This window comes from Podarcis melisellensis (assembly GCF_964234715.1).
Source record: "Podarcis melisellensis genome assembly, chromosome: Z".
NCBI classification, from domain to species: domain Eukaryota; kingdom Metazoa; phylum Chordata; class Lepidosauria; order Squamata; family Lacertidae; genus Podarcis; species Podarcis melisellensis.
Window position 1 is genome coordinate 777,828 of NC_138547.1, and position 122,500 is coordinate 900,327.

General features: G+C 47.8%; 2 protein-coding genes across 3 annotated transcripts in view; one reads left to right on the forward strand and one right to left on the reverse strand.

Annotated features, from left to right (window-relative positions):
* Nucleotides 1–24,790, reverse strand: part of SPTAN1 (spectrin alpha, non-erythrocytic 1) — a 228,594-nt gene extending 203,804 nt beyond the window's left edge. Inside the window, exons 1-3 of the mRNA XM_081898017.1 lie at nucleotides 24,665–24,790; nucleotides 8,952–9,191; nucleotides 3,412–3,537 (exon numbers count right to left, since the gene is read on the reverse strand). Coding sequence (XP_081754143.1) covers nucleotides 3,412–3,537; nucleotides 8,952–9,188 — 363 coding nt within the window. The 5' untranslated portion in view covers nucleotides 9,189–9,191; nucleotides 24,665–24,790. The remainder of the gene's footprint in view (nucleotides 1–3,411; nucleotides 3,538–8,951; nucleotides 9,192–24,664) is intronic.
* Nucleotides 24,791–44,058: 19,268 nt separating this feature from the next.
* Nucleotides 44,059–105,964, forward strand: NR6A1 (nuclear receptor subfamily 6 group A member 1). 2 transcript variants are annotated; one of them, XM_081896458.1, is made up of 13 exons: nucleotides 44,233–44,488; nucleotides 54,015–54,056; nucleotides 54,206–54,262; nucleotides 67,181–67,411; nucleotides 71,871–71,926; nucleotides 74,398–74,555; nucleotides 79,290–79,520; nucleotides 79,929–80,183; nucleotides 85,051–85,172; nucleotides 95,250–95,402; nucleotides 95,913–95,997; nucleotides 102,722–102,775; nucleotides 104,118–105,964. In XM_081896458.1, exons 1-12 carry the CDS (start codon nucleotides 44,368–44,370, stop codon nucleotides 102,744–102,746), a joined length of 1,536 nt encoding a protein of 511 aa, XP_081752584.1. In that variant the 5' UTR covers nucleotides 44,233–44,367; the 3' UTR covers nucleotides 102,747–102,775; nucleotides 104,118–105,964. The 2 variants fall into 2 exon arrangements, with proteins under 2 accessions (XP_081752583.1, XP_081752584.1); XM_081896457.1 differs by lacking the exons at nucleotides 102,722–102,775; nucleotides 104,118–105,964 and having other exon boundaries at nucleotides 44,059–44,488; nucleotides 95,913–98,824.
* The last annotated feature ends 16,536 nt before the right edge of the window (nucleotides 105,965–122,500 follow it).

The following is a 122,500-nucleotide window of genomic DNA, read 5'->3' on the forward strand; positions in this document are numbered from 1 at the left end:
ACGAGAGGAATAGGGCAAACGAGAGGAAACGAGAGAACAAAACCAGGCCGGCACCCTCACAGCGAGGCAACGCTCCACCTACTCGCAGGTGCGCCCCCACTTGGACGACGGTGACGATGGGGCGCTGGGCTGTCCGGTAGGGCGTGAAAGACTGGAGCGCGAAACACAAGAGGTTAGGGGGGCCGGGGGGCAGGACACCCCCCAATTGTGGCGCCCAAGATTCGCGGCGTCGGGGAAACTACAACTCCCAGAATCCCCGGGAGCTTTCCCGGGAATTGTCCGGGAAATGCAGATTTCACCTCCTCTCCTTCACTGACTCCGCCACTCCCTGACTCCGCCTCCTCCTCCCTCCCTGAATCCGCCTTTCCCTCCCTGACTCCGCCTCCTCCTCCCTCCCTGACTCCGCCTCCTTCCCATCCCTGACTCCACCTCCTTTCTCCCTGACTCCGCCTCTCCCTGACTCCACCTCCTTTCTCTCCCTGACTCCGCCTCCTCTCCCACCCTGACCCCGCCTTTCCCTCCCTGACTCCTTCCCTGACTCCACCTTTCTCTCCCTGACTCCGCCTCCTTTCCCTCCCTGACTCCTCCTTTCCCTCCTCTCCTTCCATAACTCCGCCTCCTCTCCCTCCCTGGCCCCGCCTCTCATTCCCTGACTCCGCCTCCTCCCTCCCTGACTCCTTTCCTGACTCCGCCTCCTCCTCAGTCCCTGACTCCACCTCCTTCCCATCCCTGACTCCACCTCCTTTTTCTCCCTGACTCCACCTCCTTTCTCTCCCTGACTCCACCTCCTTTCTCTCCCTGACTCCGCCTCCTCTCCCACGCTGACCCCGCCTTTCCCTCCCTGACTCCTTCCCTGACTCCGCCTTTCTCTCCCTGACTCCGCCTCCTTTCCCTCCCTGACTCCACTTCCTTTCCCTCTCTGACTCCTCTCCTTCCATAACTCCGCCTCCTCTCCCTCCCTGGCCCCGCCTCTCATTCCGACTCCGCCTCCTCCCTCCCTGACTCCTTCCCTGACTCCGCCTCCTCCTCCCTCCCTGACTCCGCCTTTCCCTCCCTGACTCCTTCCCTGACTCCGCCTCCTTCCCCTCCCCTCCCGGACCCCACCTCTCCTTCCTGGCCCCGCCTCTCATTCCCTGACTCCACCTCCTCACCCTCCCTGACTCCGCCTCCTCTCCCTCCCTCTCTCCACCTCCTCCCTCCCTGACTCCGCCTCCTCTCCCTCCCTGACCCCGCCTCTAATTCCGCCTCCGCCTCCTCTCCCTCCCTGACTCCACCTCCTTTCCCTCCCTAACTCCTCTCCTTGCCTGACTCCGCCTCTTCTCCTTCCCTGACTCCACCTCCCCTCCCTCCCCGACTCCCCCTCTCCCTGACTCCACCTCCTCTCCCTCCCTGACTCCGCCTCTTTCCCCTCCCTGACTCCGCCTCCTCTCCCACCCTGACCCCGCCTCTCCCTCCATGACTCCACTTCCTTTCCCTCCTTTCCCTCCGACTCCTCTCCCTCCCTCCCTGACTCCACCTCCTTTCCCTCCCTGACTCCACCTCCTCTTCCTCCCTGACTCCGCCTCCTCTCCCACCCTGACCCCGCCTCTCCCTCCCTGACTCCACTTCCTTTCCCTCCCTCCCTGACTCCACCTCCTTTCCCTCCCTGACTCCACCTCCTCTTCCTCCCTGACTCCACCTCCTCTTCCTCCCTGACTCCGCCTTCTCTCCTTCTCTGGCCTCGCCTCTCCCTCCCTGACTCCGCCTCCTCTCCCTCCCTAACTTCGCCTCTCCCTGACTCCGCCTTCTCTCCTTCTCTGGCCCCGCCTCCTTTCCCTCCCTAACTCCTCTCCTTCCCTGACTCCGCCTCCTCTCCTTGCCTGACTCCGCCTCTTCTTCCGACTCCACCTCCCCTCCCTCCCCGACTCCACCACTCCCTGACTCCACCTCCTCTCCCTCCCTGACTCTGCCTCTCCCTCCCTGACTCCACTTCCTTTCCCTCCTTTCCCTCCGATTCCTCTCCCTCCCTCCCTGACTCCACCTCCTTTCCCTCCCTGACTCCACCTCCTCTTCCTCCCTGACTCCGCCTTCTCTCTTTCTCTGGCCTCGCCTCTCCCTCCCCGACTCCGCCTCCTCTCCCTCCCCAACTTCGCCTCCTCTCCTTCCCTGGCCCCGCCTCTAATTCCAACTCCGCCCCCTCTTCCTCCCTCTCTCCGCCTCTCCCTGACTCCGCCTTCTCTCCTTCTCTGGCCCCGCCTCTCCCTCCCTGACTCCGCCTCCTTTCCCTCCCTGACTCCACTCCTTCCCTGACCCCGCCTCCTCTTCCTGACTCCGACTCTCCCAGACTTCACCTCCTCCCCCTCCCTGGCCCCGCCTCTCCCTCCCTGACTCCACCTCCTTTCCTTCCCTGGCTCCATCTCCTCTCCCTCCCTGACTCCGCCTCTCCCTGACTCCGCCTTCTCTCCCTCTGGCCCCGCCTCTCCCTCCCTGACTCCACCTCCTCCCTCCCTGACCCCACCTCTCTTCCTGGTCCCGCCTCTCCCTCCCTGACTCCACCTCCTTTCCTTCCCTGCCTCCATCTCCTCTCCCTCCCTGACTCCGCCTCTCCCTGACTCCACCTTCTCTCCCTCTGGCCCCGCCTCTCCCTCCCTGACCCCACCTCCTCCCTCCCTGACTCCACCTCTCTTCCTGGCCCCGCCTCTAATTCCAACTCCGCCCCCTCTTCCTCCCTCTCTCCGCCTCTCCCTGACTCCGCCTTCTCTCCTTCTCTGGCCCCGCCTCTCCCTCCCTGACTCCGCCTCCTTTCCCTCCCTGACTCCACTCCTTCCCTGACCCCGCCTCCTCTTCCTGACTCCGACTCTCCCAGACTTCACCTCCTCCCCCTCCCTGGCCCCGCCTCTCCCTCCCTGACTCCACCTCCTTTCCTTCCCTGGCTCCATCTCCTCTCCCTCCCTGACTCCGCCTCTCCCTGACTCCGCCTTCTCTCCCTCTGGCCCCGCCTCTCCCTCCCTGACTCCACCTCCTCCCTCCCTGACCCCACCTCTCTTCCTGGTCCCGCCTCTCCCTCCCTGACTCCACCTCCTTTCCTTCCCTGCCTCCATCTCCTCTCCCTCCCTGACTCCGCCTCTCCCTGACTCCACCTTCTCTCCCTCTGGCCCCGCCTCTCCCTCCCTGACCCCACCTCCTCCCTCCCTGACTCCACCTCTCTTCCTGGCCCCGCCTCTCCCTCCCTGACTCCACCTCCTTTCCTTCCCTGGCTCCACCTCCTCTCCCTCCCTGACCCCACCTCTCCTTCCTGGCCCCGCCTCTCATTCACTGACTCCACCCCCTCTCCCTCCCTGACTCCTCTCCTTCCCTGACTCCGCCTCCTTGTACCACCCCATCCAACATTTTGGGGCAAAACGTTGGGGGGAAACGGGGTCAAATCCTCACCCGGATGGTTTCACTGGCGAAGTGCCCCTCATTCATCATCTGGTTCCCAGTCTCGTCCAGTTTGACAATGGCGCCGGCGTTGGCCTGGACTTCGGCCTCAAAGGCCTGGTGTTTCTGGAGCTTGCCCTGGAAAAGGGGCGGAGATTGGGGCGGGTCAGACTAGATGACCCCGGGGTCCCGTGAGACTCGAGGGATATGATTGGCGGTCAAGATTCTATGATTTTGGGGCAAAATCCCAGAATTTTGGTCAAATTGGTCAAAATTCTATGATTTTTAGTCAAAATTCTATGATTTTTAGTCAAAATTCTATGATTTTTGATCAAAATCCCATAATTTTGATCAAAATCCCATAATTTTGGTCAGAATTCCATAATTTTGGTCAGAATTCCATAATTCTTAGTCAAAATTCCATAACTCTTAGTCAAAATTCCATGATTTTGGTCAAATTTTGGTCCATAATTCTTAGTCAAAATTCTCGGTTGAGATTCTGGAATTTTCCGTTGAGATTCCATAATTCTTGGTCAAGATTCTAGAATTTTTGGTCCAAATTCCATAATCCTCAGTCAAGATTCTAGAATTCTTTGTCTAAATTCTATGATTTTTGGTCAAAATTCTATGATTTTTGGTCAAAATTCCATAATTTTGGTCATAACTCCATAATTTTGGTCAAATTTCCATCATTCTTAGTCAAAATTCTCGGTTGAGATTCTGGAATTTCCCGTTGAGATTCCATAATTCTTGGTCAAGATTCTAGAATTTTTGGTCAAAATTCCATAATCCTCAGAATTCTTTGTCCAAATTCTATGATTTTTGGTCAAAATTCTATGATTTTTGGGGTCAATATTCCATAATTCTCGGTTGAGATTCAATTTCTCAGTCGAGATTCTAGAAATCTCAAGTCTAGATTCTATAATTCTTGGTTAAAATTCTATGATACTCAGTTGAGATTCTATAAATCTCGGTCGAGATTCTATTATTCTTGGTCGAGATTCTGTAATTTTTTGTCAAAATTCTATGATTCTCAGTTGAGATTCCATAATTCTCGGTTGAGATTATATAATTCTTGGTTGAAATTCTATGATTTTCGGTCAAGATTATATAATTCTCAGTCAAAATTCCATAATTCTCGGTTGAGATTCTGTAATTCTCAGCTGAGATTCTAGAATTCTCGGTCGAGATTCTATAATTCTTGTCAAAATTCCATAATTCTCGGTTGAGATTCTGTAATTCTCGGTTGAGATTCTATTATTCTATTGCCCTGGAAAAGGGGCGGAGATTGGGTGGGTCAGACTAGATGACCCCGGGGTCCCGTGAGACTCGAGGGATATGATTGGCGGTCGAGATTCTATGATTTGGGGGCAAAATCCCAGAATTTTGGTCAAAATCCTATGATTTTTAGTCAAAATCCTATGATTTTTAGTCAAAATCCTATGATTTTTGGTCAAAATTCCATAATTCTCAGTCAAGATTCCATAATTCTCGGTCAAGATTCAATCAATCTCAGTTGAAATCCTATAAATCTCAGTTGAGATTCTATGATTCTCGGTCAAGATTCCATGATTCTCAGTCAAAATTCCATAATTCTCGGTTGAGATTCTAGAATTCTCATTCGAGATTCTATCATTCTTGTCAAAATTCTATGATTTTTGGTCAAAATTCCATAATTCCCGGTTGAGATTCTATTTCTCACTGGAGATTCTATAAATCTCAGTTGAGATTCTATAATTCTCCGTCAAGATCCCATAATTCTCCGTCAAGATCCCATAATTCTCCGTCAAGATCCCATAATTCTCAGTCGAGATTCCATAATTCTTGGTCAAAATTCCATAATTCTCAGTGAAGATTCAGTTGAGAATCTTGACCGAGAATTATAGAATCTCAACTGAGATTTATAGAATCTCAACAGAGATTTAGTGAATCTTGACCGAGAATTATGGAATCTTGACTGAGAATTATGGAATTTCGACCGAAAATCATAGAATTTTAACCAAGAGTAATAGAATCTTGAGCGAGAATTATAGAATCTCGACTCCAGTGAGAAATAGAATCTCAACCGAGATTCTATAATTCTTTGTCCAATTTCTATGATTTTTGGTCAAAATTCCATAATTCTCGGTTGAGATTCTATTTCTCACTGGAGATTCTATAAATCTCAGTTGAGATTCAATAATTCTCCGTCAAGATCCCATAATTCTCAGTCAAGATTCTATAATTCTCGCTCAAGATTCTATTGTTCTTGGTCAAAATTCTATAATTTTCAGTCAAAATTCCATAATTCTTGGTCAAGATTCCAGAATTCTCGGTCGAGATTCTATAAATCTCAGTTGAGATTCCGTAATTCTCAGTCGAGATTCTGGAATCCTCGGTCAAGATTCTGGAATTCTCAGTTGAGATTCTGGAATTCTTAGTTGAGATTCTAGAATTCTTGGTTGAGATTACATAATTTTCACTCGAGATTCCAGAATTCTCAGTCGAGATTCTATAAATCTCAGTCAAGATTCTATAAATCTCAGTCGAGATTCTAGAATTAGTCAAAATTCTAAGATTCTCAGTTGAGATTCTTTAATTCTAGCTCGATGTTCTGTCATTCTTGGTCAAAATTCTATGATTTTAGGTCAAAATTCCATAATTCTTGGTCAAGATTCCATAATTCTCGGTCGAGATTCAATAAATCTCAGTCAAGATTCCATAATTCTCAATTGAGATTCCATAATTCTCAATTGAGATTCCATAATTCTCAATTGAGATTCCATAATTCTCAATTGAGATTCCATAATTCTCAATTGAGATTCCATAATTCTCAATTGAGATTCCATAATTCTCAATTGAGATTCCATAATTCTCAATCTCGGTCGAGATTCTAGAATTCTTGGTCATAATGCTATGATTTTTGGTCAAGATTCTCTAATTCTCAAAGACTCTCAAATTCTCCGGCCAGATCCCATAATTTGAGAATCAAGATCCCATAATAGATCCCAGTCGAGATTCTCCAATTCTCGCTCGTTTTCTGCATTCTGGTGGGTCAGACTAGATGACCCATGGATCCCTTCCAGCTCAAGGACTCTCTAATTCTTCGTCCAGATCCCATAATAGATCCCAGTGGAGATCCCATAATAGATCTGTTGAGATTCTCCCATTCTCGCTCCAGATGTCTGCCTTCTTGTGGGTCAGACTAGAGGACCCAGGGATCCCTTCCAGCTCAACCACCCTGGATCTCTCCGTCCAAATCCCATCATAGATCCCAGTCAAGATTCCATAATCAAGATCCCATCATAGATCCCAGTCAAGATCCCATAAGCAAGATCCCATAATAGATCCCAGTCGAGATCCTCAAATTCTCACTCGAGATTCCGGCATTCTGGTGGGTCAGACTAGATGACCCATGGATCCCTTCCAGCTCAAAGACTCTATAATTCTCTGTCCAGATCCCACAATTTGAGAGTCAAGATCCCATAATAGATCCCACAACCAAGATCCCATAATAGATCCCAGTCAAGACCCCACAAGCAAGATCCCATAATAGATCCCAGTCAAGATTCTCCCATTCTCGCTCCAGATCTCTGCCTTCTGGTGGGTCAGACTAGAGAACCCAGGGATCCCTTCCAGCTCAACCACCCTGGATCTCTCCGGCCAAATCTCATAATAGATCCCAGTCAAGATTCCATAATCAAGATCCCATCATAGATCCCAGTCGAGATCCCATAAGCAAGATCCCATAATAGATCCCAGTCGAGACCCTCAAATTCTTGCTCGAGATTCCGGCATTCTGGTGGGTCAGACTAGATGACCCATGGATCCCTTCCAGCTCAAAGACTCTATAATTCTCTGTCCAGATCCCACAATTTGAGAGTCAAGATCCCATGATAGATCCCATAATCAAGATCCCATAATAGATCCCAGTCAAGACCCCACAAGCAATATCCCAGTCAAGATTCTCCCATTCTCGCTCCAGATTTCTGCCTTCTGGTGGGTCAGACTAAAGAACCCAGGGATCCCCTTCCAGCTCAACCACCCTGGATCTCTCCGTCCAGATCCCATCATAGATCCTAGTCAAGATCCCATAATCAAGATCCCATCATAGATCCCAGTCGAGATCCTCAAATTCTCGCTCCAGAGCTCTGCCTTCTGGTGGGTCAGACTAGAGAACCCAGGGATCCCTTCCAGCTCAACCACCCTGGATCTCCCCGTCCAAATCCCATAATAGATCCCAGTCAAGATTCCATAATCAAGATCCCATAATAGATCCCAGTCGAGATCCCATAAGCAAGATCCCATAATAGATCCCAGTCGAGATGCTCAAATTCTCACTCGAGATTCCGGCATTCTGGTGGGTCAGACTAGATGACCCATGGATCCCTTCCAGCTCAAAGACTCTATAATTATCTGTCCAGATCCCACAATTTGAGAGTCAAGATCCCATAATAGATCCCACAACCAAGATCCCATAATAGATCCCAGTCAAGACCCCACAAGCAAGATCCCATAATAGATCCCAGTCAATATTCTCCCATTCTCGCTCCAGATCTCTGCCTTCTGGTGGGTCAGACTAGAGAACCCAGGGATCCCCTTCCAGCTCAACCACCCTGGATCTCTCCGTCCAAATCCCATCATAGATCCCAGTCAAGATTCCATAATCAAGATCCCATCATAGATCCCAGTCGAGATCCCATAAGCAAGATCCCATAATAGATCCCAGTCGAGATGCTCAAATTCTCACTCGAGATTCCGGCATTCTGGTGGGTCAGACTAGATGACCCATGGATCCCTTCCAGCTCAAAGACTCTATAATTCTCTGTCCAGATCCCACAATTTGAGAGTCAAGATCCCATAATAGATCCCACAACCAAGATCCCATAATAGATCCCAGTCAAGACCCCACAAGCAAGATCCCATAATAGATCCCAGTCAATATTCTCCCATTCTCGCTCCAGATCTCTGCCTTCTGGTGGGTCAGACTAGAGAACCCAGGGATCCCCTTCCAGCTCAACCACCCTGGATCTCTCCGTCCAGATCCCATCATAGATCCCAGTCAAGATCCCATAATCAAGATCCCATCATAGATCCCAGTCGAGATCCCATAAGCAAGATCCCATAATAGATCCCAGTCGAGATCCTCAAATTCTCGCTCGAGATTCCGGCATTCTGGTGGGTCAGACTAGATGACCCATGGATCCCTTCCAGCTCAAAGACTCTATAATTCTCTGTCCAGATCCCACAATTTGAGAGTCAAGATCCCATGATAGATCCCATAATCAAGATCCCAGTCAAGACCCCACAAGCCAGATCCCATAATAGATCCCAGTCAAGATTCTCCCATTCTCGCTCCAGAGCTCTGCCTTCTGGTGGGTCAGACTAGAGAACCCAGGGATCCCCTTCCAGCTCAACCACCCTGGATCTCTCCGTCCAGATCCCATCATAGATCCCAGTCAAGATCCCATAATCAAGATCCCATCACAGATCCCAGTCAAGATTCTTGAATTCTCGCTCCTGATTCCGGCACTCTGGTGGGTCCGGCTAGATGACCCCCGGGATCCCCTTACCTGCAGGTTGGTGGGATCCTTGTAGCTCTCGTCCGAAGCCACCTGGAGCTTCTCCTGGATCCACTTCTCCAACTCGTCGGCGTCGCGCTGGAAGAACTGGAAGCGGTAGGAGTCCTCCAGCTTCTGGCGCCGCAGGGTGGACAACTCCTTGAAGCGGTGGTAGCGGTCCAGGACCTGCTGGCGCCGCTCCTGGATGTCCTCCGCCGTCTCCAGGACCTTCACCCCGGAGAGATCCATGGTCTGGAAGGGAAAGAGGGTCCGGGGTCAAAAGGTGGAGGTCCTACCATGGGTTTCCAAGAGCTTCTCCACCAAAAGATGGAGGTCCTACCAGAGCTTCTCCATCAAAAGATGGAGGTCCTACCAGAGCTTCTCCATCAAAAGATGGAGGTCCTACCAGAGCTTCTCCATCAAAAGACGGAGGTCCTACCAGAGCTTCTCCATCAAAAGATGGAGGTCCTACCATGGATTTCCAAGAGCTTCTCCATCAAAAGATGGAGGTCCTGCCATGGGTTTCCAAGAGGTTCTCCACCAAAAGATGGAGGTCCTACCAGAGCTTCTCCATCAAAAGACGGAGGTCCTACCATGGGTTTCCAAGAGGTTCTCCACCAAAAGATGGAGGTCCTACCAGAGCTTCTCCATCAAAAGATGGAGGTCCTACCAGAGCTTCTCCATCAAAAGACGGAGGTCCTACCATGGGTTTCCAATAGCTTCTCCACCAAAAGATGGAGGTCCTACCAGAGCTTCTCCATCAAAAGACGGAGGTCCTACCATGGGTTTCCAAGAGGTTCTCCACCAAAGGTTGGAGGTCCTACCAGAGCTTCTCCATCAAAAGATGGAGGTCCTACCAGAGCTTCTCCATCAAAAGATGGAGGTCCTACCAGAGCTTCTCCATCAAAAGACGGAGGTCCTACCATGGGTTTCCAAGAGGTTCTCCACCAAAAGACGGAGGTCCTACCAGAGCTTCTCCATCAAAAGATGGAGGTCCTACCAGAGCTTCTCCATCAAAAGACGGAGGTCCTACCATGGGTTTCCAAGAGGTTCTCCACCAAAAGATGGAGGTCCTACCAGAGCTTCTCCATCAAAAGATGGAGGTCCTACCAGAGCTTCTCCATCAAAAGACGGAGGTCCTACCATGGGTTTCCAAGAGCTTCTCCATCAAAAGACGGAGGTCCTACCAGAACTTCTCCACCAAAAGACGGAGGTCCTACCAGAGCTTCTCCCTCAAAAGATGGAGGTCCTACCATGGGTTTCCAAGAGCTTCTCCACCAAAAGATGGAGGTCCTACCAGAGCTTCTCCATCAAAAGATGGAGGTCCTACCAGAGCTTCTCCATCAAAAGATGGAGGTCCTACCAGAGCTTCTCCATCAAAAGATGGAGGTCCTACCAGAGCTTCTCCATCAAAAGACGGAGGTCCTACCAGAGCTTCTCCATCAAAAGATGGAGGTCCTACCATGGGTTTCCAAGAGGTTCTCCACCAAAAGATGGAGGTCCTACCAGAGCTTCTCCATCAAAAGATGGAGGTCCTACCAGAGCTTCTCCATCAAAAGATGGAGGTCCTACCATGGATTTCCAAGAGCTTCTCCATCAAAAGACGGAGGTCCTACCAGAGCTTCTCCATCAAAAGATGGAGGTCCTACCAGAGCTTCTCCATCAAAAGACGGAGGTCCTACCATGGGTTTCCAAGAGCTTCTCCACCAAAAGATGGAGGTCCTACCAGAGCTTCTCCATCAAAAGATGGAGGTCCTACCAGAGCTTCTCCATCAAAAGACGGAGGTCCTACCATGGGTTTCCAAGAGGTTCTCCATCAAAAGATGGAGGTCCTACCAGAGCTTCTCCATCAAAAGATGGAGGTCCTACCATGGATTTCCAAGAGCTTCTCCACCAAAAGATGGAGGTCCTACCAGAGCTTCTCCATCAAACGACGAAGGTCCTACCAGAGCTTCTCCATCAAAAGATGGAGGTCCTACCATGGGTTTCCAAGAGGTTCTGCACCAAAAGATGGAGGTCCTACCAGAGCTTCTCCATCAAAAGATGGAGGTCCTACCAGAGCTTCTCCATCAAAAGATGGAGGTCCTACCAGAGCTTCTCCACCAAAAGATGGAGGTCCTACCAGAGCTTCTCCATCAAAAGACGGAGGTCCTACCAGAGCTTCTCCATCAAAAGACGGAGGTCCTACCAGAGCTTCTCCATCAAAAGATGGAGGTCCTACCATGGGTTTCCAAGAGGTTCTCCACCAAAAGATGGAGGTCCTACCAGAGCTTCTCCATCAAAAGATGGAGGTCCTACCAGAGCTTCTCCATCAAAAGACGGAGGTCCTACCATGGGTTTCCAAGAGGTTCTCCACCAAAAGATGGAGGTCCTACCAGAGCTTCTCCATCAAAAGATGGAGGTCCTACCATGGATTTCCAAGAGCTTCTCCATCAAAAGATGGAGGTCCTACCATGGGTTTCCAAGAGGTTCTCCACCAAAAGACGGAGGTCCTACCAGAGCTTCTCCATCAAAAGATGGAGGTCCTACCAGAGCTTCTCCATCAAAAGACGGAGGTCCTACCATGGGTTTCCAAGAGGTTCTCCACCAAAAGATGGAGGTCCTACCAGAGCTTCTCCATCAAAAGATGGAGGTCCTACCATGGATTTCCAAGAGCTTCTCCATCAAAAGATGGAGGTCCTACCATGGGTTTCCAAGAGGTTCTCCACCAAAAGACGGAGGTCCTACCAGAGCTTCTCCATCAAAAGATGGAGGTCCTACCAGAGCTTCTCCATCAAAAGATGGAGGTCCTACCAGAGCTTCTCCATCAAAAGATGGAGGTCCTACCATGGGTTTCCAAGAGGTTCTCCACCAAAAGACGGCAGTCCTACCAGAGCTTCTCCATCAAAAGATGGAGGTCCTACCAGAGCTTCTCCATCAAAAGATGGAGGTCCTACCATGGGTTTCCAAGAGGTTCTCCACCAAAAGATGGAGGTCCTACCAGAGCTTCTCCATCAAAAGACGGAGGTCCTACCATGGGTTTCCAAGAGGTTCTCCACCAAAAGATGGAGGTCCTACCAGAGCTTCTCCATCAAAAGATGGAGGTCCTACCAGAGCTTCTCCATCAAAAGATGGAGGTCCTACCATGGGTTTCCAAGAGGTTCTCCACCAAAAGATGGAGGTCCTACCAGAGCTTCTCCATCAAAAGATGGAGGTCCTACCAGAGCTTCTCCATCAAAAGACGGAGGTCCTACCATGGGTTTCCAAGAGGTTCTCCACCAAAAGATGGAGGTCCTACCAGAGCTTCTCCATCAAAAGATGGAGGTCCTACCAGAGCTTCTCCATCAAAAGACGGAGGTCCTACCATGGGTTTCCAAGAGCTTCTCCATCAAAATGGATCCCTTCCAGCTCAAAGACTCTATAACTCCCTGTCCAGATCCCACCATTTGAGAATCAAGATCCCACAATAGATCCCATAATCCAGATCCCATAATAGATCCCAGTCAAGATTCCAAGGGCTTCTCCCTCAAAAGACGGAGGTCCTGCCATGGATTTCCAAGAGCTTCTCCGTCAAAATGGATCCCTTCCAGCTCAAAGACTCTATAATTCCCTGTCCAGATCCCACCATTTGAGATTCAAGATCCCACAATAGATCCCATAATCAAGATCCCATAATAGATCCCATAATAGATTCCAAGGGCTTTTCCCTCAAAAGATGGAGGTCCTACCATCAATTTCCCATGGAAATATGGAAACGAGAGGAAAAGCGGGGGCAAAGGAAAAGACGTGAGAGGGCAAGTAAGAGGAAACGAGAGGAAACGAGAGGAAGTGAGAGGGGCAAAGGAAAGGAAGTGAGAGGAAGTGAGAGGGCAAATGAAAGGAAGTGAGAGGGCAAAGAAGAGGAAAAAAGAAGGAAAATGAAAGGAAGTAAGAAGAAGTGAGAGGGCAACTGAAAGGAAGTGAGAGGAAAAAAGATGACAAATGAAAGGAAAAAAGGGGAAGCGAGAGGGCAAAGGAAAGGAAGTGAGAGGGCAAAGAAGAGGAAAAAAGAAGGAAAATGAAAGGAAGTAAGAAGAAGTGAGAGGGCAAATGAAAGGAAGTGAGAGGAAAAAAGATGACAAATGAAAGGAAAAAAGGGGAAGCGAGAGGGCAAAGGAAAGGAAGTGAGAGGGCAAAGAAGAGGAAAAAAGAAGGAAAATGAAAGGAAGTAAGAAGAAGTGAGAGGGCAAATGAAAGGAAGTGAGAGGAAAAAAGATGGCAAATGAAAGGAAAAAAGGGGAAGCGAGAGGGCAAATGAAAGGAAGTGAGAGGGCAAAGAAGAGGAAAAAAGAAGGAAAATGAAAGGAAGTAAGAAGAAGTGAGAGGGCAACTGAAAGGAAGTGAGAGGAAAAAAGATGACAAATGAAAGGAAAAAAGGGGAAGCGAGAGGGCAAAGGAAAGGAAGTGAGAGGGCAAAGAAGAGGAAAAAAGAAGGAAAATGAAAGGAAGTAAGAAGAAGTGAGAGGGCAAATGCAAGGAAGTGAGAGGGCAAAGAAGAGGAAAATGAAAGGAAGTGAGGGGCAAAGAAGAGGAAAAAAGAAGGAAAATGAAAGGAAGTAAGAAGAAGTGAGAGGGCAACTGAAAGGAAGTGAGAGGAAAAACGATGACAAATGAAAGGAAAAAAGGGGAAGCGAGAGGGCAAAGGAAAGGAAGTGAGAGGGCAAAGAAGAGGAAAAAAGAAGGAAAATGAAAGGAAGTAAGAAGAAGTGAGAGGGCAAATGAAAGGAAGTGAGAGGAAAAAAGATGGCAAATGAAAGGAAAAAAGGGGAAGCGAGAGGGCAAATGAAAGGAAGTGAGAGGGCAAAGAAGAGGAAAAAAGAAGGAAAATGAAAGGAAGTAAGAAGAAGTGAGAGGGCAACTGAAAGGAAGTGAGAGGAAAAAAGATGACAAATGAAAGGAAAAAAGGGGAAGCGAGAGGGCAAAGGAAAGGAAGTGAGAGGGCAAAGAAGAGGAAAAAAGAAGGAAAATGAAAGGAAGTAAGAAGAAGTGAGAGGGCAAATGCAAGGAAGTGAGAGGGCAAAGAAGAGGAAAATGAAAGGAAGTGAGGGGCAAAGAAGAGGAAAAAAGAAGGAAAATGAAAGGAAGTAAGAAGAAGTGAGAGGGCAAATGAAAGGAAGTGAGAGGGCAAAGAAGAGGAAAAAAGAAGGAAAATGAAAGGAAGTAAGAAGAAGTGGGAGGGCAAATGAAAGGAAGTGAGAGGGCAAAGAAGAGGAAAATGAAAGGAAGTGAGGGGCAAAGAAAAGGAAATGAGGGAAAATGAGAGGGAACGAGGGGAAAAGAGAGGGCAAATGAAAGGAAGTGAGAGAGCAAATGAAAGGAAGTGAGAGCGCAGTTAAGAGGAAATGAGGGGAAGCGAGGGGAAAAGAGAAGGCAAAGGAAAGGAAGTGTGGGGAAATGGGAGGAAGTGAGAGGAAAAGAGAGAGGAAAGGAAATGAGAGGGCAAATCAGAGGAATGGAGAGGAAACAAGAGGAAAAGAGAGGGCAAAGGAAAGGAAGTGAGAGGGCAAAGGAGAGGAAGTGAGAGGAAGTGAGAAGTGAGAGGAAGTGAGAGGGCAATTGAAGGGAAGTGAGAGGGAAAAGAAGAGGAAAATGAAAGGAAGTGAGGGGCAAAGGAAAGGAAGTGAGAGGGAAAAGAAGAGGAAAATGAAAGGAAGTGAGAGGGTAAAGTGAAAGGAAGTGAGTGCAAATAAGAGGAAAAGAGAGGGGCAAATGAAATGAAGTGAGAGGGCAAAGAAGAGGAGAGGAAAAGAGGAAAAAAGGAGAGGAAACAAGAGGAAAAGAGAGGGCAAATGAAAGGAAGTGAGAGGGCAAATAAGAGGAAAAGAAGGAAAATGAAAGGAAGTGAGAGAGGCAAAGGAAAGGAAATGAGGGGAAATGAGAGGGAATGAGGGGGAAAGAGAGGGCAAATGAAAGGTAGTGAGAGAGGAAAGGGAAAATGAAAGGAAGTGAGAGGGCAAATGAAAGGAAATGAGAGGAAGTGAGGGGAAGTGAGAGGACAAAGAAGAGGAAAGGAGAGGAAAAAAGGAGAGGAAACAAGAGGAAAAGAGAGAACAAATGAAAGGAAGTGAGAGGGCAAATAAGAGGAAAAGAAGGAAAATGAAAGGAAGTGAGAGGGGCAAAGGAAAGGAAATGAGGGGAAATGAGAGGGAATGAGGGGAAAAGAGAGGGCAAATGAAAGGTAGTGAGAGAGGAAAGAGGGCAAATGAAAGGAAGTGAGAGGGCAAATGAAAGGAAATGAGAGGAAGTGAGGGGAAGTGAGAGGACAAAGAAGAGGAAAGGAGAGGAAAAAAGGAGAGGAAACAAGAGGAAAAGAGAGAACAAATGAAAGGAAGTGAGAGGAAATTTGCCCTCTTTTCCTCTCATTTCCTCTTGCTTCCCCTCACTTCCTTTCATTTGCCCTCACTTCCTTTCATTTGTCCTCTCTTTTCCTCCTATTTGCCCTCTCACTTCCTTCCATTTGCTCTCACATTTGCTCTTATTTGCCCTCTCACTTCATTGTCCTCTTTCGCCCTCATTTCCTCTTATTTGCCCTCTCACTTCTTCTCATTTGCCCTCTCTTTTCCTCTCACTTCCTCTTGTTTCCCTTCACTTCCTTTCATTTGTCCTCTCTTTTCCTCTTATTTGCCCTCTCACTTCCTCTCATTTGCCCTCTCTTTTTTTCCTCTCACTTCCTTTCATTTGCCCTCGTTTCCTCTCATTTCCTTTCATTTGCCCTCTTTTTCCTCTTACGTCCTTTCATTTGCCCTCTCCTTTGCACTCGCATTTCCTTTCCTTTGCCCTCTCGCTTCCTCCTGTTTCCCCTCACTTCCTCTCCAGAACCTTCACCCCGGAGAGGTCCATGGTCTGGAAGTCAAAGAGGTTCTCCTGTCAAAATATGGAGGTCCTACCATCGATTTCAAACAAGAGGAAGTGAGAGGGGAAAGGAAAAGAGAGGAAATGAGGGGAAGTGAGAGGGGAAAATGAAAGGAAGTGAGTGCAAATAAGGGGGAAAGAGAGGGCAAATAAAGAAAAAGAGGAAATGAGGGGAAGTGAGAGGGCAAAGGAAAGGAAATGAGAGGAGAAATAAGAGGAAATGAGGGGAAGTGAGAGGGCAAAGGAAAGGAAATGAGAGGAGAAATAAGAGGAAATGAGCGGGAAAGAGAGGAAAATTAAAGGAAGTGAGAGGGGAAATGAGAGGAAGTGAGAGGGCAAAGGAAAGGAAATGAGAGGAGAAATAAGAGGAAATGAGCGGGAAAGAGAGGAAAATTAAAGGAAGTGAGAGGGGAAATGAGAGGAAGTGAGAGGGCAAAGGAAAGGAAATGAGAGGAGAAATAAGAAGAAATGAGCGGGAAAGAGGAAAATTAAAGGAAGTGAGAGGGGAAATGAGAGGAAGTGAGAGGGCAAAGGAAAGGAAATGAGTGGAGAAATAAGAGGAAATGAGCGGGAAAGAGGAAAAAGGAAGTGAGAGGGGAAATGAGAGGAAGTGAGAGGACAAAGGATAGGAAATGAGTGGAGAAATAAGAGGAAATGAGCGGGAAAGAGAGGAAAATTAAAGGAAGAGAGAGGGGAAATGAGAGGAAGTGAGAGGGCAAAGGAAAGGAAATGGTGGCGTTGCTGGATGTCCTCGGCCCTCTCCAGAACCTTCACGCCAGAGAGTTCCATGGTCTGGAAGGAAGTGAGAGGGGAAATGAGAGGAAGTGAGAGGGCAAAGGAAAGGAAATGAGAGGAGAAATAAGAAGAAATGAGCGGGAAAGAGAGGAAAATTAAAGGAAGTGAGAGGGGAAATGAGAGGAAGTGAGAGGACAAAGGAAAGGAAATGAGAGGAGAAATAAGAAGAAATGAGCGGGAAAGAGAGGAAAATTAAAGGAGGTGAGAGGGGAAATGAGAGGAAGTGAGAGGACAAAGGATAGAGAGGTCCATGGTCTGGAAGGCAAGAGAGGGTCTGGGGTCAAAAGATGGAGGTCCTACCATGGATTTCCCCCTCAAAATATGGAGTTCCATCTGTCCTCTCGTCCTCTTATTCGCTCTCTCACTTCCTTTCATTTGTCCTCACTTTTCCTCTCATTCCCTTTCCTTTGGCCTCTTTTCCTCTCCTTTCCTTTCACTTCCTCGTTTCCCCTATTTTCCTTTCATTTGCCCTCTCACTTCCTTTCATTTGTCCCCACTTTTCCTCTTACTTCCTTTTAATTTCCCTTGTTTCCTCTCATTTCCTCTTGCTTCCCCTCACTTCCTTTCATTTGCCCTCTCACTTCCTTTCATTTGCCCTCTTTTCCTTTCATTTGCCCTCTCATTTCCTCTTATTTGCACTCTCACTTCCTCTTATTTGCCCTCTTTTCCTCTCACTTCCTCTCATTTCCTCTTTTTTGCCCTCTCACTTCCTTTGATTTGCCCTCTTTTCCTCTCATTTCATCTCACTTCCTCTTGTTTCCCATCACTTCCTTTCATTAGCTCTCTCACTTCCTTTCATTTTTCCTCATTTCCTCTCATTTGCCCTCCCATTTCCTTTAATTTGTCCTCTCTTTTCCTCTTATTTGCCCTCTTACTTCCTCTCATTTGCCCTCTCTTCCTCTCACTTCCTCTTAATTGCCTTCTCTTTTCCTCTTATTTGCCCTCACTTCTTCATTTGCCCTCTTTTCCTTTCATTTCCTCATTTCCTTTTATTTGCTCTCTCACTTCCTTTCATTTGCCCTCTCATTTCCTCTTATTTGCCCTCTCTTTTCCTCTTTTCCCTCACTGCCTCATTTCCCCTCACTTCCTCTCATTTGCCCTCTCTTTTCCTCTCATTTCCTTTCATTTGCCCTCTTTTCCTCTCACTTCCTCATTTCCTCTCACTTCCTTTCATTTGCCCTGTCACTTTTCATTTGCTCTCTCACTTCCTTTCATTTGTCCCCACTTTTCCTCTTACTTCCTTTTAATTTCCCTTGTTTCCTCTCATTTCCTCTTGCTTCCCCTCACTTCCTTTCATTTGCCCTCTCACTTCCTTTCATTTGCCCTCTTTTCCTTTCATTTGCCCTCTCATTTCCTCTTATTTGCACTCTCACTTCCTCTTATTTGCCCTCTTTTCCTCTCACTTCCTCTCATTTCCTCTTATTTGCCCTCTCACTTCCTTTGATTTGCCCTCTTTTCCTCTCATTTCATCTCACTTCCTCTTGTTTCCCATCACTTCCTTTCATTAGCTCTCTCACTTCCTTTCATTTTTCCTCGTTTCCTCTCATTTGCCCTCCCATTTCCTTTAATTTGTCCTCTCTTTTCCTCTTATTTGCCCTCTTACTTCCTCTCATTTGCCCTCTCTTCCTCTCACTTCCTCTTAATTGCCTTCTCTTTTCCTCTTATTTGCCCTCACTTCTTCATTTGCCCTCTTTTCCTTTCATTTCCTCATTTCCTTTTATTTGCTCTCTCACTTCCTTTCATTTGCCCTCTCTTTTCCTCTTTTCCCTCACTGCCTCATTTCCCCTCACTTCCTCTCATTTGCCCTCTCTTTTCCTCTCATTTCCTTTCATTTGCCCTCTTTTCCTCTCACTTCCTCATTTCCTCTCACTTCCTTTCATTTGCCCTGTCACTTTTCATTTGCTCTCTCACTTCCTTTCATTTCCACTCTCTTCCTGTTACTCTCACTTTCTCTCGTTTCTTCTCTTTTCCTCTCCTTTGCACTCTCATTTCCTTTCCTTTGCCCTCTCGCTTCCTCCTGTTTCCCTTCACTTCCTCTCCAGAACCTTCACCCCAGAGAGATCCATGGTCTGGAAGTCAAAGAGGTTCTCCTGTCAAAATATGGAGGTCCTACCATCAATTTCTAACGTTCCTCCCAATGGAAATGTGGAAAGGAGGGGAAACGAGAGGAAATGAGAGGGGAAATAAGAGGAAATGAGGGGAAAGAAGCATAAAAGTGGGGAAAGGAAAGGAAATGAGAGGGCAAATAAGAGGAAATGAGGGGAAACGAGAGGAAAAGAGAGAGGAAAGGAAAGGAAATGAGAGGAAGTGACAGGGCAAAGGAAAGGAAGTGAGAGGAAAAAAGAGTGCAAATGAAAGGAAAAAAGGGGGAGTGAGAGGGAAAATGAAAGGAAATGAGGCCAAAAAAGAGGAAAAGAGAAGGAAAATGAAAGGAAGTGAGAGGGCAAAAAACAGGAAATGAGGAGAAGCGAGAGGAAGTGAGAGGGCAAATGAAAGGAAATGAGAGGGAAATAAGAGGAAATGAGGGGAAAGAAGTGGAAAAGAGGGGAAAGGAAAGGAAATGAGTGGGCAAATAAGAGGAAATGAGGGGAAACGAGAGGAAAAGAGAGAGGAAATGAGAGGAAGTGAGAAGGCAAAGGAAAGGAAATGAGAGGGAAAAAGAGGGCAAATGAAAGGAAAAAAGGGGAAGGAAGAGGGCAAATGAAAGGAAAAGAGAGAGGAAACAAGGTTAAAGAGGAAAATGAAAGGAAGTGGGAGGGCAAATGAAAGGAAATGAGAGGGGAAAGAAGAGGAAATGAGGGGAAAGAAGCGGAAAAGAGGGGAAAGGAAAGGAAATGAGAGGGCAAAGAAGAGGAAAAGGAAAATGAAAGGAAGTGAGAGGGCAAAGGATAGGAAATGAGAAGCGAGAGGAAGTGAGAGGGCAAATGAAAGGAAATGAGGAGAAGCGAGAGGGTAAATGAAAGGAAAAGAGAGAGGAAACAAGGGTAAAGAGGAAAATGAAAGGAAGTGGGAGGGCAAATGAAAGGAAATGAGGAGAAGCGAGAGGGCAAATGAAAGGAAATGAGAGGGGAAATAAGAGGAAATGAGGGGAAAGAAGCGGAAAAGAGGGGAAAGGAAAGGAAATGAGAGGGCAAATAAGAGGAAAAGAGAGAGGAAATGAGAGGAAGTGAGAAGGCAAAGGAAAGGAAATGAGAGGAAAAAAGAGGGCAAACGAAAGGAAATGAGGAGAAGCAAGAGGGTAAATGAAAGGAAAAGAGAGAGGAAACAAGGGTAAAGAGGAAAATGAAAGGAAGTGGGAGGGCAAATGAAAGGAAATGAGAGGGGAAATAAGAGGAAATGAGGGGAAAGAAGCGGAAAAGAGGGGAAAGGAAATGAGAGGGCAAATAAGAGGAAAAGAGAAGGAAAATGAAAGGAAGTGAGAGGGCAAAGGAAAGGAAATGAGAAGCGAGAGGAAGTGAGAGGGCAAAGGAAAGGAAATGAGAGGGCAAATAAGAGGAAATGAGGGGAAACAAGAGGAAAAGAGAGAGGAAATGAGAGGAAGTGAGAAGGCAAAGGAAAGGAAATGAGAGGAAAAAAGGGCAAATGAAAGGAAAAAGGGGAAGGAAGAGGGCAAATGAAAGGAAGTGAGAGGGCAAAGAAGAGGAAAAGAGAAGGAAAATGATAGGAAGTGAGAGGGCAAATGAAAGGAAATGAGGAGAAGCGAGAGGGTAAATGAAAGGAAAAGAGAGAGGAAACAAGGGTAAAGAGGAAAATGAAAGGAAGTGGGAGGGCAAATGAAAGGAAATGAGGAGAAGCGAGAGGAAGTGAGAGGGCAAATGAAAGGAAAGGAGAGGGGAAATAAGAGGAAATGAGGGGAAAGAAGAGGAAGAGAGGGGAAAGGAAAGGAAATGAGAGGGCAAATAAGAGGAAATGAGGGGAAACAAGAGGAAAAGAGAGAGGAAATGAGAGGAAGTGAGAAGGCAAAGGAAAGGAAATGAGAGGAAAAAAGCGGGCAAATGAAAGGAAAAAAGGGGAAGCGAGAGAGCAAATGAAAGGAAGTGAGAGGGCAAAGGAGAGAGGAAAGGAGGGCAAATAAGAGGAAATGAGGGGAAACGAGAGGAAAAGAGAGAGGAAAGGAAAGGAAATGAGAGGAAGTGAGAGGGCAAATGAAAGGAAAAAAGGGGAAGTGAGAGGGCAAATGAAAGGAAATGAGGAGAAGCGAGAGGAAGTGAGAGGGCCAATGAAAGGAAAAAAAGGGGAAGTGAGAGGGCAAATGAAAGGAAATGAGGAGAAGCGAGAGGAAGTGAGAGGGCCAATGAAAGGAAGTGGCAAGGCAAAGGAGAGGAAGAGGATTGGAAAAAATTTAAAGTTTATTTACAGCAATACTGTCAAATTAAGGAATGTGAGAAGGGTGCTGGAATGAAGTTATATGGCTTTAGCCGAAATGTTATAAAGAATGAAGTAAAATAAATTTAATTATTATTAAAAATAGATTGTTAATTGGCCAAAGCGGAAAAAATCAAGGTTAGATTGTGTTAAGATAAATTATAGAACAAAAATTGAGAAAGATGGAAAGGATTTGCTGAAATAGCTAAATGAACGAGAATACAAAAAAGGGAGGCGTGAGGAGGTCAGGGAAACAAGTAAATGACAGATTTTGGCAGATTCCCTGCAAAACTACTTGGGGAAAGGGTGGATCCCCTGCAGAGATCCATTGGGAAAGGGATGATCCCCAGCAGAAATCCATTGGGAAAGGAGGGGTCCCTTGCCAAGCTTTGGGGAAGGAAAGATTCTTCCCTGCAAAAAGACTTGGGGAAAGGGTGGGTCCCTTGCAGAGATCCACTGGGAAAGGGAGGATCCCTTGCCAAGCTTTGGGAAAGGAAAGATTCCCTGCAAAAACGCTTTGGGAAAAAGCAGGTTCCTTGCAAAGCTTTGGGAAGGGCCCGATCCCCTGCCCTGAGCAGATCCCCTGCAAAAATGCTTTGGGAAGATCCCCTGCCCTGAGCAGATCCTCTGCCAAAAAGCTTTGGGAGGGGCCCGATCCCCTGCCATGAGCAGATTCCTGCAAAAAAAAAGATTTGGGAAAGGGCAGGTCCCCTGCAAAAACCCTTTGGGAAAGGACTGATTCCCTGCAATAATCCTTTGGGAAAGGGCAGATCCCCTGCAGATCCCCTTGCAAAGCTTCCGGTAAGGGCAGATTCCTTGCAAAGCTTTGTGAACGGCCCGATCCCCTGCCCTGAGCAGATTCCCTGCAAAAAAAGCTTTGGGAAGGGGCAGATTCTATGCAATAGGAAGATTCCTTGCACAGGGCAGATCCCCTGCAGTGAGCAGATTCCCTGCAAAAAAGATATAGAAATGTGTTGATTCCCTGCAAAAATCCTTTGGAAAAGGGCCTGATCACCTGCCATGAGCAGATTCCCTGCCAAAAAAGCAAATTCCATGCAAAGCTTTGGGAAGGGGCAGATTTCCTGCAAAAATAATCTTAGGGAAAGGGCAGATCCCCTGCAAGGGGTAGATTGCTTAAATGGGGCAGATTCCCTGCAAAAAAGGCTTTGGGAAAAAGCAGATTCCTTGCAAAGCTTTGGGAAAGGGCAGATTCCCTGCAAACAAGCTATAGGAATGTGTGGATTCCCTGCAAAAGTCCTTTGGAAAAGGACAGATTGCCATAAAAAGCTTTGGGAAAAAGCAGGTTCCCTGCAAGGATCCTTTGGGAAAGGGCAGATTCCCTGCAAAGCTTTGGGAAAGGAAAGATTCCCAGTAAAAATCCTTTGGGAAGGGGCAGGTTCGCTACAAGGGGTAGGTTCCTTGCAAAAAAGCTTTGGGAAAAATCAGATTCCTTGCAACACTTCCGGAAAGGGTAGATTCCTTGCCAAAAAAGCTTTGGGGAGGGCCTGCAAGGGGCAGATTCCTTGCATGGGGCAGATCCCCTACAAAAAGGCTTTGGGAAAAAGCAGATTCCCTGCAAAGCTTTGGAAAGGGCCCGATCCCCTGCCATGAGTAGATCCCCTGCAATAATGCTTTGGGAAGGGGCAGATCCCTTGCAAAGGGCAGATTCCCTGCAAACCATGTGTTGGATCCCTGTAGAAATCCTTTGGGGAGGGGGTAGATTCCTTGTCAAAAAGGCTTTGGGAAAGGGCAGATCCCCCGCAAGGGGCAGATTCCCTGCAGAAATCCCTTGGGAAAGGGCCTGATGCCCTGCCACAAGCAGATTACTTGCAAGAATGCTTTGGGAAAGGGCAGATTCCCTGCAAGGGGCAGATCCCCTGCAAACAAGCTATAGGAATGTGTGGATTCCCTGCAAAAATACTGTGGGAAGCGGCTGATTTCCTGCAAAAAAATGCTGTGGGAAGGGGCAGATTCCTTGCAAAGCTTTGTGAAGGGCCCGAACCCCTGCCCTGAGCAGATTCCCTGCAAAAAAAGCTTTGGGAAGGGCCCGATCCCTTGCAAAGGGCAGATTCCCTGGAAAAATGCTCTGTGAAGGGACAGGTCCCCTGGCAAAAAGCTTTGGGAAGGGCCCGATCCCCTGCCCTGAGCAGATCCCCTGCAATAATGGTTTGGGAAGGGTCAGATCCCTTGCAAGGGGCAGATTCCCTACTAAAATCCTTGGGGAAAGTGCAGGTTCCCTGCAGAAATCATTTGGGAAAGGGAAGATTCGCTGAAAGGGGCAGATTCCTTGCAATGGGCAGATTCCCTGCCATGAGCAGATTCCCTGCCATGAGCAGATTCCCTGCAAAAAAAGCTTTGGGAAAGAGCAGATTACTTGCACAGGGCAGATTCCCTGCCAAGAGCAGATTCCCTGCAAAAATCCTCTGGGAAGGGGCAGATTCCGTGCAATGGACAAATTCCCTGCAAAGATCCTTTGGGAAGGGGCAGATTCGCTGAAAAAACCCTTTGGGAAAGGGCAGATCCCCTGCAAGGGGTAGATTCATTGCAAAAAAAGCTTTGGGAAGGGCCTGATCCCCTGCCATGAGCAGATCGCCTGGAAAAAGGCTTTGGGAAAAAGCAGATTCCTTGCAAAGCTTTGGGAAAGGGCAGATTCTGTGCAATGGGCTGGTTCCCTGCAAGGGGCAGATCCCCTGCCAAAAAGCTTTGGGAAGGGCCCAATCCCCTGCCATGAGCAGATCCCCGCAAAAACGCTTTGGGAAAAGCAGATTTCTTGCAAAAAGGCTTTGAGAAGGGCCTTTTTGCAAGATTCCCTAGAAGGGGTAGATTCCTTGCCAAAAAAGCTTTGGCAAAGGGCAGATTCCCTGCAAACAAGCTATAGGAATCTGTTGATTCCCTGCAAAAATCCTTTGGCAAAGGGCAGATTCTCTAGAAGGGGTATATTCCTTGCCAAAAACGCTTTGGGAAAAAGCAGATTCCTTGCAAAGCTTTGGGAAGGGACAGATTCTGTGCAATGGGAAGATTCCCTGAAAGGGGCAGATTCCCTGCCAAAAAGCTTTGGGAAGGGCCTGATCCCCTGCCATGAGCAGATCACCTGCAAAAAGGCTTTGGGAAAGGGCAGATTCCCTGCCAGAAACCTAGCTGTCCACTTTCCCCTTTTCTTGCGAGGAATCCTATTCAGACTAAGGGAAATTTCCTTTAAAAAAGGCAAACGTTGCCAATAAAGCTTTTGGGAAGGGCCTGATCCCCTGCAATCAGCAGATCCCCTGCCGAAATCCTTTGGGAAAGGGCGGATTCCCTGCCGAAATGCTTTGGGAGAAAGAAGATCCCTTGCCAAAAATGCTTCGGGAAGGGGCCGACCCCCCCCCCGGCCGCCACGAGCAGATCCCCTGCCTAGTTCCTTTGGGAAAGGGCCCGAGTCTTTGCAATGGGCAGATTCCTTGCAAAAAACGCTCTGGGAAACGCCCGATTCCTCCCACGGGCCGATTCCCTGCGGAAATCCATTGGGAAGGGGCGGATTCCCTGCAAAAATGCTTTGGGAAACGCCCTACCCCCCTCCCGCCACGAGCAGATCACCTGCCTAGGATCCTTCGGGAAAGGGCCCGATCCCCTGCCCTGGCCTCGCCCAGCCGGAAGACAAAGGGAAGCCATTGTTGGGGGATGGGGAGAGATGAAGAGGAGGAGGAGGATTAGCTCACCTTTTCCGGGCTTCCCACTCGGGATCTGCTGGGGATCTGCTGGGGATCCGGTCGGTTAGGGGAGAAGAAAAGGCAAGGAGGGGAAAACCAGGGGTTGAAATTCGTCGCAAGGGGGAAGATCTTCTGCGCAGGGGCGTCTGCGGCTGGGAGATAAGCAGCTGCTGCAGAGGCGATCCCGGGCGAAGGGCGGATCCCGGCTGAGCTGACGTGGCGGCGCGGGATTGGCCGGCGGCGGGAGTCGCCCACCCCCCGCCCCCTCGGCCGGGTTGAGCTATTGCAGAGCTGTCATTCGGCTCTCATTGATTGCGCTGGGGAATATTCCTATTTTGCTGGGAAAAGGCAGACCGGGGGGGGGGGGCGGGGAGGGTGACTAGAGATTTCTGCATTGCAGGGGGAGGAATGATAACGTTAGTCCATTCGTAGTATTATTCTTATTCTTATTCTTATTATTTTCTGCATTGCAGGGGGAGGAAGGATAACATTACTGCATTCGTATTATTCTTATTATTTTTCGTTTTCTCATTCTTATTTTCTGCATTGCAGGGGGAGGAATGATAACTTAAGTGCATTCATATTATTATTCTTATTATTTTTCTTATTCTTATTTCCTGCATTGCAGAGGGAGGAATGATAACATTAGTGCATTCATATTATTCATATTATTTTTCTTTTTTATTCTTATTTTCTGCACTGCAGGGGGAGGAATGATAACATTACTGCATTCGTAGTATTCTTATTATTTTTCTTTTTCTTATTTTCTGCATTGCAGGGGGAGAAATCGTAACATTACTGCATTCATATTATTATTATTATTAGACATTTCTGCATTGCAGGGGGAGAAATCGTAACATTAGTGCATTCGTAGTATTATTATTATTATTATTTTCTTATTCTTATTTTCTGCATTGCAGGGGTAGAAATCGTAACATTTCTGCATTCATATTATTATTAATAATAATAATTAGTATTTTCTGCATTGCAGGGGTAGAAATCGTAACATTTCTGCATTCATATTATTATTAATAATAATAATTAGTATTTTCTGCATTGCAGGGGTAGAAATCGTAACATAACTGCATTCATATTATTATTATTATTATCATTATTATTTTCTGCATGGCAGGGGTAGAAATCATAACATTACTGCATTCATATTATTATTTTCTTATTCTTTTTTCTGCATTATTTAGCTGGGAAAAGGCATATTATTATTATCATTCATATTATTATTATTATTAGAGATTTCTGCATGGCAGGCGTCTAAATCATACATTATTATTATTATTATTATTATTTAATAATAATAATAATAGAGATTTCTGCATGGCAGGTATCTAAATCATAACATCATCATCATCATTGTTGTTGTTGTTATGCTGGGACACCCCAGAGTAGCTGGGAAAAGGCAGATCAATAATAATAATAATAATAATAATAATAATAATAATAATAATATCTTTATTGTCATTGCCCCCTCTCGGGGACAACGAAATTACTTGATGATGATGATTAGAGATTTCTGCACTGCAGGGGAAGAAATGATAACATTACTGCATTCATATTATTACAAACTCAAACTCACCAAGATAACACAATAACGAATTATAGATAATACAATAATTCATTACAGAATTAGGGATAAGAGTTTATGAGTAGAGGTAAGTTTGTAAGTTTGAGACTCTCAAGAGTCTCCTCCAGCACCAGAATTCAAAAGCATCCATTCTTCAGCGATCAGCCTTCTTTATGGTCCAGCTCTCACTTCCATACATCACTACTGGGAAAACCAGAGCTTGAACTATATGGACCTTTGTTGGCAAGGTGATGTCTCTGCTTTTTAAGATGCTGTCTAGGTTTGTCATTGCTTTTCTCCCAAGAAGCAGGCGTCTCTTAATTTCGTGACTGCTGTCACCATCTGCAGTGATCATGGAGCCCAAGAAAGTAATATCTCTCACTGCCTCCATTTCTTCCCCTTCTATTTGCCATGTTACACCCCCCCAACGACATCACTAATACATCAGGGTTACATCATGAAAGGGGAGGTCTGGTGGCAGTAATCTGAGCACCCTGGACCCTGCCCCATGGGTCCCCTTGCCCTACACCAAACACCCATCAAGTGTAACAAAAGTGACATTTAGGGAAGTTTTTAATATTTAATGCTGTATTGTTTTTAACACTTGATTGGAAGCCACCCAGAGTGGCTGGGGAAACTCAGCCAGATGGGCGGGGTATAAATAATAATAATAATAATAATAATAATAATAATAATAATAATAATCACATTTCCCTATTTCCCAGCCAAGTTAATCCCACCCTTTTGTCTTCATCCGGGTTTGTTCTTTCCGGAACGGCTACCTGTCCGGCACTCAGGTTATCAGGATGCCGGGAATTATCCCTCAGGCAGAGGGGCTGCTGAGTAGCTGAGCTCACATGTCTATAGGAATTTTGGAAGTTTCCCCAGTGAGCCAGTACATAGAGACATCAGTCAGCAAATTCTTACATTTGGTCTCGTGCAGCAGAGGCCCTTTGAATAGATAGGAAGAAACTGCTAGGAAGTGTTTTGTGGGGACAAATCACAAAAGTCACAAAAGGTGATTGTGCTGGTTTGGGCAGTGGGCTGCATGTGCGTGATATCTGCCGGAGGGGCAACCCCCCCAACCTATACATAAATTCCTGCAGCAGCTGGAAAACAAATGCTTACCCAGCAGAAAAGAAAACTCGTCCAGGCAATTGTCTCTAGCTTAGGTTGGCCTCCCTCAAAACACATTGCTGCATCGTGGGACAGCGGAAATCTGAAATAGAAACGAGTGCCTGCACTCGTTTTCCTAACTGGGGGGGGGGGAATGTCAATATATGGACGGACACACCTTTGTTCGGGGTCCTCCTCCTTTCCTCCTGCGTGTGAGGGGAGCACCTTGTTGCATCAGATCAATAAATACCATATTTTTCGCTCTATAGGATGCACTTTTTCCCTCCTAAAAAGCAAGGGAAAACGTCTGTACGTCCTATGGAGCGAATGCCGGGGGGAGGCAGGCGGGAAAAGCCCCCAGGAGCCACATACAAGCTCCGTGCGGCTCTTGCGGGCTTTTCCCCAGGAGGGAGAAGGGACTGACTGGCCGCATCAGTCCCTTCTCCCACCTCGTAGAAAAGCCCACAGGAGCCACGCAGACCCTTTAAAGAGCGTGCGGCTTCTGCGGGTTCTCCGGGAGGTGGGGGATCCATGCAGCCGATTCCCTCCTCCCGGGCTCCCTTTGAAGCAGCAAAGTGGGAGGGAGCAGCTTACACTTGTGTAAGCAGCTCCTCTCCCACTTTCCTGCTTCAAAGTGGAGGGAATCCGCTGCAGTTGCGAGCAGAGGATCCATGGCTCCGCTTCCTTCCCTCAAAGCAGGGTGCGGGGTGCAGGGGGGAAAGAGGGCAGGAAATAGATGCCGGGCAGGAAGACACAACCACACTTTGCCCACTGGAAAGTCCACCTCAGCCTGCCCAGATTTCCACTGAGACGGCCAGGCTAATCTCGATGGCCGTAAGTCAGGCTCACCATTATTAACTGGGCTTCGATAAGCCATGGTTCCCCTTTCTTCCCTCCTCTGAGGCTCCATTTAAAGCAGCAAAGCGGACAGGAGCCGCCCGCTTTGCTGCTTTAAATAGCTTAGTGCAACATTTGATTCAGAATATTTTCCCCCCGTCTTTTCCTCCTCTAAAAACTAGGTGCGCCCTATGGAGCGAAAAATACGGTATCAGGCTTACTAGCAGCTTTGCTTCTCAATAATCTCTGCTTGGCCTCTGTGATTTTCTCCAACCGATGGAGAACCTGCAAGGGACTCTAGTAGGGCTCTTGGGTCCCCCATACAAGATTGATGCCGAAATCCAGCATCGCCTGAGCTCTGCAAGTGTGGCTTTCTCCCAATGGAAGTGCAGAGTCCTTGCTGAAATCTGAAGTTATTCCTACTTTTCTCCATTATAGCTATATTCCGGAGCGAGTGCTACAAAGCGTCCAGGCTTATAGTTCCAGATCTCTGGGCTTGTGACAATAGTCGAACTTGTTGCAAAACTTTACCCCCCACACCGAAAAAATACCAATTTCTCCATAAACTCATTGGGCTGGTTTATATGTATTATTTGGTAATAATTGTACCAGTTTTTCTCAATGCACTCAGATGTAGCAGGAGCAGTGCTTTTTTTCTGGGGGGGACGCGGGGGTACGCATACCCCTAAACATTTTGTGAAACTTCGTACTTTTGTCCATTTACTGTATTTATTTTCCCCGATTTGAACTATAAAATGGTGGTTTTATTGAGTTAAAATGAGAGTACTCCTAAACATTTTTTTAGGGGGAGGAAAGCACCAAGTACTAGGTGTCTCCACCCTCCATTATTTCCTATTATTATCTCAGAAGCAGTTATAAGGTTGAACACTATTTCTTCTTCTTTTTTTATTGGAATTTTTTTTTTACAACATAACACAACCCCCACCCCCCCCCAATACAGAAATCCACCCTCATTAAATGTGAACATAACATTCATTAAGCATAACATGCAACAATACAAACATTGCAAATAAAAGACTTCCTTCATCCTGTATCTGGCCTCCTTATTTACTTCTTATAAGCTGTTTCCTTTATGAATAATTACTAAGGTTTTTCTAATTATAACTTAAATATCCACAAAGTCTCCTGCAGACATTAATAGAAACAAGTCCAGGTATGTATTTTAGGGCACTGATTTGTGAAGTATTCTCTGCATTTTGCCCGAGCTTTTTGAAACTATTGTCTAATGTGATCTCTAAGTGCCTCTGTTAATCTAGCCAGTTCAATATATAGTGGTACCTCGGGTTAAGTACTTAATTCGTTCCGGAGGTCCGTTCTTCAACTGAAACTGTTCTTAACCTGAAGCACCACTTTAGCTAATGGGGCCTCCTGCTGCCGCCGCGCCGCCAGAGCCCGATTTCTGTTCTCATCCTGAAGCAAAGTTCTTATCCTGGTATGCTACAACAGCAGCAAGAATACTAATTGCAAAGTACTGGAAGACACAGGATCTACCCACTCTGGAAGAATGGCAGATGAAAGTGATGGGACTGGCAGAAATGACTGGCAGAATCCGAGACCAGGGAGAAGAGTCGGCGGAAGAAGATTGGAAGAAATTCAAAGACTATTTACAGAAATATTGCAAAATCAATGAATGTTAGAACGATGTCGGATAGAAATTAAGTGGTTTCCAGCTGTAATGTTTAAGAGAATATGGAAAAAAGATTTAGAAGTAGGTTAAAGCTTATTGATAAGGATTTGCTGAACTAACACTTTGGATTGGAATACAAAAAAGGGAGGTATGAGGAGGTCTGGGAAATAAGTTAATGGAAAATAAGTTATGGAAAATTTGTGTGTTTTTAATTATATATATATATATATATATATATATATATATGCTTTCGTAGATTTTATATATATAGTATATATATATAGTATTTTTGTTATCTTTTTCTTTTTGACTTTTATTGTATTAAAATTGAAAACTCTAATAAATATCTTAAAAAAACAAAAACAAAGTTCTTAACCTGAAGCACTATTTCTGGGTTAGCGGAGTCTCTAACCTGAAGCGTATTTAACCTGAGGTACCACTGTACTCTTAACAGTTTGTCTTGCCATTCCTTTTTTGTTGGCACAATATCTTTTTTCCAGTTTTTAGCAATTAGGATCCTTGCCACTCCTGTTTCTTGATCATTGTCTGTAATAACATATTTTGGACAACCAAGCATAAACGTTTTAGGTTCCAAGAGTATGCCATATCCTAACCTGGCAGTTGCTCTCCCCCCTTGGCTTTCAGATGGCTTTAAAAGAGGATTAGACAAGGCTTATCAGTGGCTACCAGCCCTGGTGGCTCTGCTCTGCTTCTGTGGTGCTTGAAAGGCAGCAAGGATTCTGAATATCATAGCTGTCAAGCGTCCCTTATTTGGCGGGACAGTCCCTTATCCCAGCGCCGTGCCCTGCTGCTGTCCCTTATTGATGATGTCCCTTGAATTTCCCGGGTTTCAAAGGAAGCAGCTCCTCTCCCTCCCTCCCTGCCGGCCAGGGAGGAGGGAGGCTCCAACTGGGTTGCTTGGCTGCCCGGCCCACCCCCCTCTGGCCTTCTCTCACCAGTCTCAGCCACTGGGAGCCCCTCCCCACCGGGACTGGCGGGAGCCTCGGGCCCTTCCGCCGCCATCCTCCTTGCAGGCGCCGAACTGAGCATCTCTGCCTGGGGCCTCCCCTCTGCCCATCGCTCCCATTAGGACGTACTGCGGCTGTGCCACCGAAGAACCCGAATGAAATGGGCAGCCTGGCATGGTCTATGAATTGATGAGAAGCCTTGAGAGGAGAGCGAGGGCAACCACTGAGAAAGCAGTTCAGAGAGAGGAGGAAGAGGAGGCGGAGGCGTGGGCAGGTGTTCCAAGGGCTACAAGGGAAGGACCGCAAACACTTCTCCCATAGATTTGTGTCAGGGAACTGCCATCGGAGCTTAGGGTGGTGGAGAGGCTCTCGGATGCTGGGAGACCCTCGGATGCTGAGGAGGGAACCAGCAGGGGGAGAGGGAGAGTTTCCGCTGAAGAAGGAGGGGAGGAGGAGACAGTGTTGGATGTGAGGCACAGAGACGCTTCAAGCGAGACCAGTGGTGAGAGCTCGGGGTCTCCCCTTGGGACGCCCACTCTGCGCAGAAAGCTGTCGCGCAGAGAATCAAGGAGGAGACTTTCTGTCAAAGAACTTTTATGTTGGAAGAAATTAAGGAAACGCCCACTGACGGATTCTGCCAGTGATTAAGGCAGCCACGCACTCATGGCTGTCCGGCTAGAGAGAGTTTAAAACTAACCACAAAACTGGGAGCGTTTTAGCGCTTACGCACAAGCAACCCCTTATGCCATTACAATTTGTAGTGGTAGACTAGCATAGAGGGTCTGATCTGCGGGTTTACTTCAGGTGCTATTTTCCCCCCCCCCCGTCCTCCCACCCCGCCTGATGGAATTGAGAGCTGCAGATGGAGCACGAGAGAAAAGATACAGAACTGCAGCAGCATCTTCGTAGCTTGGACTTCGTTTTGCGCGAAAAGTGGTTGCTGCTTGTAGTTATTGAATTGCAGTGTTTCATCGGCTGGTGTCTTGAGCAGCAACCTCTGGAAACGAAGGGCTATAAACAGGCGCTGCTCTCCAAAATTATCTGGTCCCTTTTAACTGGTTGAGTAATCCCTTATTTTGGCTGCTGGTCCCTTATTTTCAAATCTGTAAGTTGACAGCTATGCTGAATGCCAGTTGCTGGAAGAAGCCACAGGAGGGGAGAGTCCTGTCTGTGGGTTTCCCACAAGCACCTCATTGGCCTCTGTGAGAACAGGATGCTAGCAGGGCTAGATGGGCCTGTGGCCTGATCCAGCAGACACTTATGGTTCTTAAATGCAAGGCCAGGCAACGTCCATGCAAAGATCCTTAAGAAACTAGAAATAAAACTGCCAATATCATAATGCAGTTATTCAAAGCTGTAGTGCGAACCACATTTGGAATACAGTAATACCTCTGGTTGACGCGGGTGGCGCTGTGGGTTAAACCACAGAGCCTAGGACTTGCCGATCAGAAGGTCGGCAGTTCGAATTCCCGTGAAGGGGTGAGCTTCCGTTGCTCAGTCCCTGCTGCTGCCAACCTTGCAGTTTGAAAGCACGTCAAAGTGCAAGTAGATAAATAGGTACCACTCCAGCGGGAAGGTAAACGGTTTTCCGTGCGCTGCTCTGGTTCGCCAGAAGCGGCTTAGTCATGCTGGCCACATGACCCGGAAGCTGTACGCCGGCTCCCTTGGCCAATAAAGCGAGATGAGCGGCGCAACCCCAGAGTCGGTCACGACTGGACCTAATGGTCAGGGGTCCCTTTACCTAATACCTCTGGTTGCGAACAGGATCCGTTCCAGAGCCCCGTTCGCAACCTGAGCAGAATGCAACCCACGTCTGCGCATGTGATGATTTGTCGCTTCTGTGCATGTGTGTGATGTCATTTTGAGCATCTGCGCATGTGCAAGCAGCAAAACCCGGAAGTAACCCTTTCCGGTACTCCCAGGTCACAACCTGAAAAGATTTAACCTGAAGCAAACGTAACAAGAGGTATGACTGTCCTATGTTCAGTTATGTTCAGTCTTCCATCAAAAAGGAAGGATATTGCAAAGGTTCAGAAAGAGTGAGCAGAATTGTCAATGGGATGGAGGACGCCCCCTCTGCGGAAATGTGTGGGGCCTTTTAATGTACGGTAAAGACAAGGAAGAGGCTTTTTTTGTTAAAAAAGAAATGTTTAGGGGTACTCTCATTTTGACTCAAGTTCAAATCGGGTAAAATAAATACAGTAAATGGACAAAAGTACAAAGATACACAAAAGGTTTAGGGGTGTGTGTACCCCTGCGTCCCCCCAGAAAAAAGCACTGGTAAGATGCAACACGACAGAAGTTTTTTTTTTTTAATGCATGACGTGGAAAAAGTGAACAGAGGAAAGTTTTTCTCCCTCTTACTAGAACCCGTGAACATCCGACAAGCAGAATGTTGGAAGATAAAAGGGAGGGAGGGGCACAACAGCTGACGAAGGCTTTGGGTCTCAGAATAGCATCTGGTTGGCCACTAGGGGTCAGAGGACACTGTCCCATATCACACGGTGCTTCCGATGTTGGCTTCTGGGTTAAGTCATTGGCCTTCAGGTGATAAGTTGCATAGGAGTCAAGTCCAGAGGGCCAGGGGTGCTTAAAGGTAAAGGTAAAGGGACCCCTGACCATTAGGTCCAGTTACGGACGACTCTGGGGTTGCGGTGCTCATCTCGCTTTACTGGCCGAGGGAGCCGGCGTACAGCTTCCGGGTCATGTGGCCAGCAGGACTAAGCCGCTTCTGGCAAACCAGAGCAGCGCACAGAAACGCCGTTTACCTTCCCGCCGGAGTGGTACCTATATATCTACTTGCACTTTGATGTGAGCAGCGAACAGAAACACCATTTACCTTCCCACTGGAGCGGTACCTATTTATCTACTTGCACTTTGACGTGCTTTCGAACTGCTAGGTGGGCAGGAGCAGGGACCGAGCAACGGGAGCTCACCTTGTCGCGGGGATTTGAACCGTCAACCTTCTGATCGGCAAGTCCTAGGCTCTGTGGTTTAACCCACAGCACCACCAGCGTCCCAACAGGAGGCAATGATGGCCACCAATTTGGAGAACCTTGATGGAGGTTTGGACAAACCCATGGAGGAGGAGGAGAGGAGCCACAGTTACTGGGCTGTGCCTTCGTGGTCAAGAGGCAGCGAGGCTTCTGAATACCAGGTGCAGGAAAACACAGGAGAGGAGACCTGCTCTTGTGCAAGAATCCTGCTTGCTGGTTTCCCACAAGCATCTAGTCAGCCACTGTGAGAACAGGACTAGATAGCTCATTGGCCTGATCCAGCTAATGGCTCTTCCCACCTTCATAAGCTTCATCTGCCTGGATGAACAAGGACTGACCTTGCCAGGCTTATATTTTGCAGATGAGCATCATGCTGGTAAAGGCTATGCGAGACAAACAAACCATATCGGACAATCAGTTCTTCTTCTTGCATTATGATGTTCCCTAAACAAACCTTCACTTCAAAGCCGCTCTGTTGTATTCCTCTCTAAACACCGGCTGGAGGGATTGGGGCTTAATCTGTTTGGCCTTCCCAGGTGACAGAAGGGCTCAGCTAACATGGAAACCGTGATCCAAGGTGAAGCAGCTCAGCCAAAATGCAAGGGGTAGGAGGATGAGAGAGACAGGTGTGAAGTTCTTTCCTATTTGTTCAAAACAAACAAACAAAAAAATCCTTCCAGTAGCACCTTAAAGACCAACTAAGTTAGTTCTTGGTATGAGCTTTCGTATGCATGCACACTTCTTCAGATACACACAAAAAAGCTCATACCAAGAACTAACTTAGTTGGTCTTTAAGGTGCTACTGGAAGGATTTTTTTTGTTTGTTTGTTGGCATACCAACACGGCTACCTATCTGTAACTTTCCTATTTGTTGTTTTTGTTCAGTCGTTTAGTCATGTCCGACTCTTCGTGACCCCATGGACCAGAGCACGCCAGGCACTCCTGTCTTCCGCTGCCTCCCGCACTTTGGTCAAACTCATGCTGGTAGCTTCGAGAACACTGTCCAACCATCTCGTCCTCCGTCATCCCCTTCTCCTTGTGCCCTCCATCTTTCCCAACATCAGGGTCTTTTCCAGGGAGTCTTCTCTCCTCATGAGGTGGCCAAAGTATTGGAGCCTCAGCTTCAGGATCTGTCCTTCCAGTGAGCACTCAGGGCTGATTTCCTTCAGAATGGAGAGGTTTGATCTTCTTGCAGTCCATGGGACTCTCAAGAGTCTCCTCCAGCACCAGAATTCAAAATAATCAATTCTTCAGCGATCAGCCTTCTTTATGGTCCAGCTCTCACTTCCATACATCACTACTGGGAAAACCATGGCTTGAACTATACGGACCTTTGTTGGCAAGGTGATGTCTCTGCTTTTTAAGGTCTTTCCTATAGAGACGGTCAAAGACTCTATTGCTGCAAGGTTCTTACAAGCAATTTGTCCTCAAATATGATGCCCGACTGCCCCTCAGTGGCCAAATGTGGATTTGCAGCATGTCCTAACCCTGCTCTGTCTCCCTGAACTGTTCACACTGTGCTGTTGTCATACATAACGGGCCCACTTTATCTTCTGCTTTCCGTGCTCGTATTCGTGCATTCCTCCCCACCCCCCATGGCCCGAGCCAGTGTTATAAGGATGCGGTCTAGGACCCTTGTACCTACAGGACCGCCTCTCCTGGTATGCCTTAAGGTCCATAAATAGCAACACCCTGCTGGTCCCGGGCCCTAAGGAAGTCAGATTAGCCTCAACCAGAGCCAGGGCCTTTTCAACTCTGGCCCCGGCCTGGTGGAACGCTCTGTCTCATGAGACCAGGGCCCTGCGGGATCTGATCTCTTTCCACAGGGCCTGTAAGACAGAGTTGTTCCACCTGGCCTTTGGCTTGGAATCAACTTGATCCCCTTCCTCCCTTTCCTTTTTCCTTTCTCTGTGACGGAACTCCTATTTGGGGACTTCCCTGGCTTTTTTCTGGCCCACGTAGGACCAGTCTGGATAGTTGGCCTTGGTGAAGACTTGACGTTTTCTCCACCCAAAGTAGTTTTTGATCTGGGCTTCCACTGAAATGAGGCTGCATTTTAAGTTGTATTTTAATCAATTGTTTTTATACCTGATGTTAGCCGCCCTGAGCCCAATCTTGGCTGGGGAGGGCGGGGTATAAATAAAAATTATTGTTGTTGTTATTATTATAATTATCTCTTAAATATAGAATAAATATTCATAAATGTGCGCATATCTAAATATATAAAACATGTGTCTGAAATAGTACAGAAGAGCAATCCTGAAGCCATTTTGACTCTCCCAGTGACCTCAAATATTCCTCTGCAGTAAGGGGAGGCAAATAGGGAAAGCCTTCCCATTGTCTTTTCGCTTACAAATTCTGTCTTAAAGGTGTACTGTACTGTATTTGTGTCTGAATAGGGTAAGCCTGTGAAGGATTCAGGAACCAAAGTATTAACCATCACAAGAGAATGGCCAGGCTGCCCAGATAATGCAATCAGCGACCATTATCAGGTATCCTGGCAGACAAGATTTCTGCTGTAAACAGCCTCCTATGATGTATGTATGATGATTTTGGGGTGGCTAGGAGGTCTTTGGCTCAGGGGGTTGGGCAATGTGAAAAGTCTTTAAAAGTTCCTGGACACTTTTGCTCCGGGTCTCTCCTCCTTGGAAAGAGTGGCGGGAACTCTGTGGCAACAGAAAAAATTGCCTTGCTTTCACTGCATCCTGCCTCCATCCATTCTTCTCTGGCCGATCATGGACTTAAGGGACTCAAAGTCCCATGGGGAGTTGGGCAGCAAAACCAAAACCCCAATTTTTATGTCACCAGCATGACCTACAATGGAACTCACTGCCACAATACATAGTCTTTTTGCTGCTGAAGTTTTGCTATCTCGCTGTGCCTGTTTGTGGACAGCTGTAATAATTTTGTTTCTATGCAATACTTTTTGGCTGCTTTAAAAGGGGATGAGACACAGGGGGCAAGATGGCTGTGTGTGTGTAAAATCTTGGCGTCGCACATTGTGCTGCTGAAATTTGAAAGACCAAAGTCCACCTCTGCTGCCTGGCATCTCCCAGAGGCATCTTGTTTGTTTGTTTGTTTGTTTGTTTGCTTGCTTGCTTGCTTGCTGTATTTATGATCCACCTTTTTCTCCAAGGAGCACAATGTGGCATGCAGTAATTCTCCTCCTCCTCATTTAATCCCCACAAAAACCTTGTGAGGTAGGCTATGCTGAGAGGCAGTGACTGGCCCAAGGTCACCCAGGGAGCTTCATGGCCGAGGGGGGATTTGAACCCTGGTCCCCCACCTGGCACTCTAAGCGCTATAATACTATGAGACCGTTCTCTTTAAGAGGCAGAGGATGAAATGTTATCTGCTAGGAAGGCAACACAGCTTACTTTGTTTGCAAAGAGTTAGAAGACCAAGCTGGCATCCTCCTTGAGACTCGCCTATCCTATCAGAAAGCTCTCATCATTAGTCACCCCAGGGGTTTGGTTTTCCTGTTGCAACGAATCAAAGAATGTAAAGCTCATGAAAGGGGGCTGTGGAATTGAGAACCAAGGCTGGGCCCAGGGAGGGTCCTTCTGGGTTAGGTAGAAGCAGACGTTTGTGGGTGGCTATGGAGCTACTTTGCATTTGATTTCTCCACCTGGGTGATATCAGCCCAGCCTCTTGCTTCACATTGTTTTACCACTGCTAAGGCTGGGGAGGGGAGACCTTTTGGCAGGAACGGTCTACCGCCAGGAAGGGCCATTTAAATGTGGAAGGGGAGGGAGAGAGAGAGACCCACTGGTCACACTAATTGAATTAGCCCCATTGAATTGAACATGAAAGGAGGTGCCGCACCACTGTGGAGGGCAGCAGCTGGCTAGTGCCCACTGTGGTGTCACCAAGCACCAGGCTTGGTTCTCAGTGAACCTTCTAGACAGCATCTTAAAAAGCAGAGACATCACCTTGCCAACAAAGGTTTGTATAGTTAAAGCTCTGGTTTTCCCAGTAGTGATGTATGGAAGTGAGCGCTGGACTATAAAGAAGGCTGATCGCCGAATAATTGATGCTTTTGAATTATGGTGCTGGAGGAGACTCTTGAGAGTCCCATGGACTGCAAGAAGATCAAACTTCTCCATTCTGAAGGAAATCAGCCCTGAGTGCTCACTGGAAGGACAGATCCTGAAGCTGAGGCTCCAAGACTTTGGCCACCTCATGAGAAGAGAAGACTCCCTGGAAAAGACCCTGATGTTGGGAAAGATGGAGGGCACAAGGAGAAGGGGACGGCAGAGGACGAGATGGTGGGACAGTGTTCTCGAAGCTACCAGCATGAGTTTGACCAAATTGCGGGGGCCAGTGGAAGACAGGAGTGCCTGGCGTGCTCTGGTCCGTGGGGTCACAAAGAGTCGGACACAACTAAACAACAACAACAATCCCTTTTTAAATTTCCATCAGTCAATGAGATGTGGATTCAGATTTCCCCATTCCTTGAACTGCATTCATATCAACGAACGTCACTGGGAAAGATGGGGGATACAAACCAGCCCTGCGTGCTCACTGGAAGGACAGATCCTGAAGTTGAAGCTCCAATACTTGGCCACCTCATGAGAAGAGAAGACTCCTTGGAAAAGACCCTGATGTTGGGAAAGATGGAGGGCACAAGGAGAAGGGGACGACAGAGGACGAGATGGTGGGACAGTGTTCTCAAAGCTACCAGCTTGAGTTTGACCAAACTGCGGGAAGCAGTGGAGGACAGAAGTGCCTGGTGTGCTCTGGTCCGGGGGGTCATGAAGAGTCGGACACAACTAAATGACTAAACAACAACAACTGTGAGACCAGGATGCTGGACTAAATGGGCCTTTGGTCTGATCCAGCCGGGCTCGCCTGGTGTCCTTAAAATAACGAAATAATTTGTTAAATTGTGGCTTGGAGCTCCAGGCCCTTCCACACCCACTAGCCCCCTAACCCATTAGACCTCTCCCCCCACAGGAGTACTGCTCAGAGTAGCTCACCCCATTCTTCCCATCTTTCACATGTAGACAGAAAATGTTGACCACCTGCCGTAGAATATTAGACAGGGTTCTTTGCAAATTATTGGCAAATATTCAAAATAGCTTTCCCAACCTCATTTGTATAAACGTGGAAGAAACATCAAATGGTTTATATACCAAAGGCCTTGGGGTATAAACCATCTGGCACATTTTGCAAACAGCATCCATCACAACCGCAAGAAAAGGAATTTCTAAAAAGCCTTTTAGAGGATCCTGTACATTTCAGCTGCATTTATTTCTGTAAGCACGACAGCAACTCCGTTAGGTACGTGAGGGTCAGGATTATATCTCAGCAGTGCAGACCAGCAATGGAGTGCTGGAAAAGTGAGGTTTGAGGCAGCCCAGTTTATGAGGTCACGGCTAAGACACTGAGCTACATCAGCCCTCAATGCATTACGTACATTGGATCCTATGCATTTTTTTTTATTTACTCTGAAGTAACGGGACCTGGGTGGCGCTGTGGTCTAAACCACAGAGCCTAGGACTTGCCGATCAGAAGGTCGGCAGTTTGAATACCCGTGACGGGGTGAGCTCCCGTTGCTCGGTCCCAGCTCCTGCCAACCTAGCAGTTCAAAAGCACGTCAAAGTGCAAGTGGATAAATAGGCACCGCTCTGGCGGGAAGGTAAACAGCGTTTCCGTGCGCTGCTCTGGTTCGCCAGAAGCGGCTTAGTCCTGCTGGCCACATGACCCAGAAGCTGTATGCCGGCTCCCTCAGCCAGTAAAGCGAGATGAGCGCCGCAACCCCAGAGTCGGTCACGACTGGACCTAATGATCAGGGGTCCCTTTACCTTTTAAACCACATGAGAAGAGAAGATTCCCTGGGAAAGACCCTGATGTTGGGAAAGATGGAGGGCACAAGGAGAAGGGGACGACATAGGACAAGATGGTGGGACAGTGTTCTCAAAGCTACCAGCATGAGTTTGACCAAACTGGAGTGCCTGGTGTGCTCTGGTTCAGGGGGTCACGAAGAGTCGGACACGACTAAACAACTAAACATCAACAAACCCCAACAAACCCCATTGAGTTTTATTTGGGCTGGTTCCTAAGAAACTATGATGAGGTCTGCAGCCACAGTCAGATTTTAGACAGGAGGGAAGGGGCGACTCCATGTCATGAGACAAAGGTTATTGAGAGCAGAAGCAGTCAAGCCTACACAATATTCACGCCTGAGCCTGCTAACTGCTAGGTCACTGTGACTCATGACTCATCTTGGGTGACGACTCACTTTCCATATAAAAGTAGCCAGTCTCTCTATGGGCCTCAGTCAGAGAGCTGTATGGGTTGTGTATGGAGTAGTCTGTGGAATACAGTGGGACCTCTGGTTGCAAATGGGATCCATTCCGGAGGCCCGTTCGCAACATGAAAAGAGTGCAACCCGCAGCTGCGTGTCTGTAAGCACGTGGGCTGCGATTCGCCGCCTCTGCGCATGCGTGTGACGTCATTTTGCACTTCTGCGCATGTGTGAGTGGCAAAACCCGGAAGTAAGCCTTTACAATACTTCTGGGTCGCCACGGGACGTAAACTGTATAATCATATGTCCTTTTGCATCTGGGATCCATTCCGGAGCCCCGGACGTTCGACAAAGCGCCACTCTGTGCATGCACAAAGCACGATTTAGTGTTTTTGTGTGAAGCGCGATTTAGCGCTTCTGCAGGTGTGCAAGCAGCAAACCCGTTCCGGTACTTCTGGGTTTGCCGCAGACATTTGACGAAATGGACCCTAAAGGGGGTGGACTCAAAACAAGGTACCACTGTAGTGCTGTTGTTGCTACTATGTAAAGCTAAGACAGACAGAGTGGCTCCAGGACTCTAGTAAATCACTAGCTAAGACTGTGCCTCTGTGATGAGTCAGCTAGCTGCTATGAGCACTCTGTGTATGCTCTTTGACTATGCTGTTTCTGAACAAGTTTATTTTCTTCAGTAAAGTTTTGTTCCGTTTATGAAGAAGACTCTGTGTGGTTAATTTACCGTTGAGCGGCACTTCAAAGCATAGCTGTCAACTCTCCCTTATTTGGCAGGACAGTCCCTTATCCCAGCGCCGTGTCCCGCTGCTGTCCCTTATTGATGATGTACCTTGAATTTCCCGGGTTTCAAAGGAGGCAGCTCCTCTCCCTCCCTCCCTGCCGGCCAGGGAGGAGGGAGGCTCCAACTGTGTTGCTTGACTGTGTTGCTCACCCAATAAGGAGTCTAAGAACGACTGGGGGGTGGAGCTTGCATGCCTTGTGCCGATCAAATCAGCCGCGTTGCCTGGGGACTCGCCTTTGCTCAGCGCTTCCCAGCAGAGAGGTGACAGTGGTTTTCCTTGCTGCATCCCCTTTGCCGGGTTGCTGCGCTGTGGGAACCACCGCTTGAGGCTTCGTTTGGCTGCTGGCTGGGCTTTCTGCCTTTGGCTCGGAGGGGCTCAGAAGTTGAACATACCTGTGCCTGGAAAATCCCTTATTTTGGCTGCTGATCCCTTATTTTCGAGGCCGCTGGTCCCTTATTTTCAAATCTGTAAGTTGACAGCTATGCTCCAAAGGGTACTTCGCCCTGCCTGCTCTCTCCCCTTGCTTCTGTGTCTTCTGGAGAAAGCTACACCAGGCAAACTGAAAAGCAGAGCAGCCCTGGAGAGGGATCAAAGGTGACAGACAACCTGAAGAGAAAACACAAAGTAAAACTGTAGCTGGTGGGGTTTTTTTAAGGTGAGAAATGTATCAACCTAGGAATGTTGTTTTCAAAGGATAAATGAAGAAGAGGAGTTTGGATTTGATATCCCACTTTCTCACTACCCGAAGGAGTCTCAAAGTGGCTAACATTCTCCTTTCCCTTCCTCCCCCACAACAAACACTCTGTGAGGTGAGTGGGGCTGAGAGACTTCAGAGAAGTGTGACTGGCCCAAGGTCACCCAGCAGCTGCATGTGGAGGAGCGGGGAAGCGAACCCGGTTCCCCAGAGTCCACCGCTCTTAACCACACTGGCTCACAGCTGTCCATGGAGGCATAGGTCAATTCTGTGTCCAGGGCAGCTGTTTGCCAGCTCCACCTGATGCGCAGAATGAGACCCTACCTGCCCGCAGACTGTCTCGCCAGAGTGGTGCATGCTCCAGTTATTTCCTGCTTGGACTACTGCAATGCACTCTACGTGGGGCTACCTTTGAAGGTGACTCGGAAACTACAACTAATCCAGAATGCGGCCGCTAGACTGGTGACTGGGAGCGGCCGCCGAGACCACATAACACCTGTTTGGAAAGACCTACACTGGCTCCCAGGACGTTTACAGGCACAATTCAAAGTGTCGGTGTTGACCTTGAAAGCCCTAAATGGCCTCAGTCCAGTATTCCTGAAGGAACATCTCCCCCCCCCCCATCATTTTGCTCAGACTTCTTTCTGGAGACTAAGGTCCAGCGCCGAGGACCTTCTGTCGGTTCCCTCCCTGCAAGAAGCCAAGTTGCAGGGAACCAGGCAGAGGGCCTTCTTGGCAGTGGCACCTGCCCTGTAGAATGCCCTCCCACCAGATGTCAAAGAGAAAAATAACTGCCAAACTTTTAGAAGACATCTGAAGGCAGCCCTCTTTAGGGAAGCTTTTAATGTTGGAAGCTGCCCAGAGAGACTAGAGAAACACAGCCGGATGGGCAGGGTATATATAATAAATTATTATTGTTATTATTAGGTTGACAGCTATGGCTAGGACTATAGCTTTCAACTTTCTGATTTGAAAAGAAGGGATCAACAGCCTCACCTGTCCCGGGGACAACAATCTGGGATAGCAGTGGGAAGCGGTGCTGGAAGAAGGGAATTTACCGCAAAAAAAGGGGGAAGGTTGACAGCTATGGCTAGGACCCCCTTGGGGAAGCAAGAAGTGCTATACCAGCTGCACTGGCTCCCGGTGGAGTACAGGATCAGGTTCAAGGTGCTGGTTTTAACCCTTGAAAGCCCTATACGGCCTAGGACCCTCGTACCTACGGGACCGCCTCTCCTGGTACGTCCCGTGATCCTCAAACAAAAACACCTTGGAGGTCCCAGGCCACAGGGAGGTTAGGCTGGCCTCAACCAGAGCCAGGGATTTTTCGGCCGCGACCCCAATCTGGTGGAATGCTGTGTCACAAGAGACTAGGGCCCTGCGGGACTTGACATATTTCCGCAAGACAGAGCTGTTCCGCCAGGTCTTTGGCCAGGGCTCAGCCTGACCCTCTCCTTTGGCAATCCTCACAGAACTCTAGCCCAATGGTTGCCATCAATTTGATTTGAACTGATTTTATAATGAATTGATTTTAGAATGCTGTGTTACTTTTATTGTTGTTAGCCACTCTGAGCCCGGCTTTGGCTGGGGAGGGCGGGATAGAAATAATTCTTAAAAAAATTATATATACACACACACACACACACACACACACATACAGTATATATATATATACACACACACACATATATTTATATATAAAAATACACATATACATACACACACACACACACACATATATTATAAAAAGGTCTCAATCCCTTGTTCCCAAGATCATAACCATCAATAATGACGCGGCAATAATGAATCCTTCATGTCCTATCTGAATGAAGCTTGTACATATTCATGAGGGGGGCGGGGCTCTGAATATATAAAGAGAGGGCGTGGCCTAGCGGGCAAGGCGGCCCATTTCGGGAGAGACCATTTTCCCCTAAGCGGGGGGGGGCGGAACTGCGAAACCGGGCCTAGCAGCTTCGCCCCCGGTGCCGTTGCCCTAAATTTCTCAAAAAACGGCGGATCGGTTTGCTCCTCTCGTTCTCCGTCGCCGCCGCCCGTTTCGACAGTTGTTTCATCCCGAAGCGGCCCAGAAGTACGTGGAAGGGTCCGCGCGTGCGCAGAACGGCCCGCTCCGCCGGCCTGTCAGTTAAGGGGTGCGCGTGCGCCGTAGGGCCGGCTCGCTTTGTTTCTGCGCGTGCGCAGTCAGCCCGGCGAAGAGTTAATTTTGCGCATGCGCAGCCAGTACTTCTCGGAGGGCAGGCGAGGAGGTGGTTTTGCGCGTGCGCAGTCAGCCAGGCTAAGTTAATTTTACGCATGCGCAGCTAGAACCTGTAGTAGGACAGGCGAGTTTATTCTACGCGTGCGCAGTTAGCTCGGCGAAGAGTTGATTCTGCGCGTGCGCCGTCAGTCCATCGAGCAGGTTCGGCGGGGAGGTGATTCTGCGCGTGCGCAGTCAGCTCGCCGAAGAGTTGCCTCGAGCAGGTTCAGCGTGGAGGCGCTTTTGCGCGTGCGCCGATCCCCCGCGCGTGCGTACCGCCGCGTCTCTGGCCGGACAATGGTGTCGGTCGGGGCGCGGAGGCGGAGCCGCGCGTGCGCCCGGGCGGGCCCCTCCTCCTCCGGCCAATCCGCGACGCCGCCGCCACCGAGGGGGCGGGACGGCGCGTGCGCAGTGCGGAGCGGCGCGCTGGGACGGGGCGTGGGCGCTCGCGGTCCGTCAGTCAGGTCGAGTCGCTCGGTCCTGTCAGGTCGCTCGGGGAGCGGCGGCGATGGGCGCCGGGCGCGCCGGGGCGCCGCGGCTGCAGCTTCCGCCTCCGCCTCCCACGCCCGCCTGAGAGACATGGACGACGAGCCGCCCCCGCCGCCCGGAGCCGCCTCCGGACCAGGACGGAGGACGCCGGGGACCCCCAGGCCGCCCCCTCCGGCCCCTCCGCCGCCCCCTCCGCCACCGCCTCAGAACGGTAAGCCTGAGGGGAGAAGGAAAAGCAAGGGGGGAGGGACAAACAAAGTGGGGGAAAGAAGTACAAGGGAATAAGGGGGGGAATGGGGGGAAGCAAGGGGGGAGGGGGAAAGAAGGGGGAAGAGGGAAACAACGGAAAAGGGGAGAGGGAGAAATAAAGGGGCAAAGGGGGGGAGAAGGAAAAGGGAATAATGGGGGGAAATGGGGAAAGGGAAAATCGAGGGTGAAGAAGAAAATGGGGGAGGGGGAAAAGGAAGGAAAGGGAAAAACAAGGGGGGAGGGGAAAGCAAGGGGAGGGGGAAAGAAAAGGGGGAAGGGGAAAAAAAACGAAAAGGGGAAAGGAAAAAGGGATCAACAAAGGGGGGAAAGAAGAAAAGGGAAATGGGGGGGGGGACAAAAAGGGAAAAAGTGGAAAAGAAGCAGAAAAGGGGAAAAGAGAAAAAGGGGGGAAGGGAAATAATGGGGGAAAGGGGGAAAAGGGAATAACAAGTGGGGGAAAGGGAAAAAGTAAAGAAAAAAAGGGGAAGGGGGGAAAGAAGAAAGGGAATAACGGGGGGAGGGGGTAAAAAGGGGGGGGAAGAAAAAAGGGAAAAGCAAGGGGGATAAAGGAAATAAAAGGGGGAAATGAAAAATGAAGGAGGGGGAGATAAAAAGGGGAAGGGAAAAACAAGGGGGGAAATAATAAAGGGGGGATATGAAAAAAGGGGAAATAAAAAAATGGGGGGAAGCTTTCATTTCAAGAAAAAGAAAAAGGAAAAAAAGCGTTCCCCTTTGTTTCTAATTGTCAGTGGTTACAGTATCATAACATTATCTTGTTATTGTAACATTGCAATAATATTTGGTTGTTATAACATAACATTGTGAATTGTTTTATTTCTGCAGACCGCAAGCCAAGTGACATGCGATGGGATGATGTTGGGATATGGGAAGAATATTGTATTATTTGAATATTACAATACAGTGGTACCTCGGGTTACAGACGCTTCAGGTTACAGACTCCGCTAACCCAGAAATAGTGCCTCAGGTTAAGAACTTTGCTTCAAGATGAGAACAGAGATTGCACAGCAGCGGCGCGGCAGCAGCGGGAGGCCCCATTAGCTAAAGTGGTGCTTCAGGTTAAGAACAGTTTCAGGTTAAGAACGGACCTCCAGAACGAATTAAGTACTTAACCCGAAGTACCACTGTATTAGAATATTGTAAGGGATTTGGCTGGCTCCCGCCCCGCGAAAAAAAGATTGGCGGGTGGACCTTTATTTATAACAAGAAATCATGCTATAATAATAATAATAATAATAATAATAATAATAATAATAATAATACAGTGGTACCTCAGGTTACATACGCTTCAGGTTACATACACTTCAGGTTACAGACTCTGCTAACCCAGAAATAGTGCTTCAGGTTAAGAACTTTGCTTCAGGATGAGAACAGAAATCGTGTTCCAGCGGCGCGGCGGCAGCAGGAGGCCCCATTAGCTAAAGTGTTGCTTTAGGTTAAGAACAGTTCAGGTTAAGAACAGACCTCCAGAACGAATTAAGTACTTAACCCGAGGTACCACTATAATAATAATAATACTTTATTATTTGTACCCCACCCATCTGGCTGGGTTTTCCCAGCCACTCTGGGTAGCTTCCAACAAAGACCAAACATACACTAAAATGTCACACCTTAAAAACTTCCCTGAACAATATAATTATAATATAATATGATCGAGAAGTAGAATTTGGAAATGTATAGAATTACAATATCTTAATAGATTTGCCCCCCCCCCAAAAAATTGGTCGGTGGGTGAAGAAAGGGGGACATTATAGTTACAACATCATAAAATTAATATGTTATTATTTTGTCGTGATCCACTTCCTTTCTATACCGCTATATAAAAATCTCAAATAATTGAAGTATCACAATATAATTTAAAACTATCTATCTTATTATTATATAATCTACAATAATAGATGCGGGAGGCAGTGGAAGACAGAAGTGCCTGGCGTGCTCTGGTCCATGGGGTCACGAAGAGTCGGACATGACTAAACAAGAAAACAATAATAGATAGATAGTTTTGTATTATATAATCTATAATAATAGATATTTTTATATTTCAATTTAATCAATATGTAAACTGTATGCTCTAGAATATCGTACTGCATAGATATGGCTCCCCCCTTTATCATTAATGATACATAATTACAACACCCTAATTTTATTATTTTATTCCCGTTTGTTTCTAGACTGCTTTGTCTTTTTTTAATTAAAAATCTCAAGGTGGTTTACGGTGCATGGAAATGTTGACACTGCAGGAAGGTGTCAGTGTTCCTAATGAGAAATAATTATAATTTATAATTAATTATACAGAGAATGAGAATATAATAGATCTGGCTCCCGCATCAAGCAGCTCCATGTATAATTGTCATTTTATAAAATAAGCCTACATTTGCATATCCTCCATCCTTTCTCTTATGAATATCGAGATGTCCTGTTCAATAATAATAACAATAATAATTATAATAATAAGTTTTATAAAATAAGTTTTCTGCCACAGACCCTCCAGCCTTTCTCGGATGAAAATTGGGACGCCCTGTTCCATAATAATAATAATAATAATTTCCATAAAATAAGTTTACTGCCACAGACCCTCTGACTGCTCTCTGATAAAAATTGGGATGGTCTCTCCTTTTATAGGACCAGATCCAGAAAAGGGGGGCACTTGGAGGGTCTTCCTTATGCCCCCTTCTTTCGTGTGTGTGTGTGTGTGTAAATTCACTTGAAATCTACCGCATCTCCCCCTATTTTCTCTTCCTTCACTCTTCCCACCAATACATGTGTGTGTGTATATATACAGTCATACCTCGGGTTAAATATGCTTCGAGTTGAGCGCGTTTGAGTTGCGCTCCTCGGCAACCCGGAAGTAACGGAGCGCATTACGACCGGGTTTCGCTGCTTGCGTATGCGCAGACGCTCAAAATAACGTCACATTCATGCGCAGAAGCGGCAAAAAGCGACACGTGCGTGTGCAGACAGGGCCGTCGCTGGTTACGTTTACCTCTAGATGCGAACAGGGCTCCGCAACGGATCCCGTTCGTATCTAGAGGTACCACTGTGTGTGTATACACACACACACACACATATGTCTCTCTGTGTGCGTATCAATTCACTCGAAATCTACCGCATCTCCCCCTATTTTCCTTCACTCTTCCCGACCCCAAATATATATGTGTGTGTGTGTGTGTGTGTATAAATCCACTTGAAATCTATCCCCTTCTCCCCCATTTTCTCAGCCTTCACTCCCCCCCCCGAATATATATATATATATATATTTGTGTGTGTGTGTGTATATATATATATATGTGTGTGTGTGTGTGTATATATATATATATATGTGGTGTGTGTGTGTATATATATATATATGTGTGTGTGTGTGTGTGTGTGTGTGTGTGTGTATATATATATATATATATATATATATATATATATATATATATATATATATGTTTGCTTTCGTAGATTTTCACGGGTACAGGAATGCAGGTTTTGGTGTCCTCGGGTGTCTTCCCGTGTAAAAGTTGGGGTGTCTAGGCGACGTTTCGACGAGGTCTCACTCGTCATCTTCAGGCTGGTGCTTTCGGCTTCTTGTTACTGGAACAGAGCAGGATCTCAGTTCTTCCTCTCTGCCCAGAACATTGGAGGCTATACACCACACCCCCTCAACAGTATTTATAGGAACTCAAACACTGAGATCCTGCTCTGTTCCAGTAACAAGAAGCCGAAAGCACCAGCCTGAAGATGACGAGTGAGACCTCGTCGAAACGTCGCCTAGACACCCCAACTTTTACACGGGAAGACACCCGAGGACACCAAAACCTGCATATATATATGTATGTAGATGTGTGTGTGTGTGTATAAATTCACTCGAAATCGACCCATCTCTTCCTATTTTCTCTTCCTTCACTCTTCCCCCCCCCCAAAAACCCCCGGCTGGCATCTCCCCTTTCACCCTTCCCAGGATGCCCCCCCCGACCATTCTCTTTTATTTTCCTCCCCCCCTCCCATAAATCATGCAGGGCGTGTTTGGACAGGGGGCCAATTCCACTATAAATGGTTCATTTTCCTCCCTTTGAAGGATCCTTCCTTCCTCCTTGGCCGCTTCCTTCTCCCCCCCCCCCGATCAATAATCCCCCCCCCCCAAGTTTCAGTGCCCGCCTTGAATATTTTACAACCCCCAGGATCAATCGAAAGAGCCCCATGCAAATGCAAAGCCGGCCTTTTATATTGCGGTGGGAAAACCCAAAACAAATAATACCCCCCCCAATTGCAACCCCTTTATTCTCCTTTTTCTTGCTACTATCCGGCTTCCCCCCTCCATCCGAAGGTCATCCGAAGGTCCTTCTTAATAATAATATTAATTTTTTACTTATAGCCCACCCTCCCCAGCCAAAGCCAGAGGCTCAGAGCGGCTAACAACAATAGAACAACATGAGATAGGCTTAGGATTTAAATATGTAAGAATAGGAAGTAAGATGCTTAAAGCCAGATTAGAAAGAATGAAAGATGTTAAGTGATCAAGATAATTTGAGAAGATTGATTTTGGAAAACTGTTAAAATGATATATAAAACTGTTAAAATGATATATAATGAAATTCAACCAGGGGGATTTGAGGAAGTTAACAATGTTATCAAGATTGGTTTAATTACAAATAGGATGTATGTTTGTTTGTTTCAATTTTGAAAATTAATTGAAATACTTGGAAAAAACCCCTAAAAAAATAAAATAACGAAGCGTTCTAAAATCAATTCATTCTAAAATCAGTTCAAAATCAAATTAATGGCAAAGATTGGGCTAGAGTTCGGTGAGGTATTAAAGGAGGGGATCAGGCTGTGCCTTGGCCAAATGTTGCAATTGCACCCAAACCAGATTTTTTGGGTTTGCAACCCTCGTTCTTATCCCTTAGGAAGCGGGCGGCTGCAAAACTGGTCCCCCCCTCCATGCAAGGAGCAAAGCAATCAGAAGTGTTGCAAAAAAAGCCCCATTGCAAACCAGGCTGATCCTCCAATTTTTTGCAAAAAAGAAAAGAAAAGGAGAATGGCGCTGGAGATTCTATCCCTTTGCTCATCGACATTTAATAATGACAATAACAACAACAACAACTCCTTTCTCTTCCTTCTATCCCGCTCCCCCCCCCCACTTCCAAAGGTCATTCGAAGGTCCTTCTTGAGTCGCAATTGCACCCAAACCGGATTTTTGGGTTTGCAGCCCTCTTATTATTCCCTCAGGAAGCGGGCGGCCGCAAAACTGGTCCCTCCCCTCCGTGCAAGGAGCAAAGCAACGGAGACACGTTTGCAGTAACCCCCCCCCCATTGCAAACCATTTCAGGTTGAATTACCGAAAGAAAGGAACTTTTCAGTGGTATTCAAATTTTTCAAGTTTCACCTGTATTCCAAATTAGTCATGAAATTTTTCTGTCCCTTTGCAAATTGACGTTTGCAGACCTTGAGACACAAGCAATCGGAATTGTTGCAAAAAAAACCCAAACCCCATTGCAAACCCAGGCTCCAAATTTACATGCTTTCTGTCGTTTGCAAAAAAAGAGAGAGAGAGAGAAACAGCGATGGAGATGCAGCCGCCATCGAAATCTTTTTTTTTTAAAAAAAAAACATTTTTGTTAAGTTTTCCATTTTAACAGTCCAATATAATCACATGAAGTATTCCAACTTAGACCTGAAATGATTCTATCCCTTTGCAAATTGACATTCAATAATAATAATAATATTTTTTATGTGTACCCTGCCCTCCCCAGCCAAGAGCGGGCTCAGGGCAGCTAACGCCCGATAGAAAAACCAATGAATTAAAATGCAACTTAAAAACAAGATTAAAATACAACATCAAAACATTCAAATACGGCCTCGTTTCAATGGAAATTCAAATAAAAAACAAGTATTGTAGAAATTCTTTTTTTAAAAAAATCATTTTTGTTCAGTTTTTCATTTTCACAATCCAATCCAATCACATTAAGTATTCCAAGTTATACATGAAATTATTCTATCCCTTTGCAAATCGACGTTTGCAGACCTTGAGTGGTCCCCCACCCCCAACGCAACTCGCGAGTAGGGCCGGGGGAGGCCGGGGTGGCTTGTTTCCGGCTGAATTTCACCCATTTTGCGGGGAGGGGTGATTTCCGTTGCAACTGGACTGTCTCCACTCACTTGAACCCGGACCCTGTGGTCATCTGGGGTCCCTCCTTTGGTCTCCTCCGCTAGTGGTCCAGGCGGGGGGGGGGGGGAGGCAGGAGAACGAAGCTGCTGCTGCGGCAACAGGAGAACAAGACTTTTTTATTGTTGTGGCAACACTGAGCCTTTTCTTTTTCCTCCTCTTCTTCTTCCCCTTCCTCCTCTTCTTCCTCCTCTTCTTCTTCTTCTTCCTCCTCCTCCTCCTCTTCTTCCTCTTGCCCTTCTTCCTCCTCCTCCTCCTCCTCCACTTCTTCCCCTTCCTCCTCTTCATCTTTTTCTTCTTCGTCTTGCAGCCACACGAGAACAAATCTTTTCTTTTTCTGTTGTGTGCAACGCTGAGCCCTTTCCCTTCTTCTTCTTCTTCTTCTTCTTCTTCTTCTTCTTCTTCTTCTTCTTCTTGTTCTTCTTCTCCCTCCTCCTCCTCTTCTTCTTCTTCTTCTTCTTCTTCTTGTTGTTGTTGTTCTTCTTCTTCTTCTTCTCCCTCCTCCTCCTCCTCCTCCTCTTCTTCTTCTTCTTCTTCTTCTTCTTCTTCTTCTTCTTCTTCTCCTTCTCCTTCTTCTTCTCCTCCTCCTCCTCCTCCTCCTCCCTCCTCCTCCTCCTCCTCCTCTTCTTCTTCTCCTTCTCATTATTAATATTATTATTATTATTATTATTATTATTATTATTTTATTATTATTATTATTTCTAGGCTGCCCTATTCTTCTTCTTCTTCTTCTCCTCCTCCCTCCTCCTCTTCTTCTTCTTCTTCTTCTTCTTCTTCTTCTCTTCTTCTTCTTCTTCCCCCCTCCTCCTCCTCCTCCTCCTCTTCTTCTTCTTCTTCTTCTTCTTCTTCTTCTTCTTCTTCTTCTCCCCCCTCCTCCTCCTCTTCTTCTTCTTCTTCTTCTCTCTTCTTCTTTTCTTCTTCTTCTTCTTCTTCTTCTCCCCCCCTCCTCCTCCTCCTCCTCCTCCTCCTCTTCTTCTTCTTCTTCTTCTCCTCCTCCTCCTCCTCCTCCTCCTCCTCCTCCTCCTCTTCTTCTTCTTCTTCTTCTTCTTCTTCTCCCCCCTCCTCCTCCGCTGCTGCTGCTGCTGCTTTCTTCTTCTTCTTCTTCTTCTTCTTCTTCTTCTTCTTCTTCTTCTTCTCCTTCTCCTTCTCCTCCTCCTCCTCCTCCTCCTCCTCCTCCTCCCTCCTCCTCCTCCTCCTCCTCCTCCTCCTCTTCTTCTTCTCCTCCTCCTCCCCCCCTCCTCCTCCTCCTCCTCTTCTTCTTCTTCTTCTTCTCTCCTCCCCTCCTCCTCCTCCTCCTCCTCCTCCTCCCCTCCTCCTCCTCCTCCTCCTCCTCCTCCTCTTCTTCCTCTCCTCCTCCCCTCCTCCTCCCCCCCTCCTCCTTCCTCCTCCTCTTCTTCTTCTCCTCCTCCTCCCCCCTCCTCCTCCTCCTCCTCTTCTTCTTCTCCTCCTCCTCCTCCCCCCCTCCTCCTCCTCCTCCTCTTCTTCTTCTTCTTCTTCCTCCTCCTCCTCCTCCTCCTCCTCCTCCTCCTTTTTTCCCTTTTCTTCTTCCTCTTTCTCTTCTTCCTCCTCCTCCTCCTCCTCTTCTTCTTTGCAGCAACACGAGAACCAACCTTTTACTGTTGTTGTTGTGGCAGCACGAGATGACTTTTCTGTTGTTGTGGCAACACTGAGCCACCTTCTCCCTCCTCCTCCTCCTCCTCTTCTTCTTCTTCTTCTTCTTTCTTCTTCTTCTTCTTCTTCTTCTTCTTCTTCTTCTTCTTCCTCCTCCTCCTCCTCCTCCTCCTCCTCCTCCTCTTCTTCATCTTGCAGCAACATGAGAACAAACCTTTTCTTTTACTGTTGTGGCAACACGAGAAGATGACATTTAATAATAATAGTAACAATAACAACAACAATAACTCCTTTCTCTTCCTTCTATACCACTTCTCCCCCCCACTTCCATTCGAAGGTCCTCCTTGAGTCGCAATTGCACCCAAACCGGATTTTTGGGTTTGCAGCCCTCTTATTATTCCCTCAGGAAGCGGGCGGCTGCAAAACTGGTCCCCCCTCCTCCATGCAAGGAGCAAAGCAACGGAGACACGTTTGCAATCGGAATTGTTGCAAAAAAAACCCCCCCCCCATTGCAAACCATTTCAAGTTGAATTACTGAAAGGAACTTTTCCGTGGAATTCTAATTTTTCGAGTTTCACCTGCATTCCAAATTAGTCATGAAATTATTCTGTCCCTTTGCAAATTGACGTTTGCAGACCTTGAGACACAACACAGACTTTTCTGTTGTTGTGGCAACGCCAAGCCTTTTCTCCTCCTCCTCCTCCTCCTCTTCTTCTTCTTCTTCTTCCTCCTCCTTGTCTTCCTCTTCCTCTAACACAAGAAGAAGCCTTTTCTTTTATTGTGGTGGTTGTTTTGCTGTTGTTATTTTACCTTCATTACTTAAATTATTATTCCTGTTCTTGAATTTAAATACAGTGGTACCTCAGGTCACATTCGCTTCAGGTTGCATACGCTTCAGGTTACATACAGCCTCCGCTAACCAAGAAATAGTGCTTCATGTTAAGAACTTTGCTTCGGGAAGAGAACAGAAATCATGCTTGACGTGGCACAGCAGCAGGAGGCCTCATTAGCTAAAGTGGTGCTTTGGGTTAAGAACAGTTTCAGGTTAAGTACGGACCTCTGGAACGAATTAAGTACTTAACCCGAGGTACCACTGTACTGCCATCTAGCAGGAGTTCTCAGGGCACTTCACAGAACAAAACCAAAAAAATAAAACCACAAAATACACAAAATATAAACAGCAACCCCCCCCCCAAATCCCTCACATTTTAAAAGGGCATGGGATGTGGGATGTTTTATATTGCCAACCCGCCTGTGATTTTCGGTAAGGGTGGTAAGGAATTTTAATTAATCGACATCATTGGGGCTTTTAACCCCCCCCCCCGAAAAAGAGGTAAGGGTTTTTTTACAGGAAGTCGGCAAACGTCGGAAGCGGGCAAGAATAATTGGGGATGCAACTTGGACAATGGGGGCGGGGCTAATAATAATAATAATAGTAATAAATTTAAGCGGCGGTCTTCTCAGTAGGGTCTTCTCGGTGGTGGCTTCTGCCCTGTGGAACTCCCTCCCACTAGATGTCCAAGAGAAAAACAACTACCAGGCTTTTAGAAGACATTTGAAGCCAGCCCTGTTTAGGGAAGCTTTGAATGTCTGACGGACTATTGTATTTTAATCTTTTGTTGGAAGCCGCCCAGATGGACGGAGTATAAATTATTATTATTATCATTGCTTATAGCACCAACCCATGACGCATCTCTTTCCTGCCCCCCAGGTTTCTACCGGGAGCCACCTAATGAACACGACCCACCTCCCAGTAAGTGTGGATACGTCTTATTTTAGGGAAAATGTTTAGGGAAGCTTTTAATGTTTGATGCATTACTGTGTTTTAATATTGTGTATAAATATATTGTTGTTATTATTATTGGAACAGCATTTCAAACCCTGCCTCCCTTCTCTTCCTAGCTACGGATGTTGAACCGATGAACTCCCCTTCCTCTGTGCTCCCCTTGAACGCCAGCAGTGAGTATATTCCTTTCTCTCTCTTGCCCAGGAGAACCAGGGATTTCCACACACAAACATACATATACACGTGTGTGTGTGTGTGTGTGTATATATATATATATATACATATATATATTATATATGTGTGTGTGTATACAGTGGTACCTTGGGTTACATACGCTTCAGGTTACAGACGCTTAGGGTTACAGACTCCGCTGACCCAGAAATAGTACCTCGGGTTAAGAACTTTGCTTCAGGATGAGAACAGAAATCGTGCTCTGGCGGCGCGGCAGCAGCAGGAGGCCCCATTAGCTAAAGTGGTGCTTCAGGTTAAGAACAGTTTCAGGTTAAGTACAGACCTCCGGAACGAATTAAGTACTTAACCTGAGGTACCACTGTATATATATGTGTGTGTGTGTGTGTGTGTGTATATATATATAAATATATATATATATATATGTGTGTGTGTGTGTCTATGTGTTTGTGTGTGTGTGGTCGTGTGTGTACATATATATATATATATATATATATATATATATATATATATATATATATGTATATACGTGTGTGTGTGTATATATACATATATATATATATATATATATATATATATATATATATATGTATGTACATGTGTATGTAGTGTGTGTATATGTGTGTGTGTCTGTATATATACACCCCCCCGTATTTTTCACTCTATAGGACGCACCAGACCACCAGACCAGGGGGTAATCAAGCTTCTCCCAGAGCTTCTGAGGCTGCCGGGGGAAGCCCGGGTCCCCCCCCCAGCCCCAAAGAGTAAATAAGCCAAGACAGCGAGCGGCATCCATCCCGCTGGCTATCTTGGCTTCTGCCATAGCTGCGCGCAGCCTGAGCTTGTTGGGGTTTAGGGGGAAGCCCGGGGTTTCCCCAGCCAGCTCCAGGACCACACATTCACTCCATAAGACGCACAGACATTTCCCCTTAGTTTTTAAGAGGAAAAAAGTGTATCCTATGGAGCAAAAAATACGGTGTGTGTGTGTATATATACTGTATATGTGTATATATGGGGTGGCACGGGGTTATTGGGTTGCTGCCGTCACAGTGTTTCGATTATGCGTTTTGCGGTTTCATCTTTCGAGATTCTTATTCCGCGAACCACCCAGAGACCTGCAGGTTGACAGCGGTATGCCAATTCAAATAATCTACACACACCGGGGCGGGGGGCGGACCCTGCCATTAACAAGCCATAAATTCATTCGTTTTAACAAAAGGGGGAAAGGGCTATGTAAAATTGCACAGAAAAAACAAACCATTAATTTGTTTTAAGAAAAGAAAAGAAAACCCACCGCTATGTAAAATCGCATAGAAAAAATTTCATTAAATTGTTTTAAGGAAAAAAACCACAGCAATGTAAACTCACCTGGAAAAGTTTTCTGCTCTATGGTGCCATCTATTGTCGCATGTTTATAATGCATTCAAAGGGTTGGTGGGTTGTTTTTGTACTAAGGTAGCAGAGTTCCAGCTGTCTATTTAATGTTGACAATAGTGATGTCCTCGAATCCCTCCAACATTTCTCCCATGAAAACAGAGGTGTCTTCCATGTGACATTTTAATGTATTTTTAATCATTGTTGGAAGCTGCCCAGAGTGGCTGGGGAAATAATAAATCTGGCTGGTTACAAATAATAATTAGTAGTATTATTATTCCCTCTGACATTTCTCTTCTAAAAAAACGGGCGTTTTAGCGTACACGTTGACATTTCTTCCGCAAAAACATGGCGGTGGGTGGGGTATAAATAAATTATTATTATTATTATTACTCCATATCATCCCACCCTGGCATTTGTTCCGTGAAAACATGGACGCTCTATCACCTCCGCTGTTTCTCCAACGAAAATACTGGTGTCTTTTCATTCCCCCCGAAATTTATTGCATGAAAATAGGGGGTTGCTGCCGTCCTGTGCAACATTTCCCCCTTAAAAGTACAGTAGTACCTCGGGTTACATACGCTTCAGGTTACATACGCTTCAGACTCCGCTAACCCAGAAATATTACCTCGGGTTAAGAACTTTGCTTCAGGATGAGAACAGAAATCAGGCAGCGGCGGCGCGGCAGCAGCGGGAGGCCCCATTAGCTAAAGTGGTGCTTCAGATTAAGAACAGTTCAGGTTAAGAACGGACCTCTAGAACGAATTAAGTACTTAACCTGAGGTAGGGTAAATGGGCCCCTGACTGTCAGGTCCAGTCGTGGCCGACTCTGGGGTTGCGACGCTCATCTCGCTTTATTGGCCGAGGGAGCCGGCGTACAGCTTCTGGGACATGTGGCCAGCAGGACTAAGCCACTTCTGGTGAACCAGAGCAGCGCACGGAAACGCCGTTTACCTTCCCGCCACAGCGGTACCTATTTATCTACTTGCACTTTGACATGATTTTGAACTGCTAGGTTGGCAGGAGCAGGGACCGAGCAACGGGATCTCACCCTGTCGCGGGGATTTGAACCACCAACCTTCTGATTGGCAAGTCCTAGGCTCTGTGGTTTAGACCACAGCGCCACCCGCGTCCCTACCTAACCTGAGGTACCACTATATAAAAAATCCTCTTAAGGACAGCTTTGCTGGCATCCCAAACAATCTTTAAGTCAGTCTCCTTATTTAAATTGAGATCGAAAAATTCTTTTAAAGTCTTCATTTTATGGATCAATGGTCTAGTTAGACAGTAAAATGTGTGTTAAATTGCTGTTTTAGGGGGTGTTTTTCATCGTCTGGAATGAGTCAATCCACTTTCCATTACTTTCAATGGGAAAGTCCGCTTCAGGATAAGAATGCTTCAGGTTAAGAACGGACTTCCGGAACCAATTAAGTACTTAACCTGAGGTACCACTGTAGGGATGTTTTTCCTTTTTTGTAAAAATAAATTATTAACTGTTTTCACATAACAGATCATTCCAACAATTGTATTTCCCCCCCATTTCCCCCTCCCAACTCCCCCACATAACCACATAACCCTATTACTCAGTTCCTCTTTCTGATTTATTAGCACACATTATTCTTTGCGTGTGATAAAAATGTAAAAATCTCCAAATTATCCGTTTGTTATATTAACAAATAAATTAGTCTCTCTTGATTCCAAACCTGCCAAGGTGTCCTAATTCATTATAACGTTCTACCATTCTCTCCGAAGTTTCTCCCACGTAAATAGGGAGATCCTATGACCGTCGCCTCCAACATTTTCCCCATGAAAATAGGGACAGTTTCCATCCCCTCCGACATTTCTCCCCTTAAAATACAGATATTCTCCCATGAAAATAGTGACATTCTACCAACCCCTCCGATATTTCTCCCATGAAAATAGATCTCAACCAACCCTCCAACGTTTCCCCCATCAAAATAGGGACGGGCTCCATCCCTTCTGACATTTCTCCCATGAAAATAGGGGTGTCCTCCATCTCCTTTGACATTTCTCCCGTGGGAATATGGACGTTCAACTATGGGGTAAAATCCACAAGAAAAGGTCAACAACTTTGGGGTAAAATGGTAAAAAACGTTCCACAACATCAACCCTAAAAAAAAGGCCCTCACACATGTTCCTGTCATCAAATCTGGCCCTCTTGCAAAAAAGTTTGGGGACCCCTGTTCTGGGACAATGCTCCCCTAAAAAAATGAACATCATCTCCTCCGACGTTTCTCCTGTGAAAATGGGGACGTTCTGCCTTCCCCTCCGACGCTTCTCCCACGAAAATAGGGACGTTCTGCCTTCCCCTCCGACGTTTCTCCTGTGAAAATAGGGACGTTCTGCCTTCCCCTCCGACGTTTCTCCCGTGAAAATAGGGACGTTCTGCCTTCCCTTCCGACGTTTCTCCCATGAAAATAGGGACGTTCTGCCTTCCCTTCCGACGTTTCTCCTGTGAAAATGGGGACGTTCTGCCTTCCCCTCCGACGTTTCTCCTGTGAAAATAGGGACGTTCTGCCTTCCCCTCCGACGTTTCTCCCGTGAAAATAGGGACGTTCTGCCTTCCCCTCCGACGTTTCTCCCATGAAAATAGGGAACTTCTGCCTTCCCTTCCGACGTTTCTCCTGTGAAAATAGGGACGTTCTGCCTTCCCCTCCGACGTTTCTCCCATGAAAATAGGGACGTTCTGCCTTCCCCTCCGACGTTTCTCACATGAAAATAGGGACGTTCTGCCTTCCCTTCCGACGGTTCTCCTGTGAAAATAGGGACGTTCTGCCTTCCCCTCCGATGTTTCTCCTGTGAAAATGGGGACGTTCTGCCTTCCCCTCCGACGTTTCTCCCGTGAAAATAGGGACGTTCTGCCTTCCCTTCCAACGTTTCTCCTGTGAAAATAGGGACGTTCTGCCTTCCCTTCCGATGTTTCTCCCATGAAAATATGGACGTTCTGCCTTCCCCTCCGACGTTTCTCCCGTGAAAATAGGGACGTTCTGCCTTCCCTTCCGACGTTTCTCTTGTGAAAAAAGGGACGTTCTGCCTTCCCCTCCGACGTTTCTCCTATGAAAATAGGGACGTTCTGCCTTCCCCTCCGACGTTTCTCCTATGAAAATAGAGACGTTCTGCCTTCCCTTCCGATGTTTCTCCCATGAAAATAGGGACGTTCTGCCTTCCCCTCCGATGTTTCTCCTGTGAAAATGGGGACGTTCTGCCTTCCCCTCCAACGTTTCTCCCGTGAAAATAGGGAGGTTCTGCCTTCCCCTCCGACGTTTCTCCTGTGAAAATAGGGACGTTCTGCCTTCCCCTCCGACGTTTCTCCCGTGAAAATAGGGACGTTCTGCCTTCCCTTCCAACGTTTCTCCTGTGAAAATAGGGACGTTCTGCCTTCCCTTCCGACGTTTCTCCTGTGAAAATAGGGACGTTCTGCCTTCCCTTCCGACGTTTCTCCTGTGAAAATAGGGACGTTCTGCCTTCCCCTCCGACGTTTCTCCCATGAAAATAGGGACGTTCTGCCTTCCCCTCCGACGTTTCTCCCGTGAAAATAGGGACGTTCTGCCTTCCCTTCCGACGTTTCTCCTATGAAAATAGGGACGTTCTGCCTTCCCCTCCGACGTTTCTCCTGTGAAAATAGGGACGTTCTGCCTTCCCCTCCGACGTTTCTCCCATGAAAATAGGGACGTTCTGCCTTCCCCTCCGACGTTTCTCCCGTGAAAATAGGGACGTTCTGCCTTCCCCTCCGACGTTTCTCCTGTGAAAATAGGGACGTTCTGCCTTCCCCTCCGACGTTTCTCCTGTGAAAATAGGGACGTTCTGCCTTCCCCTCCGACGTTTCTCCCATGAAAATAGGGACGTTCTGCCTTCCCCTCCGACGTTTCTCCCGTGAAAATAGGGACGTTCTGCCTTCCCTTCCGACGTTTCTCTTGTGAAAAAAGGGACGTTCTGCCTTCCCCTCCGACGTTTCTCCTATGAAAATAGGGACGTTCTGCCTTCCCCTCCAACGTTTCTCCTATGAAAATAGGGACGTTCTGCCTTCCCTTCCGATGTTTCTCCCATGAAAATAGGGACGTTCTGCCTTCCCCTCCGATATTTCTCCTGTGAAAATGGGGACGTTCTGCCTTCCCCTCCAACGTTTCTCCCGTGAAAATAGGGAGGTTCTGCCTTCCCCTCCGACGTTTCTCCTGTGAAAATAGGGACGTTCTGCCTTCCCCTCCGACGTTTCTCCCGTGAAAATAGGGACGTTCTGCCTTCCCTTCCAACGTTTCTCCTGTGAAAATAGGGACGTTCTGCCTTCCCTTCCGACGTTTCTCCTGTGAAAATAGGGACGTTCTGCCTTCCCTTCCGACGTTTCTCCTGTGAAAATAGGGACGTTCTGCCTTCCCCTCCGACGTTTCTCCCATGAAAATAGGGACGTTCTGCCTTCCCTTCCGACGTTTCTCCTGTGAAAATAGGGACGTTCTGCCTTCCCTTCCAACGTTTCTCCTGTGAAAATAGGGACGTTCTGCCTTCCCTTCCGACGTTTCTCCTGTGAAAATAGGGACGTTCTGCCTTCCCTTCCGACGTTTCTCCTGTGAAAATAGGGACGTTCTGCCTTCCCTTCCGACGTTTCTCCTATGAAAATAGGGACGTTCTGCCTTCCCCTCTGACGTTTCTCCCGTGAAAATAGGGACGTTCTGCCTTCCCCTCCAACGTTTCTCCTATGAAAATAGGGACGTTCTGCCTTCCCTTCCGACGTTTCTCCTGTGAAAATAGGGACGTTCTGCCTTCCCTTCCGACGTTTCTCCTGTGAAAATAGGGACGTTCTGCCTTCCCTTCCGACGTTTCTCCTGTGAAAATAGGGACGTTCTGCCTTCCCCTCCGACGTTTCTCCTATGAAAATAGGGACGTTCTGCCTTCCCCTCCGACGTTTCTCTTGTGAAAAAAGGGACGTTCTGCCTTCCCCTCCGACGTTTCTCCTATGAAAATAGGGACGTTCTGCCTTCCCCTCCGACGTTTCTCCTATGAAAATAGGGACGTTCTGCCTTCCCCTCCGACGTTTCTCCCACGAAAATAGGGACGTTCTGCCTTCCCCTCCGACGTTTCTCCTGTGAAAATAGGGACGTTCTGCCTTCCCCTCCGACGTTTCTCCCATGAAAATAGGGACGTTCTGCCTTCCCTTCCGACGTTTCTCCCATGAAAATAGGGACGTTCTGCCTTCCCTTCCGACGTTTCTCCTGTGAAAATGGGGACGTTCTGCCTTCCCCTCCGACGTTTCTCCCGTGAAAATAGGGACGTTCTGCCTTCCCCTCCGACGTTTCTCCTGTGAAAATAGGGACGTTCTGCCTTCCCCTCCGACGTTTCTCCCGTGAAAATAGGGACGTTCTGCCTTCCCTTCCGACGTTTCTCCTGTGAAAATAGGGACGTTCTGCCTTCCCTTCCGACGTTTCTCCTGTGAAAATAGGGACGTTCTGCCTTCCCCTCCGACGTTTCTCCTATGAAAATAGGGACGTTCTGCCTTCCCCTCCGACGTTTCTCTTGTGAAAAAAGGGACGTTCTGCCTTCCCCTCCGACGTTTCTCCTATGAAAATAGGGACGTTCTGCCTTCCCCTCCGACGTTTCTCCTATGAAAATAGGGACGTTCTGCCTTCCCCTCCGACGTTTCTCCCACGAAAATAGGGACGTTCTGCCTTCCCCTCCGACGTTTCTCCTGTGAAAATAGGGACGTTCTGCCTTCCCCTCCGACGTTTCTCCCATGAAAATAGGGACGTTCTGCCTTCCCTTCCGACGTTTCTCCCGTGAAAATAGGGACGTTCTGCCTTCCCTTCCGACGTTTCTCCTGTGAAAATGGGGACGTTCTGCCTTCCCCTCCGACGTTTCTCCTGTGAAAATAGGGACGTTCTGCCTTCCCCTCCGACGTTTCTCCCATGAAAATAGGGACGTTCTGCCTTCCCCTCCGACGTTTCTCCCATGAAAATAGGGACGTTCTGCCTTCCCTTCCGACGTTTCTCCTGTGAAAATAGGGACGTTCTGCCTTCCCCTCCGACGTTTCTCCCATGAAAGTAGGGACGTTCTGCCTTCCCCTCCGACGTTTCTCACATGAAAATAGGGACGTTCTGCCTTCCCTTCCGACGGTTCTCCTGTGAAAATAGGGACGTTCTGCCTTCCCCTCCGACGTTTCTCCCGTGAAAATAGGGACGTTCTGCCTTCCCCTCCAACGTTTCTCCTATGAAAATAGGGATGTTCTGCCTTCCCCTCCGACGTTTCTCCCGTGAAAATAGGGACGTTCTGCCTTCCCCTCCAACGTTTCTCCTATGAAAATAGGGACGTTCTGCCTTCCCTTCCGACGTTTCTCCTGTGAAAATAGGGACGTTCTGCCTTCCCCTCCAACGTTTCTCCCGTGAAAATAGGGACGTTCTGCCTTCCCTTCCGACGGTTCTCCTGTGAAAATAGGGACGTTCTGCCTTCCCCTCCGATGTTTCTCCTGTGAAAATGGGGACGTTCTGCCTTCCCCTCCGACGTTTCTCCCGTGAAAATAGGGACGTTCTGCCTTCCCTTCCGACGTTTCTCCTGTGAAAATAGGGACGTTCTGCCTTCCCTTCCGATGTTTCTCCCATGAAAATAGGGACGTTCTGCCTTCCCCTCCGACGTTTCTCCCGTGAAAATAGGGACGTTCTGCCTTCCCTTCCAACGTTTCTCCTGTGAAAATAGGGACGTTCTGCCTTCCCTTCCGACGTTTCTCCTGTGAAAATAGGGACGTTCTGCCTTCCCTTCCGACGTTTCTCCTGTGAAAATAGGGACGTTCTGCCTTCCCTTCCGACGTTTCTCCCATGAAAATAGGGACGATCTGCCTTCCCTTCCGACGTTTCTCCTGTGAAAATAGGGACGTTCTGCCTTCCCCTCCGACGTTTCTCCCGTGAAAATAGGGACGTTCTGCCTTCCCCTCCAACGTTTCTCCTATGAAAATAGGGACGTTCTGCCTTCCCCTCCGACGTTTCTCCCGTGAAAATAGGGACGTTCTGCCTTCCCCTCCAACGTTTCTCCTATGAAAATAGGGACGTTCTGCCTTCCCTTCCGACGTTTCTCCTGTGAAAATAGGGACGTTCTGCCTTCCCCTCCAACGTTTCTCCCGTGAAAATAGGGACGTTCTGCCTTCCCCTCCGACGTTTCTCCCGTGAAAATAGGGACGTTCTGCCTTCCCTTCCGACGTTTCTCCTGTGAAAATAGGGACGTTCTGCCTTCCCCTCCGACGTTTCTCCCATGAAAATAGGGACGTTCTGCCTTCCCTTCCGACGTTTCTCCCGTGAAAATAGGGACGTTCTGCCTTCCCCTCCGATGTTTCTCCTGTGAAAATGGGGACGTTCTGCCTTCCCCTCCAACGTTTCTCCCGTGAAAATAGGGACGTTCTGCCTTCCCCTCCGACGTTTCTCCTGTGAAAATAGGGACGTTCTGCCTTCCCTTCCGACGTTTCTCCTGTGAAAATAGGGACGTTCTGCCTTCCCTTCCGACGTTTCTCCTGTGAAAATAGGGACGTTCTGCCTTCCCCTCCGACGTTTCTCCTGTGAAAATAGGGACGTTCTGCCTTCCCCTCCGACGTTTCTCCTGTGAAAATAGGGACGTTCTGCCTTCCCTTCCGACGTTTCTCCTGTGAAAATAGGGACGTTCTGCCTTCCCCTCCGACGTTTCTCCTGTGAAAATAGGGACGTTCTGCCTTCCCTTCCGACGTTTCTCCTGTGAAAATAGGGACGTTCTGCCTTCCCCTCCGACGTTTCTCCCGTGAAAATAGGGACGTTCTGCCTTCCCCTCCAACGTTTCTCCTATGAAAATAGGGACGTTCTGCCTTCCCCTCCGACGTTTCTCCCGTGAAAATAGGGACGTTCTGCCTTCCCCTCCAACGTTTCTCCTATGAAAATAGGGACGTTCTGCCTTCCCTTCCGACGTTTCTCCTGTGAAAATAGGGACGTTCTGCCTTCCCTTCCGACGTTTCTCCTGTGAAAATAGGGACGTTCTGCCTTCCCCTCCGACGTTTCTCCCGTGAAAATAGGGACGTTCTGCCTTCCCCTCCGACGTTTCTCCTGTGAAAATGGGGACGTTCTGCCTTCCCCTCCAACGTTTCTCCCGTGAAAATAGGGACGTTCTGCCTTCCCCTCCGACGTTTCTCCTGTGAAAATAGGGACGTTCTGCCTTCCCCTCCGACGTTTCTCCCGTGAAAATGGGGACGTTCTGCCTTCCCTTCCGACGTTTCTCCTGTGAAAATAGGGACGTTCTGCCTTCCCTTCCGACGTTTCTCCTGTGAAAATAGGGACGTTCTGCCTTCCCCTCCGACGTTTCTCCTATGAAAATAGGGACGTTCTGCCTTCCCCTCCGACGTTTCTCTTGTGAAAAAAGGGACGTTCTGCCTTCCCCTCCGACGTTTCTCCTATGAAAATAGGGACGTTCTGCCTTCCCCTCCGACGTTTCTCCTATGAAAATAGGGACGTTCTGCCTTCCCCTCCGACGTTTCTGCCACGAAAATAGGGACGTTCTGCCTTCCCCTCCGACGTTCTCCTGTGAAAATAGGGACGTTCTGCCTTCCCCTCCGACGTTTCTCCCATGAAAATAGGGACGTTCTGCCTTCCCTTCCGACGTTTCTCCTGTGAAAATAGGGACGTTCTGCCTTCCCCTCCGACGTTTCTCCCGTGAAAATAGGGACGTTCTGCCTTCCCCTCCAACGTTTCTCCTATGAAAATAGGGACGTTCTGCCTTCCCCTCCGACGATTCTCCCGTGAAAATAGGGACGTTCTGCCTTCCCCTCCAACGTTTCTCCTATGAAAATAGGGACGTTCTGCCTTCCCTTCCGACGTTTCTCCTGTGAAAATAGGGACGTTCTGCCTTCCCCTCCGACGTTTCTCTCATGAAAATAGGGATGTTCTGCCTTCCCCTCCGACGTTTCTCCCGTGGAAATAGGGGCGCGCTGCCATCCCCTCCAACGTTTCTCCTGTGGAAATAGGGGTGCCCTGCCATCCCCTCCAACGTTTCTCCTATGAAAATAGGGACGTTCTGCCTTCCCCTCCGACATTTTTCCTGTGAAAATAGAGACGTTCTGCCTTCCCCTCCGACGTTTCTCCTATGAAAATAGGGACATTCTCATTCCACATGCTCCCACATGTGTCTTAGGTTGTTTAAATGCATGTTCTTTGATGCATATGTAATAAAGGAGGACCACGTTATGTAAAAGTTACATAGTTTCTCCCGTTGTTTTCTTTGATCTACTATTTCTGTTAACTTTTCCATAAAAATTAATTCCTTAAATTAAAATTATGGTTCACGTTTAATGTTCTCCGGTGTCCAGCAGTGGCAAGATGCAGAATGAAGTCTTTTGTCTCTTACGATTTTGTGCTTCGTTTGCAGATAGAGAAAGCTATGCTATTTTGGGATCTTGATTGATCAATTGAGATGGAATTGGTTCCATTTCCTGGGCAGTATCTTTTTGAAAGGAAAGGGAGTCATTTCTGCTGTTTCCGGACATATATATTTTTTTAAAAAGATCATTTTTATTAAGTTTTCATTTAAAATACAGCAACACCAACAAAATACATAGATATTTCAAATCTTTTTACATTTGTCCAGACATAATCTAATCAGCCGGTCATGTGTCGCCCGGAAGAAAACAGCATCCATCTGCAGAAAATTCAGCAATGGAGACCTGGGCAAGGGCAGCAATCGACCCCACATTCGCTCCATAAGATGCACAGACATTTCCCCTTTTTAGGAGGAAATAAACAAATCGGAACACACCTGTCTGTGCTGAAATAGCAAAGGCGAAAGCAACAGCTCGCCATATTAAATCTTATTTTTTCCCCTCCTCCTCCTGTAGGAAATAAATATATCCCAGCTGTATTGCGAGTGAGTGATACGAAACTTTGTGTCGTGTGATGATGATGATGATGATAACAACAACAACAACAACAACAACAATAATTATTATTATTATTTATGACTTGTACCCTGCCCATCTGGCTGGCTTTCCCCAGCCACTCTGGGCGGCTTCCAATAAACACCAAAATCACATGAAAATGTCATGCATGAAAAACGTCCCTGAACAGGGCTGCCTTCATATGTCTTCCAGATGTCATATAGTTGTTTATTTCTTTAACATCTGATGGGAGGGTGCCACCACCGAGAAGGCCCTCTGCCTGGTTTCCTGTAGCTACGACCTTTAGTGGGGGTGTGTGTGTGTTGGAATTTTATTTAAAAATAACATGAATTGCGACGCACCTACCTGTGTGCTGCAATAGCAAAGGCTAAAGCGAGCAGCTCGCCATATTAGATCTTTCCCCCCCCTCCTCCTGTAGGAAATAGATATATCCCAGCCATGTTGCAAGCGATTGATAGGAAGCTTGGTGCTGTGCGATTCCAGCTACAACCTTGGGGGGGGGGGAGAAAAACATTCAACAATGGAGGCCTGGGCAAGGGGCCGGGGGCCAGAAAGGGAGCCAACGACGGACCCCACATTCGCTCCATAAGACTCCCCTTCCTTTTTAGGAGGAAAAAGTGTCTTACGGAGCGAAAAATACAATTGTTGCTCTCGAAGGCGCTGCTGGACCATTTGCCTATCCCTGCCCTGAACCGAATCTCCCTGCCCATTTCGAACCTGCGCCTGGGTCCCTTCCCCAGGTGGTGGCACTGAGGTCCCCTGGACCGCCTCCCCCAGTCTGCCCCATGGAGGACCTTAAGGTCCATAAATAGCAACACCCTAGAGGTCCCGGGCCCTAAGGAAGTCTGATTAGCCTCTATTGCTGCAATGTTCTTACTATCAATTTGTTCTCAAATATGATTTGATACTACAAGAAACTACAAGAAAGAAGATTCTTTCTTGTAGAAGATTCTTGTAGTTCTTGTCGCGGCTGCACTGGTAGACCCTCTTGTTGCAGATGCTGCGCTTGAAGAAGCCCTTGCAGCCCTCGCAGGATCCAAACTACAAGAAAGAAGATTCCACCTAAACATTAGGAAGAACTTCCTGACAGTAGGAGCTGTTCGACAGTGGAATTTGCTGCCAAGGAGTGTGGTGGAGTCTCCTTCTTTGGAGGTCTTGAAGCAGAGGCTTGACAACTATATGTCAGGAGTGCTCTGATGGTGTTTCCTGCTTGGCAGGGGGTTGGGACTCGCTCTTGTGGTCTCTTCCAACTCTGTGATTCTATTCTATGATGCTCGGCTGCCCCTCAGTGGCTGAATGTGGATTTGCAGCATGTCCTAATCCTGCTCTGTCTCCCTGAGCTGTTCACACTGTGCTGTGCTCCTGTGATGAGGCTGCATTTTAACGTTGTGTTTGAATCTTGTTTTTTAAGTTGCATTTCAATCAACTTGCTTTTTATTGCTTGTTAGCTGCCCTGAGCCCGGTCTTGGTTGGGGAGAGCCGGGTAGAAATAAAATTTATAATAATAATAATCATCATTATTATTATTATTATGAAAACTGCCCCGTGTCCCCTTCGTTTCTCTGCGTCCTTGCCCCCGCATCTCACCCGCTGCTGTTTCCTCGCCCCCCCCCCCGCTTTGCAGGCGACCGGGCAGAGCAGCGCACCTGCCTGATTTGTGGCGACCGCGCCACCGGCCTCCACTACGGCATCATCTCCTGCGAGGGCTGCAAGGGCTTCTTCAAGCGCAGCATCTGCAACAAGAGGGTCTACCGGTGCAGCCGCGACAAGAACTGTGTCATGTCCCGCAAGCAGCGCAACCGCTGCCAGTACTGCCGCCTGCTCAAGTGCCTGCAGATGGGCATGAATCGGAAAGGTACCTTGTGCGTTATTGCGGGGGGCCGGGCTGGGGGCCGAGGTGGTAATAATAATAATAATAATAATAATAATAATAATAATAATAATAATAATAATAAAATTTCATTTACCCTATTTTTTGCTAAAAAGTAAGGGGAAATGTCTGTGCATCTTAGGGTCCCTGGAGCCGAATTGCCCAGGGGTGAAAAGCAGATTATGGGTTGTTGTTGTTTTTTGAAAGAGGGAAGTGGGTGTTGAAACAAAGCCGCTGATGGCAAGCGATCGGAAGCGAGATAAGGGACGATCGGAAGCGAGATAAGGGACGCTAGCAACAAAGGAGGCTGCCTGGGAGGCGGGGAGGTATAGACAGCAAAATTGCAAGGAGAGAAGACAGGAAGACTAAATTAATGAGGAAAGAAATTAGAAAAAAGAGGAGCAAAAAACTGCTCCAGCTAAGGAAAAGACACTAAGGCAAAGGAGGGGAGAAGGGAGTGTTGAAAGGAAGCAGCTGATCGGTGGGATCTGGAGAGAGATAAGGGAGCTAGATGAAGGAGGCTGCCTGGGAGGGGGGAAGTGAAAGCCCATGGACCCTCAGGATTTTTACATTGGGTGACCCCAAATTCACCGTCAGATCACATAGCATGTCCATGTCTACAGCCTGCACCAAAACTTTTTGCATTGGGCTATGCCAAACTCACCGTCAAATCACATGTCTGTGGCCACAGCATGAACCACCAAAATCATAACCTGCTGTTTCGTTTAGAATATTTCCCCCCCCCCTTGTTTTCTTCCTCTAAAAACTAGGCGCTTCCTATGGTCAGGTACGTTTTATGGAGCGAAAAACACGGAATATCCCACCCTCCCTAGCCGAAGCCGGGCTCAGAGCGGCAGTAAAGCAATACGGCATTCTAAAATCAATTCATTCTAAAATCAAATTGATGGCAACCATTGGGCTAGAGTTCTGTGAGGATTGCCAAAGGAGAGGGTCAGGCTGAGCCCTGGCCAAAGACCTGGTGGAACAGCTCTGTCTTGCGGAAATATGTCAAGTCCCGCAGGGCCCTAGTCTCTTGTGACGGAGCGTTCCACCAGATTGGAGCCACAGCCGAAAAATCCCTGGCTCTGGTTGAGGCCAGCCTAACCTCCCTGTGGCCCGGGACCTCCAAGATGTTTTTGTTTGAGGATCACGGGACGTACCAGAAGAGGCGGTCCCGTAGGTATGAGGGTCCTAGGCCGTATAGGGCTTTCAAGGGTTAAAACCAGCACCTTGAACCTGATCCTGTACTCCACCGGGAGCCAGCGCAGTTGGTATAGCACTGGGTGAATGTGATCTTGCAGTGAGGACCCCGTAAGGAGTCTCGCCGCGGCATTCTGCACCCGCTGGAGTTTCTGGGTCAGTCTCAAGAGCAGCCCCACGTGGAGCGCGTTGCAATAATTCAGTCTGGAGGTGACCGTCGCATGGAGGTAGTTCAGCACATGTCCTCCGAGTTTCCTAATGGAGCCCTCTGTGGGCAACTCGCCCCAGAGCTTTTGGGGAGCCCCTTGCTCTCGTGCCCGCCCCCAGAGGCTGGCCTCCAGAAGGTGCCGGCACCCTCCTTTGCTGCCGGCCAACTGGAAGTCCCCGCAGTTGGAGAGATCTCTCAGCCCACGTTCTCCCTTAATAATAATAATAATAATAATAATAATAATAATAATAATTTATTATTTATACCCCACCCATCTGGCTGGGGTTCCCCAGCCACTATGGGCGGCTTCCAACAAAAGATTAAAATATCGTAACCCATCAAACGTTCAAAGCTTCCCTAAACATGGCTGCCTTCAGATGTCTTCTCAAAGTCTGGTAGTTGTTGTTCTCTTGGACATCCAGCGGGAGGGCATTCCACAGGGCGGGTGCCACCACCGAGAAGGCCCTCCGCCGGGTTCCCTGTAACTTGGCTTCTCACAGCGAGGGAACAGCCAGAAGGCCCTCGGCACTGGACGTCCAGGCACCCCAGTCCACTACGATGGGGGGTGGAGACGCTCCTTCTGATACACTTGACCGAGGCCCCAAATTTAGAAATCTGTATTTTTCAGGTCACCAGAGCTGCCAAGCTCTTCTTTGGGGCGATTTCAAAGTTGTTGAGGCTTCTTTTGGTGGGGCAGTGGGCCTCAAATTTGCCTACGGAAACTGCGTAGGAGACTAACCCCCCCCTTTTTTGCTCAAAAAATTCAGGAGAGAACATCATGCTTAACGGGACCACCTTTCCTGGTATGTCCCGCAGAGGACCCTGAGGTCCATGAATAAGAATAGCTTAAAGGTCCCGGGCCCTAAGGAAGTCAGATTATCCTCCACCAGGGCCTTCTCAGTGGTGGCTCCGACCTGGTGGAGCGCTCTGTCCCACGAGACTAGGGCCTGTGAGACAGAGCTATTACACCTGGCCTTCAGTTTGAATTGGCCTGATCCTCTATTCCCTTTCCTCCTTCCCCTTCTATGAATAAACCCTTTCTGGGACCCCACAGTTAAATTCTTCCCTGGTCTCCTTGCTGGCCCTAGTAGGACCAACTTGGCCGGTTAGCCCTGGCGATCATTTGATGTCTATGGACTGGGATTCCCCCCCCCAAAAAAATGACCCCCGGATTTTTGAATTTTCTTGATATTGATGCTGCATTTATGTTGTATTATATGCTGTTTTTAAGTCACATTTTAATCAGTGTTTTGTATTTGTTGTTAGCCACCCTGAGCCTGGTTTTTAAACCGGGAAGGGCAGGGTATAAATAAATTATTATTATTTATTACGCACGGGAAAACATGGTACATATTTGCTGTGTTTGACGTCGCCATGTTGCTTCCTTTTTTCCTTCTCCCCCCCCCCCCTTCCCAACATTATTTCTTGACACTGATCCTTTGGTTTTATCTGGCCGGGCTGGAGTGTGAAGTGGATTTTTAACGTCTGTTGTTGAGAAGTTAGAGGAAGGAAGCAAGCAAGGAAGGAAGATTCCCCAGAAACTCTTTTAGCAGGGGTCTTCCTAGGTCCTAAGGAAAAAAAAAGATTCCCCCAGACCCTTTTAGCAGGTCATTCCAGGTGCAAAGAAATATAGCGGCATCTACGCACAATTTTTTTTTAAAAAAGCTCTGAAACGTTTTGAAAAAGAAGTTGAGTTTTGTATAGCTCCCTGTCTAGCTCTAGTGATTAAAATATTAATGTCTTAACATTGCATTTCAGTCTTGTTTTTTCAGTTGCATTTCAATCCACTTGCTTTGATTATTGGTTGTTAGCTGCCCTGAGCCCGGCCTTGGCTGGGGAGGGCGGGGTATAAATAAAATGTTTTATTATCATTATTATTATTAGTGCCCCCTTTGTATATTGTGCTTTAAAACCCTTGCCTTGCAGCCGAGTCCTGGATGTGAACCCAGAGGCCCTTGCTCGTTTCGCAGGGAGTGGCGTGGAAGCAAAACCCACGCGTTCTTTCGTCGCCGCGGTCCCCCCCCCCCCGCAAAAAATGGGCAGGGGATCGGGAGCTGCATGCGAAAGGCTGCGAAGCGGATTGTCTCCCCTCCCGGGGCACCGGGCTTTTTTGGGCGGGGTCGTTTGCCGCTGCGGCTGAGACCGAAGGGCTGTGCTGGCCAGGACCGAAGGGCGAGGGGCGCAGGATTGGGGGGCAGCGGCGGCCAGGGAGAGAGCAGCCGCAGTCCTAGAGCACAACCACTAGGGGGAGCCTGCTTGGGTCACTGGCCCACAGGCAGAGGCCAAACCGCCCCCACTTTCTCTCCTGAGGATCTGTTGGCCGAATCGCCCAAAATCTGAGAGTTATGGGCACCATTCTTTCACTCCAATTTTATCCCGAGGATCCGTTGGCCGGATCCCCGGAATCCGAGAGTTTCGGGCATCATTCTTCCGTTCTGCTTTCTCTCCCAAGGATCCGTTGGTCGGATCCCCCGGAATCTGAGAGTTATGTCCATCATTCTTTCGCTCCGATTTCTCTCGAATATCAGGTGATCCGGCCAACAGATCCTCAGGAGAGAAACCGGCGTGAAAGAATGGTGCCCATAACTCTCGGATTTCGGAAATCCGAAAGTTACAGGCACCATTCTTTTCCTCCGCTTTCTCTTCCAAGGATCCGTTGGCCGGATCAACTGAAATCTGGGAATTACGGGCCCTGATCCTTGCCTGCTGGCCCGTCTTTCCTCTCCTGCTTCAGCCCAGCTTGTTGGCCTTTCCCTTCGGCGCCTCTGAGCGCCATTTCGACTTCTTTACAATTAAAAATATATATAAATTTATTTTCCGTTTTTGTCGTGGTCACGGACTTCCAATGCTAATGCGTATTAGGCTTCCCTCCCCCCCTCTTTGTGGTTCCTTATCCATTTTAATCAGGCACCCCAACCTTCAGTTCCCGGGTGGCCCACCCCGCCTGCCCCTCCCGAGGCAACGGGCGGGGGGAGGCCGGGGCGCCCGTGGGCCAGTCCCTAACCATCTGCTCTCGCTGCCTTCTTGTTTTTCAAGCAATTCGTGAAGATGGCATGCCCGGAGGCAGGAACAAGAGCATCGGACCTGTCCAGGTGAGCGGCCGTTGGGTTTCTCTCAAGTAGGCACCCCCCAAAACCTTCGGCCCTCCCGATGTTCGCGTGCTGCCAAATAGAGCAGTTCTTTCCAAGGATTATCGGGACAAAAGGAAGGAGGAGGCAGAAGGGGAAGCGAAGCAGTTTTATTAACAAATAAAACCTACCTGACAGGGGCTACCCAATCTCCCCTTCAGCTGCCCAAAGCCCCCCAGGTAGAGCAGCAGGAGAGAGACCCCAGCCGTCGGGTCTCCCACCATCGGGTCCTTTGATTTGGGTAGAAGCCCCTCCCACCTTACGGCTTTTATAGCCTGCCTTGATGTCATCCAGGGCACCCGGCGTCACTCATGGTCAGCCCCGGACCCCAAGACAGAATTAACGACGAACGACCGATCTTTTCCCAAAGTCGACTGTTCCCGGGCACCCAGTACCGGCGCGTGAACGGAACCGGGCAAGGGATAAAAATGTCCAGAAGAGGTGGAAGACCCTCACCCGAAGGATTGGGTTCTTCTGTGTCGCAAGTGCCGGCTGCAGGGAGACTCTCAGCCGCTCTGTCTTAATTCCATCTCAGGGTCCTGGGCTAATCACGAGTCACACCAGGTGCCCTTGATGACGTCCAGGAAGAAAAGCAAATCAATACTCGATAGGAAAAAAAACTAATCCATTCAAAAGTACGCATTCTGACAAGGATTACAAACTTCAGTGGAGATTGCACACTCAAACTCATAAAAATACGTAGAACACAATAATTCATTACAGAATTATAAGAGTTTATGAGTAGAGATAAGTTAACATAATCCAGATTCGTCGTGGATGTCTTCGTTTCAATCATTGAGCAAAAGTCGGAAGTCAATTATGGATTAGAAACCAGGACAACGTTCTTATCCCTTGCCCGGTTCCGTTCATGTGCTTGTCCTGGGTTCCCGGAAGCCATCGTCTTTGGGAGAAAATTCATCCTTCATTCCATCTTCCATTTATTTGTTAATAAAACTGTTTCCAGTTCCTCTTCCACCTCCTCATCCCTTTTGTCCTGATCTCCTTGGAAAAAATGCTGTATTTGGCAGCACAGTTTGGGACTACAATTCCCATCCTCCCTCGCCGCCGCTCCCGTTAGCTAGGGATCCTGGGAGTTGTAGGCCCCAACATCGGGAGGGCCACAGGAGAGCACCGAGCCTACCCCGTTGGCACATTTTCTCGCTGCCTCCCCCCATTTTTGTGTGCGCTTGGGTCGGGGAGGGCGCCCTTTTTCAGAACGCTGCTGGTGGCCAGACCTTGGGCCGCGTCGGCGCTCCTGCCTCCCAGTCCTGCCACCCTCGCCCGCCCCAGCCAGCCCTCCGGGAGCTGCTCCTCCCGAAGCCAGCACCAGCCCTTTGGTCCGTGCCAAGCCCTCCGGAAAGCTGGCCGCGCCGCAGTTTACAAAGCCGCCCGGGGAACGTCCGCTTGGCGGGTGGGATGGCTCGCTCGGAGAGGTCTTGCAAAACTCCGGGCAGTTTAGGTCCTGGCCAAGAGAAGGCGCCCAAAGGCTCTCGCCAGGCTGCGGTGTTTCTCCGGGGACGGGGGCCACAGTGGGAATGTGCAATGGCACCTTTGGGGAGTCTCTAGCCTCGCCCTCCGGCAAGCTGTGCCGCGGATTCTCCCCACAAGTCATGGCTGGAGAATCCAGGTAACTGGGGTCCCCAGAGAGTTGGCCTGGCTGCCCCCTTTTTCCTGGGAAACGTCTGAGCTGAGGGGGGCCTGTGATTTTTGGAGCGATCAGGGGAGAGAGTTCATTTCCATGAAAGGGGTCCGAGGTAATTTCCTTTCTGTGTTTTTAGCCACACACTAGCAGGAAAGCATCGTTTAAAAATCTGCAAGAAATGTTATTTGTAGATAAGCAGCCCAAAAAAGCAGAAAAAACTGATGCCGTTACCCTCCGGACGTTGTAAGGCTGTTGCAGCAAAACAATCTGGCTTCTGAAATTCAGAATTTTTTTTTCTTGTTTTCCTCCTCCAAAAACTAGGTGCTATAAATATATATATAGTTTTGCTGCAGCAGCCTTACAGCGTTCAAAGGACGTTGCTAAGGCCCTTGCAAGGCCGTTGCTGGAATAAAAACCCACTTGAGCCGACAGGTGAAAGAACAGGAGGAGCCTTCTGGCAGAGAATGTCCTCGGACGTTGCTAAGGCCCTTTCAAGGCTGTTGCTGGAATAAAAACCCACTTGAGCCAATTGGTGAAAGAGCAGGAGGAGCCTTCTGGCAGAGGCTGAGCGCTGAGCGCATTTCGCTCCACCACCAGCAAAGGGTAGCAGCTCAAAGGCTGGCAGGGAGCTTGCGTGGCACAGCAGGGGGGGTCTGAGAACTGCCCTGAGAACCCCTTCTTCCCTTCGGCTCGCTGTCCGCGGAGGGGGCCGCTCGACCCTTGGAGGGGGGCGGCTTGAGTAAAGGCCGGGGTGCGTGCGTGTCCCTCCTCTCCTTCTCCCCGCTCCCCGCAGATCTCTGAGGAGGAGATTGAGAGGATCATGTCCGGGCAGGAATTCGAAGGCGAGGCCAACATCTCGTGGAGCAACAACGGAGACAGCGACAACAGCTCCCCCGGGAATGGGGTCTCGGAGAGCAACCAGCCCTCGCCCGTCTCAACACCTTCGTCAAGGTGGGATGCTGGGGGGGGGGGCGGGGAAAGGTTCTCAGGCCAGACGAGAATGGGGGTTGGGAGGCGATTCTCGCACTTGGGCCCGGTACCCTGCTGGGGTGCGATCAGCTTGTTGATTTATTAAATATATATACCCGGGGGTCTCGACATGGGGGTGGGGAAAGTTCTCAGGCTGCATGAGACGGGGTGTGTGTGTGTGTGTCTGTCGGGAGGCGGTTCTCGCATTTGGGTCTGGTGGCTCACCGGGGTGCACATTGATTATTAATATGGCTTATTAATTTTATTATTACTAAATTTATATACCTGGGGGTCTTGACATGGGGGTGGGGAAAGTTCTCAGGCTGCATGAGACGGGGGGTGTGTGTGTCTGTCGGGAGGCGGTTCTCGCATTTGGGTCTGGTGGCTCACCGGGGTGCACATTGATTATTAATATTGCTTATTAATTTTATTATTACTAAATTTATATACCTGGGGGTCTTGACATGGGGGTGGGGAAAGTTCTTAGGCTGCATGAGATGGGGGGGTGTGTGTCGGGAGGCAGTTCTCGCATTTGGGTCTGGTGGCTCACCGGGGTGCACATTGATTATTAATATTGCTTATTAATTTTGTTATTATTAAATTTATATACCTGGGGGTCTTGACTCCATCTTCAAGGTGGGGGGGCGATGAAAAGATTTTGGGCCAGATCAGAACGGGGGTCGGGGGGGTCAGGAGGCAGTTCTGGCACTCAGGCCCGGTAGCCTACCGGGGTGCAATCGGCACGTTGATTATTAACATTATTTATTGAATTTATGTACCTGGGGGGTCTCAATTACCGTCTTCAAGGTGGGGGGCTGGGGGAAGATGCTCAGACTTTTGGGAGGGCTGTTGGGTCGTTTTTATTTTGATTAGGTATTTTGTGGTTTTATAATAATAAAGTGGGGTTTTTGCATGGTTTTCGTGTTGATTATATGTTTTCAGGTTGATTATATGGGGCTGCCCAGAGTGGCTGGGGAAATAACAAATTACGGCGATAATGTTTTGGGTTTATAATATATAAACCCAATAATGAATATAATAATAATTATATTATAATAATAAATAATAAGTTCTTATTTATGCCCCGGCTGAGACCGGGTTTAGGGCGGCTAACACCGAATATAAATGCGCTTTTATATTTTGATTGTGTTTCGTGAACCGTATAAGGCAGTGTGGGCCAGGGCCCCCCCAGCTCTTTTCTGGACTACAACTCCCATCACCCCTCTCTCGCAGGTCCAGTGGGTCAGGGGTGATGGGAATTCATATTCACAACATTGACAGGTTGGGGGGGGGTTTTGTACGTGTTCCTGTCAGCTTTGCTGTACTCAAGTAAGGCATTGTTTTCGGCATCAAGGCTTTAGATTCCGTTTCAAAAGGAGGGAGGGGCTCTCTCACCCTCTGAGTCGCAGGGGGTCCCGACTGCTGCAGGCAATTTTCTGATGAACGACTTCAGCCTTTAATTAAATAAAATTTTACAACAGGTTTGGTTTTAATGTATACCTTTTCTTTGGAGATTTAATTGCTAAAACAACCACTCTAGAAACAGGATTCCTCCTGCCAATGTGAAACGCACACTTTTCAGTGGCGTCTCTCTGGTTCACGCCCTGCACAAGGAATATAATTGCTCTTCCATGATAAGTTACGTAACAGTCAACTTCCACTCTACGTGATTTCTACCTGGACCATAATCCATTTAGAACTCCACGCACCAACCCCCCTGCTTTTTTAAACAAAAAATATCCTTTAATAATTGCAGCTGCATTTTGCTTGTTGCTAGGGTGAAACAAAAAAATACGAAAATAAGCATCTATTCTTTTCTACACTTACGAAAAAATTCCTAAAAAGGTACCTAAAAAGGTACCTGGTTTTAGAAAGTACAATCCCTTTGGACTGTGCCCACCTACAAGCCCCCTTTTGAACTGAGTTCATAGCCCTTTAGATAAGCAATGGCGCCTGGATTTCCTCAGTCAAGGACTTGCAGCAATTGACAGAAGGCGAGTCCCCTGTCTCCCACCCTGCCCTGTGGTGCCGCTGCATCAAGAAACGTGGGTAGCCACTCCCAGCCCACTTCAGTCAAACCCCAAACAGCTGGAGGGCCAAGGGATCAGGCATGGCCCAAGTTGGCCCTCCAGCTCTTTTCTGGACTACAACTCCCATCATCCCTCGCTCCCAGGAGCAGTGGTCAGGGATGATGGGAATTGTAGTCCCCAAACTGCTGGAGGGCCACGTTTGGCTCCCATCCTCCCTAGCTCCCAGGAGCAGTGGTCAGGGATGATGGGAATTGTAGTCCCCAAACCTTGCAGGACCAGTGGGTCAGGGATGATGGGAACTGTATTCTCCAAAAACCGGAGGGCCGGAGATGATGGGAATTGTAGTCCCCAAACTGCTGGAGGGCCACGTTTGACTTCCATCATCCCTAGCTCCCAGGACCAGTGGTCAGGGATGATGGGAATTGTAGTCCCCAAACTGCTGGAGGGCCACGTTTGACTCCCATCATCCCTAGCTCACAGGAGCAGTGGTCAGGGATGATCGGAATTGTAGTTCCCAAACAGCTAGAGGGCCACGTTTGGCTCCCATCGTCCCTAGCTCCCAGGAGCAGTGGTCAGGAATGATGGGAATTGTAGTCCCCAAACTGCTGGAGGGCCACGTTTGACTCCCATCATCCCTAGCTCCCAGGAGCAGTGGTCAGGGATTATGGGAATTGTAGTCAAACAGGTAGAGGGCCACGTTTGACTCCCATCATCCCTGGCTCACAGGACCAGTGGGTCAGGGATGATGAGAACTGTAGTCTCCAAACAACTGGAGGGTCAGGGATGATGGGAATTGTAGTCCCCAAACAGCTAGAGGGCCACGTTTCACTCCCATCATCCCTAGCTCCCAGGAGCAGTGGTCAGGGATGATGGGAATTGTAGTTCCCAAACTGCTGGAGGGCCACGTTTGACTCCCATCATCCCCAGCTCCCAGGACCAGTGGGTCAGGGATGATGGGAATTGTAGTCCCCAAACAGCTAGAGGGCCACGTTTGACTCCCATCATCGCTAGCTCCCAGGACCAGTGGGTCAGGGATGATGGGAATTGTAGTCCCCAAACTGCTGGAGCGCCACATTTGACTCCCATCGTCCCTAGCTCGCAGGAGCAGTGGGTCAGGGATGATGGGAATTGTAGTTCCCAAACAGCTAGAGGGCCACGTTTGGCTCCCATCGTCCCTAGCTCCCAGGAGCAGTGGTCAGGGATGGTGGGAATTGTAGTCCCCAAACCTTGCAGGACCAGTGGGTCAGGGATGATGGGAACTGTAGTCTCCAAACAGCTGGAGGGCCGGGGATGATGGGAATTGATGGGAATCCCCAAACTGCTGGAGGGCCACGTTTGACTCCCATCATCCCTGGCTCACAGGAGCAGTGGTCAGGGATGATGGGAATTGTAGTCAAACAGCTAGAGGGCCACGTTTGACCCCCATCATCCCTGGCTCACAGGACCAGTGGGTCAGGGATGATGAGAACTGTAGTCTCCAAACAACTGGAGGGCCGGGGATGATGGGAATTGTAGTCCCCAAACTGCTGGAGGGCCACGTTTGATTCCCATCATCCCTAGCTCATAGGACCAGTGGGTCAGGGATGATGGGAATTGTAGTCCCCAAACAGCTAGAGGGCCACGTTTCACTCCCATCATCCCTAGCTCCCAGGAGCAGTGGTCAGGGATGATGGGAATTGTAGTCCCCAAACCTTGCAGGACCAGTGGGTCAGGGATGATGGGAACTGTAGTCTCCAAACAGCTGGAGGGCCAGGGATGATGGGAATTGTAGTCCCCAAACTGCTGGAGGGCCACGTTTGAATCCCATCATCCCCAGCTCCCAGGAGCAGTGGTCAGGGATGATGGGAATTGTAGTCACTAAACAGCTAGAGGGCCACGTTTGACTCCCATCATCCCTGGCTCACAGGACCAGTGGGTCAGGGATGATGGGAACTGTAGTCCCCAAACTGCTGGAGGGCCACGTTTGACTCCCATCATCCCTAGCTCCCAGGAGCAGTGGTCAGGGATGATGGGAATTGTAGTCCCCAAACTGCTGGAGCGCCACATTTGACTCCCATCGTCCCTAGCTCCCAGGACCAGTGGGTCAGGGATGATGGGAATTGTAGTTCCCAAACTGCTGGAGGGCCACGTTTGACTCCCATCATCCCTAGCTCCCAGGACCAGTGGGTCAGGGATGATGGGAATTGTAGTCCCCAAACTGCTGGAGGGCCACGTTTGACTCCTATCATCCCTAGCTCCCAGGACCAGTGGGTCAGGGATGATGGGAATTGTAGTCCCCAAACTGCTGGAGGGCCACGTTTGACTCCCATCATCCCTAGCTCCCAGGACCAGTGGGTCAGGGATGATGGGAATTGTAGTCCCCAAACTGCTGGAGGGCCACGTTTGACTCCCATCATCCCTAGCTCCCAGGACCAGTGGGTCAGGGATGATGGGAATTGTAGTCCCCAAACTGCTGGAGGGCCACGTTTGACTCCTATCATCCCTAGCTCCCAGGAGCAGTGGTCAGGGATGATCGGAATTGTAGTCCCCAAACCTTGCAGGACCAGTGGGTCAGGGATGATGGGAACTGTATTCTCCAAAAACAATCAATCATGGCATGGAATGGTGGAAGCTCTGGACCCCTCCCCCTCTTCCATTTCTTGCGCCCCATTCCCCTCCCTCTTAACCCCCGCCTTGCCTCTTCCAGCAGATCTGTCGAGCTGAACGGATTTGCCGCACTCAGGGATCCATACCTGGGGGGCCCTGGGCCCGCCCCCTACCAATACCTCCCGCACCTTCAGAGCTGCCCGGCGCACTCGGCCCTGCTGCCCCCGCCCCCTCGGAGCCTCGACCCCCAGGCCCCCGCTCTCCTCATCAGCCAGCTGGTCTCGGCCGAGGACCTGGACCCCCTCGGCACCCCCATGCTCATCGAAGACGGGTGAGTGACATCCCCCTTTCTGCCTGCTGGTGGCCCCCTCAGAGCGGCACAATGGGGAGCCTTGCCACACGGGGCGAGGGGGCAAAGCCGCTTCTGGCGAACCAGAGCAGCGCATGGAAACGCCATTTACCTTCCCTCCGGAGCGGGACCTATCAATCCACTTGCACTTTTGATGTGCTTTCAAACCACTAGGTTGGTGGAAGCAGGGACTGAGCGACGGGCGCTTGCCCCATGACGGGGATTCGAACCGACCGCCCTAGGCTCAGTGGTTTAACCCACAGCGCCACCCCCGTCCTTTAAAAAATGCACAGCAGACTCGTGAAAAAGAAACCCACAGAGGGGTGGTATTAAACGGTGCGAAGGCAACCGGCACTCGCTTTGGTCCTCTATCTGCTCTCCCTCCCGCAGGTACAAAGTGACCCAGTCGGAGCTCTTTGCGCTGCTGTGCCGCCTGGCCGACGAGCTCCTTTTCCGCCAGATCGCCTGGGTCAAGAAGTTGCCCTTCTTTGGCGAGCTGTCCATCAAGGACTACACCTGTCTCCTGGGCTCCACCTGGCAGGAGCTGGTCCTCCTCTCCTCGCTGACCGTCTATAGCCACCAGATTTTCGGAGACCTGGCTGACGTCACTGCCAAGTACTCCCCGTCCGACGAGGAGCTCCACAGGTGAGGCTGATGGGGGGGGGCGGAAAGACAGTCGTGGAACTGAGAAATGTCACAGAAACATTACCTTTACAGAACGTTACGTTACGGAAGCACCTCTTACATCTCACTTCTTAGAAGCTAAATGTAAGGCAGTGGATTTCAAATGGTTGATCATTTATAAACCGCAAACTCCTGAGATAAATGCAGATATTTTGAGAAAGAAATTGCTACAGAAAGAAACATAGATTTGGTTCCTTAATTCCGTCAGGTCTCAAGTCTTATATCGTCTTTCGTTCCTTCTTGTAATAATTTCTTACAGCTCTATTTAATATTATTCTGGTTATTCTTTACAAATCTTAGCAATCCCACCCTTTGTTTGAACTAGATGGTCTGTCCCTTTAAAAATTCTTTTGCCTTACAGTATAAAAACCTGTGATTGGAAACTCCCTGTATCAGTCTTTAACATCAGCAGCCAGGAGCTTTTCATCCCTGTTTTTGAGTTTGTTTGAAACTTACAGCTTATCTCTCTTATTCTTTTGTAAGTTTTTATTAAAACCCTTTTGTAAAGGCAATACTAGAATTTTTATAACCGAGTCCTCAATTTCTTATTACTACTGCTTGGCTCTCTTAAATGGGGCTATGTATAAAACTTGTCACTCAGGTTTTCCTACCTTTTTTGTAAACTCAGGGAAGCATTTCAGCCCTGCTCTTTGTTTGAAATCATTTAAGGTTTATAATTTCTTTATATCCTTCTGAGGAAACTGATTAGTTCAGTGAAATGAGTTTTTGTAGCCGGCATCTCAATTAAGTCTTTGTTTAATTCTAGGTTAATTTTTTCCTTTAACTTGATTTTTGTTATTTAATCTAACTTCATAGTCGGCTACTTCTAGTTTCAGGGATTTTCACGGCATTTCATTTGTTTTTTTGCGGAACTGAGAAATGGCACAAAACAAACGAAATGCCGTGAAAAACCCCAAAACGAGAAGTGACCTGCTAGAAACATTGCCTTGCAGAAATAAACTAAATAATAAAAAATTGGACAAAATTAGAAAAACCCTAAAATTGAACAAAGCCTTAACGGGATACCGGCTACAAAACCTCGTTTCGCTGAACGATTCCGTTTCCTCAGAAAGAAAAGGAAAAATCATAAACTTTTAAGTGACCCAAATTCAAAAAAAGGGGTAACCCCCCCCCAAACTCTGAAGTATTATAATCCTAGTTCGACCTAGGTAAAGCAAAACACAGTAATAAAGGATTGAGGACTCAAAAAGTACGGTTTCCAATACTGAATTTACAGAAAAGCTGAATGGCAAGTTTTAAACAAAGCCCAGCTTGAAGAAAGCAAAGTACAGTAATAAAGGTTAATTCTAGTGCTGCTTTTAAAAAACCCCGAAATGGCACAAATTCAAAGAAAGTAATACAAGATAAAGCCGTTTTAGATTTTAAACAGACTCAAGAACGGGGCTGAAACGCTCCCATGGTCTAGATGTTACTGCTGATATTGAAGACTAATATCGGGTGTTTCCTATCACAGGTTTATATAATATAGGGTGGAAATTTTTTGTTGAAACAATGGGTGGGATTAGTAAAAATTTGAAAAATAATAATAACAAAAATGATATTGAACGGAGTTGTAGAAAATTATAGGTTCAAAAATACAAGAATAGTTTTGACTTGGTGCTGGCATTCGAGTGATAAAGGAACTAAAGGTGGACAACAATTAAGGATTGATTATGTTTTCAGAACGGTTTGGAAAATTGATATAGAAAGGTTTATTGTTTGGTGTACATGCGGTTGTGAGATAAAATATACACAAAGGGACCTGACGGGAAGTCATAGTTGAAGAAAGGGTTTTGTAAAATAAAAGGGGGGAAATATTTCCTTTCGTTGTTATCATTGTGTGTGTGTGTGTGTGTACATATGTGTGTTTTCGTATGGAAGGTTTGGGAGGTAGATAACAAGATAAATGGTGTTTCCTGCTTGGCAGGGGGTTGGACTCGATGGCCCTTGTGGTCTCTTCCAACTCTATGATTCTATGATTCTAAGTAAGCAACTCAATATTGATGTACGTCATTTTTATTTCTTAAATTATATTTAGTGGTGGTATGGTTGTCTTGTTTTTGGTAACAGAAAATCATTTGATAGAAATTATATTTTTTTAAAGAAAAAATTATAAAAACGAACTAAAGTCATTCTAAGCATTGAGACCTGCCCCGTCTCATTTTGGGTCCGGCGTCGCGTCAGGACGCCTCCCGGAAAAGTCTCGCCAATAATCCGTAAATAGCCCCCTGTGTTGTAATATGGACGAGCCAAACAAAATAATGCAACGTGATGGCTAATAACAACGGCGCTAAACGCTATTTATAGGCAGAAATTGCAAATGGCAAAGTCTCAAAATCTTCTTCACCAACGTGAGTATTTGCGGCGGTCAGTTTTCTTTATGGTCCAGCTCTCACTTCCATACATCACTACTGGGAAAACCATAGTTTTAACTATACGGGCCTTTGTTGGCAAGGTGATGTCTCTGCTTTTAAAGATGCTGTCTAGGTTTGTCATTGTTTTTCTCCCAAGAAGCAGGCGTCTTTTAATTCTGTGACTGCTGTCACCATCTGCAGTGATGGTGGAGCCCAAGAAAGTCAAATCTCTCACTGCCTCCATTTCTTCCCCTTCTATTTGCGAGGAGGTGATGGGCCCAGTGGCTGGGATCTTAGTATTTTTGATGTTGAGCTTCAGACCATATCTTGTGCTTTCCTCTTTCACCCTCATTTAGAGGTTCTTTAATTCCTCCTCACTTTCTGCCATCAAAGTTGTGTCATCTGCATATCTGAGGTTGTTGATATTTCTTCCGGCTTGGGCTTCTTCCAGTCCAGCCTTTGCGTGATGAATTCTGTATATAACTTAAATAAGCAGGGTGACAATGTACAGCCTGGTTGTACTCCTTTTCCAATTTTTTTTATTTTTTAAAATCATTTTTATTAAGTTCCCCATTTTAACCATCCAATCAAATTGTGTTGTTCTTGTTCTTGTTGTTGAGTCGTGTCTGACTCTTCATGACCCCCTGGACCAGAGCACACCAGGCACTCCTGTCTTCCACTGCCTCCTGCAGTTTGGTCAAACTCATGCTGCTAGCCTCGAGAACACTGTCCCACCATCTCGTCCTCCGTCGTCCCCTTCTCCTTGTGCCCTCCATCTTTCCCAACATCAGGGTCTTTTCCAGGGAGTCTTCTCCTGAGGTGAGAGAAGGGAGAAGGGGCAGCGCCCTTCTGTTCCTCCTCCGGCTTCGCTGGACAGGCGCGTTGCTCAAGGGGCACTGCGCCTTCTCTCTCTCTCTGCGCAGCGCATCTCCTTCACAGGAGACCCTTCTGTTCCTCCTCCGGCTTCGCTGGACAGGCACATTGCTCAAGGGGCACTGCGCCTTCTCTCTCTCTGCGCAGCGCCCCTCCTTCACAGGAGAGGTGCTGCGCAGAGAGGGAGAAGGCGCAGCGCTCTTCAATGAAGCTGGAGAAGGAACAGAAGGAGACCCTTCTGTTCCTCCTCCGGCTTTCAGGACAGATGCGTCGCTGCGAAGCCAAGGAGCCTGCATTCGCTCCATAGGACGCACACACATTTCCCCTTCATTTTTGGAGGGGAAAAAGTGCGTCCTATAGAGCGAAAAATACGGTATCTCTCGCTTGGACTACTGCAATTTGCTCTATGTGGGGCTACCTTTGAAGATGACCCAGAAACTACAACTAATCCAGAATGCGGCAGCCACATTGGTGACTGGGAGTGGCCACCGAGACCACATAACACCAGTCTTGAAAGACCTACATTGGCTCCTGGTACATTTCCAAGCACAATTCAAAGTGTTGGTGCTGACCTTTAAAGCCCTAAACGGCCTCAGTCCAGTATACCTGAAGGAGTGTCTCCACCCCCATCGTTTAGCCGAACATTAAGGTCCAGCTCTGAAGGCTTTCTGGCAGTTCCCTCACTGCACTCTCATCAGATGTCCAAGAGAAAAATAACTGCCAATCTTTTAGAAGACATCTGAAGGCAGCCCTGTTTAGGGAAGCTTTTAACATTTAATCGGTTATTATATTTTAGTGTTTTGTTGGAAGCCGCCCAGAGTGGCTGGGGAAACCCAGCCAGATGGGTGGGGTGTAAATATTAAATTATTATTATATTATTATTATTCAAATCAATCTTGATTACATTCTGAGACCTGACAAATTGTTACAAAGTGATGCACAATTCATACAGCCTACCTCCAGGTTAAACAAGTGTTTTGTTCAAAAGATTGAGACCATTGGTTCTTGCAACCACCGATAAAAATTTTGCCACTGCTAATGTTCTAGCGTTTGTCCGGTCTTCCAATAGGAACCTGACATAGTGAGCCTCTGATTTTCCCGGGAAAGGTACCAGCAAGGATGATATCAGTTCAGCTTGCTCATATTTCGCACAGTGCAGCAAAATATGTTTCATAGAGTTGATGTCTTGAGTACACGAGCAAAGTCTGTCCTGGTAGGGAACTCCTCTCAACCTGCCATCCAAACACGGCAGAAGGAAAGATGTTTAATCTGGCTTTGGTGAAAAGCCTACTATAATTTGGGTACTGTCAGGTTTTTAATGCAAGATGTTAACTTAAAGACATGACCATCTTGTACTCCTACTGCCAGCAGACTACAGACTGCGTGTGATCGAGATCGCCTGTCACTGTGTGCATGATCCCATAAGCTTTGCTTTAACGTCTTTAGGGTGCCTTTATAACCCAGATGATGATGATGATTTATTTGTTGAATTTAATGCCGTCCTATACCTGGAGGTCTCACGGTGGTCCTGGAACGGATAGTTCCTGGAGGGCTCGTCTGACGCCAAACTCCCTCCCTCCCTGCCCGCCTCCCCTCTACAGGTTCAGCGAAGAAGGGATGGAGGTGATGGAACGGCTTATCTACCTGTACCGCAAGTTTAGCCAGCTCAAGGTCAGCAAGGAGGAATACGCCTGCATGAAAGCCATCAATTTCCTCAACCAAGGTGAGCCTCCACAGGAGAGACGCCCTGTCTCTTTTTTTATTTGCATTTTCAAAAAAACAGGAATAGTGTGTGTTTTTTTTTTTTTTTTATTATTATTATTATTATTATTATTATTATTATTATTATTATTATTGTACTTTAGGTTACATACGCTTCAGGTTACAGATGTTCAGGTTACAGACTCTGCTAACCCAAAAATAGTGCTTCAGGTTAAGAACTTTTTTTTTATAAGATATTTATTAAAGATTTTCTTAATACAATAGAAAAAACAAACAAAATAACATGTAACTTTACAATAGCCATATTTTCTTCGCTTCATTGGACTTCCTCGCGTCTCTCGTTCCTGCGTTCCAAGTTTATCAAACTTTACCCAGCAATTTATCACCTTGTTTCAATTCTTATTTTATAATTTTCCAATAGTGTGTCCCTAATTTTAGATAATTTTACCCAAACCTTAAAAGCTTAATTTTAGCATAATATGTATCCAAAATTTATCTTTTCTTATATTTTCACTTATCTTCATATTCCTTTCGACTAACTTAATGGTGCCATATTATTTATAATCTTGCATCTTTCTTAACACCCATACAATTTACAATATTTTTGTAAATAGTCCTTAAATTTCTTCCAGTCCTCCTCCACAGCCTCTTCTCCCAGGTCTCGGATTCTGCCAGTCATTTCTGCTAGCTCCATATAGTCTATCAGTTGCATCTGCCATTCTTCCAGTGTGGGTCAGGTTAAGAACTTTGCCTCAGGATGAGAACAGAAATTGTGCTCCGGCGGCAGCGGGAGGCCCCATTAGCTAAAGTGGTGCTTCAGGTTAAGAACAGTTTCAGGTTAAGAAAGTACCTCCAGAATGAATTAAGTACTTAACCCGAGGTACCACTGTATTATTATTATTATTATTATTATTATTATTATTATTATTATTATTATCATCATCAATGGAATTTATATACCGCCTTACACCCAGCGGTCTAAGGGTGGTTCACAGAAAACCCCCTTCCCTCTGCCCCACTTCCAACTTCCTACCAGGTAAGCCCCGTAGAGTGCAGTGGGGCTTACCTGTGGGTAAGTGTGCGTATGATTTGAAGCATGGCCTCCCATTAGTCCACTTTGCCTGTGCAGAAGGGATCTGCTTCATCCCATATTTTGGGGTCCCAGGCGGAACAACAGACCCACGTGGACTGTCTCCCTCCTGAACCTTACGGAAGGGCAGGTGTGCGCGTGAGAGTGGAGAGGGGCCACTTCTGTGCTCAGCCCTCAGCTGAGAGTGGATCCGGGACCTCACTTGGGCTGGGGAATCCGAGTTCGAATCCCTTTCCAAAAGGTAAAGGGACCCCTGACCATTCGGTCCAGTCACGGACAACTCTGGGGTTGCGTGCTGATCTTGCTCTATAGGCCATGGGAGCCAGCATACAGCTTCCGGGTATGTGGCCAGAAGGACTAAGCCGCTTCTGGCGAACCGGAGCAGGGCACGGAAACACCGTTTACCTTCCCACCAGAGTGGTACCTACTCATCTATTTGCACTTTTGACGTGCTTTTGAACTTCTAGGTTGGCAGGAGCAGGGACCGAGCAACAGGAGCTCACCCCGTCGCGGGGATTCGAACCACCGACCTTCTGAGCAGCAAGCCCTAGGCTCAGTGGTTTAGACCAGGCATAGGCAAACTTGCCCCTCCAGATGTTTGGAGACTACAATTCCCATTATCCCTGACCACTGGTCCAGCTAGTTAGGGGTGATGGGAGTTTAGTCCCAAAACATCTGGAAGGCCGAGTTTGCCTATGCCTGGTTTAGACCACGGCGTCACCCGCGTCCCTACAACTTCCCTTCCACACTTTTCCTGTTCTCTTTCCGACCATCCCATTTGTTACCGAATCAATACTCTTATCAATTTCAACTTGGCTGGATATACACAAAGCCTGCTAAGCTACGTTATTTGTCTGTGCTGGTTCTTGAAATAGTACATGAACATTATCCATTCCTTCTTAGATTCCTTGTCTTCATTTTCTCTTACCCTGTTCATCAACAGGTTCAAACATTTTACACTGCCATTCTTCCTTAGTGGGTACTAGATTTGTGCCAATCTTCTCTTCTTCTTTGGTGATCACTTGTAGCCGAGTAAGATTGTCTTCCGTAAACATTGTTGACTGTGGAGGCCAATTCTGGATCCACACCTCCTTCCACAGTGGGGACATTAGTTTCTCGATGGGAGTTGATCACAGTGTGGATTTGCCAGGCGTGCCTTCCTCTTAGCATGTTTCTCCCTTGTGTCCTGAGTTCGAGTTTCTTCAAAGCCCATGACACCTTTGGTAAAGGCTGTTCTCCAACTGGAGCACTCACAGGCCAGTGTTTCCTAATTGTCAGTGTTTATACTACATTTTTTTAGATTGGCCTTGAGACAGTCTTTGGACCTCTTTTGTTGACCACCAGCATTACGCTTTCCATTTTTAAGTTTGGAAAAGAGTAGTTGCTTTGGAAGACAATCATCAGGCGTCCTCACAACAAGACCGGTCCAACGAAGTTGATGTTGAAAAATCATTGCTTCAACTCTGGTGATATTTGCTTCTTCTAGTACATCAATATTAATTTGCCTGTCTTCCCAAGTGATGTGTAAAAATTTTTGGAGACACTGTTTATGGAATCTTTTTTTTTAAAATGAATATTTATTAGCATTTTCAAAAACCACACAAAAACAAAAATAGACAAAAAATAACAAAAATACAAAAATCCAAAACTTAAAAACAATTAAAAACACATAAAATTTCAATTACTTATTTTCTTTTAACTTGTTTCTCAGACCTCCTCACACCTCCCCTTCTTGTATTCCAATTTAAATTATCAGCTCAGCAAGTCCTTAACTTATTTCTCCACTTTAACTTAATGATTTATTCTAACATGTTGTTATTTTACTTTTCTTCTTTCTTCCATTTCCTCAATTTATTTTGCAAACCTTATTTTCATTTAATTTAGACCATTTTAAAAACCAGTTTTAACTTATCCAAACTTCAACATCAATACTTATACCTCATTATTCATTCTTAAATATTTTTCCTAAAGTCTACCAAAATTTCCCTTCCATGACTTTCCCAATTTCCGTACAAATAGCAGAACCAAATAAAACCAGAACAAATTATAATTATATACCCTTTGGATTCCCAGGCTCCACCCCCCCTTTTCCTGGTTTCAGTCCCCAACAAATGTCCATCAGTCTCAATATACTGTTTAGCCTGGAGATCTCACATCCGAGGCTCTTAATTCTCTCTCAATTCCTCTCTGCCGGTCTTTTTGATTGTCCTTAATGTTAAACCCCAAATCTCGGAGAGGCTCCGGCCCAACAGGATCCATGTTTCTTCCAGCCAGACCTCCATATTTAAAGATAAAGCCTATGGGGTACTCCACATCTTGTTTCATACTCCTTTCAAGTCCAAATGTCCCCAGAGCTCCAACTTCCACCTTAATCAAATTTATAATCCTTCGATCTTCAGATCTCCACATAAGGAGATCTCTCAGTTCTCCACTCTCCAATTCAGGCCAGACTTTCCACATCAGATTTTTATTTTCCTTTATTGCCATCATGTCAGGCCTCAAAGTACAACTCTCCTTTAACATCTGCAAAATTACAGCTCCTCCTTCCTTTTCTTCAGGAGCAACATATGTCTCCTCCATATTCTCAAAACTCTCAAGTTTCTCTATTTGTCCAATTGAATAGGCTTCCTGTTTCAAATCCTTATCAGATTCAACAATGTTATTTACTGTTAAGTCCAGAGTTGTAACATTTGTAGCCAAAACATCGATTTGGCCTTGTAACTTTCCCAAGAGAACAAATACTCTGTCCAATTCAGCCTGGATTTTCCCTCCTCCAGCCATCCTGTAATGTCACTAAACCCCTCTAGGGGGATTTTAGTTCCTTAATATTCCTTTCAGCTCAAGTCCAAAAATCAAGTTATTTTGTATCAGCCCTTCCTTATTTTCAACAAATTGTAACAAATATAACCAGCAGAAGCAACAAAAGCAGGGTTCTCTTTTCCCGTCTTGACAGCTAACTTGACAGCTGTCAGACTCTTCAGTATTTCATCAACAGGCTCTCTCACGGGACGCTCCCGGGTCCGGGGGGGGGGGTGTGAAACTTCAGCTCCCAAAATTAATCTTTTATCCTCCAGTAAGAATTCTTGTAATGTCAAACTGTGAAGTTAAGGTCTTTTACAAAAAAGAAAGAAAAAATTATCTCGACCTTAGCTAGCAGGTCCTTTGCTTTAAGATATTTACAAAGGGGGGGGGCGGACTTCCTTTTCAACCCTTCCCCGCTCGTTCCTAATTCAGCAAATTTTTCCTTTAAAGTTCCAATTTTCGTACTACTCACGGGTTGTTGCTTTAGAGTCCAATTGTTCAAAGGAAAAAGTCAGCGCTCTCTGACAATGGCTTGCGGCTTCACTCCGCAGAAGAAGCAGTACTCTCAGCACTGCACCACACCCCGTCCCCGTTCTGAAGCCTTTAAAAAAGGCTCCTTCGCAAATTGGGGGGGCGCAAATGGTGCCCGCCGAGTCACCACGCTCACAGGCTTCCGCGCCTGTGATTTTTAAGGGTCCCCGCGTCGCCGCAGCGGCAAGACCCGATCCTGCAGAGCCGATTCCCTCCGGAGCTCGGAGGGAATCCGCCATTAATCGATGGTGCTAACCCGGAAGTCTCCACTGTTTATGGAATCTTTCAAGGAGTTGGAGATGGTGTTTATAGGTGGTCCATGTTTCACAAGCATTTGGTAAGGTTGGTAGTACAATAGCTTTGTAAACAAGCATTTTGGTTTCCCTGCGAATGTCTCAGTCCTGAAACACTCTGCACTTCAATCGGGAGAAAGCCGTACTCGCAGAGCTCAAGCGATTCTGGATTTTGCCATCAATGTTGGCCCTTGTGGAAAGATAACTGCCTAGGTAGGAGAAGTGATCAACATTTTCCAATGTTACACCATTGAGTTGGATTTGTGGCACTGCAGAGGGGTTATTTTGTGCTTGTTGGTGCAGCACTTTGGTTTTTTGGATGTTGAGTGATAGGCCAAGCCTTTCGTAAGCTTCTGCAAAGATATTTAGGATGGTTTGGAGGTCATCCTCTGAGTGTGCACACACTACGTTCTAGCTGCAGCAGAGGCGTATAGTAGTACAGTAAACCCTTTCAGTTTTTTTGGGGGGGGCCTCCATTGTTACTGTCCCCCATCTCAAGTCTTTTGGGGAAAGTATCTTTTTCAATTCATTATTGCAAAATTGCACCTGCCAGCCAAAGTCACTGGCCACTGCCAAAAGGAAGCAGATCTTCAAACGAGGTAAAACTAAATCCAAAACTTGAGGACATTAAATTAGGATTAATTAAAAATTGGGGGGGAAACGGAAGGTGAAAAAAGGAAGTCAACTTCCGTTCTCCGAGGACAAGCGCTGCAGATTGCAGTTTGTGAACAGGAGGGGGAAATTAATTACGGCCTCTGGGTGGCTCTTTTTAGTTACTGGTAGGTAGCCGTGCTGGACTGCCATAGTCGAAACAAAATTTAAAAAATCCTTCCGGAAGCACGTTAGAGAGCAGCTAAGTTTGTTATTGGCATGAGCTTTCGTGTGCATGCACACTTCTTCAAAAACATTCTTCAGGGTTTTTTTTGTTAATCTTTTTGCTGCACGTTCTGACGTTTAAAAACTTTCCAGCTCGGTGGGCTTAATGGACTTAATCTGAACTTCATTTTTATTCTCCTTTGAGACATATTTACTAACCAATTGGTTCAATCGGAGGAGAAGCAGAGAGAGACAATAGAACATATTTTTTTTTTGGACATTTCTGCAAATTTGGTGGGTGTTAAAGACCACCTGGGATCTGCCCCGAGACCTCCAGGCATAGGGTGGCAAATGAAAAAAATAATATGTGGGCCGTTGTCGTGTTTTCTTTGATCGCGTAACAAGGCGTAAAATTCATATTCCCCCCTCCCATAATTCATAAACAATATTGTGACCTCCTCTCCCTCGCTCAGCCTGTGCGCCCGGTGTCTCTGGAACGGACATTGTAGGAACTGCAGCCCCTGTTCCCTTCGAGCGGAGCTGGGACCGGCCCTTGGCAGCTGGAATTGGGAACGCCCCACCACAAACTTCTCTTTCTCTTTTTAATGTGATTTTTATAAAATTTTCTGTTATACAATTTCAGCTAAACATTTTACATACTTAAGATCTCAGTGACTTCCCTTCTTTGCTTTCAGTGTTTCATTCCATATCTTAGATCCCTGCATATTTTACAGAAAATACACCCATCAGTTTTCCATTATTTACATCCATCCAAACTTATTTTTTTAAAAAATAATTATATTTTATTAATTTTCCATACAATTGTACCACATTACAATTTCTGTTAAACTTTCCGATTTTTGACTTCGGCTTCTCTGCCAATCATTCAAAATTTAATTTCTTTAAATACACATTTCCAAATTTTGATATTGCCTTTATACCTACCCCCTCTTATGTTTTGCTTTTTTACAATACTGTATTTCTTATTTTATTACAGAGCTTCTCTAAATGCCACTAACGTTATTTCGTTATCACTTATACATTCCCAGTATTCTGTTATTTCCCCCCAGTCCTCGATGAATTTTTGATCTCGTTGATATCTAATCTTCCCAGTCAGTTTATCAAGTTCTGCATAGTCCATCAGCTTCGTTCTCCATTCCTCCAACGTTGGTAATTGTTCTTGTTTCCATTTCTGAGCCAGTAATATTCTTGCCACTGTTACTGCATATTGGAAAATTTTATGGTTCTTTCTATTTATTTCATTGCCAACAATTCCTAAGAGAAAAGCCTCTGGTTTCTTAACAAATGTATATTTCAACATTTTTTTCAATTCATTGTATATCAACTCCCAGAAGCTTTTCACTTTCTTACATTCCCACCACATATGAAAAAATGTACCATCTACAGTGGTGCCTTGCAAGACGAAATTAATCCTTTCCGTGAGGCTCTTCGTATAGCGGTTTTTTCATCTTGCGAAGCAAGCCCATTGACAGCTTAGCGGATTAGCGCTATTAGCGGTTTAGCGGCTTTTAGCAATCAGCTGTTAAGCGGCTTATCAGCGGATCAGCTGATTAGCGGCTTAGGAAAAGGGGGGAAAGGGGGGAAAAACCCGCAGGAACTCGCAAGACATTTTCATCTTGCGAAGCAAGCCCATAGGGAAATTCGTTTTGCGAAGCGCCTCCAAAATGGAAAACCCTTTCATCTAGCGGGTTTTCCGTCTTGCGAGGCGTTCGTCTTGCGGGGCACCACTGTATTTCTTTACATTTCCAACACTTCTTACATGTTTTGTACATTTTAGCAAGTTTTACTGGTGTAATGTACCATCTATATATCATTTTCATAACATTTTCCTTTAATGCAGTACATGCAGTAAATTTAATACTTTCATTCCATAGTTTTATCCAATCGTTAAATTGTATATTATGTCCAATATCTCTGGCCCATTTTATCATAACTGATTTAACTTCTTCATCTTTTGTATGCCATTCCAACAATATCTTATACATTTTGGATAGGATTTTATGTTCATTATTTATTATTTCTATTTGAAATTTAGAATCCTTCTCTGCATATCCATATTCTTTAAAATCTTTTTTAAACATTTCGTTTATCTGAAAATAATGCAACCAATCATGCACAAACTCTTTCACTTCATCATATGGTTTCATTTTCCATTTCCCCCCTTCTTTCATAATCAAATTTCCATATGTAATCCAATTCTTTCTCATGTTAGTTTTTTTAACAGTCATAACCTCTAACGGAGACAACCAGTGTGGAGTTTTTGGTTCGAGTAGGTTTTTGTACCTCTCCCATGTTTCTATTAACGATCCTCGGAAAATGTGGTTTTCAAAGCCTCTATGGATTTTCTTCTTTCCCACCCATAAATACGCGTGCCATCCAAATCTATTATCAAATCCTTCCAAATCTAACAATTCTGTATCTTCTAATTTTATCCATTCCTTTAACCAACAGAGACATGAGGCTTCGTAGTACAGTTTCAAGTCTGGCAAGGCGAAGCCTCCTCTTTCTTTTGCATCAGTTAGTAACTTAAATTGAATTCTTGGCTTCTTTCCCTGCCAGATATACCTTGAAATAGCTCTTTGCCATTCTTTAAGGACCCCAGTCCCCTTGATTATTGGAATCGTTTGATACAGAAACAATAGTTTTGGCAGCACGCTCATCTTTATCGTTGAAATCCTTCCCCAAAATGACAATTTCATTCGTCCCCACACCTCCAGATCTTTCTTTATCCCATTCCACACTGATATGTAGTTATTCTGGTATAGATCTATATTCTTGGGGGTTATCCAAATACCTAAATATTTCACCTTTTTCACCACCTCTATGCCAGCTTGTTGCTGTATGTTCTCTATCTTATCTTGATCCATGTTCTTGACAATTATTTTAGTCTTTTTCTTATTCAATATAAATCCTGCCACTTGGCCAAATCTTTCAACCTCCATAAGTATATTTTTCATACTTTCCAAAGGCTCTTCCACCGTTATGACCAGGTCATCGGCATAGGCTTTCACCTTGTATTCATTCCGGCCTACTGTAACCCCTTTTATTGTCTCATTTTCTCTTAGTGATTTTAGAAAAATCTCCAGTTCCATGATGAATAACAATGGTGAGAGTGGACATCCCTGTCGCGTACCTTTGGATATCCCTATTTCCTCAGTAATCATATTGTTTACAATTAATGTTGCTTTTTGCTCAGTATAGATTGCTTTTATTCCATTGAGAAATTCCTTCCCCACCTCCATTTATTCTAAGCTTTTTAGCATGAAGTCCCAAGATATGTTATCAAAGGCCTTTTCGGCATCCACCCATCCAAACCTATTTACACTGTTGAATTTATCTTAATGCAGACAGCATTTTCAGCTACACACCATTATTTTCCATATATTTTCCATATATTCAGTAAATGTTGTCCAATCTTCTTTAAGTATAAACTCTTTCTGTTCCCTTATTCTACAAGTTGTGCATATTCTGTCAACTGAAGTTGCCAATCTCCTTTGGTTGGCACCCTGCTCATTTTCCATTTTTGGGCTAACAAAACATGGGCCGCAGCAGTAGCGTACGTAAATATCCTTTTCTGACACCTGGGAATTTCAGTCTGAATTATCCCCAACAGAAAGTTTTGGGGGTTAAAGTAATTTTAAACATGTTTTTCAATTAATTATAAATCATTTCCCAATACCCTTTTATGGCCTCGTACTTTTCGCTCCTTCTGTGATACTATGGGCCAACTCCTTTCCCTGTCCGCACAGACAGGAGAAAACAGGATTATCAACCCTCTTGCTCTCCTCCTGCCAGCTGGAGACATTGTGGGGCTGGCCAGACACGTCCATAAAGGTGTGGGGGTCTGTTGGGAGCACCTGCTCTTGGCTCTGGGGGGAGGCAGGGGGTTTCCTTTCCTCCCTCCCACCTACTGCTGCTGCTGCTACTACTTGCCCTTACTCTCCTGCGTTCGGGGCAGCCTGGCCCATGGGGGATTTCCGCAGAGTCAGATTTGCTTCACGGCCTCGCATACAAAGCCAGCGGACAGGCGGCGTTTCAGCAGCCGCACAGTGGGAAGGGCTGCCTGCCTGGGCCCAGCGAAGCGGCTGCCAGTTGGGTTCCTCCTCTTTGCCTCCAGCTTGCGAGTGGAGCCCCGGGTTTCCTTTGTGGTGGATTCAGAATACAAGACCCGCATATCGACTTTACTTGGCCCCTCCCAAGGTCTCTCTTCCCCCTTTAGCTGGGCTCCAGATCCCAGCATCTGCTGGCCACACTGGCTGGTGCTCAGGGGAGTCAGGAGTCCGGCAGCCGTTGAAGGTCCCAGGCTCCTCCGGTCCAGGCTGTCCGCGATTTGGTCTCAGCTCCTGGAGGAGCTGCCCCATGGCCAGCCAAGAGAAGCTGCTCTTGGGACTTGCTTCTGGGGCCCTTCCTCTCCTCCTCGGCCCCTGCACCTTTTATCGGCATCGTGGCAGTTGGCGGGGAGTGGGGACAGGACGGGGCGGTTGTTCCTGCCCCACTCGTCACAAGCGTGGTTTCTTCTGCTCAGATATCCGAGGCCTGACAAACGCCTCCCAGCTGGAGCAGCTGAACAAGAGGTGTTGGTACGTCTGCCAAGATTTCATGGAGTACAAGTACCCGCACCAGCCGAACCGGTTCCCAGATCTGATGATGTGTTTGCCGGAGATCCGGTACATTGCAGGTGAGACTCTCTCGGTGGTCGTTCTGGTTCCACTCCTCGTGAAGCTTGGAGGGAGACGCTTCTCTGCCTCTCTCCGGCTGCGTTGCCAGCGTGTGGGAGCCTCCTTCCCACCTTCAGAAGTGCAGTCCAGGACAGCTGGTGGGCAGCTCCAAGGGAGGCAGGGAGGTTGCTGAAGCAGACTAGTAGCTCACCTAGTCCCTCATCCTGGAGGCCGTGGGGCCAGCCAGATGCCCACCATGGGAAACCCAGAAGCAGGAGTGCAAGAGCCCTCTCCCCCTGGGGGCAGAGGTGGAGCATGGCCACCCTGAAGGCAGCAGTGTTTCTGAATAGCAGCTGCTGGGAGCCGCGGGAGGAGAGAGTGCTGTGGGTTTGCCTTTGGGGTGTCTGCTTGGCCCCTGGGAGAGCAGCCTGCTGGACTCTGGTTGGCCCCGTGAGGCTGACCTGGCAGGGCTCTTTCATGCCGCCTTCGACACGGGGCAGCTAACCAAGATTGTGTTCTTGTCTTGACAGGGAAAATGGTGAACGTCCCATTGGAGCAGCTGCCTCTCCTCTTTAAGGCTGTTCTGCACTCCTGCAAGGCCAGCGTGAGCAAAGAGTGAGCAGCCACCTCTTCCCCCCTCCCTCAGGAGTAAGAGGAGGAGGAGGAGGAGGAGGCACATGCAATTGATGGAATGGCTGCAGCTGGGCAGTGGGTAGCCTTGCTATTGCGGCAGGAATCTTTGTGGGGTTGGTCGCTTGGTTTCCTCTATTCTTCTTGTTCTTTTTACTATTTTCCTATGATATTTATTTCACGACAAAGTTGAATGTATGATCTTCAACCCCGTGCACAGCATTCCGTCCGAATGCAGCCATTGAGTCCTCTCACAGTTTACAGAATGTGAAGATGTGTGTTAACAGTGTTTTTTAGGCTTAGACCTCTTTTATTTTACCAGAGCTGGAGGCTGGGGCCGATGACTTAAGACTACCTCAAGGAGAAGGTGCTGGGCTCCTCTCTTTCTGTGGGACCTGCACCCAAAGTGTTTGTTCTGTTGGGGCAGTCGGCCGTTCCTTGGAGGCTGGAATCTGCTCTCCCCTAGAGAAGTGCCAAGTGCTGCCCCCTCCTCCCCCCCCTCTCCTCAATTGGCTGCCCACAGAGCACCTCAAATACACACCCCACCTGCTTGAGGTCCCTCTTGGCACTCCAGACCCATTAAACCCTCACTTTACCACAGAAAGGCAAGGTTGCAAGGATGATGGCTGAGTCTCAGAGGGTGAGATGGCAGCCCCTTCCTCACACAGTCTGAGGGGTCTGCTCTAGACTTTCCCTCTCCCTGCCCGCCACCTGCGAAAGAAAGCTGGGACAAGCAGGGAGGCAGCCTTCAAAGGGGAAATGAGTTTCCGGGTTCCCTCTGGACACCCCTTCAAACTCTCATTCTTAGCCTTCAGAAAGGGGCCCTGGCAAGACTCTCCAGGTTGTGATTGGTCTTTGCATGGTGGGAGCCTCTCTCCCCTATTCACACTCAGTGGGCTCTCCAGTTCCCAGAGGCCCCTCCTCCTCCTCCTCCACCCATGTCACACTCCTTCTTAGCTCCATGCTTCACAGATGCTCACAGCAAGAGAGGCTTCTCTGTGAGTGTCTTCCTCTAAGGCCTTCAGGCGGGGGGTGGGAGCCCCACACACTGGCTAATGGCTGCAGTTGGCAGACACAATCAGAGGCTGGAAAGGACTGGCCTGAATTAGCCCATCTCACCTGTTCAGCCCATCTCATAAGCACACGCAGAGGCAGTCCCAGTGTTGCTGCCACTGTCAACGCCCCCCCCCCCAACCTTGCAGTTTGCTGCACCCTGTTTAAATTTGGAGGCTTGGCATATTTCTAGGGGAGATCCTGATCCAGGTTGGCCTGGGAAGCGCAAATGGGAAATGCGACTGCAGACTGAGCATCAGGGAAACTCGCAGGCCCCTCCCCACTGCCAGCCCCGCCTAGAGCTCCTTTGGACCATTGGCATTTGCTTTGTGGGTGGGGGGGAATGTCACCCACAGGGCTCGCTCTCTTTGCTTAACTTCCCCATACTCAACGCTGCTGTTGCTGATTCCAGCAAGGTGAAACGGGTAAATGGCCCTGCTGCAGCCAGCGCTCTGTGGCTTTTTGTGCATCACAGACCGGTGTCACTGCCCTTTTGCTTTTCCCATTGGTCCAAGTAGCATTTGTAACCCCCCCTCCCCGCCACTTTGGAAAGCCTTCTGCTTTGACATGATATACCTCAAGGGGTGGTGGGGGCGTGCAAGTGCTGCGTTCCCTATCTGCCCTTCTGTCTGTCTGCCTGTATGTTGTCTGTGTCGCAAAACTAGAAAGTGCTGCCTGCCAGGACATTGGTGTTATTTTGTGTTTTGTGTTTTGTGTTTTGTTTGGGAGGGGGGGGGGAGAGCTGTCCACAATACCTCTGATTGACCCATTCATTACCTTCTGGTTTGCTCCTTTTACGTAGCAGAGATTCTATACATTGCACAAGACTGCGGAGTCTAGCCCATCACTCGACATTTCATAGAAACATCACAGATCTGTGGCCATGGGATTTTTCAGGACCCCTCTGCTGCCCCCACACCCCCTCCCCTCCTGCATATATTTCAAAGGTGACTTGACTCAGGAAGGAGAGAGGCATTGCAGCCTGTGCAGGAGGGGGGGGGCTGTGTGAGAGGATGCTCCGCTGGCCATTGTGTAAGACCCCCCCCCCCATTTTGCCTCCGCATTCACAGCATCCCTCCGTTGAGACACAAAAGCCTCTGCTGATCTCTGGGAGCAGGGAGAGCCAGGCTGAATCCGGGCGCAAGCCAAAGGCTAATGCAGTGAGCCAGAAGGTAACTCGTTGGGCTGTCATTAATGCCTCCCGCAACCAAGCCCGCTGACGGCTTGTTTGGTTTTGAAACAGGGTAAAGTGAATGTAATGCTTTGCGGACTCAGGTATTATGTGAAGAAAATAGGAACTGTAGCTTAGAGACGTAGGGACCGTAGGTCACTCACTTAGATGGATTTGTGAATTTGGTTTGAAGGACACTGTACAAAGGTTGGAATTCTCTTTCTGTGCTATCTTTTGTTCAATGGTCATTTTGCAAAAACAAAAGGGGGAACTGTATAATAACGTGCTTAATGCTGCGTGGGAGAGGAGGGGGAGAGGAGAGCTCTGCTATTTCTGGTTTCTCCCCTGCTGGGGCCCAGCAGCCCACCTGCCACAGGGAGATCCCTGCTGCAGTTTGTCTGGGCTTTTTTTTTTAGCATGATTGATTGGTTGAGTTTATTTGCTGCTTTTCCGCAGCGAACTGAGCCCAAAGCGGCCTACAGTATACCAAATATACTGAAATAAAGAGCATATCAGTAAAGAACCCAAAATGACAATAGTCCCAGCAATTTGGCAAACGCAGAATAAATTCAATATTACCCCCCCCCCCCAATACCTAGGCTTATTAAGTACACAAAGGCAAAATAGAAATGGAAGTTTACTGGCAATAAAGTTTCTTACTGCTCTTCCAAGAAGCCTGGCTTAATGCAGTCTGGAGGTGAGGGGCAGATTGCATACAGCTGGCTCCCACCACCTTACTCCAGAGGAGGCTGGCAGCAGCAAAGGCCAAATGTCAGGGAGGGCAGTGATGGCAAGTCTCTCCCCCGGCTTCCTGGAAGTACCAGTTGCTGGTGCAGGTCTCCCTGCATGTTTCCAGCCTATTGCCACTCATTTGGAAAGAGAGAGTTGACTATTAAGTCCCTCTCCCCCCCCCCCCGTACATGAGCACCCCAAGAAAAGCCACCAGGGGCCACAGCAGCTGCTGCAGAACCAGGTTGGCCGCAGCACAAGCTTCTTGGGCCCCCTGTGGCCAGGAAGACTCCCAAAGGCCGCCCAGTTGCCGTTCTCCTCCTCTCCCCCTTCTTCCCCCAGCTGAGCAGGGAGGCCTGGAATTCCCCTTTTGCCATTCAGTGGCAGTCCTTCAAACCAACCTTTCATTTTGTTTTTGTTTTGTTGCTGTTTATAAACTTGAACTACTTTTTACCTTAAAAAAATATTTTATTTCTAAATAGGAAAGCAACCAAAAAAAGGGGTGGGGTGGAGGGGGACCCATCAACGCCCCCCCACCCCCCACCCATCACTGCGCTGCCACCGCCCGCTCCCCGCCCCTTGCCTCTGCAGCTGTGACTCTGGGGAGACCCAGGTGGCAGTGGCCTTGCCCTCTTCCTCAGGCTTTGACATGGCGGGAGGGGAAGAGGGTGGGGGTGGCAGCTGAAGTCCGGCGCGGATATTTTTGTATCTCAGATGATACCAGTCCAAAGCGATGCTCCATCTTGCAGCAGCAGCCTGAGGGGCTTCTCTGGGTTCTCTGTGCGCCCTTTGTGCCGCACGCAGAAGCTCAGGGATATGTATTTAAACTGAACCCAGGGAAATCTCCCCTGCTGCCCCTGCCCCGGCAGGAGGGGGCTCTCTTTGCCCAGGCCTGCTTGGGGCCCTACGCCCCCCTGGCATCGCCTGGGGAAGGAGCCCCTGTCTGGACTTGAACCCGCCACGCTCGGGGCACCCATTGACCTCAACTGAGCCGCCTTTGCGATAGATGCATTCTTTCTTTCTTTCTTTCTTTCTTTCTTTCTTTCTTTCTTTCTTTCTTTCTTTCTTTCTTTAGTATGAAAATGTTTTGTACTAGTTTGTTGATAACATTATTGACTCAGTTTCCATAACAAAACTACCTCTTGTGTGACATCCTGTTTATCATCTCAAAGGGATTGTGCTGGGGAAAAGAAACAAAAAGAAAAGAAATCCCCCCTCCCCCACTTTGGAAAAAACCTAAAATAACCCTGCTTCCTCTTTGTACATGTTTCTGAGTGGAGATGCAACAGCGTTGTTGTTTTTTTGGGTTGCGGGAGATGCTGCTTTGTTAACTTCTCTAGAGATTCTCCATTCCTCATTGCTGCTGCAGGAGAATTATTTGCCCCCCTCCCCCCTTGGGGCTGCGTGAGAAGGAGGTAGCAGGATGCATGGGCGGGGGAATGAAGGGAAGGGACACCTGGAATCTGGAGCAGAGTTGTTAGAGAAGAGGCCATGCGGTGCCCCCAGACGCAAGACCACCCTGCCCTCTGCAGCAGCACGTGGAGAGGGGGTGCTCTTGCCCAAGGTTGCAGGCCCCCCTCTCACCCTACACACCCCTGGCTTCTGCCACCTCCTTCTCCCTACCCTGCTGACGCTTAGACCTGCATCTCCCCCCCCCCCCAGCCATGGGCATCCTGGGACTCTCCCAGCCGGAGGGAGGAAGGGAGGGGCAGCAATGCCTGCAGCCGTTTTCCCTACAATCCCGTGTAATAAATCGGGGGAGCAGGGTGTCACTGCAACATAACAAATAGTGAATGTTTAGCTGTTATGTTTCAACATGCCTGGAGCTGGAGCATCTGCACTGCAGGGATGCCACTTGCCCGGCGGCGCCCCCTGCCTCAGGAGGTGTTGACAAGAACAGTGTTCTGACCGGGTGTAGTTTTGGCCATGTGGCAGGTGGGGCCCTGGCGCCCCTCGCTTTCGCCCAGCAGCCTCGGCTCCAAAGTTCTACTCTGTGACTTGACTACCTGTGGAAATGTGACCAATAAGTGTTAAACGCATGTTTAGCAAGTGTTAGATCTTTGAACTAATAAATGTGAAATGGTTCTGCACTGCTTGACTCTTGAGTGTCCTTTCTTTTGCTTGCTTGCTTGCTTCCGTGTCCCACAGGTGCTCTCTCCACAAACGCGCGCACACACCTCTACCTGGCAGTCAGTGTATTAGGGGAGGGGGTGCTTGGAGCAGGGGGTCTCTGCAGGCGTGAGGCTGAAAGAGCTTTCACCAGTGCCGGCAGGACACATCTCTGGCAAGCTGCCTTTGCCCCTGGCGGTGCCTGCAGAGCGGAGCACAGCAGGGTAAGGGGAGGCCAGAGAAAGGGAAGCATGCCTTCCACCCAGTCCCTTTGGACGGGGCTGGCTCCCCTTTCTCCTGGTTATCCAGGCTTTGATAGGGAGGTGTTAGGAATGAGCAGCAGGTGAAAGAAGGAGCAGGTTATTTTAGCCCCTCTTGCCTTGATAGCTGCCAAGCAGCCAGAATTCCCCCCCCCCCTTTACAAAAAGCCCAATGTGCAAGCAAACCTAACTGCAAAAACAGCCTTGACTGCAGAGGGAAAGGAGAGATCAGTTAAAGATATCTTGTTTTTGATGAGAGAGCGGCAAGCCGTGAGGAGGAACATGGTATTTTTAGATTTCTATGCATCCTGGAGTGCGTACATCAGGGCCCGTTCAGCCGGGAACAGGCGGCACACTCACAAAGCCATTGTGTGCCTCTGTGTGTGCGTCTGCCTGCCACGCTGAGATGGTGTGGCAGCGTCACTGAAGTGAGCAGCTGCTGCTCTCCCCCCCCCCCCTGTGTCCGTGGGCTGCGCTGCCTCTCTGTGCCTTTCCCTGTTGCTTGGCGCTTCTGGATTGGCCTAGTTAATGGACCACATAAATGCATTTGGGTTCCCTTTATTCCTTTCAAAGCAGCCAGAGTATGAAAATCCCTGCTTGCTGCCAGCTGGGTCTGTGGCCCTACCCAGGAATTAAATGTGCCTTTGTTTTGCTAACACTCCAGGCCCCACATTCCCTCCTCAGCAGAATGTCTTTCCACCCTGCTCTTTGGAATCAGTTTAGCCTCGGCACATAGGAAGCTGCCATTGCACCTTCTGTGCTGACTTGCGGCAGGCAAGGTAGTTAAGCAGGTGCCTTTCCCTGTCCTGTCTGCAGAGGCTTCTGACTCTAGGTGAGCAACACACTCCCCTCCTGTGGCTTCCAGCAACTTGTAGTCAGAGGCATCGCTGCCTCCAACCGGTGCTAGAGGAGAGCCATGCTGGCTAGGAGCCATTGGTGGCCCCCTCCTCCGTGAATTTTTCTGTTCTTCCTTAAAGCTTCCCCAAGTTGATGGCCATTGCCGCCTCCTGTAGAAGCAAATTCCATAATTCCCATGCAAGTCTGTGGTCCTAAGTCAGACTTCCATGGTTTCACAGCACATGCTCCCTCCCAGAAGACCAGCCAGCAATCTTCAGGCCAACCCCAGGCTACAAATCGGCAGCCTGGCCTCCAGGTTGAGGGTGGTTGTGCTGTGAGGCCACAGCCTGTTCTCCCCAGAGATCCTTGAGGAGTCTGCATGGGTCTGATCCAGCTGCAGTAGTGACAGGAGGCTGATGGTAGTGGCTTGATGTTTGCTTTCTCAAGCTTTCCTGCTGCACCCGCCCCAGCAAAAGCCAAGCTATGCAGAGGAGGGAGGACTTGGGTGGTGCGCAAGAGGTGTTAACACTCTTTGGCTTGATCTCTTTAGGTTCCAGAGCGGCTCTTGGATGTAGAAACCTGTTCTTGACTCCTCCAGGAAATGGTAATTCAGCAAAGCCGGATCTGCCCCCAGCAGACGGATCTTTCAGAAATTGTTCCCCTGACAACAAGGTCCCCATCAGAGCCATCGCCATGGAGATACCAGACCTGCATCTCCTTTCTCCAGTGTGTGTGGCTGGCCCCCCACTCGGTGGAGGCGCCCCAAGTGTAGCGCACACTTGGCAACCATGTTAGCAGAGGCTCCTAGTCTGTCCTCAGAGGCAGACCTTCCTCCTCCCTTGCCCTCCTTCCCAGGAGCCCTCTATAAAATGCTTTGTGCCCTCTTCCCTTTGAAGACCTGAGGTGCTGGTGTCCTGGACCACCTCAGCAAAGTTTTGAATTGAAGCAGGTAGAATCTAGGTGGCCTAAAACTGGAATTGGGGGCCAGTGGCTTTTGAGCCTTTAAGCAAAGCTTGCCTTTCACCCAGCTGCTTTCTATTGTGATGTGTTTGGACAGCAGCTGGACCCAAGAGACATGTTCTGCTTGCGTAATGTGGGTGAAAAGGAGGCTGCTCCCCCCGCCCCCCTGGTAGGCAAGGAGCCATGTGGCTTCTGTATTTCCAGGGGGTCCTTCCTTGACCCGTGTGCTTACGTGTAGAGGAATGTTGTGGTTTTGCTTGCAATAAGCATATTTCTACCAGCTGCAGTGACTGAGGACATCTGAGGTTTTCCCCCTTGAGAATGGTTTCTTTCCTGTATCCTGCCTTCTCAGTTGTTTTGGGCTACAAGTCCCATCAACTGGGGCTGGTGGGAGTTTTAGCCCAAACCACCTGAGCTACAAATTCGGGAAAGCTGAGTGAGATAGAAGGTGGAGATCCCACCACCTTCAAATCTCTCTTCAAAACTCACCTGTGCAGCAGCACCTTTGTTAGGTGAGAAAGGCTTTGGGAGGAAAAACCCCACTGCCTTGCAAGACATCTTTGGGAGAAGAAAAGACTTTAAGGAGCAAACCCCATGACGGTTTGATGGCGTTTTGTCTGCCTCATTCAGGCAACTCTTAAACTTAAGCTGGCGCCAAGCTTCTTGCTCTGCTTTCCTTTAGACCACGTCAGTGAGGTTGAGAGGCAGGTAGTGGAGCCAGGGCAGCCCAGGACCTCCAGACACGCTGCCCAGGCTTTGCTAACCCAGCAAAGACAACCTGGGAAGCAGCAGTACAAGTCACCGGTCTCCAGGGGGCGCTTAGATTCCATCAGTTTGATTTCACCCACAGAGATGCACTTCCTCCTCTCTTGAGACAGATTGGAGCCAACAGGTAGCAGTCTAGTTTGCCTCAGGCATTTTGCAGAACCCAAGCCCTTCCCCTGCTTTTTTCAGGAATTATTAATATTCCGCTTTTCTGCTTGCAGCTGACACGCTGTAGAGCTCTGTGCTGGCCCCACCCACCGTGATGTCTGCTGGAAATCCACAAGCATGATTCAAGAACAGACTTTCCCCTCCTGTGGTTTCCAGAAACTGAGATTCAAGAGTGTCACTGCCTCTAACTGTGGAGCCAGGCCAGAGCCAACGCAGGAAGTAGCCATCAATAGTTCGCCTCGCCTTTTAAAGTCATTGTGTCACAGTGCTGTAGCCGCTTTAAAAACATAGCAAGCCTTCGGATGCAGCTCCTTTGTCCTCAAGTCCTCAAGTAACTCAGATTGACTGTCGGTTTCTCCCAGATCCGCTCCCTGCATTGGAACTCAGGTGGGTACCTTTGAAGGAAGTCGGGATCGGAGGAAGACGGACAACCTGTGTTTTTCTTGTTACCTTGCCTCCTTGAGCCCAGCCAGGACAAGGGTATATTCGCTGTGCCTTGGGTGGGGTGGGAGTGTACATGTCTCTGGATGTGAGTAACGGGGTGGGTGGGGGGCTATATTTAACTAATCTGAGGGTCTTTTGGGGATCTGTGCTAGTTCCATGAGCTGCCCCTCCCTGATCTTTGGACCCACAGAAGTGGAGGAGGCACCAACTTGTCTTAATTGCCACGTTTCCCTCGCTTGCTCATCTGGCCAGTGACAGCAGCTGTTGTGCGGAGGGCCTGGCATGATGGTTTACTGCCGAAGGCCGCATGGCCTGTGATTCGGCCGGGGAGGATGGCAGCGAACAAATCACACTGTCACCAGCGTCAGCCTCATTAACCTGATCTTTGGTGGATCACCAAATGTCAACATTGCCTGGAACATCCATTATCGGGCCCAAGGACTCGGCGCAAGGCATTTTGTCAGGCATTTCTGTCACTGGCTCATGCTCTGACCTTCACAGAGGGAAAGGCAGCCTGGGGTGTGTGTGTGTGTGGAGGGGGCTGTTTGCCCACTAGCCTGCCCCCACAACCCTCACACAGCCCGGCCATATTTGTTCACATTCAGGCCCTATTTCTAGCTAGTGCCTCATGCCACGTTGACTGGATTGAAACGGGAAGTGCAGGCTGCAGTTACACACAGCGCCACCAGCCATTGTTCTGCAGCAGCTTAACAGCCTCAGCACTGGCCGTGGGAGGAGAGGGAGACAAGAAGAGGGACGGACAAGCCCCACAGGACCAACTTTCCTGAAGTGGCTCCTGAGACCAGTCGTGTGTGCACAGATCAAGATCCAAAAGGAAGTTCTCCACCAGGGGGTGCCAACTTGAATAAAAGGTTGATGGGGGCAGGTAAGCCCTGCCCCACATAATAGATCACAAGGCACGATGCACACGCATTGTTTAAATGACAGTGCTCATCAGCTTTCTGAATGCCAGTTGCTGAAAACGGCAGGAGGGAGGAGGGCTCTCACGCCTGGGTCCCGTGTGTGGAATTCCCATAATGGGCATCTGGTCAGGCGCTGGGAGAACAGGAAGCTGGACCTGATGGGCTTCATCCAGCAGGCTCTTCTGATGTTCTTAGGTTGACCCATAAGCCCCGTGATGGGTTTGAGACCCCACGCCCTTCAGACTGCAGCTTCCCTCCCTCCTAATGTTTTTTTTGGGGGGCTGGTAGCTGTGGAAGCACTTGTGAAAGCTGTTTGAGGACCAAATTCCACAGGGACAGCACCAATGTCACATACGAGCCAAAGCTTTTTACATCCCAGAGGGAATATACGCGTAAGAGGTTGCTCTAAGGCAGTGGTTTTCTACCAGTGTGTCGTGGCCCCCTGGGGTGCCTTGAAGGATGGTCAGGGGTGCGGTGGGCACCCTGGCCTCTGTCCCTCTTTCCTTACTTCCCTCCTCTGATGCCCTCCTCTATCTCTGCCTCCCCAAGGCTTGCGCAGCTGTTTGTTGCAGCAGCCCTGACTTCAAGCTCTCCAGGCGAGCTCTGGGGCTGGCCAGGGGTTGCTTCCCCAGCCACTGTGGGGCAGTGTAAGGAGGCATCTCTCTTTGGGGCAGGAGGGGGCAGCTCAGAGACCAGAGGCAGCAGCTGCCCAGAAGATTCCCAGGGAGAGGGGAGAGGAGGCTGAGGGAACACATGCGCTCCCACTCTCTGGCAACCAATAATAATAATAATTTATTTATACCCCGCCCACCTGGCTGGGTTTCCCTAACCACTCTGGGCGGCTCCCAACAGAATATTAAAAACATGATAAAACATCAAAACACGTTAAAACATCATATAGTGTCCGACGTAATACTGGGAACACCTTCCAACCTCTGCTTTAAAATCCCAAGGGAGTCCATTCCACTGCTGAACAGCTCTTGCCATCGTACACTTAGCAAGTCCCAACACTGTTTCCAATGGCCAATTACCAGCTATGTCTGGAAAATTCCAGATGTATGGCAACCGTAGATGGGCGGGGAACCTCTGTCCCTCCAGGTGTTCTTGGACTCCTCCAGCTCCCAGCAGCTGCCATGGCCAACGGTCAGCTCTGGTGAGAGTTGAGAGTCCAGAACTATCTGGAGGAACCAGATCTCCCACTCCTAGAAATAAGAACATAAAAGGAGCTTTGCTGGATCAGGTCCATGTCCATCTAGTCATGCACCCTGTTTTCACAATGGCCAGATAGAGGCCCCAATGGGAAACCCATGAGCAGAATCCAACCACAAGAGCCATCTATCCTCCTGCTGTTTCCAGCAACTAGTATTTGGGGGGAAATTGCTGTCTCCATCGATAGTCCTCTCCTCCTCCGTGAATTTGTGCAGTCCTCTTTTATAACCATTGAGGTTAGTTGCCATCCCTGCCTCCAGTGGGAGTGAGTTCCATAGTCCAACTATGCACTGTGTGAATAAATCTCTCCCCCACTAGAGACAAGGTCACAGTACTGCTGCATAAAAAGCTTGGAACACAAGAGGCCGTTGATCTGGTTGCAGGCAGCGTTGCGCCAAGAGAGGATGAGCTCAGCTATGCAGCCCACCGGCCCCTGAGAGGAAGACCACCAGCACCAACCGGGCCCAGGGCCTAAGTAGTGGAGGGACCTCCTGGCCCAAGTTTGTGAGACCTGGAGTGCTTCATGCAGCTCCTGCCTTATCGCTGGGAGGTCTTGCAGTCAGGGACCCAGGCTTTGGCAGGCAAGGGTGAAGACGTTTTGCAACCGCTCTCATAGGCCACACCTGCAGCGAGCGCATTCCAGGAACGTGGCAGGGGGAAGAGGCACAGCAAGGCTGCAGATAACCAAGAGAGGATGGGGACTGGCCATATTTATCTCCCTCCTGGGACGTTGTGGAATATCAAGGATAGGAATAAACGAGGAGATCCTGGCAGTTTTTCCTCATTGCTCACTGGAGCCTTGTGGCGGCTGCTGAGCTGCTTTTGAGCTCAGCTGAGGGATTCTCAGTGCATTGGGGCATGTGCAGAGTGTGCTCTCCTCCCACTTCTAAGGGTCCAGTTGCAGATCAGCAGCGGAGCTTTGCATGCATAACTACTGTTCAGTCCTTGGAAGCACAAGTGGCACTTTCATTGCTTTCGGGTGACGGGCGGAAGCATCCCTCGTTGCTCAGGCTTTGGGTCGTTAACGGGGGTCTTACTGGGGTGGGGGGAGATTTATTGTCTGTTTTGTGGGGTTTTGTGTATGTGTCGTGTTTTGTGTATCTGTGATTCCTTCCCCTTTTAACAGTAATTGTTGTGTGAAAACTTTCAGGAATTTTGTTGTGCTGTGTTATCATCGTCCCCGTCCCCACCGCCCATATATTTGGTTTTACTGAATGTCAAGATGTTTTATATTTTTTTTATGGATTTGTAAACAGCTTTGGAGCATTTTCTTGTTGGAAGCAATGGATAAATAAATAAATATTTTAAACTCTAGAGGTTGCAACCTTCAGCCCTTGGTCCAGTTTCAAAAGAGAGGGACACATTACACCAAGTCAGACCACTGGTCCATCTGCTTTCTCATTGCTTTCTACCCTGACTGACATCAATAGCTCCCCAGGGTTTCAGAGAGTGAGCCTCCTCCAACTTTACTTGGAGATGACGAAAATTGTACCTGAGATCTTCTGCATTCACAACAGATGCTCTCTCACTGAGCCTATCAGCTCACAGCCCTGGCAAGAGACACCTGCCGCTCCTCTAACATCCCACGGAGCAAGGGTGGAAGAGAGCAGACAGAAATAAGGGTGGCCCCACCCACTTTTATATGGCCCCACCCACTGCCAGAATGCAGTCCCCTCCCGTTTTGCATAAGCAGCTTCCTTACGCTAGAAGGGCAGCTTTTCAGGCAGGCTGGCAGGCTGAAGAGTCCGAACAGACAAGCGAAAATAAACTCTTCTTGCAGCACAGCATTAAACCATGGATTTTCCTGCCCAGGGGGCAATGTTGGCCACCAACTTAGAGGGCTTTCAAAGAGGATGGGGCAAATGCATGGCTGATAATGCTGTCAATGGCTGCCAACCGAAACAGTCATATTGCTGGGAACTATGAGGGGGGGCGGAGGTGCCCTCATGCCCAGGTCCTGTTTGTGGACTTCCTGTAACGGGCACCTGGGCACTGCAAAGACAGATGGCCTGATCCAGCAGGACTGGATAGCTCAGTTGTGCTGATCACAATCCCCATCTGGGACAGCTGCATATTCCTGCACTGTAGGGGGTTGGACTAGATATGGGGTCAGCAAACCTTTTCAGCAGGGGGCCGGGTCCACTGTCCCTCAGACCTTGTAGGGGCCAGACTATATTTTTTTTGGGGGGGGGAGAGCAAATTCCTATGCCCCACAAAGAACCCAGAGATGCATTTTAAATAAAAGGACACATTCCACTCATGTAAAAACACGCTGATTCCCTGACCGTCCGTGGGCTGGATTGAGAAGGCCTTAGTTTGCCTACCCATGGACTAGATCAGCGGTTCTCCACCTGTGGGTCCCCAGATGTCATTGGACTACAACTCCCATCATCTCTGAGCTCTGGCCTTGCTAGCTAGGGGTGATGGGAGTTGTAGTCCAACAACATCTGGGGACCCACCGGTTGAGAAAGGCTGAACTAGATGATCCTCAGCCTCCCTCCCAACTCCACCATTCCATGCTTCATTCTAAGACTCTTCTTATGTTCTGCACCCTCTGTGGGAGGCAGGAGGCCTCTGACTACCATTTGCTGGAAGCCACAGAAGGGGAACCCACCCACCCCAGGAGCTCAAGCCAGCCAGCCAGGTGATGTGCAGGTGTGGGGATGCAAATGACACCTGGAGAATGAGGGCTTCACAAGCCATCCAGCAGGCTCTCAAGTACAGTGGTTCCCATACTTAATTCATTCCAGAAGTCCATTCCAAAACCAAAGCGTTCTAAAACCAAGGCGTGCTTTCCAACAGAAAGTAATACAAAGTGGATTCATCCGTTCCAGATTTTTTTTAAAAAAAACCCTAAAACACCAATTTAACATGAATTTTACTATGTAACGAGACCATTGATCCATAAAATGAAAGCAATAACCAATGTACTTTACTATAAAATAAATAAGACCGTATTGTGGATGTTAAAAAACAAACTTTTTTTTCTTACGTGCTCTGATGATAGTCATTGTTTGTATGGGTTTATTATTATTATTATTATTCATTTCTGCAGTCACACAATCAATCATTCAGAAGCTGAATGTTTAGTCTCTGAGCATGGGCAGACTGTCATTCTCCCAACACTCAAGCCAACCAATCAAAAGCAGCTCCTCACAACATTGGGAGCCACTCTCCAGGTGGCTTGAGCCCCCCTACCTAATATCTCCCCCCTTAGTCCCAGTAGGCATGAACCGAAGAGCCCAAGCCCTGCGGGCAGAGGGGACTTTTTCACTATAACTTCATCACCAGCCAAGTCCTTGGGAAGAGGAGAAAGCGCCCAAGGATGTTGATGCCCCCCCCCCGCAAAGCCCCTCCTTGCCCAAAATAGCTGGCCACTTAGCAGCCTGCCCAAGGAAGTAGCCACTTTGCCCAGGAGCTTCTATGCTCTCTGCTGAGCAGCCGAGGCAGCCCTGCCCACACAGCCAAGGCCTTGAACCCGCTCAGGATTTATTTGCCACGACATTGGCACCAGCTCCGAACATCTGGCATTCAGCTGATAAGGGCCTGCGGTGCAGCGGAAGCAACACTTTCCCTTTTCTGCGTTCTTCTCAGCGGGGTAGCAAGCGAGAAGCCTTCGGGCAGGGTAGGCTTTCTGGCTGGGTTGCAAAAACATCTCGGCTCTGCTCTGGTGGGAACTGGCTGCAGCACTCTGCACGCGCTCAGAGGCACCCTGCATCCCAACAAGCATGGAGATGCAAAGCAAAGCAGTAAAACACACACAAAAAAAACTCCAGGCCAGAGTGTTCCTATCTTCAATTCTTGTAAAACGGGGAGCTGCAGTTCCCAAATGAAATCCTTCAGGAGAAGCAAGTTCACAAAATCTTGACAAAATCATCACCTGCTGTTGGGGCCACCAAGCCAGGACATGGGGATTTTTGGGGGGTGGGTGGGGTGTCCCAGGGATGCAGTAATGGCACCCCAGTCCAAAAGGGTTGCTGAGGGCAGTCAAGTGCTGCTCCACATTTTGTGCAGAAGGAAAATCAACACCGATTCCCCCCCCCGCCATCCTGTGTCTGTAGCCTCACAGAGGAAAAAGAGAAGCTGCTTCCCCAGATGGTGCTACTGTTTGAACCTTGAACTGTCACCCAGGAACATGGATGCTACGTAATGGTTGCTTAGCAACAAATTCATTTTCTGGGCTGCTGGTGTTGGGGTAGAGGGAAGGTCCCCGGGGGTGCCTTTCTGCCCCCGACCATTTCTGCCTGCACCACCAGCACCATCCTGCCATGACAAAGGCGGCGCTGCTAAGAACCACCAGTGACATCCTGGAAGTGAAGTTTTGACTCCCGGGGGGGGGGCTGCATCCCCCCTCCTCCCCTGACCGCTCACCCCATCATTCACAGCTCTTTTATCAGCAGAGCCTCCTCTTGAGACATTTCTTCCTGCAGTTGCACAATTCACACGCACGCCATGCAATGCGCTGTTTCTCTCCCTAGTGCATTCCAGATGTTGGTGGCCTTCAGCTGCAGGCTGGCCAGGGCTGGGGGGAGTTGCAGCCTCTGGCGCTATGGGTCCCCCATTCCTGATTTGCTCTCTAATCTTCTCCTATTCACATTCACCTCCAGGCTCCCCAGTGCTCTCCCAGGTCCCGCCCCCACAAAGCTCCCATCCTTGTGCACATTCCATGGCTGCCCTTCCTCAGCAGGGGGTTCGAGAGCTGTGTGAGCAACCATAGTGGGAGGGAGCAGCCGGTTTAACATCCTTTTTAACAGGCACAAAGACTTTCTGTCACCATTTTGCTTGTAACTGCTGGTTATAACACCCTGGAGAATTGCACCGTTCATGCTGCGTGTGACTTAACTGGTGCAAGGCTTGCATGGGGAATCTGGCAGAGAATGAGGCCTCAGAGGGGTACAGAGCCCTCATTCTCATGTGCCAAGTTCTCTTGGTCCCAAACGCTGGGAGGGCATGCAGGGTTCTAGGGACACAGGTGGCATTGCACTGAAATACATATGTCATGGACAGAAATGTTTTTACTTGGGAGATCACCTTGCCCCATAAATGCCCACTCAACACCTTCAATTGGCGGAACTGGCACTGTTACAGGCATAACATAACATGCATTCCACACTTGTAAGAAATTGGGATTTTAGTGTGGCAGCACCTACACAATTGGAACTCCCTACCTATTGATATCAGGCAGGCGACTTCCAGTCTACTTTTTTAAAAGGTAAAGGTAAAGGGATCCCTGACCATTAGGTCCAGTCGTGGCCAACTCTGGGGTTGCGGAGCTCATCTCGCTTTATTGGCCGAGGGAGCCAGCGTACAGCTTCCAGGTCATGTGGCCAGCAGGACTAAGCCGCTTCTGGCGAACCAGAGCAGCGCACGGAAACGCCGTTTACCTTCCCGCCGGAGTGGTACCTATTTATCTACATGCACTTGGAAGTGCTTTCGAACTGCTAGGTTGGCAGGAGCGACAGGAGCTCACCCTGTTGCAGGGATTTGAACCACCGACCTTCTGATCGGCAAGTCCTAGGCTCTGTGGTTTAACCCACAACGCCACCCACATCTACATTTTTAGGCACCCTCTAAAAACATTCCTGTTTGGACAAGCCTACCCAGATGTTTAGAAAGTTGCTGCAAGTTCTCATCTGTTTGAGTCTATTGTTATTTTTACTTTTCCAAAGTCTCGAATTACTCTTGTTAGTTCTTCTAATTGATAATTGTATTGTTTTATTATTATTTTTAAACTGCTTTGAGGTTTTGTTTTGGGCTTCTTTAAAAAAACAACATCAAGCAGTGTATAAATCTTACAAATTTAATAACAAGCAAATAGTATATTAAGTGTACAAATCTGTCAATTGACTCAGGGCATGTCTGTATCTGGACTGCTGGGCTAGCAGGAAAACGATGTGTTGATTCCATGCTGTCAAAGAGAAAGGATACCCACCCAATGTTTTGTCTGTGCAGAATGACAACCCTACATAGGAAGGATAAAACCCAGAGACCCCTTATGCGAAGAAGACAACATTCATTCTCCCTTTCCCCTTTCATGACTTGGACTCTATGACTTAGCTAACTTTACTTATTCTACATGCCTATTTCAGGGTCCTATAAGGACCTCCTCCCACCCCCAGGCCATCTGCTTCAACCCCTTGCCATTCAAGAATCGCAGCTAAAGAATTCCTAACAAAGTGATAGCCAACCTCTGCTTAAAATCCTCCAATGAAGGAAAAATCCCCCCGCTTTCCCAGGTGGTCTGTTCCACTGCTGAGCGGCTCTTGCTGACAGAAAGTTCTTCCTAGTGATTAGTAATATTCTCTTTTCTTTTCATTTGAAGCCATTGGTTCGGCTCCCGCCCTCTGGAGTAGCAAAAAACAAGCTTGCTCCATCCAATATGGGAAAGCTCTTCAGATATTTGATTATGGCTACCATATCTCCAGGGATTCGGGTGGCGTTGTGGGCTAAACCACAGAGCCTAGGATTTGCTGATCAGAAGGTCGACGGTTCAAATACCCGCGACGGGGTGAGCTCCCGTTGCTCGGTCCCTGCTCCTGCCAACCTAGCAGTTCAAAAGCACGTCAAAGTGCAAGTAGATAAATAGGTACCGCTCCGGGGGAAGGTAAACGGTGTTTCTGTGTGCTGCTCTGGTTCACCAGAAGCGGCTTAGTCCTGCTGGCCACATGACCCGGAAGCTGTACGCCGGCTCCCTCAGCCAGTAAAGCAAGATGAGCGCCACAACCCCAGAGTCAGTCACAACTGGACCTAATGGTCAGGGGTCCCTTTACCTTTACCTGCCATATCTCCTCTCAGTCTCCTCTTCTCCAAATTGAACATACCCAACTCCCACAACAGTTCATCAAAAAAGTTTGTAAGAAGCTGTGCAAGGGGCTGGTAAAGATTCAGAAATATTTAATTCTGACCATAAACATACTGCAAAAGTTTTTTTTGTAATTGTTTTGTTTTTTCATCTTTCAATTTTCACCTGTTGCTTTAATTGTTCTCTTACATACATTAAAAAAATATTTCCCAAAATGCCAACCACACCCCTAACCCCAAAGACTTCTACAAACACGTGGAAACCTTCAGTTACAGATAGGTAGCCGTGTTGGTCTGCCATAGTCAAAACAAAAAAAATTCCTTCCAGTAGCACCTTAAAGACCAACTAAGTTAGTTCTTGGTATGAGCTTTCGTGTGCATGCACACTTCTTTAGATACAGTACATCTGTGTATCTGTGTATCTGTTAAAGGCCAAGCCAAATATAGGGGCATTTGCCAGTTCTTTAAAAAGGCTTGACAAGGCTGACCAAAACCACCTCCCATCCCGAAAGGTCATGTCAGGGCAAGCTTGGCATATTTTTGCCCAGTTCAATGTGGCAGAGCTGGAGTTGTCAGAGTTGAGCACAGATAGGTAGCCGTGTTGGTCTGCCATGGTCAAAACAAAAAAAATTCCTGAAGTATCTGAAGAAGTGTGCATGCACACGAAAGCTCATACCAAGAACTAACTTAGTTGGTCTTTAAGGTGCTACTGGAAGGAATTTTTTTTGTGGAAACCTTCAGAGAGACTTGCTAGAGTGAAACTGTTCGGATCTTCCATGTGACATGATCATAGAATTGTAGAGTTGGAACAGGGGGGCCACAAGGATCATCTAGTCCAACCCCCTGCAATGCGCTTGAACCCACAGCCCTGAGGTCAAGAGTCTCATGCTCTGCTGACTAAGCTGTCCCTTCCCCATGTCTGAAGCCACCTCTATTATTCCTTGTAACTTCATGGGTGAACCTCTATGTTATATTCTGTTGTTTGTTCATTAAGTTTTGACAATTCAATAAAAATATTTGGTGTGGTTTTTTTAAGGTGGAAAGATTTATGAACCCGAAGTGTTCATGTCTTTGACTCTTCCTTAGGGCTTTCATAAATAATGTAATTCCAATCTCTTAACAAAACTCAGTTAACGACATTCGTCAAAACTAACGAGGGTAGCCGTGTGCCATACTATACAGAGAGTTCTGTTTTGAAGGACAGCCCTCTGTTCTGCAGGGCCACTGGCTCCAAGTCCTAATTAAGAACGATCAGAAGGCACTTTTGCAGAGCTTCTGCAGCTGCTGACCAACAAACTGAGCAGGCAGCTACACAGGCCACCCCCTTCCGCGATATTTATTATACCTCTGTTGAAATTGCAGTCATTATTTCTAAATTTGCATTGATGCTATCAATTGACATACACAAATTTTATGCAGACCTCTTTCTCCTTCCTTCTGGTGCCGATAACACCAAGGTTGCAGCTTTGATCCCCCAAAGGGGCAGCTGCCTATTCTTACATGGCAGGGGGCTGGACTAGATGATCCTCAGGGACCCTTCCAACCCTGGGATTCGCTCTCTCTCTCTCTCTCTTGGGCAATGTGTGAGCCCCCACCCTAAAACCAACCTTTCTTTTCTTCAAATAATCTTTATTAGTTTTTCAATTAGATACTCCACACACACACATTGTATTACATTTTACATTTATACTTGCTCTTCAAAGCTGACTTTCCTCCTTCTGGTTTTTTATATCACATACAATTTTATTGCATTATATTCTTCCATTTTATATATTGTGATTCATTTTCCATAATTGTCCATAGTGTATCCATAAACAAATGAGTCCTCCTGTTTATACAATTCTTGTTGTCTGTCTGTATTCCTTTACCACTACTGTTAGTTATATTGGTTTCCTTATACATTTTGCTTCTTTTCATTATCCATCATTTTTCTTAATCTTTCCCGTTATGAGGTTTGTTTCCAAGTCTACTGGTTTTACTATTTCATCTTATCTTTCCTATATACAACATAAATTTTCCCCATTCTTTTTGAAATGTTTCCTCGCCTTTTGTCGGATTTCCCCTGTTAGTTTGGCTATTTCTGCATCTTCCATTACCTTCTGTCACCATTCTTCTACTGCTGGTATTTGCTGCTGTTTCCAAACCTGGGCTGGCAGTAGCCTCGCCGCTGTTGCTGCATATAAAAACAGTTTCTGATCGTTCTTAACTCTTATCTTCTCCCACCATTCCTAACAAGAATGCCTCTGGCTTTTTCAAAAACGTATATCTAAAGATCTTCTTTAGCTCAGTGTATATATTTTTGATTTAGATTGTATCTTACCGGCCCAGTGGTTTTTCCTACTTTCTTCAGTTTAAGCTTGAATTTTGCTATAAGAAGCTGATGATCTGAGCCACAGTCAGCTCCAGGTCTTGTTTTTGCTGACTGTATAGAGCTTCTCCATCTTTGGCTGCAGAGAATATAATCAATCTGATTTCGATGCTGCCCATCTGGCGATGTCCATGTGTAGAGTCGTCTCTTGTGTTGTTGGAAAAGCGTGTTTGTGATGACCAGCTTGTTCTCTCAGCCCTGAGTGCTCACTGGAAGGACAGATCCTGAAGCTGAGGCTCCAAGACTTTGGCCACCTCATGAGAAGAGAAGACTCCCTGGAAAAGACCCTGATGTTGGGAAAGATGGAGGGTGCAAGGAGAAGGGGATGACAGAGGACAAGGTGGTGGGACAGTGTTCTCAAAGCTACCAGGATTTGACCAAACTGTGGGGGTCAGTGGAAGACAGGAGGGCCTGACGTGCTCTGGTCCAGGGGGTCACGAAGAGGCGGACACGACTAAATGACTAAGCAACCACCACAACATATATTTTTGGGGAAAGAAACCTTTCTTGTTGGTGGGCTGTGTCTCCTTAATGTTACTTGAAGTGCTGCCTCATATGTCTACTCAGAAATGAGCCCCAGATACTTCAAGGCTGCCTATTCCCAAGCAAGTGGGCCCAGGACAGGTAAGTTAGCGCCACAGCTCAACAAGGCACACGATCCGCATTCAGAAGGCCACGGGTTTGATCAGCCACATTGATTATTTGTTAAATTTATACCCTGCCTTTCCATGTATGGTAGGAATGTGTACAGATGCTAGGAGATAATATTTATTAGATCTTATCCTCCCTCCCTCATGTTTGTGAGTTCAGCAGAGTTCATCCCTTTGTATCTTAAAAGGGAAGCCTAGATATCATTGTCCAGTTTTAGCCTTTAAGTAATCCAGGATGCTTTAAAGCAGGCTGGATTTTCCTGATGTTTCCTCCTTTTCTCCCACTTAAAACAGTAATCACACAAGCAGTCTTGCAAAAGATAAAAATAACATTTACTCACTCAGGATAGTTGTTGAAGAGTAACAGATACAGCAGTTTTGTTCAGGCTTAACATGGCAATTCAGTTACAAAGAAATACCTAAATCCCGCTTAAGATGGGAGTCTGAGCAATGGAGCTCAGACATGCAGGTTGTTCTCACCTTTCTGGCTTGGTGATGAGATGAAGGACTAAGAGTGGCGAGGGGCCAAAAGGAGCCCAGAGGAAGAGACCAGCCAGGTGAGGAGGTTGCCTGTGGCTGCACCCTTCCACTGTCAGGGCTCAGAGGGAGTGGCTCTCTCAGAGGTCTCTCTGGCAAACTTTCAGGAAAACTTAGTAAAACATAACTACAGTATACAGCTTTTAGAAGACATCTGAAGGCAGCTCTGTACAGGGATGTTTTTAATGCTTTACAGTCATACCTCGGGTTACAGAAGCTTCAGGTTGCGTTTTTTCAGGTTGCGGACTGCCAAAATCCAGAAGTACCGGAACGGGTTACTTCCAGGTTTTGGCGCTTGTGCATGCGCAGAAGCGCTAAATTGCACTTTGCACATGTGCAGAAGCGCTGAATTGCAACCCGCACGTGCACAGACGCGCCGCTGCGGGTTGCGGATGCTGCAGGTTGCGAACGTGCATCCTGCACGGATCACGTTTGCAACCCAAGCATCCACTATATTATGTTTTGCCAGATGGGCAGGGTATAAATAATGAAATTATTATTATTATTATTATTATTTAAATAAGAATAGCTGAGAACATAGAAAACAATAAGTAAAAAAACAAACATTGAGAAAAAATTGATATATGTTATATATATATATATATCTTCATAGAATTGTAGAGTTGGAAGAGACTGTGTGGGCCATATATTTGTATGTGTTAAAAACATACAGATAATACACTAAAAACAGCACAGCAACAGTCCTTTCCTTAAAAACAGTCAGCCAAAAGTCTGTTGGAATGAAACAGTCTGCCAGCAGAAAGACAGCAAGGAAGGAGCCATCCTGGCTTCTCCAGGGAGGGAATTCCAAAGTTGCCTGGGAGGAGCCACCACTGCGAAGGCCCTCTCCTGCATCCCCACCAAAGGTCCTGGGGGCCAAGAGAAGGTCCTGAGGACCTCAGAGCCTGGGCAGGTTCTTTTGAGGTCATGTGGTCTTTTAGGCACACCTAAGCTGTGTTGCTTTTTGGGTTCAGCTTCTGTTAGTTTTTAGTTGCATCCTCGCATACATGTGCAAATAAAAAAGTTTATTATTTATGTGGCGATTCTGTTGGGCCTTTTAAACTTCACATAGCTTAGGGCCTCAGCGTGTCTTAAACTAGCCGAGTCACCCTCACCTGGTGGTACCTTCACAGTGTCCAAACTGGCCCCTACAAACCCGGAATGTCAAGTACCTTTCATAAGGTCAAGGTCAAGGGAGCCCTGACCATTAGGTCCAGTCGTGGCCGACTCTGAGGTTGCGGTGCTCATCTCGCTCTATTGGCTGAGGGAGCCGGCGTACAGCTTCCGGGTCATGTGGCCAGCAGGACTAAGCCACTTCTGGCGAACCAGAGCAGCGCACGGAAACGCCGTTTATCTTCCTGCTGGAGCGGTACTTATTCATCTACTTGCACTTTGATGTGCTTTCAAACTGTTAGGTTGACAGGAGTGGGGACCGAGCAATGGGAGCTCACCCCATCACGGGGATTCGAACCGCCGACCTTCTGATCGGCAAGTCCTAGGCTCTGGTTTAACCCACAGCGCCACCCGTGTCCCTAGTACCTTTCATACATATTTGTAAAAAGAGCCGTATCAAAAGCAAAAAAAAAAAAACCCATAAGAAGGCAGTTTGTGTCTGTCAAAAGGATCCGTGATGGTCTGCTGTGGGCCAAGCTCTGTGGTTTGACCAGTCCAGAAGAAGCCAGACCACAGTGCGCAGTTAAACTAGGGAACTCCTTGCCACAGGAGGAGAGGGCTATGGGAGACTCTTGGCCACAATGGCTGCGTCCACAGTTGGAGGCAGAGGTGCTTCTGAAGCCGCAGGAGGGGAGAGGGCTCCTGCATTCAGGTTGTGATTGAGGGCTTCCCATTGAGGATGTGGCTGGCCACTGGGCTAAAGAGGCTCCTTGGCCTGATCCTGCAGGCTCTCATGCACCAGCCTCCATCTCAGCAGAGCGTCTGGCTGGGCAGGGCATCTCTCTGCGCCGGGGGAGACCTTGCTAGGGCCCAGCAGGGCTGAGCAATAAATCAGGCTGAGTTCCTCTCCCTCCCTCATTTTTTTAATGAGCTTCTTCTCTGGCCATGAAAGCCCCCACAAGCATCCTTTAGCAACTTCCCTTCCCCTCCTGCTTGAGCTATGGCAAAGGTCCCAGTTTATCTTCCTGGCTGCCACATTCTGATGCTGGTTTATGAGACGCGTTTATATCACAATTTCTTTTCTTTTCTTAACAGAAACCACGTGGCCATGGAGAAAGCCAAGGAGGCAACTAATCTGTGTCCACCTTGGCCACCATTTGGAGGCAGGAAGTGAATTGGATGAAGGTCCAGTAGCGGCTGGGACTCCTGACCCGGGGGTGCCCACGTTGTGAGGGTGAGGGGAACCCCAGTCAATTCTTTCCAGACTGAAACTTAAGCCCAAGGATCTGGCTGTTTCCACTCCTGGAGACTCACGCAAGGGAGCTTGCCTTCTCCTGCTCAGCGAACAACGCAGAGCAAGAAGGCTTTCCCAATTAAGTGATTTAAAGCAGATTATGCCAAGGCCATCTGCAACAGCCGCAACTCCTCCACTCCTGAAACCATCCCTCACCTATGTCATGGGATGAGGTAGGCTGGCACCACCAGTTGAACCGTCCATCCTGCACTATCTGTGCATTGGTCGCTAGGAAGATTTAAACCCCAGTAAGGTACGTGGGCGGCGCTGTGCATTGAACCACAGAGCCTAGGACTTGCCGATCAGAAGGTCGGCGGTTCGAATCCCTGCGACAGGCTGAGCTCCCGTTGCTCAGTCCCTGCTCCTGCCAAACTAGCAGTTCGAAAGCACCTCAAAGTGCAAGTAGATAAATAGGCACCTCTCTGGCGGGAAGGTAAACGGTGTTTCCATGCGCTGCTCTGATTCACAGCTTAGTCCTGCTGGTCACATGACCCGGAAGCTGTACGCCGGCTCCCTTGGCCAGTAAAGCAAGATGAGCGCCGCAACCCCAGAGTCGGCCACGACTGGACCTAATGGTCAGGGGTCCCTTTACCTTTACCTAAGGTACTGAACTGGGCCTAGGTTTCTGCATTGGCTTCCTGCTTCCTGCACAGATCCTCTTTTTCATGGTGTTGCCTTTGTAACTCCAGCAAATCTGTGCCTGTTAGACCAGGAGGTGGGAAGTGGGAAGTGGGGCGGGGGCGGGGGGGGGGAGAGGCTGAGCTGCCTACCTGCTTGCTCCCCACACAAGGAGGGCCAGTGCTACTCTCTTCTCCAATGGGCAGTGTGGGCGCTAAGCTACAATTCAGGACAGTTTTTGCAGGATCCGTCTCAGCGCCAACCTGGACTTAACATGAGTCCATACGCAGCCCCTCCCCTTTAGGTCGCAAGCTCTGTTCTGGAACTTACGTGTGAAGGAAGGAGGTTTCTTTGTGGATAAACAATAGTGCCTGATATATAACCACAGCCTTCTCATACCCAAGCCACCATGTCGCTCCCAGAAGAGATGTGTGGCTTGGGCGCATTGCAGGCCCCACCAAAGCTCACTATGGCCAATGGCAGGACTCTTCTGGCAGATGACAACAACAACAACAACAACAACAACAACAACAACAACAACAACAACAACTTTTTATTTATACCCCGCTGTCCCAAGCCAATATCAGGCTCAGGGGGGCTAACAACCAATAATAAAAACAATTTGATTAAAACAATGTGCTTGCCTGGGCTTGGAGGCTCCAGATTAGTGGGATGGCCTCATAAACCATTGGTGCAATACCTTTAAAGCGCATTTGAACACTGTGTCCACACACTATCCCTCTGAAGCACGTTCCAAACACAGCCTTTCCCTTAGAGAATTCTGGGCACTGGACATATTCCCAGCAACCCTGAACTGAATCCAGAGCCCAGAATTTATTTGCAGTGTGGAGCTGAGGAGAAGAAGGGCTCCAGACCTGGATTAGAAATATCCTGTGTGTATGAAGTCTAGTAGCTTTGCTTTTTGACCCTCCAGCAGAGAATATCACTGTTTGTTCATGTGCCAGCATACGAACCAGTGCCGGATTTACGTATAAGCTAAACAAGCAAAAGCATAGGGCCCCCTGGCCCCCCCAAATTATGAGTCTTTGTAAAGTGTAAATTGTAAAGGAACTTTTGTTATTGCCAATGTGTTTGCATTATTAAGTCTGTTATGAATAAAAAATCATTTTAAGTTAGAGCTTAATAATTATTTCATTATTAATATACTTCTTCTTAATTGTATTTCACTATTAATATACTTCTTAAGTGTATTTTGGTTACACTTTGATAAAATACATATTTTGTTATGTGCAAATGGCTTTAGATACCTATTAGGTCCATAGTTCTAGTTGCAGGTAGGTAGCCGTGTTGGTCTGCCGTAGTCGAAAAAAATAAAAAATTCCTTCCAGTAGCACCTTAGAGACCAACTAAGTTTGTGATTGGTATGAGCTTTCGTGTGCATGCACACTTCTTCAGATACCAGAAGAAGTGTGCATGCACACGAAAGCTCATACCAATCACAAACTTAGTTGGTCTCTAAGGTGCTACTGGAAGGAAATTTTTTTATTAGGTCCATAAATTACCATATAGCATATATTCTACACAAAAAAACAGCAACAATTTGTTGTTGACAAAGGACAGCTGGACATATAAAGGGCCCCATTACCTTCAGGAGCTGAGGGCCTCATCAAAGCTCAATCCGACCCTGATAACAGCATAAGGAGAGTCTGCTGAATCAGGCCATTCATAGAATCACAAAATCTTAGGAGCTGAAAGGGTACCCAGGGGTCATCTAGTCAAACCCCCTTCACAGCAGGAATCTCAGCTCACGCATCCATGACAGATGGCCATCCAGCCTCTACTTAGAAACCTCCAAGGAAGGAGAGCCTACAACCTCCCGAGGGAGACCGTTCCATTGTTGAACACCTCTTACTGTTCTTTCTTTACTGTCAGAAAGTTTTTACGTTTATTTAGTCGGAATCTCGTCTCTTGTCACTTGAAGCCATGGGTTTGAGTCCTACTCTCCATAGTAGTAGAAAACAAGCTTGCTCTCTCTTCCACCGACAGCCCTTGAGATATTTGAAGATGGCTCTCCTCTCTCTCTCTCCTCTTTCCCAGGCTACACAGACCCAGCTCCTTCAAGGGTTCCTTATAAGCCTTGGTTTCCAGACCCCTGATCATCTTGGTCTCCCTCCTCTGCACACCTTCCAGCTTGTCAACATCCTTCTTAAATTGTGGTGCCCATAATTGGACACAGTGTTCCAGATGTGGTCTGACCAAGGAAGAATAGAGTGGTACTGTTACTTCCCTTGATCAGGACACTTGACTTCTGTGGATGCAGCTAAGAATAGCTTTAGCTTTTTCTTTCTTTCTGCTGCATCACACTGTTGACTCATGTTCAGCTTGAGGTCCACCAAGACCCCTAGATCGTTTTCACATGTACTGCTAGTAAGCCAGGTGTCCCCTATCTTATATTTGTGAAGCTGCCTAACTGCAGAACCTTTCCATACTGAAATTTGTTTTGTTATTTTGGGCCCAG

Coding starts and splice junctions, on each gene's coding strand:
- NR6A1 (XM_081896457.1), top strand. CDS start 44,086: ATGGTGTCGGTCGGGGCGCGGAGGCGGAGCCGCGCGTGCGCCCGGGCG. Junction 67,412..71,870: donor GATGGGCATGAATCGGAAAG/GTACCTTGTGCG, acceptor TTGTTTTTCAAG/CAATTCGTGAAGATGGCATG. Junction 74,556..79,289: donor GTCTCAACACCTTCGTCAAG/GTGGGATGCTGG, acceptor TGCCTCTTCCAG/CAGATCTGTCGAGCTGAACG.